A 144,179-nucleotide genomic window follows, 5' to 3' on the forward strand; every position below is an offset into this window, starting at 1 on the left:
TAGACACAACAAGGGGAAAGGAAGGGCAAGTAAGGACCCACCAATCTGACTTCAGGTTAAACTCACCACCACAGGAAGCATCCTCTCTGATCTCTTCCTTACAGAAGAGATAGGAAAACAAAATAGAAGTGGGTGGTGGGAGGGGCCTTTTAACTTTCCTTTTGTCCCTTCCCGACAAAGCGGACAAGGGAGGGACAACATGGAGAAATGTTCAGGGGAGAGATTCAAACAGAGCCCTTGAAGGCTCCAGCGTGCTCCCATTGTAGTGGATTCTCATTTGCATATTATATATCCCCCCCCCCCCTTTAAAAAAAAAAAAAAGTACGACTTTTGTAGACCTGGGCATTGTACAGCCCATGGGCCACATCCTGCCGTCTGTCTCTGACTGGCCTACCTTTACTCTAGATGTTTAAGCTGAAGGGAATAGGAGGGAGGATTAGTAGTAGCTAACACAGCAGATCTCTGTATGGGGACCATTCACAGGTGCACTGCCGCTCTTTCTTCCTGATCCCAGTGCGCAGCCACAACTTATTGGCACTTCAGTGTTTTTTGGAAGTAGTGATATGCAAGCACTATCACATGTATGTGCTTTCATTTTTACACCTGCCTGCTGTGCACGATGAAGATGTTCCAGGTCTGTAGCAAACAGTACAGAAGGAAAGGCAGGAAGGATGTAAGGATAAAAAAAAATATATATATGATATGTATCTGGATAGACCAGCTTTGCATTAGTACAACATTAGATCAATATTGTTAACTATCTATATATCAACAAGCAGACAAGTTACATGAAAAAATACAACTTGGAGAAGAGGAAGGAAATTACAAAAAAATAAAAAATAAGACTGAAGAGCCCAGATGTTCCCAAATTCATCAATGTCAGTGACAGCACACATGCGTTCCTCACATGCAATCCCTTATATAGACGCCCCGCTTTATACAGTTGACGTACACTCACCGGCCACTTTATTAGGTACACCATGCTAGTAATGGGTTGGACCCCCTTTTGCCTTCAGAACTGCCTCAATTCTTCGTGGCATAGATTCAACAAGGTGCTGGAAGCATTCCTCAGAGATTTTGGTCCATATTGACATGATGGCATCACACAGTTGCCGCAGATTTGTCGGCTGCACATCCCTGATGCGAATCTCCCGTTCCACCACATCCCAAAGATGCTCTATTGGATTGAGATCTGGTGACTGTGGAGGCCATTGGAGTACAGTGAACTCATTGTCATGTTCAAGAAACCAGTCTGAGATGATTCCAGCTTTATGACATGGCGCATTATCCTGCTGAAAATAACCATCAGATGTTGGGTACATTGTGGTCATAAAGGGATGGACATGGTCAGCAACAATACTCAGGTAGGCTTTGGCGTTGCAACGATGCTCAATTGGTACCAAGGGGCCCAAAGAGTGCCAAGAAAATATTCCCCACACCATGACACCACCACCACCAGCCTGAACCGTTGATACAAGGCAGGATGGATCCATGCTTTCATGTTGTTGACGCCAAATTCTGACCCTACCATCCGAATGTCGCAGCAGAAATCGAGACTCATCAGACCAGGCAACGTTTTTCCAATCTTCAATTGTCCAATTTCGATGAGCTTGTGCAAATTGTAGCCTCAGTTTCCTGTTCTTAGCTGAAAGGAGTGGCACCCGGTGTGGTCTTCTGCTGCTGTAGCCCATCTGCCTCAAAGTTCGATGTACTGTGCGTTCAGAGATGCTCTTCTGGCTACCTTGGTTGTAACGGGTGGCTATTTGAGTCACTGTTGCCTTTCTAACAGCTCGAACCAGTCTGGCCATTCTCCTCTGACCTCAACAACGCATTTCCGCCAACAGAACTGCCGCTCACTGGATGTTTTTTCTTTTTCGGACCATTCTCTGTAAACTCTAGAGATGGCTGCGCGTGAAAATCCCAGTAGATCAGCAGTTTCTGAAATACTCAGACCAGCCCTTCTGGCACCAACAACCATGCCACGTTCAAAGGCACTCAAATCACCTTTCTTCCCCATACTGATGCTCGGTTTGAACTGCAGGAGATTGTCTTGACCATGTCTACATGCCTAAATGCACTGAGTTGCCGCCATGTGATTGGCTGATTAGAAATTAAGTGTTAACGAGCAGTTGGACAGGTGTACCTAATAAAGTGGCCGGTGAGTGTATACGTGCACACACACTTCGCTATTGAGGTAAGATTTACACCTTTTATGTAAGGTTTTTTTTTTTCTTTTTTTCTCAGGACAAATCAGAGCTGCAGATCTGGCCCTCTAAAATCATTTCAATTTCTCACATGGCCCCATGGGAAAATTACTTGCCCAGAAGTTTGGACTATCTACAGGTACGATGGTGCTCAACAATGTTCCCTACTGTGTAGTGTGTGAGGTCTGACATCAAGCTTCCTGGTGGCAGATTCCACTGGTTGGATTAGTCAATTTTTAGAAAAAAGCCTTTATAATATCCATGTCTAGACTATACTTTTTACTACTTTCAAAACATACTATACATATAAAGGAAAGAACCAAAACCATTTGTAGTAACCAACAAAATATATTTTAAACATATTTATTACAAGTTCGAGGCACAAAAGGCAAAACTTCTAAAATTTATAAAGACATACAAGAAAAGGAAAACATCACATGCATATAAATTTGGCAGTTTAAGCTTAACATCTAACCATTAAACATCTTGAGACACTGCAGAAGACACCTCAACCATCTTACTACAATCTGCATCAATGGTGTATCTGCAATGTGTGCTTAAAAATCCTTAAGGGAGTTACCAAGATTTGAGGTCATCAGTTATCAATAGGATAGGGAATGACTACTCAGGATTGGTGGGGCTCGCAACGGTCAGACCTCCATTTATTGTGAAAAGGGTCCAGCTCCCCTGTCCCGATGGAGCTGCAAGCAGAGCATGCGTCATAATCTCTATGGGAGCACCAGAAATGACAAGGCACTGTACCCAGCCATCTTTGGCATCCCATAAAGACTGACTAGAACAACAAGGTACATGCTTGACCTGCAGCTCCATCAGAACGGGGAAACTGTTCTAAGGATTGGAGGAGGTCACGAACCTTTAAATTCATCGATATGGAATAACTCAGAACTTGGTACAACCCTTGAGACACAAGTACATCACATTTATGGGTGAATACTATTCATGTGCAATAATTCCAAATATGAATATTTTCTGTTTTACATATTTAACAACATTACTGAAGTGTGAAGGGTTGAACATTTCTAAATGACATTTTGTAAACACCTTCATTTGTTCCTATACGAGTAAACAACTGTGCTGTAAACCATCTGTGCATTGTGATCAGTTCCATTTGTGCACAGTGATTGTTTTCATTGATACCTCAAACATTGAATATCACTTTGATTTTAAAGTATTACCTATTTGTTCATGTTACTTTTCAAAATCTGACAGTGTACAACATCTGCCTTAAACACTTCATAAAATATTTAATACAATAGTAAAAATGTGACTTTTGTTCAACCTGTATTACAAGAAATTGTTTGTGGGTTACCTGCTGCTGGACAACAGGATTATTACATACAAGTAAAACCTGAGTGATACACAATTGGGCAGATTTACTAAGCCCCTATGCCGCTTTTATGATGTAGAAGAGTCACAAACCTCTGGTATGTGACTGTTTAAATGGCACTTGTGAAAAAGAAAAAAAAAAAAAAAGAAAAAAAAAAAAAATTGTTGCAAGTGCCGCTTTTACGTCAGCCTTGCCATTTTCCCATGGCCATCAGCCGCACCACAATAATCCTCATTTATACCAGTTTTCTGAAATCTACACCACAAAGCCTGGTGATAGATGTGCCTGGCTTAAGATATGACCTGCGCCTCATCATAAAATTATGTTAATCTTCCGGCAGTGCAAAGATCATCAAGACTGACATACAATATGCCCAGTCTTAATGAGTTTTCCCCCAATATGTTGCTATGGTATTAACCCATGAAACAGTCTTCCAGCAATGCATGATCTCTATAAATGAAACAGATAAGGGTCTGCTATGGACTACAGTACTGTATATCAATTTTGTCACTTCATTTTTGACACTTCAAAAGCAGAAAGTATCTGCTCGTGTTCAGCAAACCATATGAAGAAAGACTACAAAATCCACTGTGCACACAAGGCAGCTGACAACATACCACAGAGAGGGAAGCTACACACCTAGAAGGACCTTCTTAATGTAGGATATAGTGGTAACATTTGACAACATGGCAATGTGTTCATTACCAGGCAACTCCTCCAAGTAAACTGGCTGTTTTTGAAGACTTATCCACTTACGACATTGTAAGGCACTTTCTATGTTTACTGTTCCATCTCCAGGCCCATAAACGATACTTGGGTCTTTGTCTGGGAAAGAATCATAGTGGAATGAATCAGCAGTGTCAACCTCAGTTCCATAAAGGCAGTGGACTATAACCCCAGGAGGAGTAAGAGAAGATATAAGATTTTCAGTTTCTTTCCTCATGATCCAACCTTCCTTAAAGCCAATATCTCTATAAAAATTCTGGTAGTCCTTCAGAGTGTAGTTTGCACTTGGTGTAGATACAAATACTTTATCAGCCGGCCATGTGTTATCATAAGGTAGTAGCCAACTTGTGGAAACAGCTGAGCGTTGCTGGTCACGAATCCTCAAGGAGCTGATGACTGGAATTCTATTATTGTCACCTAAAAAGTACACATCGAGGTTAAAGAAAAACAGTGTTTGCATATGAATTGGTTTGAACATTTTTTTTATTTTTTGCAGTGCAGAAAAATACTGTACATTGCTGCCAGGGCCATTTTAATACATTGGTGGTCCCAGTGCAAATGTTTTGTAGCCCCTCACATTACCACCACTTAGACACACCTTCTGACTTTCAGAGGGGCAGCAATTTTTGTGTGTGTTTTATGCTGTCCCCCTAATCCTACCCTTGTCCCCATCCGTTCCCATTATGTCATATTGTGACCTAACTGTAATAGTATTCTTCAATTTATAGCATACAGTGATGCCTCTATCACAGTGTAATATCTGCTAAGTGGCCCACACAAATATGATGTTGCCTTAGTGGCCCGCAAACAATACAATTCCCCCTTCAGTGGCCCATCAAGCTGTGAAATGCCCCTCAAAGGACCATCACACAGTCAGTTGCCCCTGCAATGGTGCCATATAATATAATGTCTCCTCAGTGGCTCATACCAGATGGATGCCATATCAGATTTGCGGAGTTCTAGAGAACTCGGGTGGAATTTTCTAGAACGTGACCTAATTATGGAAACTAAACTCCTTGAGGCATTTATCAAGCCGTATAACAAATATCTTGACCCCAAAAGGCAGTGCAGTACACTAAATTCCACACCATTTATCTATCCTCTCTTATAATTAGCAGGGGGGGGGGGTGCCCTTCTGGTATATAAATAAAAGGTCATTTCTGGGCAGACACTAAAGGTCAGATTTTGGCCTATGGAAGGTCAGTAATTATGGTCAAGATTAGCAGTGAAGAGAACAGGAAGGGGAGCCTTGCTAGAAACCAGCAATGGGAAAGATTTTTACTGAGGTCCAGGAGGACCATGTTGGAGACTAGGTATGAGAGGTGATCAGAATTTTAAAGGGACCCCCCCCCCCCCTATGGCCGTGTATGGGTTAGGGTGAATTGTGTATAGTACCGTATATACTCGAGTATAAGCCGAATTTTTCAGGCCAGTTTTTGTGCTGAAAAAGCCTCCCTCGGCTTATACTCGAGTCAAAAAAAAAAAAAAAAAGTTCTTAATCCCTCCTTTCCCTAGAATACATGCAAAAGAAATGATTGTGAAGCACATACACAGTAGGTATCCCTGTGTCCGACAGTGCCCGGTCTACTGAATATAGGGTATCTGCAGTGCTCCTGTTCCGTCAGGAAGGGGTTAATAGGAGCACTGCAGATACCCTATATTCAGCCAGGCTGAATTCCAAGTGGGGGAAGAAAAAAAAAAAAAAAAAAAGTCCTCAAGCTCAGGGAAGGGGCAGACAGACAACCAAAACACCCCCTCCCCTTCTCCAGCATCTACTGCACCCAAAAACTCCGACCATTTTAATTTTTGAAATTTTCCAGTAGCTGCTTAATTTCCCCCCTAGTCTTATGCTCGAGTCAATAAGTTTTCCCAGTTTTTTGTGGTAAAATTAGGGGGTGGGGGACGGCTTATATTCGGGTCAGCTTATACTCGAGTGTATACGGTACTTTGGCTTTTTTAGTCCCAGTCTAGGCCTGGTTCTGTGTTTATGTGTAATATGCTGATGTGATACCAAGCCAAGTTTTTCATAAAACCTATAAAAGATATTTTTGGGTGGCCCCAAAATATTGAAATATTGGCTAACAATAATAATACTAAATGGTAGTAAGTAAAGCCATTACGAAATACAATATGTTCTGTAGAAAATAAGACCTCACACTACCCACTGTCCTCAAGGGGTTATGAAGAACTCTAATTTGTATACTTATACTAACCTGAAGCAAGAACTCGAAGTGTTTTTGCCACTCCTCCCCAAGGAGCACCAAGAGCCACAAAAGAGTGGATATACTTGTCCTTCCAGGCCTGCTTCTGGTGATTTAGAAAATAAAGAGTGTACAAATTACCCATACTGTGAGCAATGAGCACCACTGGGCTGTTATAGTCCTCATACATGGTCTCTATGAGCTTCTGTAAGGCTTCAAAATATTCTGTGTTCTCATCTAGGGAAAAAAAAAAGCGTAACAACATTTATGATTTTCCAAATACATTAATGTTCCAAGTTTAAGCTGGGTTCTCATTCTTTCTGCATTTTTCCTGCGTTCTGAAGGCAAGTTAAAAAAAAAAAAAAAAACAACATATATAATCTCCAATCCCTTCCTCCATAGCTAATCTTCTTTCTCTTGGTTCTGTTTTATATCAGGTGACTGAGAAAAAAAAATGTGTTCCATGAGTCAAAAGTTGCATGCCAGAAAAAAAATAAAAAAATAAAAATCATTGCCACGTGTCTAAAGTCAAACCACACAATCTGAGAAAGAACAGATCATTATTATTATTATTATTATGGAGAGATTCCCATACTGTGATATGCAGGTTTTCTATGACGTCCTGTGTCCTTTCTATATGCCTCTTCTGCCAAAAGACGACAGGACCAGCAATAGGACCAGACCACAGTGTGAGACACTGGAGACAGAAGAGGTTTGGTTTTTGTCCCTTCCACACTTTCCCCAGCCTCTTTACCTACTAAAGACAGGTTATCCTGGACAACCCCTTATGGCTTAGCATGTTAATACATACTGGATAACTGCATGCTTCCAGCTCTGTGCGAATAGTTTGGGGAAGGCCCTTTTCTGTTCGAGCATGAGTGTACCACAATGCACAAAGCAAGGTGCACAAAAGCATGGTTAGGGCTAGTTTGTGCAGGCCAGTCAAACTTTTCCTACAACAAGGCCCTGACTCTCAACCCCAGTTAGTAGAAGGAAAATGTTTGTTCTCGTACCGTGTTAGCCAGTGGGAAGGAAGTATAAAAAACAAAAAACAAAAACAAAAACAAACTTGAGAGTCTTCAGTAGTTGATACCTTTTTAATGGCTAACTAATAATGATGACAGATTACGTTTCGGAACTCTAGGCTCCTTTCTCAGGTAAATTTAAAACAATTTCTGAAGGATGCATATTTATGTACAAAAGGACACATAGGGATAGAATTCCAGGAGGAAAGGGGGGTAGAGGGTTATTAGTAATTAGTGCAAACAATTGTAAACAATTCCATGTTTTTATCAGATCAGTGATTTCTGTAAAATGCCATAAAACCATGTGACAGATTTAGTCCCTTCTCCAGTGTTTGAAGCAGGGTAATCAATTTATACTCCTAAATCCGTCGTTCTTTCTTTGATTTGAAATTCCCTCTTAAAACCAAAATTTTCATGTGATCGGTGATATTATGATCCTCATTGCAGAAATGTTTTGATACGGGAAGGTCTAGTCTTCGTTCTCTAATTGTATGGCGATGTGAATTCATACGCATTCTAAGCTGCTGTCCGGTCTCTCCAACATACAGAGCACATGAGGTTTTGGCATTTGCCCTTTCCAACCATATAATTATGGAGGGAAATTTTAGGTGTCTATGGAGTACATAATTTTCCATATACCGGCCCTGCACGGAGTACTTCTATTTCTACCCCCCCCCCCCCCAAAAAAAAAAAATAAAAAAATTTATACATATAACACACACGATACTTACTAGGAGCTTTGCGCCAATCATAAGGTGCTCCTCTCACATTTGCATCACGTTTGTAACCCCAGTCAACCATACTCTGAACTAGAGTATAGAAATATGTACCTGCAAAATAAGATTTAGATATGTAGTCTTAAATCTCCCGTATGAACACTTTTTACAGTTTAAAGCAATTGCCCCCCTCCCCAAGTATTTTTGTTGGCATTTTCTTCAATTCAGTAACATTCACAACATACATTACAATGTACAATTACAAATAATAAATAAAAATAAAAAAATAATGTATAAACGCCACTAAAACTTCAGACAAACTGCTGTGCATCTAGACCTTTTCAATAATTTGTTTTAAAATTGAAAGGTCCTTTTCGTCACTCTCAATAATCATCCTTTTACGCTAGGTTCACACTAGCGTTCGGGTCTCAGTTCTCAGCTTTCAGTCTTCTGCCGGCAGAAGACGGAACCGATTTTTTAAAACCGGACACAGAGTACTGCATGTCCAACTGTGTCCGATTTTAAAAAAACAGTTTCGCGGCGGAGAGCATAAAACGCTCATCGCTGCTCACGGCCGGACATCTTTCAAACCCATTCAAATGAATGGGTTTGAAAGAGTCCTGCAGGTTTCCGTCTCCTGCCTCTGTTTTGTGAAGGAAACGGAAACCTGCAGAACGGAGACCGGGCGCAGATGTGAACGAGCCCTAAACTGTACAATCACTTGAATGATGACCACGTTGTTTATGTAATTACCAATAGTAGAGGTCACATCAATGACAGGCAACACACAGAGGTGACTGCGGCTCCAGGCCCATTAACTATGCGAGGCCTACATTGGGCAGCACAAATTCTACATTAATTGCATTGGTGTCTGCATGACGCCGATACAGTAGAATTGCATAGAAGGAAGTCTCTTGCTTCTTCCTCTACTAATAAGTAGATCGTAAGCCACTACAGGTCTGTAACATATGAACTGACCTAAGACATCTGTGTCCTGGTGCACTCCAGTGACCAGTAGCAGAAGTAGTGGCAGCATCTCCTCCTCAGGGGATTATTTATTTATTTTTAAACACTTTGGGCATTTATATATTAACCGAGTCTCATATATATTTATTAAAAAAAACAAATAAAAATCACTACAGTGAGTGGGTGGGGTAGAAATTATAGTAACATCTCAGAACAGAAGGTGCTAAGCGTTAAGATGTCCACCCTTTTGAGGGCAATGAAAAGATATCTACATAAACGGGACTAAAATAAATGGGACTACATGCAGTGACTTTCACAGACATCACAAGCCTGCAAAATGCAAACATGTAAATGTGCCAAATTTATCAAACATCTTGTGACATTTGATAAGTTTGGCGCAATTTACACCACTGCAGACTCCAGCAAAATGGACTTTAAAATTTCCCCTTTTGGTTTTTAAACTATAATTTTTTATTACATTTTCAAAAATCTATCAGAAACGAGAACACAAAGCTAAAGAGAACAAAAGGGAGAAGAAGAGGAAAGAAGGGGCAAGGGGGTAAGAGTCAAAATTTCCCCTTTTGATAACTCATCCTTGCGTAGACAAATAACGCAGAGCTGTGAAGTCATTCCCACACTGGTGAACCAGTGGTCAATATTTACCTACACTCCTTTTGCTAGGATCCAGATACTCCAGTGGGTAGGTCTGACCAAAACCTGGTACCCTTACATCAACTCCTTCAGGAGAAGCAGTAGTCTTAGTGGTTGCGTTATATACTAACCTGAGAAGTAGAAAAAAAAGAAAAGTTGCTTTTATTGCATATATAGTGTAATACAATAGGATTCTTCATCTGTGTTCAATAGTCAATACACTGTCAAATAACCTGCATATCGCAGTTAGTAAAAACAACGAGAGCTACAGATAGTAAGGATTAGTCTACTAAGGCTCCATTCACACAGAGTAACGCCAGGCGTCATTTGTGTGTAATTTGTGTGTCTTTTACGGCCGTCATAAAACGTTTACATAGAGTTCTATAGGAAAAGACGGCCGTCATTTACGTTCCATGTCCAAAAGATCCGGACATGAAGACAGGCAAGTATGATGGGCTGGGGGTATGGGGGGGGGGGTAATATAGGCAATATTCAGCAAAACGGGGAAACTGAACTGTACTATAAAATCAGAAAATATGCACATCACCGCCCCAGCGATCAGGATAAAGGATTCAGGATTTTTGATAAAGCAAGTTAGATAAAAGTTAGGCAGAGGGAGGGTGTTTAGCTTAGGGTAAATGTATTGTCTTATCTTAGACAACCCCTTTAAGAACATCTCCTGTGCCAGTAGCATCCACAGGATGTACCCGTGTCGAAAAGCATTAAATCACCTGTATCCTGGGAATACAGTTCTATCTGTTTGCAGCAAGGGGTTAAAATGCGGTCTTCCATGTAATATATATATATAAATTAAAATAAAGAATTCATCTTGCAGTATCAAAACTTAATTTTTTGCTCCCACCTTATGTTGTCTATCCAGCAGTCAATTACTAGAGGCAGTAGAAGCTCCAGATTCAGCCACAGAGTGAAGTAATAATCTGTCTTCTTAGAGCACATATAATGCACAACCGATGGTTTATTCAGTTTGGCTTCCAGCTGGTTTCCCAAGTCACCTGGTACTAGAAATACAAGAAAACCAATATTACACACATAAAATTATATATATAAACCATTATTTTGGCATGCTCCAGAGGCATTTATTGTGCGTCATAGCTCTCCCCTTATTGGTGCCCATCTTCCGTATAGTTCATCAATTTAAGCAAAAAATAGATGTGGACTTTCTACTCTTATTATATCTATGTTAAATGTTATATTTACAATATTCTCTAGCAGACATGGGGTTAACACTCTACTGACATCACATACTGCTATATTTTGGGAACATGGGTGCGGTTAGAGTACACCATTTTAGAAACTTCCTTACATAGCAGCAAGATGGAAGGTAACACCCCCTCTCATGAATATAAATGAGTAAGAAATACACGTCTAGGTCCATCTTTGGGAAGACCAGGGTGGGTGGTCCAGGCAGATGGACATCCATGGACGCCGTAACCAGCCCAAGTCCACCAACCAGATGGCAAGCATGAACCAAGCTGTAACTACAGGATATCCAGATGAAGAACTCTAACTTCTCTGAAGATGTAAGCTATTGACATTGACTGATATTTGTGTTATTTTGGACATTTTTCCGGTTCCTGTGTTTTCCTTCAAGATATTAATAAACCCCTACACTGATTTATAACAAGATGACTACTACCATCGTGATAAGGCCTATAACACGTGGTCAGAAGTCTCACCCGCAACTTCAGAGATATTTAACAATCTATACAGAAGACACTAGCATTTCCGCAGGGATAATGGACATGCGATATTCATAAACGGAGCAATGTGTGCAAGGGATTAGCCAGAACTCCATTTACTTTGCAGATACTTTAAAATGCAGCGTTTTGAGCCGCAGAGTTTCCACCGCGGCAAAAACTCTGCATTTTCACAAAATGGGGCTTCAGCCTTGGGGTTCTGTAAGCAGCTCATTTAAGAAAAGGAAAAAGAAGACATACCAAATATCACACAATATGTACCACTGTGATGAATTTGGAGTATTCCACGTTAGGCTGTCCTACCATGCAATGGACAACTAGTATAAAACCTAGTACTTCACCGTCTTGTGTCACCCCTTCTTCCTCATATACTGTAAGCTCTTGTGCAACAGGACCTCACTCCTATTGTTTGATTTGATGATTAATGTATTTCTCTATAATGTCTGACTTTGCCTGTCACATACACTCATTTGTACTGTGATGTAGAAAATGCTGGTGCTATACAAAAATTATGTAATGCATCATATTTTACAGTAGCCCCAAAATAACCTGGTACTGAACCAGCTAGGAAAGTCGCAAGAGGAAGTTTTACTTAACTGGAATCCATTACCACAAAATGCCGTATGTTATAGAGCAAAAGAAGCTGAGCAGTTAGATATATAGGATTGAAGAGATTCAGTGGAGCCTGTCATTTATTCCTTGAAATCTCTGCTGTAAGTTCTAAAGTAAAGATCAGTGGTTGACTGCTTCCCTTCTATGACTTTGTATACAGCGATAGGACAGTCTCCTTTACTTTATAACACAGCAGAGATTTCAAGGAATAAACCTACAGTATATATCAATCTGTTCAGCTTTCTTCTCCTCTGCTCATCAACATGTTGCATTTTCATAGTGTCAGCTTCCCTTTAATATCACCTATTGAGTTATGTCATCACCAACTTTCGCAAGACTTTTGGTCAGTTGCTTCCTCTAAATAGGTTTCTTTATGCATTAGACTAAAGCGATGTGCAAAGATGACTTGAAACAATTAAATGCTGTAGCCACTGTGTTCCTTTAGGGCAATATGTTACATCTTGCAGCAGTGTCGCTTTAAAGGAGGTCTTCCCCTCACTAAACTCTCCCCTCTACAATCTATTCTGAATGTGGCACCCAGGCTCATCTATTAGTCTGCATGCATGCCCTGCTGTGCCAGTCACTTAACTAGCTCATATATTATAACCTCATCTCCCTCATCCACAAAACTCTCCATAATGTTGCAACTCCCTACATTTCTTCCTTCATCTCTATCACACAACCGTGCTCTCAGTTCGGCCAATGACCTCAAACTAATATCCAAACCTCTCACTCCCCAAACCAAGACTTCTCCCATGTTGCACCACTTCTCTGGAATGCATCCTAAAGACATCTCTTCAGACAGGCCTATCACATATCCTAATCTAACACTTCTGCAGTTAGGCTCCCTAAAACTTTCCCTCTTCTGTTCACACCATGATGCCTTACCAGACTGTAACCTCGTATGCCCTGACACTTTGGATCTGTTCATAAAAGAACACCAGTTGGTGATGGCTCATACAGATTTGTGTAATTAAAATGATCTTTATCATAAAAACAGCTGGTCCACTGTATAAGCAATGGTACCTCATATGCCACCCTTTCTACCTCTTATGCCACCCCCTCTACAACATAGATTGTAAGCTCTTGCAAGCAGGGTCTCCTATTGTATGAATTAATTTATTACTCTGTAGCATGAACCCTGCGATCTTTGAAGTGCAGCGGAATATGTTGGCACTATATAAATAAAATGTATTACTATTCCAGTTACAAATTATTCCCTATAGACTGGTAGGGGTTCGATCTGGGGATGACAAATTAGTATCTGAACCCGATTGGATTCAATCTAAATTAAATGGAGTGACAATGCACAAATCACTCCTCCATTTAAAGGGATCCTTTCATACACTTTTTTCTAGGTACCACGTTGGAATAGCCTTAAGAAATACTATTCTTCTCCTACCTTTCGTTTTCTCCGTGCTGCTGTTCGCCTACAATCCCAGTTTTTCTCAGTATGCAAATTAGCTCTCTCACAGCACTGGGGGCACGCCACAGCGCTCAAACAGCACTGGGGGCATCCCCAATGCTGCGACAGAACTCTCTACAGCACCGCCTCCATCTTCGTCAGCAGCATCCTCTTCATCCTCTTCTTCCAGCGGTAGCTTGTAACTTCTAGGCCTCGGGCAGAGCAGACTGTGCATGCCCACAGGCCACGAGAAAATGGCCGCTTGCACAGTATTGGAAGCAGCCATTTTCTCGAGGCCTGTGGGCATGCGCAGTCTGCTCTGCCCGAGGCCTAGAAGTTACAAGCCACCACCAGAAGAAGAGGATGAAGATGACGCTGCTGACGAAGATTGAAGCAGTGCCAGAGAGAGTTCTCTCGCAGCATTGGGGACGCCTTCAGTGCTGTCTGAGCGCTGGAGCCCGCCCCCAGTGCTGCGAGGACATTAATTTGCATAATGAGAAAAAACTGGATTGTAGACGAACAGAGGCGCGAAAAAGACAACGAAAGGCAGGAGAAGAATAGCCTTTCTTAAGGCTATTCTGCTGTGGTACCTAGAAAAAAAAAATAGTGTGTGAGTGAAAGGATCCCTTTAAATGGGTGGTATAAGGAAAGGGGAGTCTCAAGACTCTTGATAGATGGGGTTTCCAGCTGCTGCACCTCCAATGCAAACAGGATAACTTGTTTTAATGTCTCTTTAAACAGGGGCACCTATGTTTTTCAAAACATTTCCACAGCAATTCTATACTGAGCAATTCATATTGTATTTTCTTTTTTTTTTTCCAGAAAATACAATATTTGAAGGAACTGCAGGATTAGGTATTCAACTATTGGTTGTTGCCCCCGCTGTGATCTACTCTTTCGGTTGCAGCAAAGTGAAGTTATACATGTTTGAAAGCATAAAAAGTTGTATGACAGTAGTCAGGGTGGGTGAGGAGCTCCCTCTGCCTAGTCACGCCATCCACCAGCTATCACGCTTCCTGGGTATAACTGACATCTCTGACAGTCCCTGATGTCACAAGAAAGATATCAGTCATGCCTAGGAGACGTTGATGTGAGAAAAGGGGCAGTGTGACTAGGCTGAAGCCGCTTCGAACCCACCGTGACTTCTTATGTTCATAAGCATATGACTTTTTATACTTTCAAACATTTATATTTTCACATTGCTATAACAGAAAATACAGAGTGGTTAGCACTGCATTCTTGCAGTGCTAGACTCCTGGGTTTAATAGAAAGGGAATTACTTCATCCTGCTCATGATGGAGTCAGTTTATGGAGGAAAAACCATGTGACAGGTCCCCTTTAAAATGAAATCCCACTATTTGCAATGACTAGGCTTTCCATTGATTTCAATTCCTCCTTCTGTTCTCCAGTAACACAGTTGCTTTTCAAAGTAGTTTTGGGCTCAAAATATTTTTTCTTCTTTTGAACCAGACAGTGGTTTAGCTCAAGTCTGCTGTCTGACATGTGACCTCTAGTTCCAAGAATCTGGCTCTCTAGTAACAAGAATTCAGAAGGATTGTGAGTGTAACGCAGTTAAAAGCCAGCAGCAGCAATTTTTTATTTTTTTTAAATAAAGTGTCAACTTTTTACAAAGAGTAAAATTCTGTAAAGTACATGGAGTTCTATTTTACCTCTCTTGCAAAAAGCAGCTGTTGGTGTCTTTTACTTAACCCTTCAAATAGTTATCCATTTTCTAATATTGATGGCCTCTACCTAGGATAGCTCATCAATATTAAATCTGTGAAGATGAGACCCCAAAGATCAGCTGCAACAGGACAGTGCGGTTCCTGGGAATCACACTGCTCACTCACCATACAAAGTGTAATGGAAGCTATACACCATGTGTGATTGTAAACAGCTACACGATAAGGCTTAGAACAGCTCTCTTTGTCTTCTGACAAAGCATTTTATATGGTAAACAGGCATGCTTTGGTATGTTTGCTAATTTATTTATTTTAACTAAAGCCCCACTAGGAGACTTAGAGCTCAGATTACAGAAGATCACTACTGTAGTATTTTTCAATCCAGTACAGAAGTATTTGACTATTGGATGCTGAATGGCAGACACGGGGTCACCACTTAATATTGGCAGTTTTCATTTGAATACATAAAGGCCCCCCTGTTTTTGCTCCTGGCTCCTTTTATTACTAGCAGATGACATCCTGATGTGTTAGGACAGTGTTAAGACACAGCATGCAGCAGCTCCTGAGTCTCCAACAGGACAAAGCCAGGGCCTTACAGCTGTTGTGAAAGGGGAAATTATGCTGAGGGGACGACACTAAAAGGGCAATATCAGTGGCCCTTAAAGACACAACTTTGCTTGGGACCCCAGAGATGCCAAATCCTCCCCTGAATATTGTATAAATAGTCAGAAACATAGTTTAATACATATCTAGAACAGAAATTCCTTCGCTAGTTTTTTAATGAATTAAAGCTTAAGGGCTAGTTCACACAGAGGGCAGATTTTGGCACAGAGGACGCAGGGAGCCGCATCACTCTCGGGTGAAAACCCTCCTGCCACGACTGTTGAGGTTTCTCCCTCCTGAGTAGACTCAAATGAATGGGCCGACTCAGGAGGTTGCTGCCGCCAGGCGGACATCATGGCTCAACGAGCCGTGGAAACCGCCTGAAGAAAGGGCAGCTCGCTTCTTTTTTCCGCTAGCGGCAACATGCCGGTAACGGGAAAAAAAGAACGCTAGCGGTCTCCATAGACCACCATTGTGAGGGGGCGGATTACACGCCATAATCCGCCCCCTCTGTACCCATGTGAACGAGCCCTTACCGTTTATGACTGACCTTGGCTGCCAGTCATGTATGAAGGAATTGGTGTCAGGCTCTGGAAAAAGAGTAAATGGCTTGGCCTTCTGACGCCACAGCCCTGGCTGGAGTGGCCATGATATACAGTATTATACTGAATGCAGTGAGACAGTGGGCACCCATCCTGTGACAACTGTGAATGTGCTGCTGGTACTTGTAGTGTACAATATAGAACTTCCAAGTGTCCCATTGAAGTGAATGAAGCAGCAGTCATGCATTGCACAGCAGGGCTCTATTTACACGGGGCGTTCATGGACCTAGGTTTTTATGATCCCAGTGGTCTGACCCCCAGCAGTCCAACACTTCGCCGAGTGCTAGGGGAAGTGCTTGGAAACCATCAGCTGGAATAAGTCTGTAACCTAATAAGTTAGGAGTAGTTGTATGGGCAATGACTAGTGTATATAATAATACATAATAATACATGGCACAGCACGTAGCACCTCGTGTACTCACCAATCACCACAGGTGGCCCCGGAGTACACCCATCTCTTGAACAGGAAGGATCGCTGGAAGCGGCCGGTAACCATAGCAAGAGGAAGGCGGCGAGACTCGACAACCCTACGCCAATAGACATGTCTGCCTCTGCATAGTGTCAAACAGCGCTAAATAGCGATAGCGATAAAACAAAAGCGTCCTTTATAAAGTGCCGCACGCCCACAGCCGCTTCCTTCTATGTGTCAGCAAACCTCGTCAGAATACAGCCCAAGCCTCTTCCCGGCCCTTGCCATTTAATCTATGGTCGACGATTCAGGCTAAAGCAGCAGATATCCGACTGCATCCTTTGTGACGCCCTCCAGGCGTGCGATTACTAATGTCTGTACTCGGAGCTGGACTCTGGAAGACAAGTGCGACAGGTCACGAGTTGTTTTTGTAGTTTTTCTTGCTGATATCAGTGACCAAATATATGATGTATAGAGATAGCTTGGAAATATCTTCATCTGCTGACAGATACGAGCCGGCTAGGGAATGGCCGACAATAGCATTTGTATTCCGTTTGTTTTGCTGTTGAGCGCAGTGCACATAGAGAATAGCAGATAACAACGCGTTAGCAGTGGACTAAAAGAACACAGTGGATAGAACTTGATTCAGACTGGCGTTATTTATCTGCAATTTTACCCCCGTATTAAAAACTCACAATTGCTGCTCAATTGTGCAATCTATCATTAGAATTTAGGTTAGGTTGCATTTTTGCTCACAGTCCTAAATAAGCCAAGGCTGCCCTGTTTATACGTAGTATTACCCTCAAATACACTGCTCCAAAAAATAAAGGGAACACTCAAATAACACATCCTAGATCTGAATGAATGAAATATTCTCATTGAATACTTTGTGCTGTACAAAGTTGAATGTGATGACAACAAAATTGCACAAAAATCATCAATGGAAATCAAATTTATTAACCAATGGAGGCCTGGATTTAGAGCCCCCCCCCACCGCCACCAAATTAAAGTGGAAAAACACACTACAGGCTGATCCAACTTTTGATGTAATGTCCTTAAAGGGATCCTATCATTGGATACCCTTTTTTTCTCGATAACACGGCGGAATAGGGCTATTTGTCTCCTACCTTTAGATGTCTTCTTCACGCCGCTGTTCAGTAGAAAACCGGGTTTTCTGCGGTATGAAAATGAGTTCTCTTACTGGTGGCGGTCCCCAGCGCTCAAACAACATTGGGGGTGTCCCCAATGCTGCGAGAGAACTCTCTAGCGACGCCTCCATCTTCTTTCGGAACCCGCCTCTCTGCGTGTCTTTTTCCGTCCTGGGTTTTCAATTTTCTAGGCCTCAGACAGAGCCGACTGCGCGTGCCCGGGCTACAAGAAAATGGCCGCTTACATTGTAAGCTGTGTAAGTGGCCATTTTCTTGTGGCTCGGGCATGTACAGTCGGCTCTGCCCGAGGCCTAGATAATTGAAAATCCAGGACGAAAGAAGACGCGCAGAGAGACGGGTTCCTGAAGAAGATGGAGGCGTCGCTGGAGAGTTCTGTCGCAGCATTGGGGATGCCCCCAGTGTTGTTTGAGCGCTGGGGCCTGCCCCCAGTACTGTGAGAGAACTCATTTGCATACCGACAAAAACCGGAATTACAGGCGAACGGCGGTGCGGAGAAGACAATGAAAGGTAGAAGAAAAATAGCCTTTCTTAAGGCTATTCCAATGTGGTAGTCAGAAAAAAAAGTGTTTGAGTGATAGGATCCCTTTAATTTTGGCACTGATATCTGCCCACTGTAGAAAGGTGTTCCTCACCTAGCATTATTGCTAGTACTTATCCATAGACTTGTACTGGGGTGTATTTGGGACAAAATGAGTGGCGCTTTACTCCATGTGAAGGCTTCCTTAAGGCTATTCCGATGTGCTATCGAGAAAAAAAGGCTATCCAATGATAGGATCCCTTTAAAACATGTCATAAAGAGGCTCAGTAGTGTGTGTGGCCTCCACGTGCCTGTATGATCTCCCTACAACACCTGGGCATGCTCTTGATGAGGTTGCGGATGGTCTCCTGAGGGATCTCCTCCCAGACCTGGACTAAAGCATCTGCCGACTCCTGGACAATGCCAACTTAGATTGCGAGCCCTATATGAGACAGTGATTAACAATGTAAAGTGGTGGGGACGGAAACCCAATCCACTTAAAAAGCGGTTACTTGTGGACATCATAGATTATAATGGGGTCCGCTGGGTTTCTACCCTAAAAATGCAGAAAGAAATTCCTCCTTGAATCCCTGAATGGGCAAGGAGCGCAGATGTGAACCCAGCTTAGCGTTAGGTTCATAATAGTGTTTTGCTTTCTGTTCTTCAGGTCCGCTTGTGGACCCAAAAAACAGAAAACTAACCCACTTAAAACACAGAAACCTGTGGGCCCCATACACTATAATGGGGTCCACTGCGTTTCCAGCACAATGAGCTGAATGCAGGATGGGTGTGTTTAGTGAAGATGCAGCAGTGCTCATTAATAAAAGAAAACTCCTCCTGTGCTTTCTCTGGGGCTCTGAAACATAAGAAAAGTTTCATTTTATTCTGCTATAGCACTATGGGAATGGTTTAAAGTACCCGGGGTCAGTGGGTTACAGTCCGGGTCCTGGCTTAGTGTTCGGTCAAGGAAATACACCCAACATCATGTCCTTATTTCACACACTAAATACGTCCATGTGAAGCCAGCCGAAGTGTCGGTCTGTTATGAATATTCTATTAGATTATAGATGATGACATGGAAAAGTAAAAAATGAAAAGGGTTTACTTCCCTTTAAAGAGAATGAATTGCTTTGAAAAAGTTTTTATATTACAGGGGTTGTCCACTTTCACTTTTCAAGTTCTTCCAATATACAGTACTTTCTGTATCAATTCCTTATGGTTTTCTAGATCTCTACTACACTCATTCCTTATACTTCATGTGATGGACATACAGAAGCATGGCTTATTACAAGATGTGTAATTACTGAACCATCACTTTAATGAGCCATGGACCTGGGTGTCCATCATATGACCATGGACTGATATTTATCTACTGGAAGTAAAGAATGAATGAAAGATAGCAGAGATCTAGAAAAACTGTGAGGAATTTAACTTTTCATCATATAAATAATTGGACAACCCTTTTCATTTTTTACTTTTCCATGTCATCATCTATAATCTAATAGAATATTCATAACAGACCGACACTTCGGCTGGCTTCACATGGACGTATTTAGTGTGTGAAATAAGGACATGATGTTGGGTGTATTTCCTTGACCGAACACTAAGGGTCAGTTCACACGTGAAAACCGCCTAGCTTATTTGTGCGAGGTAAAAAACCTCGAGGAGTTTTTTTGACGCTGTTTTTTGCATTCCACGCGGTTTTTGACGAGGTTTTTGACGCGGTTTTCGCTAGCGGTTTTCGCTAGGGTTTTTTTTTCCTATATGTGCTATAGAAACTGCAGGCGAAAACCGCACGGTTTTTTTGCAAAAAACCGCGCGGTTTTGTGTGCAAAAAACCGCGCTGTTTTTTACCGCGCGGTTTTCGCCTCCCATTCACTTCTATGCAATTCTTCAGGCGTTTTCCGCCTGAAGAAAGGTCATGTCGCTTCTTCAGGCGGAAAACGCTAGGAGGAAAAAAAAAGCTAGTGGTCTACATAGACCACCATGTTAAAGGAGAGGTTTTTGAAGCGAATTCCGCTGTCAAAAACCTCCCCTTTGCCCACGTGTGAACTAGCCCTAAGCCAGGACCCGGACTGTAACCCACACAAACACAGACTCCTTGCGGATGTAGTCTTTGGTCAGATTCAAACCTAGGACTCCAGCGGTGCAAGGCTACAGTGCTAACCACTGAACCACCAACCATTCCTTATGACTGTAATGTGGTCCATCAGGTTTCTGCATCTGAATTCAGCATTTTAACCGGTTAAGGACCAGGCCCAGAAGTACATTAAGGACTGGGCCTCTTTTTTCAAAACTGACATGTGTCACTTTAAATGGCAATAACTTTGAGACGCTTTAACTTACACAAGTGATTTTGAAATTGTTTTTTCGTAACACATTATACTTCATGTTAGTGGTAAACACTAATCAATATTTTTGTATTTATTTATAAAAAAAACTAGCAAATTTGATGGAAATTTGGAAAAAATTGCAATTTTCAAAATGTGAAATTCTCTGCTTTTCAGGCAGATAGTCATACCATCCAAATACATGAATAAATATTATCTCCCATATCTCTGCTTTATATCGGCATCATCTTTTGATTGCCTTTTAATTCATTTTGGATGTTACAAGGCTTACAAGTGTAACAGCGATTTTCCAGATTTACAAGAAGATTCCTCAAACTAATTTTTTAGGGAACACTTCAGTTCTGAAAGGAATTATAAAGGCCTATATAATAGAAACCCCCATAAATCACCCCATTTTCAAAACTACACCCCTCAAATTATTCAAAACAGCATTTGGGATGTTTGTTAACCCTTTAAGCATTTCATAAGAATAAAAATAATATGGAGGTCAAATTTAGACATTTCATTTTTTTTCACTAATACATTCATTTAGACCCAAAATTAACACATTCACAAAGGGTTAAAGGAGAAAATGCATCTCACATTTTGTTATGCAATTTCTCCCGTGCACAGAAATACCCCACATGTGGGTGTAAACTGATTTTTGGGCACACGGCAGTGCACGAAAGGGAAGGAGTGACACTGGGTGTTTGAACAGCATATTTTGCTGGAATAATTTTCAGGCACCATGTCACATTTGCAGAGCCCTTAGCGTACCAAAACAATGGAAACCCCCCAAAAGTGACCCCATTTTAGAATCTACACCCCTCACGGAATTCATCAAGGGGTATAGTGAGCATTTAGACCGTACAGTTGTTTCACAGATTTTACTAACATTGTAATGTGTAAAAGAAAAATTACTAAAATGTCACTTTATCCCCAAAGTTTTCATTTTCACAAGGGGTTAAAGGAGTAAAAGCCCCCCAAAGTTTGTTAAACAATTTATCCTGAACACGGCAATACCCCATATGTGGCCATATTCTGCTGTATGGGAACATGGCGGGGCTCAGAATGGAAGGAGCGCTATTTTGCTTTTGGATGGCAGATTTTGCTGGAATAATTTTTAGGTGCCATGTCGCATTTGCAGAGCCCCTAGAGAACCAATACAGTGGAAACCCCCTAAAAGTGACCCCATTTTGGAAACTACACCCCCCACAAAACATATCAAAGGGTAGAGTGAGCATTTTGACCCTACAGCTGTTTCACAGATTTTATTAACATTGGGACATGAAAATGAAAATTTACTTTTTTTCCAACAAACTGTCAATTTAGCCCCAAATTTTTCATTTTCACAAGAGGATAAAGGAAAAAAAGCTCCCTAAAGTTCGTTACACAATTTCTCCTGAACACAGAAATGCCCCATATGTGGTCATAATCTACTGTATGGGAACATGGCGGGGCTCAGAATGGAAAGAGCGCTATTTGGCTTTTGAAGGGCAGATTTTGCTGGAATATTTTTCAGGTGCCATGTCGCATTTGCAGAGCCCCTAGTGTACCAATAAAGTGGAAACCCCCTAAAAGTGACCCCATTTTGGAAACTACACCCCTCATAGAATTTATCTAGGGGTTTGGTGAGCATTTTGGCCTCACAGCTGATTCACAGATTTTATTAACAATTGGACATAAAAATGAAAAATTACTTTTTTTTTCCAATAATTGTCCATTTAGCGCCAAATTTTTAATTTTGCAAGTAGCTGAAGAATTAAAAGCCCCCCAGAGTTTGTTACACAATTTCTTCTTAACACGGCAATACCCCATATGTGGCCATAATCTGCTGTATGGGTATACGGTGGGGCTCAGAATGGAAAGAGCGCTATTTGGCTTTTAGAAAGCAGATGTGGCTGGAATAGTTCTCAGGTGTCATGTCGCATTAGCTGAGCCCCTAAAGTATCAATACAATGGAAACCCCCCATTGTGACCCCATTTTAGAAACTACACAGGTGACAGTAAACTGGAATTCACCAAGAAGTGACCCCATTTTGTAGGGACAATTTTAGGGCCTCTGCAAATGTGACGTGGTGTCCAAAAACAAAGAATATAAATCTGCACTCCAAAAGCACATATCGCTCCTTCACATCTGCGCCCTGCTGGGTACCCAAATAGCGGTGTATGCCCACATGTATGACACTGGTGTACCCCGGATAACGGACTTAATGCCATATGTGGGTATATATGGCTGTTTGGGCACAGCCGGGCACAGAAGGGAAGGAGCGCTATTTTGGTTTTTGGAGCACAGTTTGGTTTTAGGACACCATGCCACTTTTGCAAAGCCCCTGAATTGCCAATAAAGTGGAATCCGCAGACATGTCACCCCATTTTGGACACTAGCCCACTCATGGGATTTATCAAGTGGTGTAGCGAGCATTTTTCACCCTTGAGTGTTGCATTTATTTAGTTTCCAGAAATGAAATCACAACTGATAATGAGAAGTTAAAAATGAAAAATTTCCAGAGATTCGCCATTTTAGTGCCCGATATATTGTGCCCAACTTATGTCAGCAGAGACACTCCAAAAACTGGTAAGCGGGTATCCCGGGCACAACAGCTTTTAGAGCGTTCATCTCTGATACAAGGCGGGCACAACATATTACGCACTGAAATGACGTATTCCTGGAAAAATTGTCATTTTCACCTCTCACAATCAGCTTCGTATTCATTTATGGATAATAAGTTATAGCAACACTTGGGGGTTAAAAATGCTCTCTGTACCCCTGGAGAAATCCTTCAGGGGTGTAGTTTCCAAAATAAGGTCACATATCAGGGGATTCCACTTTACTGGCGTTTCAGATCTACAAAAGTGTCATGGCATCCAAAAACCAAACCGTCTGCGCTCCAAAAACCCAATAACCCTTCTTCCCTTCTGTGTCTGGCTGTGCCCTAATATCAGTTTATACCCACATATGACATTACGTCCGATATAACGGGTACACCAGTGTCATACATGTGTCATAAACTGCAGTTTGGGCGCACAGCAGGGCGCAGAAGCGAAGGAGCGCGATGCGGCTTTTGGAGTACAGATTTTGATGTTTGGTATCTGGACGCCATGTCATGTTTGTAGAGCCTGTAAGGTACCAGAAAAGTGGATTCCCCAAAGGAGTGACCCCATTTTGAAAACTGCACCCCTCAAAGAATTTATCAGGGGGTGTAGTGAGTATTAGTATCCCAGACGTGACTGCACAGCGGATGGCGAAGAGGGAATATATAAGCTGTGCGGAGAACATTGCAGACACCAAATTCCCTACTATGTCCCAGTAGCTCCTATGATTGGGGGAGTCACTCTGGGGGTCACTTCTGGTGTTTTTTCACTCATAAGCTGTAAATCTGGGGTGTCCCCTGATATTCGCTCGCACAGCTTATATATTCCCTACCTGCCGCAGCCAGTTGTATTCTAATAATTTGGCGATTTTTGGGGGTTTTTGCCTTGACATTGCTAGATTCTATATTTTCTTTATTTTTCTGGTGACATGGCCATATAAGGGCTTGTTGTTTGCAGGATGAGATGCATTTTGTAATGACACCATCTTTGGGTGCCTACAACTTACTGATTACATTTTATTAACTCTTTCTTGCTGGATTAAAAAAAAAAAAAAATCATTTTTTATGCGATACTAAGTCTGCAGAACAAAAACACATATGGGGACATAAATCAATGTTTTTTGCATCGCCATCTTCTGAGAGACGTAACATTTTTATTTTTCGGTTGACAGTGTTGGTTGAGGGCTTATTTTTTGCGGGAAAATGTGCGCTTTTTATTGGCACTGTTGTGGGGTGAATATGACTTTTTGATCACTTTTTATAGCATATTTTGTAGGATGACATGGCAAAAAATCATTATTTCCGGCGAGTTTTTTCGGGGGTTTTTTTCCGACGTTCACCGTGTACATTAAATATGATTTCAGTTTTATTGTACAGGTTGTTACGGACGCGGCGATACCAAATATGCATTGCTTTTTAAAATTTTTAGTGCTTTTTTTTATATAATTCATTTTGTATAGAAAAAAGGGATTTTTGGACTTTAGAACTTTATTACTTTTTTCATACACCTTTTTTTTTTTTTTTTTAACTTTTTTTTTACTTTTTCATGTGTCCCTTTAGGACACTTGAATCAGTTGATGCTTTGATGAAAGCATCAGCTGATTCAGCACAGTAGCAGACAGGACACGAGCAGGACATGAGCCTGCTCGTGTCCTGTAAGCTGCAGAGGAAGTGAGACACATCGCTCACTTCCTCCACCGCCTGGCAGGATCACCAGGTATGTGGGGCTCCGGTAGTCTGGGGTCACTGGCCAGACCCCAGACTACCTTCTACTGACATCGGCACCCCCCGATCTCGCCGCGGGGGGTGCCGATCGGGTTAACCTGTCGGCGGATCCCTTTCGATCGCGCCGTGATGTTTGACGGCGCGATCGAAAGGGTTAACACGTCCAGTCGGACTCAGTTCCGACTGGACGTTATGGAGGAAGGGGTTAGGTGTTAGTAACACCTAACCCCTGTCCCCCCCCGCACCCCTCTCCCCGCCAGAAAGGTACCTAAAGGCCGGACGTATTTCGGCAATAGTCCGGTCTTTAGGTACCAGCACATGAGGCCGTAAATTTACGTACGGCGGTCCTCATGTGGTTAAACAACCTCATTTCAATCCTGAAATATTACTGTGTCCATCAGTTATTAGATATATCAAACTGAAATGGCTGCTGCAAACACCAAAATATTTAGAACTAAAAATGATTAAGATTAATAGGGGTGCCCAAACTTTTTCATAGGACTGTAGCTGTAATTACCCAACCAATATCTAATATCAATCAATACAGAATAGATCAGGGGGCAACACGGTGGCTCAGTGGTTAGCACTGCAGCCTTGCAGCGCTGGATGTTTGTATGTTCTCCCTGTGTTTGCAAGGATTTCCTCCCATACTACAAAGACATACTGACAGGGGGAAAATGTACATTGTGATCCCTATCCCTATATGGGGCTCACAATCTACATTAAAAAAAAAAAAAAATACAGAATAGATCAGGTGAAGATAACAAACTTTGCATTATACTATAGACAAGAAAAATACAATAGAACGCTATGGGGAGGGGGTCCTCCTCAAACAGAGAGACAGCAATATATTGAGAAAATAATTTTTCACTACACAGCTAGGTCTTCATAAATTCAGCTGACTTCTGTCGAAAATGACTCATTTTAAAGAGTAGATGGTCTCAAATCTATGTTTCCTTTACCCCTCCCCCCCCCCAACCTCCATAGTGGCCATTTTAAACTGACCCTGCTTGTATACGGAGCACAGACAGAATGAATCAGATAAGAAGTAAAGACAGGGGAAATGACACAAGCGCTTTTCTTTAGAAAACTACATTGAAAAGTTTGTTCCCTTCACCAGCATTTTTGATTTAGAAAAAAATGAATAAAAGTTGACTTGCACTTTTAATCATTGATAATGCTACGTTATTAAGGAATACTAAATAAGTTCTGAAAAAGGTTCACACTAGAACTAGAAAAACAAGTATACTCTTTGCTTTGTTGGGTTAAATTTATACCAAATGTCAATTTTTAAAAGTATTTAGTACATTAATTTCAGCACCGATATCTCCCCACTGTCAGAAGGCCGGGACTTACAACTCAGCGTCATTGCTGGGCTGTGAGAAACGTCCCCCCTTTTTCCACGCATGTTGGCTCCCTAGCGGTATATAATACCATACATTAATGGCGACATCTTTAAAGGGTAAACAGTGGCTCCAGGAAAAAAGAAGGAACCATTGATTCTGAAGAAACTCCAGAGTATAATAATAGTAGTTTCGTTTCGGATGTGTTTGGTCTGAAGGAGACCACTGGGGAAGTTCGCCCAAGTGTGCCCCCTCAGGGACTCAAGCTGCTGTGTCAGGGAAATATACCTTGTGTGCCACTCTTGGCACATGTACCAGTGGTTGCCGACCCTTGTTGGAGCAGATGTTTGTGGCTGTGTTCATCCTCTACCATTTTGCAAAAGAAATGTGGGTTGTACACAATAACAAGAAACGGGCATTATCCAGATTTAATTCACTAAAGGACTGAATACTTTTACATATCACACTTTTCTGATTTTTATTTAATTAAAATTTTGTAAAGCATGTGTCATTTTTAATGGCCCAGTCAAATTACTGTTTACGCTCTCCGTCCAATCTGGCTGAGGTTGAGCTATTTTGCAAAGAAGAATGGGCAAAAACCTCAGTTTCTAGATGGACAAAGCTAGTAGAGACATACCCCAAAAGACTTGTAGCTGTAATTGCAGCAAAAGGTGACTCAACAAAGTATTGATATAGGGGGCTGAATACTTTTGCATGTCACACTTTTCAGATTTTTATTTGATTACAATTTTGAAAAACATTTTTTTAGCACCATCATATTCCGAAGCACTTTACAGATATTGTCAGTCACTGTCCCATATAGGGCTCACAATCTACATACCACTTCATCTGTTACTTTGTGTAGCACTTAAAATCTCAATAAAATAAATTTAAGTATGTGGTTGTAAGGTGACAAAATGTGAAAAAGTTCAAGGGGTATGAATACTTTTGCAAGTCACTATATATTCAGAGACACCAAGAGAATAGAATAGAGGGCCTGGAGCACTGACTAAATTATCATTCTGTCCCGTTTAACCGGTCTGTAACCAACTGTAAACCTTGAGGAAGAATTTTAAGCTATATCTGACAAACAAAGAAAAATCGATAAAGCAATGTGTTGGGTAAAACAATAGCAAGTCTGCATATGATCCTTGAGACGGGATACCCCTTTAACTGTCTAGTAAAGTATGCATTATGTTAGGGATATTTCACATCATTGAGAAACACTGTTTCTTGGCCCAATACTGTCTCCTGTGAACAAAACAGTACGTTTGGTGATTTATGATGCTGTAAACTCCAGGACTAGTGTGGCTTGACCATCCTGCATTTACAACATAATAGGAGGGGGCGACGAAGTTATTTTGAGTGTATTTTCAGCTGCCACCTAATCCATCTGTAAAGAAAAGACTGCTAAGCTAAGGTCAGCAGAAATCTCTTGCAGTCATCACATGACTGATTTCTGCAGTCTCTTCTTCAGAAACTTTAACAGGATGCATGATGACCATCCAATTTTCCAGTCATCCCCAAAGACAATGCATGTGTCAGGGGATAAAAAAAAAGTCTCACTCTAACATGACCATTAATATCTCATGAAGACATTTAAAGAATAAGAAAAAAAAAAAAAAAAACCTTTGCTATGCCTCGTGTAGAGTGAATGTGCAACAGAGTATGGCCATAATATTTCTAATTTTTTAAGGTTAAACCATTTGTGAAAAAAAGCAAAGTCTCTCAACTCGAACATCAATGGATGTCTTTTGAACAGAAGCTGTAGCTATTACTTGTTAGACTTGGCTCGAGACTGAGCGCCTATCCTTTCCTTCTTGTCCGTCGGGTCGTCAACACATAAATTGGAGGTGCACACTGTTCTGCACAACTGGCTGAAAGAGTTGTAATTTACTGTAACTGGCCAATTTGGTGTAAAGGATGGCTCTAGCATAAATCTGGAACTCTTGACCATAAATGGTACAAAAATACTGAGCCTCAGAATGATTTGGTGACTCGAAGATGGGCGATATGAGAGTAAAGCAGCCCTTGCTAGAAGAGAAGATCCTGCTGAACTGTAAGTTATTAACATCTGCTGATGTAAGAATAAAAGACAATAACATTATGGCATCCACCTGCTTGTCCACCTGATCATTTTATCTTTGTCAAAAATTCAATACTAAATTGGGCTATCAATAAAGTAATAGTAAAAAGCAGTAAGGTATTAAGCAGTAAGCCATAGGGAATATACAAACCACATGCATAAAGTGACCTGTGCACCCTAATAAAACAGTTCAATAAGGCGTACAACATATACCTGAGTAGTCAAAATATTGCTGCAACCCAAATTGAATCTCACGCCCCTTAGTGAGAAATTGAAGAATACAAAAAATTTGCATGTCTAGCAGAAGAATAGTTAATATATTGGCGAAGGGTGCTGTGGTGCTGTGGCTCGGGGAAGGGGACCCTTCTGCATGTGTTTTGGGATTGTGCTGATCTCAGAGACTTCTGGACTGGAATCCATAGGCTATTGTGTCAGGTTTTTCACTCCCCTCTGCCCTTTACCCCGGCCTTTTTTCTGCTTCACTTGTCGGATCTTCCTCTTCACTCCTACCGCAAATCCTCCCTGCGTCATATGCTCAATGTGGCCAGGGCCTGTATCCCGGCCCTTTGGAAATCTACTAACCCCCCCTCCCTCCGTCACTGGGTTCATAAAGTGGAGGACATCAGGATCATGGAGGACCTCACTGCCTCCCTCTGGGACGCACATGCGGCCTATATAGACGCCTGGATGTCCTGGCTCCTTTTCCAGGGCACAGTTTAGCGTGACTCTGGTTCCGGAGTTCTGGTCCCCCCCCCCCTTTTTTTTCTCTTCTTTCTCCCCCCCTTTCTTTCCCTTTTCCCCTTCCCTCTCTGGTCTATAATGTAATTGTATGGTTTTGGTCTGTTGGTACGTGGTATTGGACGTGCTTCTATTTGTTGTGGGGCTGGCTGGGCCAGTGTCCCCGGCCTTGTCCTGCCTCTGTGTTTTATTTGTTTTTGTTCTTATTTAAATAGAAAATTTATAAAAAAAAAAAAAAAAGAATTGAGAATGGATTCAGCATCCAGGGAATTATATTCCTTGAACCTGAAATAGTTGAAAGGTTTTCTAGACCTCAAGAAACCTCAAGAAACATGATACTCTAAACATGATACTCTAAAGTGTGAAGAGTCTTTGCAGATGAACCCTGGCTGCCAGAACTGACTATACAAGAATATATAGGTGTAAGTCAGGTAAAAGTAAAGAATCCATAAGGCCATCTGACCTTCAAAGTGGGGTAAGTAATTGGAAAGTCTCCATTTTGAACTTCTCCTTTAGACACTTGCTCAGCTCTACTAAATCCTATTACCTAGTTTTAGCATAGGAAATAAATCAGAATTAGATTATCTTGCCTATTCAGTACTTATAAGGACATGTTCCAGGAAATTCTTGCAACAGACTGATATCTGACATTGGTCTCGTGAAAATCCTTTCACCATAGTAGAAGACAAAGCTTAGGCTTAACATTGCGAGTACCGGCACCCACCATCAGGGTGTCGGGAATTGCGGTTATAACTGCACTTCTTTGGGGGGTTTTTTGAGGGGAGGGGCAATTATACTGAACATTCTACTAATGAACCCAAGGTAGTGTTTAATCCTGGGAGAAACGCGTTGAGAAGGATTTAATAGCAAGGGGGCAGTGTACACTTGTTTATCTGTTATATGTGCGGTAACGCAACCATGCAGTGTACACAATGCACATATAGCAGAGCTGTTTATCATTAATTCAATAGCGAGCTGTTTGTCACGTTAATAGCGGGTTATCTGGGGTAGAGGCAGTATTTATGCTCCTTTATCTGTCTCATCCGATCGCTCTGTGACTAAATTAGTAGTGCTTTTTGCTACCCCTACTTAATTGTCGGATCACTAATTATAGGAGGTGTATATTGGACCTCAGATCTGACTACAAATTCTCCTATTAGTACAGAGTGGAGTCTACAACAACATCCACTTGGTACATTTGTGAATCATTGGGTTTTGCTATAGGGTGGATATCCTATCAGAACAACTTGGGGGATCATCCACCGTTCAAATAATTATAGTCCCCTGCATCTCTAGGGACTGCTATAAGACACTATACAGCACTATACGGCAGGGCTCAGAATGGAAGGGCCACTATTTCGACTACTGGAGCATGGACGTATTTTCAAAAGGTATTCTGCAGCAACTGGTGCACAGTGAGAATTGTAATTTTCGAATCATAAATGCCATTTCAGTGCCTGATATATTATGCCCAGCTTTTATTACCATAGGTTTTCCTGGAAATGGCAATCCCCCAGGGCTGCTATGTGATACCTGGGCACACAAGGGAAAGAGGCAGCATGCGGCAAGGGGATAAGCTGTGCGGAGTGCATCAGGGTAAAATTAAATATCAAGGGATGTATGATAAATGCGAAAACATTCTTTCATACAGAGCCCTGGTTTTTCAGGACATGTATCACACTGGTATATAGTGTCCTTCCTTATCCCCCTCTTTGCACAGACTCTGCACCTCTTTTGATTCTTTCCCTTCTTGGAAGTTTGAGGAACTTCTCCTGGAAAGTGTTGTCCTGGAACTATGCATGGGGCCTCGCTTCCAGATGTACTGGGTACCGTCCCTTCCTGGTCTCTAAACAGGAGGTTCTTGATAACCACCTCTTGAAAATCCAGGAAAGTTCCCCTCTGGCCTGCACATCGAAATAGCACGTACGCATTGTACATTGCCATCTGTACAATGTGCACAGCCAGTTTTTTATACCACACCCTTGATTTGCGCATGGCGCTGTAGGGCTTCAGGACTTGATCTGACAAGTCCACCCCTCCCATCTACCTATTACAATAGGTAAAATGTACCAGCGATTCATCAATAGAAATATACTTCTCTGGGGTGTATGCTTGGACAAACCGGGCACTGAAATGGTCTACTAGGGGGTCTCAATTTATATAAGCGATCAAAACTGGGGTCATCACGGGGTGGGCACTGTTCATTGTCTGCATAGTGCAGGAATCGAAGTATAGCCTCATAGCGCATCCTGGACATTCTAGTGCGATATAATGGGGTGTAGTATAATATGTCCCTGCTCCAGTAGTCTCTAAGGGACGGCTTTTTTACAAGCCCCATGTTTAACAAGAGTCCCCAGAATATATACATTTCATTTACTGTTACAGGGGTCCACCTGTGGGGTTGAGAAAGAAATGCACCAGGGTTTTTGGTTTTGTACTGTTGGGCGCACAGATCAGTCTGCACCACCATGAGCTCTATGAGGTCCTCAGAGAAAAAAAAAAATTAAAGAAATCAAATTCTCTGAGCCCTGCCGTGTCAAATGTAATCCCTGGGGTGCCTGTGTACTCGGGGATCTGGGGAACATAGTTCTCAGGAACCGAAGTCCAAATGGGGCAACTTTCCTCTGGGCTTTGTATAGTGCTGTCACTCCTTTCTGGGGTCTCAAGTGCAGTGGGTCTAGGGCGTCTTCTTGGGGGTCCCTCATCATCATCCTCATCATGACTTGATGAGGATGATGATAAATAAAACAGTGTGGCACCATCAGAAGATTCGCTTTCAGAGGCGAGAAATTGATACGCCTCTTCAGCAGTAAAGGAGCGCTGGGACATTTTTGTACGTAATGTGTGTTCACAGTTTATTATATTTGTGTGTTCACAGTATACAGTATATTGGTGTGTTCACAGTATATAGTATATTGGTGTGTTCACAGTATACAGTATATTGGTGTGTTCACAGTTTATTATATTTGTGTGTTCACAGTATACAGTATATTGGTGTGTTCACAGTAAACTGTATATAACAGTAAAAACTGTATAAAGAAAAAAAATAATATACCCAAAAAAATGAGGTATATAAATGAAGTTTGGACTTCCCTACACTACACTAAGGATTCCCTAAACTACACTACACTACACTACACCTAATTTTATTTATTCCCTGATGCTAAACCTAACTAACCTAACTAAATTTTTTGCAAATTCCCTGACACTGACTATAATAATAAAAAAAAGACAGACAGAAAAGACGCAGGGGGTAGACAGTAACAGTAAACGCACCTAACTAACACTGAACTAATCCCTATTACTAAAACTAAGGTGACGGGTTCCTAACACTAATCTACTATTATTATTATTATTATTATTATTATTATTATTATTATTATATAAAAAAAACCCACAAAAAAACAAGGACAAACAGACAAAGATGGGACACAGGTAAGGAGGTGGACGGACGGGGAAATGCAGGTGATGCAATAAGGAGGTGGGCAGAGGGAGAAATTCAGATGGAACACAGTGGGCACAAACACACAGGAACAGAGTTTTGAATATATCTCAAAATAGCTCAGCACAGCAACCACGAGCAACCTCTCTCAACGACTGACTAAACCCAACAGAGAAGATGGAGGAGGGTGCAAGATGTAGTAGCAGTTCTGTGTGACATCACTGATCACTCCTATTGGTCAGTAGTCAGTGACTAACCAATAGTGGCGATCAGGAGGCAGGACTACTACTACAGTAGCCAATCACAGCATGGGCGCCAATGCACATCTGGATAGATGCAAGCAGCAGCATATCGCTCACATATGCAATGGCGTTGATTCACAGCAGGATAAACATGCATTTGCGTTTGCATATTGGCGATCGCTGCCATTGTAGACATTGCAGACATTGTTCAGATGTCTGCAATGGCGGCGATCGCCAATATGTTCACGATCCTAACAGGCGACCGCTGCCACTTTTCTCTTGCGCCTCATGCCTCATGCTGGCGTCTCATACCGGGGTTTGGTGCATCATACTGAGACCTCATGTTGCAGGCTGTGATGGTCTGCTGTCCCTTACAGCAGCTATCACAGCAGGAATTTTATTTATTTGCAGCGACGAGACTCACATGGCAGGGGTCGCACTTCCGCAGTCGCCGCCATTACCCACGTGACTAATGGCGGCGATCGCCGAAGTGGGACCACTGCCATTTGTCACCTGGCAGTTAGCTGGGATGGTCTGCTGTCTCAGACAGCAGGCCATCCCAGCTTGTACGCATAATGAAACAAAATAGCAGCGATCCAACTTCGGCGATCGCCGCCATTAGTATTCTATCAGTCAGTGACTAATAGCGGCGATCGCTAATGTGAGACCTCCACCATTTGTCTTTTTTTACTTGCCTGTGATGGTCTGCTGTAGGGAACAGCAGCCATCACAACTTTTTTCGGTGAAAGAGAGGCAGGAGGGTGAGGGGAAGCTGGTCAGTAATATTACTGACCTGAGCGTTAACGTAGTACATGCGAGGACGTACTATTACTGACCAGAGCGTTAAGGGGTTAAAGAGAATTAATTGCTTTGAAAAAGTTTTTATATTACAGGGGTTGTCCACTTTCACTTTTCAAGTTCTTCCAATATACAGTACTTTCTGTATCAATTCCTTATGGTTTTCTAGATCTCTACTACACTCATTCCTTATACTTCATGTGATGGACATACAGAAGCATGGCTTATTACAAGATGTGTAATTACTGAACCATCACTTTAATGAGCCATGGACCTGGGTGTCCATCATATGACCATGGACTGATATTTATCTACTGGAAGTAAAGAATGAATGAAAGATAGCAGAGATCTAGAAAAACTGTGAGGAATTTAACTTTTCATCATATAAATAATTGGACAACCCTTTTCATTTTTTACTTTTCCATGTCATCATCTATAATCTAATAGAATATTCATAACAGACCGACACTTCGGCTGGCTTCACATGGACGTATTTAGTGTGTGAAATAAGGACATGATGTTGGGTGTATTTCCTTGACCGAACACTAAGCCAGGACCCGGACTGTAACCCACACAAACACAGACTCCTTGCGGATGTAGTCTTTGGTCAGATTCAAACCTAGGACTCCAGCGGTGCAAGGCTACAGTGCTAACCACTGAACCACCAACTATTCCTTATGATTGTAATGTGGTCCATCAGGTTTCTGCATCTGAATTCAGCATTTTAAACAACAGCAAAGATTTCTGATGGACATTTCTCATAAACAGGGCTCCAGGTTTTTATGGGCCCTTGGGCGACAGAGCCTCAGTGGGCCCCCTTGTGGAGCAAATCAGTGGGCCCCCTGCCTCTCTCCCCCTCTTCCCCCCTCTCCCTCTTCCCCTCTCTCCCCCCTGAAGAATACTCACCAGCGGGGAGCCCGGTCCTGTCCTTTTTGCTTGTAGGAGTCGGGACACTGCGCACCGCTGTGGGCGGATGAAGCGAGTGACATCACGTTGTCACGCAGGAGCATGGCGTCACCTACGCAGCCGGCCAGCGAAGACGCTCCGGAGCAATGACTGAGCATACCTCCCAACTTTTGAAGAACTGAAACAGGGACAAAATATGCGGTGCACGCTGCGGCAAACTTAGCTCCGCCCACTTTTATGTTGACTCCACCCATTATCATTCATTTTTCATGCACCCCCACACAGTATAATCTTCCTATAGTCACCTGTAAATCATATTCCCCCCTCCATCTCTCCCAGTTTCATATAACCCCTTTATCTGCCCCCAGTTTCATGTCCCCCCCTCCATCTCTGCCCCCAGTTTCATGTCCCACCTCCATCTCTGCCCCCAGTTTCATGTCCCCCCTCCATCTCTGCCCCTAGTTTCATGTCCCCCCCATCTCTGCCCCCAGATTCATGTCCTCCCATCTCTTCCCCCAGATTTATGTCTCGCCCCAGTCTCATGCCGTTCTCTCCCCCCTTCATCTGCCCTAGTGCCATGCCGTTCTCCCTCCCTTCATCTGCCCCAGTGTCATGCCATTTTCCCCCCTTCATCTGCCCCCAGTTTAATAGGCCCCCTACATTATGTTCCTCTCAATGTTTAACGTACCAAAATTTATACATAACTGTAATTACCCAACCAATATCTAATATCAATCAATACAGAATAGATCAGGGGGCAACACGGTGGCTCAGTGGTTAGCACTGCAGCCTTGCAGTGCTGGATGTTTGTATGTTCTCCCTGTGTTTGCAAGGATTTCCTCCCATACTACAAAGACATACTGACAGGGGGGAAAATGTACATTATGATCCCTATCCCTATATGGGGCTCACAATCTATATTAAAAAAAAAAAATACAGAATAGATCAGGTGAAGATAACAAACTTTGTATTATACTATAGACAAGAAAAATACAATAGAACGCTATGGGGAGGGGGTCCTCCTCAAACAGAGAGACAGCAATATATTGAGAAAATAATTTTTCACTACACAGCAGCTGACTTCTGACCAAAATGACTCATTTTAAAGAGTAGATGGTCTCAAATCTATGTTTCCTTTACCCCCCCCCCCCCCACCCTCCATAGTGGCCATTTTAAACTGACCCTGTTTGTATACAGAGCACAGACAGAATGAATCAGATAAGAAGTAAAGACAGGGGAAATGACACAAGCGCTTTTCTTTAGAAAACTATATTGAAAAGTTTGTTCCCTTCACCAGCATTTTTGATTTAGAAAAAAATGAATAAAAGTTGACTTGCACTTTTAATCATTGATAATGCTACGTTATTAAGGAATACTAAATAAGTTCTGAAAAAGGTTCACACTAGAACTAGAAAAACAAGTATAATCTTTGCTTTGTGGATTAAATTTATACCAAATGTCAATTTTTAAAAGTATTTAGTATATCAATTTCAGCACCGATATCTCCCCACTGTCAGAAGGCCGGGACTTACAACTCAGCGTCAAATGCCCCCCCCCCCCTTTCCACGCATGTTGGCTCCCTAGCGGTATATAATACCATACATTAATGAGGACCTCTTTAAAGGGTAAACAGTGGCTCCAGAAAAAAAGAAGGAACCATTGCTTCTGAAGAAACTCCAGAGTATAATAATAGTAGTTTTGTTTCGGATGTGTTTGGTCTGAAGGAGGCCACTGAAGGAGAAATATACCTTGTGTGCCACTCTTGGCACATGTACCAGTGGTTGCCGACCCTTGTTGGAGCAGATGTTTGTGGTTGTGTTCATCCTCTACCATTTTGCAAAAGAAATGTGGGTTATACACTATAACAAGAAATGGGCATTATCCAGATTTAATTCACTAAAGGACTGAATACTTTTACATGTCACACTTTTCAGATTTTTATTTGATTAAAATTTTGTAAAGCATGTGTCATTTTTAATGGCCCAGTCAAATTACTGTTTACGTTCTCCGTCCAATCTGGCTGAGGTTGAGCTATTTTGCAAAGAAGAATGGGCAAAAAACTCAGTTTCTAAATGGACAAAGCTAGTAGAGACATACCCGAAAAGACTTGTAGCTGTAATTGCAGCAAAAGGTGACTCAACAAAGTATTGATATAGGGGGCTGAATACTTTTGTACGTCACACTTTTCAGATTTTTATTTGATTACAATTTTGAAAAAAAAAAAATTCCACTTATTTATTATTTATTTTATTTATTATGCTTACTTATATAGCGCCATCATATTCCAAAGCGCTTTACAGATATTGTCAGTCACTGTCCCATATAGGGCTCACAATCTACATACGACTTCATCTGTTACTTTGTGTAGCACTTAAAATTTCAATAAAATACATTTAAGTATGTGGTTGTAAGGTGACAAAATGTGAAAAAGTTCAAGGAGTATGAATACTTTTGCAAGTCACTATATATTCAGAGACACCAAGAGAATAGAATAGAATAGAATAGAGGGCCTGGAGCACTGACTAAATGATCATTCTGTCCCGTTTAACCGGTCTGTAACCAACTGTAAACCTTGAGGAAGAATTTTAAGCTATATCTGACAAACAAAGAAAAATCGATAAAGCAATGCGTTGGGTAAAACAATAGCAAGTCTGCATATGATCCTTGAGACGGGATACCCCTTTAACTGTCTAGTAAAGTATGCATTATGTTAGGGATATTTCACATCATTGAGAAACACTGTTTCTTGGCCCAATACTGTCTCCTGTGAACAAAACAGTACGTTTGGTGATTTATGATGCTGTAAACTCCAGGACTAGTGTGGCTTGACCATCCTGCATTTACAACATAATAGGAGTTATTTTGAGTGTACTTTCAGCTGCCACCTAATCCATCTGTAAAGAAAAGACTGCTAAGCTAAGGTCAGCAGAAATCTCTTGCAGTCATCACATGACTGATTTCTGCAGTCTCTTCTTCAGAAACTTTAACAGGATGCATGATGACCATCCAATTTTCCAGTCATCCCCAAAGACAATGCATGTGTCAGGGGATAAAAAAAAAGTCTCACTCTAACATGACCATTAATATCTCATGAAGACATTTAAAGAATAAGAAAAAAAAAAACCAACAACCTTTGCTATGCTTCGTGTAGAGTGAATGTGCAACAGAGTATGGCCATAATATTTCTAATATTTTAAGGTTAAACCATTTGTGAAAAAAACACAAAGTCTCGCAACTCGAACATCAATGGATGTCTTTTGAACAGAAGCTGTAGCTATTACTTCTTAGACTTGGCTTGAGACTGAGCGCCTATCCTTTCCTTCTTGTCCGTTTGTCGGCAGCACATAAATTGGAGGTGTACAGCAATGATAATTTGGGCGGGATCTGAGATGCGTTTATTAGTATGGTTATGCCAAACAATAAACCCTCCATGTCATGCTATTCACACCAATCGTTGAAGGTAACGCCAGGCCACAGTTCTGCACAACTGGCCGAAAGAGTTGTAATTTACTGCAACTCTGGCCAATACGTTGGTGTAAAGGATGGCTCTAACATAAATCTGGAACTCTTGACCATAAATGGTACAAAAATACTGAGCCGCAGAATGATTTGGTGACTCGAAGATGGGCGATATGAGAGTAAAGCAGCCCTTGCTAGAAGAGAAGATCCTGCTGAACTGTAAGTTATTAACATCTGCTGATGTAGGAATAAAAGACAATAACATTATGTCATCCACCTGCTTGTCCACCTGATCATTTTATCTTTGTCAGAAATTCAATACTAAATTGGGCTATCAATAAAGTAATAGTAAAAAGCAGTAAGGTATTAAGCAGTAAGCCATAGGGAATATACAAACCACATGGATAAAGTGACCTGTGCACCCTAATAAAACTGTTCAATATGGCGTACAACATATACCTGAGTAGTCAAAATATTCCTGCAACCCAAATTGAATCTCACGCCCCTTAGTGAAAAATTGAAGAATACAAAAAAAAAATTGCATGTCTAGCAGAAGAATAGTTAATATATTGGCGAAGGGTGACCCAAATACACAGGATGGGAAAACGTAATTGTGCATGGACTTGGGTTGCCATTACATTGAGAGCACGAAGCTTCATCTACTTGACAAGGACATTGTGTTTGCTGGAAAGGAAAAAATGAGCAAGGATGACTCTCAGTTCGATCAAATTAAAATGAAACATTCCTTGTGGTGTCTGACTTTATTCATTCTGTTCACTTTACAGTATACATGTGGTAAGAAAGAAATCAGTCTATTTAGGAAACTTGATATCTGCTCCATGTAGACAAGATGTTGACTTGAAGGGAGTGAATGAGAACATTGGTTCAAGGGATGGCTTCTGTGGCTGATAAAAGGACTATCATCCTCATGGCTGAACAGCTAGACTGTTTGACTAAGATGAAATGAGGCACTATCTGAAATATTTTATGCATGTGCTCTTTGGTTAACTTAAGAGACTTCTTTGAGAAAATTGAGAATGGACTCTCCCGGCCTTGATGTCCAAGATCTAGTTGTTCCGTGATCTGGCTAACTTTCAAATCAATTTCCAGAAATCGGAGGCCCTGAATGTATCACTCTCTACGGAGAGCCAGTCCTCTTTGGAATCTTCCTTTCCTTTTCAATGGTCCAGCTCATTCATCAAGTACTTGGGGGTGTGGATCTCTGGGGACCTCAGATCTTTCTATGCTAAAAATCATCTCTCCCTTCCACACTTAATTCGGATGGATCTGAAGCGTTGGTCAAAAGGAACATATACATGGTTCTGGAGTTGCGCTATTTATAAAATGAACGTCATGCCACACCTACTGTACCTGTTCCAAACTTTACCAATACATGTTCCCCCAGCTTTCTTCAAACTTTTATACAGTGACCTGATTAACTTCATCTGGCAGAGAAAACGTCCTAGGTTGGCTTGCTCTATCCTCACGTTGCCTAAGCATTGTGGTGGTTTGGGTCTCCCCGACCCTCGTAGGTATTATGAGGTATAATGCTCCAGCGAGTATTGGACCGCCATTCCTCTCTCAAACACTGGGTCTCTCTTGAACTTGCCTTCCACGGTATGCCGGTACACTTGCTCCCCTGGCTGGACTCGCCATGCGTTACCCCCCCATGAGGTCGCACCCTACCATTGCCCCCACCCTTCGGGTTTGCAAGGTGCTCTTTCCTAAAGAGTAACTCTTCCCCTTTCCCTCCCCTCTTTTCCCCATCCTGGGAAATACGGCCTTTCTGGCCGGTCTTTCTCCTGGTCCGTTTAGACAGTGGAGATCTGCGGGCCGTGACAGGGCTGCCTATTTTCAGTCCGCAGATTTCTGGTGCTCTCATCAGGATCTCCTCTCAGATTCGGATCTCCCCCAACTGGGCCCGTGGCGGATTCTTCAACTTGCCCATTTCTTCTCCTCACTACCAAACCTCGTGGGCTTTGACAGATCCCTCAAGAAATTTGAGGTGACCTGCTCGGGGACGGGCCCGATCAGGCACTCCTTCTCTGACTTTTATTCACTCTTGATCTCCCCTGCCCCAGGCTACAGACCTCCCTTTCTCGCTAAATGAGAGGCGGATTTGAACCTGTCTTTCTCAGACGCTCAATGTGCCAGGGTCCTTGAGTTCACCCACAAGTGTTCGGGGTCCGGCAAATATCAGGAGGCGGGTTAACCTGTTGGTATCTTGTCCCCTCTAGGCTGCACAAAATCTTCCCTTCCTCCTCTCCTATTTGCTGGTGCTGTGGCTCGGGGGAGGGGACTCTTCTGCATGTGTTTTGGGATTGTGCTGATCTCAGAGACTTCTGGACTGGAATCCATAGGCTATTGTGTCAGGTTTTTCACTCCCCTCTGCCCTTTACCCCGGCCTTTTTTCTGCTTCACTTGTCGGATCTTCCTCTTCACTCCTACCGCAAATCCTCCCTGCGTCATATGCTCAATGCGCCCAGGGTCTGTATCCCGGCCTTTTGGAAATCTACTAACCCCCCCCCCCCCTCCCTCCGAAACTGGGTTCATAAAGTGGAGGACATCAGGATCATGGAGGACCTCACTGCCTCCCTCTGGGACGCACATGCGGCCTATATAGACGCCTGGATGTCCTGGCTCCTTTTCCAGGGCACAGTTTAGCGTGACTCTGGTTCCGGAGTTCTGGTCCCCCCCCCCCCTTTTTTTTTTCTCTTCTTTCTCCCCCCTTTCCTCTCTGGTCTATAATGTAATTGTATGGTTTTGGTCTGTTGGTACGTGGTATTGGACGTGCTTCTATTTGTTGCGGGGCTGGCTGGGCCAGTGTCCCCGGCCTTGTCCTGCCTCTGTGTTTTATTTGTTTTTGTTCTTATTTAAATAGAAAATTTATAAAAAAAATTAAAAAAAAAGAATTGAGAATGGATTCAGCATCCAGGGATTTATATTCCTTGAACCTGAAATAGTTGAAAGGTTTTCTAGATCAAGAAACATGATACTCTAAAGTGTGAAGAGTCTTTGCAGATGAACCCTGGCTACCAGAACTGACTATACAAGAATATATAGGTGTAAGTCAGGTAAAAGTATAGAATCCATAAGGCCATCTGACTTTCAAAGTGGTGTAAGTGATTGGAAAGTCTCCATTTTGAACTTCTCCTTTAGACTTTGCTCAGCTCAACTAAATCCTATTACCTAGTTTTAGCATAGGAAATAAATCAGAATTAGATTATCTTGCCTATTCAGTACTTATAAGTACATGTTCCAGGAAATTCTTGCAACAGACTGATATCTGACATTGGTCTCGTGAAAATCCTTTCACCATAGTAGAAGACAAAGCTTAGGCTTAACATTGCGAGTACCGGCACCCACCATCAGGGTGTCGGGAATTGCGGTTATAACTGCACTTCTTTGTTTTTTTTTGGGGGGGAGGGGCATTTATACTGAACATTCTCCTGATGAACCCAGGGTAGCGTTTAATCCTGGGAGAAACGCGTTGAGAAGGATTTAATAGCAAGGGGGCAGTGTGCACTTGTTTATCTGTTATATGTGCGGTAGCGCAACCATGCAGTGTACACAATGCACATATAGCAGAGCTGTTTATCATTAATTCAGTAGTGAGCTGTTTGTTACGTTAATAGCGGGTTATCTGGGGTAGAGGCAGTATTTATGCTCTGTGACTAAATTAGTAGTGCTTTTTGCTACCCCTACTTAATTGTCGGATCACTAATTATAGGAGGTGTATATTGGACCTTAGATCTGACTACAAATTCCCCTATTAGTACAGAGTGGAGTCTACAACAACATCCACTGGGTACATTTGTGAATCATTGGGTTTTGCTTTAGGGTGGATATCCTATCAGAACTACTTGGGGGATCATCCACCGTTCAAATAATTATAGTCCCCTGCATCTCTAGGGACTGCTATAAGACACTATACACTGCATTATACCACGTGCTCTCACAGCAACAGGTCAAAGTGTTACACTTGGTGTGTTTGTGTCCGTGCTTCGTTAGTGTCCTCACCATACACATTTTCTCAGACTTCATAAAAGAAAAGAGTATATAGTGTGAAGTGACATTTTAGGTGTGAGGTTTTTAAATTAATAGTCAATAAAAGTTGAGTTTTATCATCATTAGTTTATTTTCGCCATTTTTTTTCTTTTTTGCTACTTTACTACCACTATTACTTCCATAGTAGAAGACCCCTTACTGGTGGCCCTTGGACCCGGGCTTCATTGTTTCATTGTTCACGACTTCTATACCATTGCAGTTTATTCTGTTAACTGACTGCTTCTCTTGAACTTTCCAGATGTTCCATAATTGTGACAGAAAGACGGGTGTACAGTGTCTATATTAGATATCCCAGTCAAATATCGGATTAAAGGAGTTGTCCAGGAAAATCGTTTTTTTTACAAGGAAGCTGGGGAAGGTGGATAAAAAACAAAAGCTAAATGGGAAGGGGAGGTGGGGGGAAGAAGAGAGGAGAATTAAGGGAAATAGGGAAGGATAGTGAGGAAGGGGCAGAGATTGAGAAACAGTTAGCTATTACAAGAGTCACCATATCATTATCATTCGAAGAAATGATCACAATCTAACATGTTTACAATAGTCAGTTTATATTAACAGACTACAATCCACAAGTATGTATGAGTCCTTGACAGGATCAGAAGGTAGATGCAGATAAGATCCTATAATGTCCCTGGGAAGGGAAGAAAGAAAAGAAAAAAGGGGAGGGAGGAGAGGACAGACAGACTGCATCCATTCCCAGGTGGCCACCTCTAAAAAGAAACAGAAGGCATGGTATGGGTTAATCTGGGGAGTTTGGATTGGACAATTAAAGGGGGGCTTTTCTGTTTGAAAAAGCCAAGTGATTGACCTAAAGCATTTGTATTATTGGAGACAAGGTGCTAAGAAAGGATTTCATTTGTGATTTATCTCTCTACTCTGTAACAGAGTAGCAATACCAGTTTTTCTAAGAATAAACAGTGGGTTGGGACACTGGGGGCCTAGTTAGTTTTGTAGGCTCCTGCTGATATATATTGAAGAACAACGTTTTACCACTTCGGAGTATGGGAGTGTCCAAAAAGATCCCAAGCTGGAATTAACTTAATGGTATCATCTCCATCATCTCTTTTTGTACTAATAGGTAGTGCTGGCGATTACAGTCCTATGAAAAAGTTTGGGCACCCCTATTAATCTTAATCATTTTTAGTTCTAAATATTTTGGTGTTTATAACAGCCATTTCAGTTTGATATATCTAATAACTGATGGACACAGTAATATTTCAGGATTGAAATGAGGTTTATTGTACTAACAAAAAATGTGCAATATGCATTAAACCAAAATTTGACCGGTGCAATGTTACCATTATCTGTAGCTGCTCTGTCCTGGAAAAACTGATCTGCAGAGGTCCTGGTTGTTGTATCATCGCAGATGTAATATTGATGGCCTATCCTAAGGACAGGCCATCAATATTAGAAAAATGGATAAATCCTTTAAAGTGATTGTCCAGGAATTGGAGCAACTCATGTGCCGGGCAGGAGGTGTAAAATAAGAAACAAATAAATAAAAAAGCTGTCCCCGGCGCTCCGTTCTCCACCACTAGTGTCCATTCAGTCTCGTGCTGGTGCCTCTTTCTGCACCTCATGTGATATCTGAGACCAATTAGGTATAGGATTTCCAAAAATGAGGCTGAACAGACACAGAAAGGGAACAAAGGGGTGCCGGGGGACAGGTCAGTATGCTTTTTTTAAAAATTTTTACACCTCCCTCTTGGCTGCCACAGTGATCGCTCCAGTTTATAGACAACCTCTTTTAAGGGGTTGTCTGGGCCAAAAATCCTCATCTCTCCCTCTCTCCTACCCCACCACATGACCTTCTCTGCACAGCTACTCACAAACCTGCAGGCTTTCCGCCCCAGACACATACAACCTTGACACCTGCACGCTCTCAGACTCTCTCCTACCACTTGCTGACATATCCTCACTCCAGGACACAGATGCCGCTGCTGCCTTCTACAATACCACCATCACCTCAGCCCTTGATTTTGTGGCCCCCTACACAAACACCAGAGCCCGACCGATCAATAGACAACCCTGGCACACCAACCTGACTAAAAAACTGAGACATGCCTCGCGGGTTGCAGAACGCCTATGGAAGAAAAGCCACTCCATGGAAGACTTCCTCAGTTACAAAGAGGCAGTTCTCACATTAAGGAAAGCAATCACCTCCGCAAAGCAGATCTACTTCACCACACTCATATCTGCAATCTCTCGCAACCCCAAACAGCTATTCTCCCCCTTCAACTTCCTCCTCCGTCCTCCTTCCCCCCCTCCAACATCACTTATCTCAGCTGACGACTTTGCCTCTTACTTCAAAACTAAAATTGACACCATCAGAGACAGTCTCACCCTACACCCCCGACAACCCCTCTACCCAACTACTTGCTGCTCCTCACCCCTGACCTGTTTCCCCACTATCACTGATGAAAAACTCTCCTCCCTAATTTCCAAATCCCACCTCACATCCTGCACGCTTGACCCGATCCAGTCACATCTCATCCCCAAACTCGCTGAAGTCATTACTCCAGCCCTAACCCATCTCTTCAATCTATCCCTAGCCAATGGATCCTTCCCCTCAGCCTTCAAACATGCCACTGTCACTCCTATACTTAAGAAACCATCCCTCAACCCATCCTCTCCAGCCAACTATCGTCCCATCTCACTGCTCCTGTACGCCTCAAAACTGCTTGAGCAACACGTCCACTCCGAACTCTCCTATCTCTCGTCCAACCTGCTCTTTTACAGACTTCAGTCAGGCTTCAGACCCCGGCACTCCACTGAAACTGCCCTAATAAAAGTCAGTAATGACCTTCTAACTGCCAAAGCCAAGCGCCATTACTCTGTCCTCCTCCTCCTTGACCTCTCCTCTGCCTTTGACACAGTTGACCACTCTCTCCTGTTAGAAATTCTCTCATCCCTTGGTATCTCAGACCTGGCCCTTTCCTGGATCTCCTCATAACTCACCGACCGCACATTCAGCGTCTCCCACTCACACACCACCTCCTCACCATGCCCTTTCTCCATAGGTGTCCCCCAAGGCTCCATCCTAGGACCCCTCCTGTTCTCCATCTACACCAGAGGTTCTCAAACTTATTTTGTCTACCGCCCACTTCGAGAATTAATTATTTTCTAGCGCCCCCCCAAATTTTTTTACTTTACTACATCTTAAGAATCACAATCGCAGTCATTATGTTAATATTGGAGCTTACCACCATCTATGGTACAGTTTGACAACTTTTGGACAGGAAATAGTTACTGTCTAGTCCCCTAGATGGCGTTACACGAGGAAACACGCGTTAAGCGTAAAGGAGCGGTAAAGTTTGTGTTAAAAGCAAAAAAAAACAATTTTAAAGGGGTAGCCTCATGAAGCTTGATCTGCCTTCTAAGCTGCCTAAAAATCTTCTTTCTTCCTGTTTGCTTGCGTCAATTAGCCCCGCCCCTAAATTAGTGTGTAGCTCCGCCCACCACATAGCGTGATCCTATGGGATGACTGAAGGGCCTGTGATGTCATCAAAAGGTCCTGTAGACTTGGATTTACCTTGTACGGAGTTTCCTAAAGGACCTGGCTCCTCTGCCCACTAGCAGCCTGCTCTATATAATAAAGCTTTGTCCTAGTGAACAGAGAGACCAGGTCCTTTAGCCCAGTAGGATTTAGACTGCTTTATATAAGAAAGCAGCACTTATTCCACACCCCACACCCCCCTCTATCTCACAGCAGGGAGCTAGGTGATGTGTATGTGATGTGTATGTGTGGTGCAGACACAGGCTACACTCAGCCCCCCCCCTCTCCCCCCACACAGCAGGGAGCTACGTCATGTGGCTCCCTCAGCAATGAGCAGGGGGCCAGGTGCCAGTGTCCAGAATGAAGTGAATAAAGTAAGATAGTGGACAAACAAAGCAGTTTTGCTGAAGCAGTGTATTTAGGAAGTCTTAAATCCACATTAACAAGCAGTATAGATAGAATCATTGTTATGATACCACCCCTTTAAATTAGCCATCGCCCCCCTAAACCACTTTAACGCCCCCCAATCGTCTCTGTGCCCTTTACTGCCTCCCTATAGGCCTCCAGCGCCCACAAGGGGGCGTTATCGCCCACTTTGAGAAAGACTGATCTACACCCTTGGCCTGGGCCAACTCATAGAATCTCATGGTTTTCCAATTGCTATGCCGATGACACCCAAATATACATCTCTGGACCAGACATTACCTCCCTGCTGGCCAGAGTTCCAGATTGCTTCTGGAACTAGCCTCCTTCCTCTCCTCCCACTTTCTCAAACTGAACATGGAGAAAACGGAGTTCATCATTTTCACCCCACCCCGTATGACCCCTCCACCTGACCCATCTATCAAAGTTAATGGAACCCCACTTTCCCCTGTCCCACAGGCACGATGTCTTGGGGTTACCCTGGACTCCGACCTATCCTTCAAGTCACACGTTCAAACCCTCAACACCTCCTGCCGCCTCCAGCTCAAGAACATCCATCGAATCCGCTCCTTCCTCACCCCTGAAGCTACCAAGATGCTCGTCCATGCCCTCCTAATCTCCCGCTTAGACTACTGCAACACCCTTCTCCATGGACTCCCAGAAAACACGCTCGCCCCCCTCCAGTCCACCTTAAACTGCGCTGCCCGCTTAATTCACCTCACCCCCTGATCTTCATCGGCTGCTCCCCTCTGCCAGTCCCTCCACTGGCTACCTATAGCCCAGCGAATTGAGTTCAAGCTATTAATGTTAACATTCAAAGTGATCCACAACCTGGCCCCATGGACTCCTAGAAAACACACTCACCCCCCTCCAGTCCACCTTAAACTGCGCTGCCCGCTTAATTCACCTCACCCCCCGATCTTCATCAGCTGCTCCCCTCTGCCAGTCCCTCCACTGGCTACCTATAGCCCAGCGAATTGAGTTCAAGCTAAAGTGATCCACAACCTGGCCCCTCCATATATCTCTGAACTAATCTCCCGCTACCTGCCCACACATAACTTCAGATCCTCCAATGACCTCCTACTCCGCTCTGCTCTCATCCGTTCCTCAAGCAACCGCCTCCAAGATTTCTCCCGTGCATCCCCCATACTCTGGAACTCCTTACCAAGACACATACTCCGATGACTCTGCTATAGTAGGCCTCATCACTGATGGCGACGATAAGGAATACAGAGACTTAAACCGGGATTTTGTTGAATGGTGCCAGCAGAACCAGCTCAGGATTAATGCTGGGAAGACCAAGGAGATGGTGGTGGACTTTAGTAAACGGAGAAGTGCTCCGACCCCAGTGGAGATCCAAGGAACATGTATTGAGATAGTCAGGACCTATAAGTACCTGGGCGTGATCCTCAACAATAAACTAGAGTTTTCAATGAAATGGAAGACGGCGCTCTCAGGTCACAACAGGATTTTATTCAAAAAGACAATGATGCACAACGCTAAAAAATCGCCGCGTTTCGGGCACACCTGCCCTTTCTCAAGTGCGTAACTTCACACAAAGCTCGGTCAGTCTGGAAGATGTATACAATTTGTATACATCTTCCAGACTGACCGAGCTTTGTGTGAAGTTACGCACTTGAGAAAGGGCAGGTGTGCCCGAAACGCAGCGATTTTTTAGCGTTGTGCATCATTGTCTTTTTGAATAAAATCCTGTTGTGACCTGAGAGCGCCGTCTTTCCATTTCATTGAAAACTCTATCTTCCCTGGCCTTGGCCGGTGTCCATCAGACGTGCTGCCTCCTCCACCTGACGGTAAACCCCAAACGTAGTTGTGAGCGATTGTCACAACCTCATCAGGTGAGAGGCCATTTGGTCCTTTTAAATCTTCTGGTTATTTCCACCAAAATTTATCAGACATTCTACACTATATAGTGTGCTCGGTGTCTCTTTTGTTTTTTATTCAACAATAAACTAGACTGGGCTGATCACCTGGAGGCGCTGCACAGAAAGGGCTACAGCAGACTCTACCTGCTCAGGAGGCTGAGGGCCTTCGGAGTCCAGGGGACACTTCTTAGGGCCTTCTTCAACTCTGTGGTTGCCTCAGCCATCTTTTTCGTTGTGGCCTGCTGGGGGAGCAGTATTTCAACCAGGGACAGAAATAGACTTGACAGGCTGATCAGGAGGGCCAGCTCTGTCCTGGGAGCCCCCTGGACCCAGTACAGGTGGTGGGTGACAGAAGGATACTGTCTGTGGTGACCTCCTTGCGGGAGAACAAATCCCACCCCATGTATGGGACCCTGATGGGACCTGGCAGCACTGTAAGTGACCGTCTGCTTCACTCCAAGTGTGAGAAGGAGCGCTATCGCAGGTCCTTCCTTCCAACCGTGACCAGGCTGTATAATCTACATCAGACCAAGCGAAGATCTCTCCGCACAGAGAACTAATGATTATGACGATGACCATGAGGTTTTCCTCTTTCTCTTCCGTTTTTCCTTAGCTGCTAAGGACTCCTAGTATATCTTCTCCTCTCAGCTTATGTGTGTCTACGTCTGTAATATATTACTCTGTATTATCCTGTACCTGTATTACTATGCTGCTGTAACATGCTGAAATTTCCCCAATGTGGGACTATTAAAGGATTATCCTATCTTATAAGACTGATCCCCACAATCACAGGATTCAAGAAGGCCCTGAAGACTCACCTATTCAGGAAGGCCTACAACCTCCAATAACACTATCACCACACCACCATCTGAACTGTCTCCCCCTCTCCTTCTGTCTCTACCCCCTTCCCCCATAGATTGTAAGCCCTCGCAGGCAGGGCCCTCTACCTCACTGTGCCAGTCGGTCATTGTTAGTATTATATCTACCTGTATATTTGGTGTATTGTATGTAAACCCCCAAATGTAAAGCACCATGGAATTAATGGTGCTATATAAATAATAATAATCTTGTCATGATGTCTAGTACATTGTCAAAAGCTCATAATACACAGGAATGTCTTTGCAGCCTCAATCTTCACAATCCCATGCGTGCATTACAGTATATACATATAGCCTAGTATACAGCTCTGGCTTAGCTCTGAACTCCATCAACCCCCAGCCACTACATTCGTGAGGGCTGGGGGTTAATTGAATTTTATCTGTTCATGCTTTGACAGCCTAACTGGTTTTTCCACCATTGCTTAGAGATGGCTCTTTGAGATAGATGTCCATTGTCTCCAACCAAATGGAGACAGCGCAAATCAGCTGGGGGAGGACTACTGTCTCCACAGACAATAGATTACAAGATGCAGGCAGGGACATATGATTTTAACCTGGGACAAAAAGGCATATTATAGCTATATCCAGATATTGCTGGTGTCATCCTGTCACATAATATCATATTCGGTTTGAAACAGTTAGTTTTAAGGATAACAATGTTTCTGTGAACATATAGGTACAACCTTCACAGGGCCATTACATTGTGTGGCAGCAGTGAGGGGCTAACATCCTGTGTGTGTGTGTGTGGGGGGGGGGGGGGGGGGGTTAAACTGTGTGGTGCATATTAAAGAGGCTGTCTCTTTTATGGCCTATGCTCAGGATAAGTTATAAATACCTGAATCTCCACACTGCAGAAACACAACCTTTGACTACTGCAGAAAAAAAAAGATGTGTTTTACAGGACCAGCAAAGTGAATGAAATTTAATCAAATTTACCTCATCCGCACATTGCAGGAAAAAAAGATGTGGAAGATGCTGCAAATTCATAAATGCATCTGCTTAAAAAAAAATGGAAGGTTACTTTCAGCTGCGCAATCGGGAAAGTGCTAGGAAAATGCATCAAAAACTCATAAAAAACACTGTGGAAAAAATACTTTGTGATTCACAGCTATTTTTTCCCCACAGTGTTTTTTTAAGCTGTGTCTCGCTGTTGGGCATCATACTCATCTCATTGCTCTGAGCATCACATTATAAGGATAAAGCCCCACATAGTGAGCCGCAGCAAAAAAGCGCTGCGGGAAAAACCCCAGAGGCAACGCATCAGTTTTTCCTGCAGCGCTTATCACAGAAACTCCACAGTGGTTTCCTCCAAGGACTTTCTGCTTCCATTATACCTACAGTGTTTCTGATGGTTGATATGTGACGGCCAGTTGGAGGGTGAGTAGATGTTTGCATCAGAGTGCACTTCAAAGGATGGGAGGGTGAGAGCAGGTAGTGGTTGGATTGGGGCAAAGGAGCAATTGTCAGACATGCGGATATGGCTACGCCTCCACCAGGCTTATTATTGGGGCGGGTAGTGTCTGAAATGAAGAGGTTGTTGATATAGTTAAGTTTATTGCATATGGAATGAGCGTTCCATAGTGCACCGGAGAGGACGGGAGGAACAGGAGCGAGTAAGATAGGTTCAAGATTTAGGTGGTTCCGTGCACTGATGCCGGTTGTGTGGAAAGAGCTGACAGTAGGGATTTGCTGGGGTGGTCCAGGATTGGGAGTTATGTCACTAGAAGTATTGAGTAGCAGTAGGGGCAGCAGGTGTAAGTAGAAAGTGTGTAGGGAGGTTGTGTGTTTCTGGGGTGGAAAGCTTCCAGGTTTGTGAGTAGGAGTGCAGAGAGGGTCAGATGGTGGGGTAGAATAGATGGAGAGAGAAAGATTTTCTTACTGACAATACTCTACAGTCCTCTCTGTCCCCCATCTCCTCAATATCCTGTCCCAATCTGACTACCAGTCACTACAATGAAACCCTTAAAAGGGCATTGGATGAGGTAGCTCCTCCCTCCAGTTGAAAAGTTCAATGTAGGAGGCAGAAACCTTGGCTCACACCACAGACACATTTTCTTCAGTGGTGCTCTAGGTGTGCTGAATGTCTGTGGAGAAAATCATGTACACCTGCAGATTTCTTCCACTTCAAATTTATGCTTAAAACATGTAGTTCACTCTGCACTCTACTGAAACGGCCCTCACAAAAAGTCTCCAATGATCTCCTAATGGCTAAATCCAATGGTGACTTCTCTCTTCTTATTCTTTTGGATCTCTCAGCAGCATTTGACACTGTTGACCATCATCTACTCCTCACTATGCTCCGCTCAGTCAGCCTCAAGAACACCGCGCTCTCCTGGTTCTCCTCTTATCTCTCAGACCGCACCTTCAGTGTATCATTTGCAGGCTCTGTTTCTTCCCCTTGTCATTGGGGTTCCTCAGGGCTCGGTCCTAGGCCTCCTACTCTTCTCTCTCTACACAGCCCCCATTGGACAAACCATCACCAGATTTGGCTTCCAGTACCCCGTGACATCACCCCTGCACTAATACAGGACACCAGCGACTGTCTTTCTTCTGTCTCAAATATCATGTCTTCGCTATATCTGAAACTGAACTACTGCTGTTTCCACCATCTAATAGGTCTGTCCTTGATATATCCATAGCAGACTCTGGCCTTACTATAACTCTTAGGGTGAATTCACACTACTGATACGCTGCCTGATTCTGAACGTTAAAACACGTTCAGAATCAGGGCGTATAAAGCAGATCCCATTCATTTCAATGGGAGCCGGCATACAAGCGCTCCCCATTGAAATGAATGGGCTGCTTTTTTCACTACGAGCACTCCCATTGAAGTGAATGGGAAGTGCTCGCGTGTACGGCTCGGCATGAGCCGTTCATGAGCATTCACTTCAATGGGAGCGCTCGTAGTGAAAAAAGCAGCCCATTCATTTCAATGGGGAGCGCTTGTATGCCGGCTCCCATTGAAATGAATGGGATCTGCTTTATACGACCTGATTCTGAACGTGTTTTAACGTTCAGAATCAGGCAGCATATCTGTAGTGTGAATTTACCCTTAGGCAACAGGCCCGCTGCCTTTTGAGTTGTGTTTGACTCTGAAATTTCCTTCAGGAAGAGGAAGGCGTGACAGAAAATGACGTCGGACAGTGCAGACCGCCCACCGAGCATGGTAAGTATAATTTGCATATTGGTTTTTATGGTTTTATTTTAAAATGGGGGGGGGGATTAAAATAATATTAGCGGTGCCTGAATAGCCTTTTTAAAGCTGACTGCCGGGTTTCCATCCCCTGTCCAGTTTCGCCAGGGCTGAAGACGGAAACCCGATGGAATGCACACACTGGACACCGAGCACAAGTGTGAACACCCCCTGAAATTGAAAATTGAGTCTCCCCCTCCACCCCACTAACACCAGGTTCACACCTACATTTGGGTTTCCCTTCAGGGGGTCCGCTCAGGGACAGTAAGCGGCCATTTTCTTGTGACCTGTGGGCACGTGCAGTCAGCTTTGCCCGAGGCCTAGAAGTTTGAACACAGCTCCGGAAAAAGATGCGCAGACAGCCCGTTCCAGTGCTGTTTGAGCGCTGGGGACCGCCCCCAGTGCTGCAAGAGAACTCATTTGCTGCATACCGACGAAAACCGGGATTTCTACCAAACCGCAGCGTGGAGAAGACATCTAAAGGCTACGTGTTATCGAGAAAAAATGTGATTTTAATGGTAGAATCCCTTTAAGGGGCAACACAGTGGTTCAGTGATTAGCACTGCAGCCTTGCAGAACTGGAGTCCTGGGTTCAAATCCTGCCAAGGACAACATCTGCAAGGAGTTTGTATGTTCTCCCCGTGTTTGCATGAATTTCCACCCATACTCCAAAGACATACTGATAGGGAAAAAAAATGTACACTGAGAGCCCTATATGGGGCTCACAATCTACATTAAAAAAGAAAAGAAAAAAAGAATCCCTTTAAACTATATTTCGGCCCTCCAATGGTCCAAGGGACAGTGAACTGGCCCCCTGTTTAAAAAGTTTGAGCACCCCTGTTCTAGATGCTACAGCGATGCCCCCTGGTCTGTGACAGTCACTACATTGGCTGCCTGTTCATTACAGAATACAATATAAACTTATCACACTCATCTACAAGGCTCTCCGTAATGCTGCATCTTCCTACAGTTCCTCCCTCATCTCTGTCTATCGCCCAACCCGTGCTCTCCGTTCAATCAATGACCTAAGGGTATGTTCACACATCAGTATGCCATCAGTCCGGTTGAATTCAGTTTGAGACTTTAAAATGGACTGATGCACATACTGATTGTATACTGACACCTTTTTATGCTGATAGCAAACGCTGTCCGTCCCCTAGAGAAGGCATGTCAAACATGCGGCCTTTTACAGGCATATCTGCGGCCTGCACAAAAGTCTTAAACTTTGTCTCTAAAGTTTAGAGACAAAGTTTGAGACTTTTGTGCGGGCCGCAGATGTACAAAACTCACGCTGCTACTCGCTGTGTAAACACGATGTGATGACGTCACATTGCGTCTACAACTGTTAGCGCGTGAGAGAGAGAGAGAGAGTGCGGCGGGGGAGCGAGGACTCGGAGTCGTCGGAGAAGGTAAGTTTAATGTGTGTACACATAGAGGTGGAAAGTGAAACTGAGGGCAGATGAAGGAGGGGACGGCATGACACTGGGGGCAGAGATGGAGAGGACATGAATCTGGGGGCAGAGATGGGGGGACATGAATCTGGGGGCAGAGATGGGGGACATGAATCTGGGGGCAGAGATGGAGGGGACATGAATCTGGGAGCAGAGATGGAGGGGGGACATGAATATGGGGGCAGAGATGGGGGGCATGAATCTGGGGGGATATGAATCTGGGGGAAGAGATGGGAGGGACATGAATCTGGGGGCAGAGATGGAGGGGACATGAATCTGGGGGCAGAGATGGAGGGGGGACATGAATATGGGGGGCAGAGATGGGGGGATATGAATCTGGGGGCAGAGATGGGAGGGACATGAATCTGGGGGCAGAGATGGAGGGGACATGAATCTGGGGGCAGAGATGGGGGGACATGAATCTGGGGGCAGAGATGGGGGACATGAATCTGGGGGCAGAGATGGAGGGGACATGAATCTGGGAGCAGAGATGGAGGGGGGACATGAATATGGGGGCAGAGATGGGGGGCATGAATCTGGGGGGATATGAATCTGGGGGAAGAGATGGGAGGGACATGAATCTGGGGGCAGAGATGGAGGGGACATGAAACTGGGGGCAGAGATGGAGGGGGGACATGAAACTGGGGGCAGATGAAGGGTGTATATGTAAACAGATAATTTTCTTTTATGAAACTATCAAAATCTTCTCAGAGAACAAGGCTGACTGATCACCACTTATCATCTTTGATCAAAGTAGGCACTGCGTTGTCATTTCAGCCTGATATACCAACAACTGTTAGCACAAAGAGGTGTCAAGCCTCAGGACAAAACACTAAAAAAGATGGAAAAAAAATGATAGGAAATAAATGTTTAGTTTTTAATTGCTGTATTTTTGTTAAATATATTATTTGCTGTTGCGCACTGCAAATATATGTTGCTGTTACATATTACTACTTCATATCTTGTTTTCTTGACTGCTGTTAAAATATGTGTGACATTAGCTGCTGTGTGCGGCCCTCGCAACAACCTCTTGTTACTCATGTGGCCCTCGGGGTACCCTGAGTTTGACATGCCTTCCCTAGAGGACAGATAAGGGGATTAATAGCGATTGTAAATAGAGTAGAGATAAGGACATATAATAAATGCCTTATCTCTATTCTGTTTACAATTTTCTACTTTTAATCCCCTTAGGGTATGTTCACACATCAGTATGCCATCAGTCCATTTGAATTCAGTTTGAGACTTTAAAATGGACTAATGCACATACTGATTGTATACTGACACCTTTTTATGCTGATAGCAAACACTGTCAGTCCCCTAGAGGACAGATAAGAGGATTAAAAGTAGAAAATTGTAAACAGAGTAGAGATAACGCTAGGTTCACACCTGCGTTCTACTCTCCGTTCTGTGCTTTCCGTCCTCTGCATGCCAGAAGACGGAAAGCTCAGACCGGGTCCGGCCGTGAGCAGCAGTGAGAGTTTTATGCTCTCCTCCGCGAAACCGGATTTTTTAATCCGGATACAGAGTACTGCATGTCCGACTCTGTGTCCGGATTAAAAAACCCGGTTTCGCGGTGGAAAGCGCAAAACACTCACTGCCGCTCACGGCCGGACAGCTTTCTCACCCATTCAAATGAATGGATGAGAAAGACTCCTGCAGGTTTCCGTCTCCTGCTTGTTTTATGCAGGAAACGGAAACCTGCAGTACGGAGACCGGGCGCAGATGTGAACGAGCCCTGAGGCGGACACAGGGACATTTATTACATGTCCTTATCTCTACTCTGTTTACAATTGCTACTTTTAATCCCCTTATCTGTCCTCTATCAGCATAAAAAGGTGTCAGTATACAATCAGTATGTGCATCAGTCCGTTTTAAAGTCTCAAACTGAATTCAAACGGTCTGATGGCATACTGATGTGTGAACATACCCTAAGACTAACATTATCAGAACCTCCCATGCTCGCATACAAGACTTCTCCCGAGTTGCACCACTTCTCTGTAATGCATTATGCTGGACAATCAGATAAACTCTCAATTTCTACAGCTTCAAGTGCAAACTAAAGACACATCTTTTCAGACAGGGCGATCAAAATTCCTAATGTAAACCCTTCTATACCATAATTAGAATCCCTAAAACGAACTCTCCTCTGTTCACGCACCCACATGCCGTTTCAGACTAACTTTATATGTCCAGGTCACATCTGTATGGTAAAGGACACGACTGGTGACGGCTCATAAAGTTTGATGTTTGTGTAAAGACAGTAACCTCTATTACAAAATTGTCTGACCACTGTATAAGCAACGCTACGTCCGATGCCGCCCCTGCTACCTCTTGTGTCACCCCCCTCTTCCTCATAGATTGCAAGCTCTTGCAAGCACAGCCCTTAGTCCCATTGTGTGAAGTGACTATTTCTTTGTAATATATCTTTTTGTCTGTACTTGAACCCTACAAAGTGTACAGTGCTGCGGAATATGTTGGCGCTATATAAATAAAATGTATTATTTTTACTGACAAGGCTGGTTTGGGGTGGAAAAGTGGTTTTTACAAGTATGGGAAGAACAACAGTGATTTTAGTGAGAAGCATTTCTGTTAGATAAGTTTTGTTTTATTAGTTGTTTGTTACCTTCAGTTCCCTTCTGGTCTAATAATGGTCTGTACACATATTCACACTGACCTGGGTCAAACTGACCTACGCATTTACATTTATACAAACTAGCAAACATTTGTGCAATGTGTATCAGGTGTGAATAGGGGTGTGGATACATGCAAATAGAATTAGAGGAAGAATCAAAGACAGGGAATGATCAAATGAGAAAAGGGGGGAGGACACAGCAGGGAATACAGACAATGTCTTCAAAGCTAATATAATTACAACAAAGTGGATAACATCATACTAAAAGAGATGATTGATAATAACAGCAAGCAGAACTGTAGTTACCATTGAAGCAGGAGTGAATTTAGAACCTGGGACCAAATGGGATAAACATACTGGCAGATTGAAGATAGAAGATAGGGTCAGATGAAAACTACCTGTACTGATCGAGGGCATTAGCACTGGGTCTTTGCCGCAATATTTAAATAGGCCCCTATTATAATTTTACCTGAAGGATATATATATATATATATATATATATATAAAACACAACCAAGGATATTCTGTTTTCATGAAACCCTCATGGACAGGAGTCTAATGAGAGATTCATGAAATCACCCCAAAAAAAACACATTCTAGTTTCTCTCGGATTGCTCATACAGACCAGTAAAACATTTGTGGTGCTGTGTGCTGCCTGTTAATACAATGTCTGAATCCTTTTGTGCAAAATTGAAATTTTGCGTGTGCACAGTAGCCCTACTGCGTACGCTCCAGGGCCATTTTCCTATTGAGAGCATTGTGAGCTGGCGCTGGAGTGTGCGCAGTAGCGCTCTGGAGGGAGCGCTACTGCGCACGTGCAAAATTTCAATAGAAACCGCTGGGAAGGACAATGCTGGAGGCGGTGAAGAAGAAGGAGCAGGAGTTATGCAGCCAAAGCAAGATGACGCTGGGGGGTGCACGAAACGCCCACCGTGCACGAAGAGAGTGATTTACATAGCCATTTCAAAGGTAATTAAAAAAGCGACTAACAGCACCTGAGTAGCCTTTTTAAAGGCTATTCAGGCATTTCACTAAAATCTGATGATAGAGCCCCTTTAAGTTTCCATGCTGACCGCTGCTCACTCACCGTATTCTATGGGGCTGTAGAAAGTAATAGGTCCGTGTGCTAGCCATGAAAAAGACAGCCAGCACACGGACAATGCACACGTTCATGTGACTGAAGGTCAAGGTGTTTGTGGGGAAGACCCCTGCAATGGATAAATGTACTTCCCCATTGCTGGTGCTAGGTGGCTGCCTCTACAAAGAACAATAGGCTATGTTGTCAGATAACATTTTCAGGCATAATAAGCAGGTTTTCTATACTGTCTCTGGTTGCAATAAATGACTACTATGTTTCCACACAATGCACAGCTAATACAGAAGGCCCCAGCTGACTCTCCGTCCCCTACAGCTCGGGCACGGCTGACTCTGCTGCCCTGACTGGAGCGGTCCGCTCTCCGTGACGTCACTGGTCTTTCTTTCGCGCTCGTAGAACTTTATGGTGTTGTTGCCATGACTCCGCTCAGCTCCGTGGGAGAATACCTGACGTCAGGCAACTTCCGCTTTGTAAAAGTTCACAGCGTCTTCTGAGACGTTCTATGTTTATGTATCGACTTTATGAAGTGACTGTAGAAGTGATGAGGATGAGCTAGCGGCTGTGCAGTGGGTACAAGGTGAGGCCCGGATTGTAACTTTACTGCTGTGCACAGTGGCGTATGTACTACATGGCCGGGCTCTGTTTGGAAGGGGACACCGCTATGTTATTACTTCGCTATAATAGCTTATGTGGGTCTGGTTCCTCCGTGCACCCGGGGGTTGTCATGTATAAGGTGTGCGGGGACCTTCTCTGTGGTCCTGCTTAGTGTACGCGCTGTTATGTGGTAAAACTGCAAACCTGTCACCTGTCACCTAAGTACTGGGAGGGCATTTACTGTGTTATTGGTGGTGACGTCCACAATGTGCAGTGGGGCTGGCCTAATATGTAATCAGAATGGAAGCTCTTAGTGATATTGGTCATTAGCTTACTATCACTAATGGTCTGTATAATATCTTTAACAAGTTGGTCGCATTTGACAATGTAATAAGGTTCTGTGCGTGTGGATATAATTCGATGTGCGGGATTTATTGTGTTACATGTGAACCTTGTGAGAGATTTTGCTGCAGATTTCATCTTAAAGATGAACCGCTATATATATATATATATATATATATATATATATATATACCGCTAGAAAGCTAATGGTGCATTGATGTCTCCGGTATGTGCCTCGGTGCTGGAGTTATTGGTGCCTTTCATTTCGCTACTGATATCTCCCCACTGTCAGAAAGGTGTTTCTCACCTAGTGTTATTGACAGGCTGTGAGGAACGTCCCCCCTTCCCCCGAAGTACTTGTCAATAGACTGTTGTACTGAGGTGGAGTTACTCACAGCTCAGTGTCATATCTGGGCAGTAAGGAATGCCCCTTCTACAGTACAGGCAGTGGTGTAACTACCGCCATAGCAGCAGAGGCAGCTGTCACAGGGCCTGGGACATTAAGCGCCCGGCGACAGCCGCTACCGCTGCTATCGTTATACTCGGGGGTCTTTTCGGACCCCCGAGTATAATGATTGGCGGACCAGGAGAGATAAGAAACATAAAAAACACTGTTAGGGCTAGTTCACACGTAAAAACCTCCTGGCTTATTTTGGTCCTGAAAAAAACCGCTTCCTAATTAGGAAGCTTTTTTTTGACATTGCCAGGCTTTTTTTGGAGCTTTTTTTTTGTAAAAACCGCTTCCAAAAAAAGCCAGGCTGTTTTCCCCTCCCATAGAAGTGAATGGGCTAAAAAAAACCGCTAGCGGTTTTTTGCAAAAAAACACGCTGAAAAAAACCTGCGCTGTTTTTGCCTCCCATTCACTTCTATTGCTTTCTTCAGGCGGAAAACGCCTGAAGAAAGGTCATGTCGCTTCTTTTTTCTGCTAGCTGAAAAATAACTAGCAGAAAAAAAAAGCTAGTGGAAAAAAAAGCTAGCGGAAAAAAAAAGCTAGCTGTTCACATAGGGCTCCATTGTAAAGGGGCTTATTTTGAAGCGAAATCCGCTGTCAAAAAACTCCCCTTTGCCCACGTGTGAACTAGCCCTTACTTACCTCTCCACGATCCTGCCAGGCCTCCTTCCTTGTTGTCTGACGTCTCTGATGTTACATGAACCCGGCCTGCGTCCCAGGTTATGTGACATCCGACGTCATTGCAGAAGGACGGCAGCGGAGGCCGACAGCGTAGGAGCCAGGGGACAGGTAAGAAACAGTAGTTTTTTATGTTTTTATTCCCCCGGGTCTCTGATTATTATACTCTGGGGTCTGAAAAGACCCCAGAGTATAATAATTGTTTATGGGTGTCCACAGTGGGACATAATACTGGGTGCAGGGGCCACTATGGGAGATAATATTGTGTGCAGGGGCCACTATTGGGGATAATACTTTGTGCAGGGGCCACTATGGGACATAATACTGTATGCAGGGGCCACTATGGGGGATAATACTGTGTGCAGGGGCCACTATGGGGGATAATACTGTGTGCAGGGGCCACTATGGGGGATAATACTGTGTGCAGGGGCCACTATGGGGGATAATACTGTGTGCAGGGGCCACTATTGGGGATAATACTTTGTGCAGGGGCCACTATTGGGGATAATACTTTGTGCAGGGGCCACTATGGGGCATAATACTGTGTGCAGGGGCCACTATGGGACATAATACTGTGTGCAGGGGCCACTATGGGGGATAATACTGTGTGCAGGGCTCACTATGGGGGATAATAGAACGCGCAGGAGGGGGTTGGTCGAGGACTTCGGGGTCGGTCGAGGAGGGGCACCATGTCAAAAGTTCGCCACGGGGTCCCGCCATTCCTAGTTACGCCACTGAGTACAGGGCTATGGACGAGTGCAGTCGGGGAACCGGGATGCGTTGCTCAAAGCTCAGCGATCTGAGCTATGAGGAGCACCCTTCTTACAGTGGGGAGATAGAGGTACCTAAATTAACGGCACTGATATCTCCAGCAATGGGGCACATACCGGGAAAGCCGACAGTACGCTGAATTCATCGCACTGTTGGCTTTCTGCCAGTAAATAACATCACATATTAAAGAGGATCTCTCACCACCTCCACCAATTTTAATCTTTTAACCCCTTAGTGACCAGCCTATTTTAGACCTTAATGACCAAGCCAAATTTTGGAAATTTTCCCTGTGTGACTTTGTCAGTGAATAATTCTGTAACAGTATAGCGCTACCAAGCGATTCTGATATTGTTTTTTCGTGACATGTTGTACTTTACTGAGAAGGTAAAATTAGACTGATATAACTTGTGTAAATTTATTAAAAAACTCGCAAATGCTGAAAATGTTGAAATTTTTTCAATGTTTTCCATTTTCAGCTGCGATATCTCAATATATGCACAATAATACAGGACAAAAAAGTTAGTAGTTATATACTTCCAAATGTTCCTTTTGTGTTTCAAGCATATTTGAAATAATTTTAGCATATTTGAGTAATTTAGACACTTTACAAGTTTATCAAGTTTATAAGCAAATTTTGGAAATTTGGAGTATGTGATTTTTTTCCTGTACCAAGCTCTGTTTGCAGACAGGAATAGGTGGCATAATGATAGAAACTCCCATTAAATGACCTGATTTGTAAAACTAGACCCCTTCAGGTATTCTTTGAGGGGTATAGTGAGCATTTTGATCAAACAAATATTGTTTTGCAAGAATTATTACAAATGATGAAAAAAATTACCGTATATACTCGATTATAAGCCGACCCGAATATAAGCCGACCCCCCTAATTTTACCACAAAAAACTGGGAAAACTTATTGACTCGAGTATAAGCCTAGGGGGAAATGCAGCAGCTACTGGAAAATTTCAAAAATTAAAATGGCCGAGTTCTTGGGTGCAGTAAGTGCTGGGAAAGGGGAGGGGGTGTTTTGGTTGTCTGTCTGCCCCTTCCCTGAGCTTGAGGACTGGGTTTTTTACCCCCACTTGGAATTCAGCCTGGCTGAATATAGGGGATCTGCAGTGCTCCTATTAACCCCTTCCCGACGGAATAGAAGCACTGCAGATACCCTATATTCAGTAGACCGGGCACTGTCAGACACAGCGATACCTAATGTGTTTGTGTTTCATAGTCATTTTCTACTTTGAGGGCAGGTTCACACCAGCGCCCAATCTCAGTTATGCAGGTTTCCGTTTCCTGCCCGAGAAACATTCATGGGTTTGAAAAGTGTCCGCTGGTGAGCGTCTTCTGCTCTCCGCATTGAAACCGTTTTTTTTTTTTTTTTAGTCGGACATGCAGGACTTTGTGTCCAGTAAAAAACAAAACGGTTTCGCCATGGGCAGCAGAAGACGGCTCACCCACAGACACTGAATGTCGGTTTCTGTCTTCTGCTGACAGAAAACGGAAACCTGCATAACTGAGATCAGGTGCTGGTGTGAACCCGCTGTGAACTTTTATTTATTTTTATTTTTTTTTATATTTTTTTAAAACTTTTTTTAGCCCCCCCTTGGGGGACTTGAACCTGCAGTCATTTGATTGCAAGTTCCATAGACGGCAATACAAGTGTATTGCCGTCTATGTGAGATTCTCTACATTACTATTACGGCTGATCATAGACCAGCCGTAATAGTAATATAGCGATGACAGGCCTGGGAGCCTTCATTAGGCTCCGGCTGTCGTCGGAACAGGTCGGCTCCTGCGAGCTCGCTGCACAGGAGCCGGCCTGCAACTTTAAAGGTATGGGGCAGGCCGGAGGGGGGAGGACATCTCCGGAGGGCACCTCCGCTGTAACACTTACAGCAGAGATGCCACAGCTTATGCCTACAATCAGAGATTGCAGCCATAAGCTTCAACATCTCTGCTGTAAGCATTACAGCAGAGGTGCTGGTTTCTATGGCAACCGCCCTGCAGAGCGGCGCCATTACGTTTACAGCCCGGCATCCGGACCCGGCATCCAGACACCGTGGCAGGTGCCGGGGCCCACAGCATCGCCACGCTCCTGCTAGGAGCGCGGCGATGCTGTACATTAAAATCTGCAGAAGTACTTACGGTACTTCTGCTAGCAGGGCAGGAAGCAGACATGCCGCGTGCGGACCTGAGTTTACGTGGCTACGTCACCCGGCGTGTGATGGGGGGGTGGGGTCTGCTATCCTGGCCTGCTAGCAGAAAATTACCGTAATGACCCGAATATAAGCCGAGGAGCACTTTTTCAGCACAAAAACTGTGCTGAAAAACTCGGCTTATACTCGAGTATATACGGTAAATTTTCATTTTCTTCAAATATGTGTCATTTTAAAGCCAGTTTTTTTGCACTCAACACATCAAAAAGAAGAAACACACCCCAAAATATATCACTCCACTTCTCCCGTGTTAAAAAATATACACTTTGTGGCCTTAGTCCTATGTACGCACATATAGTAGGGCCTAAGAGGTAGGGAGGGCCAAATTTATTTCAAAACACAAATTTTGCTTTCAGATATTTTAGGCCCATTGCACATTTGAACAAGATTTCAGTTACCAAAACAATTGAAAACCCCCATAAATGACCCCATTTTATAAACTAGACCCCTTAAGGTATTCATTGAGGGGTATAGTGAGTACTTTGACCCCTAAGTTTTTAGAAAATTTGCGTCAAACAAAAAAAATTCATATTTTTGTACACAAAAGTGTCATTTTATAGGCAGTTTTTTTTGAAATAACACATGAAAATGAAGAAAAACACTCCAAAGTAGATGACTCCATTTCTCCTGTGTTCAAAAACGTACACTTTGTGGCCTTAATCCTATGTACGGACGCACGGTAGGGCACAAAAAGAAGGGAGCACCAACTGGATTTCAAGACACAAATTTTGCTTGCAGATCTTTTAGGCCCATTGCATATTCAAACAAGATTTAAGTTACCAAAACAATTGAAAACCCCCATAAATGACCCCATTTGATAAACTAGACCCCTTAAGGTATTCATTGAGGGGTATAGTAAGTATTTTGACCCTATAGCCGTTTCTCAGATTTTACTAACCTTGGCATATGTAGGTTAAAAATTACTAAAATGTCCCTTTATCCCCAAAGTTTTCATTTTCACAAGGGGTTAAAAGAGAAAAAGGCCCCCTCAGTTTGTTAAACAATTTCTCCTAAACACGGCAATACCCCATATGTGGCCATAATCTGCTTTATGGGTACATGGTGGGGCTCAGAATGGAAAGAGCGCTATTTGGCTTTTGGAGGGTAGATGTTGCTGGAATAGTTTTCAGGTGCCATGTCGCATTAGCTGAGCCCCTAAAGTATCAATACAATGGAAAACCCTCAAATGTGACCCCATTTTAAAAACTACACCCATCAAAGAATGTATCAAAGGTAGCCTAAAAATGCTTCCCAAAAATTAATGTACAAAATGAAAATTGAAATTTTTAAAGAATATGCCATTTCGGTGCCCAATACGTTGCACCCACTTTGTGTTGTCAGAGACCTGCACTCCTAAAACTATTAAGGGACCATCCCGAGGGGCAAAAAATTATATATGTGGGTGTAAACTGCTGCTTGGGCACACAGCAGGGCTCAGAAGGGAAGGAGCACTGCGCTTTTTTAGCTTTTGGGGTACAGATTTAGAGGGACCCTCTGGGCACCATGATGTTTTTGCAGAGCCCTGGAGTTGACAGTAAACTGGAATTCCCCAATAAGTGACCCCATTTTGTAGGGGCAATTTTAGGGTCTCTGTAAATGTGACATGGAGTCCAAAAACCAACAATCTAAATCTGCACTCCAAAAGCACATATCGCTCCTTCACATCTGCGCCCTGCTGTGTACCCAAATGGCAGTGTATGCCGACATGTATGACACTGGTGTACCCCGGATAACGGACTTAATGCCATATGTGGGTAGAAATGGCTGTTTGGTACAGCCGGGCACAGAATGGAAGGAGCGCTATTTTGGTTTTTGGCGCATTTTGGTTTTTGGCGCAGTTTGTTTTTTGGACATCATGCCACTTTTGCGAAGACCCTGAATTGCCAATAAAGTGGATTCCGCAGACATGTCACCGCATTTTGGACACTAGCCCAGTGATGGGATATATCAAGTGGCGTAGCGAGCGTTTTTAACCCTTGAGGATTGCATTTACTTAGTTTCCAGAAATAATAATAATAATAATAATAATACATTTTATTTATATAGCGCCAACATATTCCGCAGCGCTGTACAATTTATAGGGTTCAGATACAGACATACATAACAAAGAACGTCATTTCACACAATGGGACTGAGGGCCCTGCTCAAAAGAGCTTACAATCTATGAGGTAGAGAGGGTGACACAAGAGGTAGCAGGGGCGGCATTGCTTATACAGTGTTCAGACAATTTTGTGCATTAGGAATTGTGATAGGCTTGTCTGAAAAGATGCGTCTTTAGTTTGCGTTTGAAACTGTAGAAGTTGGGAGTTAATCTGATTGTCCGGGGTAGAGCATTCCAGAGAAGTGGTGCAGCTCGGGAGAAGTCTTGTATACGAGCATGGGAGGTTCTGATAATAGAGGATGTAAGTGTTAGGTCATTGAGTGAGCGGAGAGCACGGGTTGGGCGGTAGACAGAGATGAGGGAAGAAATGTAGGGAGGTGCGGCATTATGGAGAGCCTTGTGGATGAGAGTAATAACTTTATATTTTATTCTATAATGAATAGGCAGCCAATGTAGCGACTGGCACAGACCGGAGGCATCGCTGTAGCGTCTAGCCTGATAGATGAGCCTGGCCGCTGCATTCAGAATAGATTGTAGAGGAGAGAGTTTAGTGAGGGGAAGACCGATTAGTAAGGAATTACAGTAGTCAAGGCGAGAATGAATCAGAGAGACAATAAGTGTCTTTAGTGTATCTCTGGTAAGGAAAGGGCGTATTCTGGAGATGTTTTTGAGGTGGAGGTGACATGAACGTGCGAGTGATTCAATATGAGGGGTGAAGGAAAGGTCTGCGTCAAATATGACCCCAAGGCAGCGGGCATGCTGCCTAGGAGTTATAGTAAGGCCTGAGACTGCAATGGATATATCAGGGACAGATCTGTTAGATGGTGGAAACAGTAGTAGTTCAGTCTTAGAGAGATTTAGTTTCAGATAGAGCGAGGACATGATATTAGAGACAGCAGAGAGACAGTCACTGGTGTTCTGAATGAGTGCAGGGGTGATGTCACGGGAAGATGTGTATAATTGGGTGTCATCAGCATAAAGATGGTACCTGAAGCCAAATCTGGCGATGGTTTGTCCAATGGGGGCTGTGTAGAGAGAAAAGAGCAGGGGGCCGAGGACCGAGCCCTGAGGAACCCCAACAGCAAGGGAAAGAGGAGAGGAAACAGAGCCCGCAAATGATACACTGAAAGTGCGGCCTGAGAGATAAGAGGAGAACCAGGAGAGCGCAGTGTCATTGAGGCCAACTGAGCGGAGCATAGTGAGGAGAAGTTGATGGTCAACAGTGTCAAAAGCTGCAGAGAGGTCCAGAAGAATAAGAAGAGAGAAGTCACCATTGGATTTAGCCTTTAGTAGATCATTAGAGACTTTTGTGAGAGCTGTTTCAGTAGAGTGCAGAGCGCGGAAACCAGATTGTAAGGGGTCAAGCAGAGAGTTAGCAGAGAGATAACGGATTAACCGAGAATAAACCAGGCGTTCCAAAAGTTTAGAGATGAAGGGGAGGTTAGAGACGGGTCGATAGTTAGCAGCACAGGATGGGTCCAGGGAGGGTTTTTTCAGTAGCGGGATTATAACAGCATGCTTGAAGGAGGATGGGAAGATTCCAGAAGAGAGAGAGAGGTTAAATATTTTAGTAAGGTAAGTAGTGACAGCAGGGGACAGAGATTGGAGAAGGTGTGAGGGGAAGGGGTCACTACTGCAGGTTGTGGGGCGAGATGAAGAAAGTAGCTGGGAAACTTCCTCTTCTGTGACAGGTTCAAAAGATGAGAATGGACAGTCTAAAGTGCGGCTGGTGAGGGGATCAGTACTATCGTAGGTGTGGGAGTCAATGCCACCTGGGGCTTGGGCAGTAATTTCCTGACGGATCTTATCAATTTTATCATGGAAATACATGGCCAGGTCATCAGCACTAAGGTCTGTGAATAGCGTCTGCACCTTGGGTGTGAGTAAGGAGTGAAAGGTTTCAAAAAGCCTTTTAGGGTTGCTTGAGAGAGAAGAGATGAGGGCGGTGAAATAGTCTTGTTTGGCAAGGTAAAGGGCAGAGCTATATGTTTTAAGCATAAACTTGAAGTGGAGGAAATCTGCAGGTGAGCGTGAGCAGAAATGAAATCGCAACTGAAAATGAGAAGTTAAAAATGAAATTTTTCCAGAGATTCGCCATTTTAGTGCCTGATATGTTGTGCCCAACTTATGTCAGCAGTGATACACACTCCAAAAACTGGTAAGCGGGTATCCCGGGCACAACAGCTTTTAGAGTGTTCATCTCGGATACAAGGCGGGCACAATATATTACGCACTGAAATGACAGATTCCTGGAAAAATGGTCATTTTCACCTTTCACAATCAGCTTTGTATTCATTTATGGATAATAAGTTATAGCAACACTTGGGGGTTAAAAATGCTCTCTGTACCCCTGGATAAATCCTTCAAGGGTGTAGTTTCCAAAATAAGGTCTCATATCAGGGGATTCCACTTTACTGGTGTTTCAGCTCTACAAAAGCGTCATGGCATGCAAAAACCAAACCATCTGCGCTCCAAAAACCCAATAACTCTTCTTCCCTTCTGTGTCCGGCTTTGCCCTAATATCCCACATATGACATTACGTCCGTTATCCTGGGTACACCAGTGTCATACATGTGTCATACCTGTGGCATAAACTGCAGTTCGGGCACACAGCAGGGCGCAGAAGGGAAGGAGCGCGATGCGGCTTTTGGAATACAGATTCAGATGTTTGTATCTGAACGCCATGTCATGTTTGTAGAGCCTGTAAGGTACCAGAAAAGTGGATTCCCCAAAGGAGTGACCCCATTTTGAAAACTGCACCCCTCAAAGAATTTCTCAGGGGGTGTAGTGAGTATTAGTATCCCAGACGTGACTGCACAGCGGATGGCGAAGATGGAATATGTAAGCGGTGCGGAGGACATTGCAAACACCAAATTCCCTACTATGTCCCAGTAGCTCCTATGATTGGGGGAGTCACTCTGGGGGTCACTTTGGGGGTCATTTCTGGTGTCTGTTCCCTCATAAGCTGTAAATCTGGGGTGTCCCCTGATATTCGCTCACACAGCTTATACATTCCCTTCCTGACGCAGCCAGTCGTATTCTAATGATTTGGCGATTTTTGCGGGTTTTTGTCTTCACATTACTAGATGCTATATTTTCTTTATTTTTCTGGTGACGTGGCCATATAAGGGCTTGTTGTTTGCGGGATGAAGTGTATTTTGTAATGACACCATTTTTGGGTGCCTACAATCTATTGAATACATTTTATTAACTCTTTTTTTGCTGGATTTAAAAAAATAAAATCAATTCTGGCATTGAGTTTTCCCTTTTAAATTTTGCGCCATGCAGCGTACAGTATAAGTAACATGTGACCTTTATTCTGCGGGTCGGTACGGTTACGGCGATACCTCATTTATAGTATTTTTTATGCGATACTAATTCTGCAGAACAAAAACACATTTGGGGACATAAATCAGTGATTTTTGCATCGCCATCTTCTGAGAGGCGTAACATTTTTATTTTTCGGTCGACAGTGTTGGTTGAGGGCTTATTTTTTGCGGGACAACCTGCGCTTTTTATTGGTACTGTTGTGGGGTGTATATGACTTTTTGATCACTTTTTATAGCATATTTTCTAAGGTGAGATGGCGAAAAATCACTACTTCCAGCGGGTTTTTTCCGTTTTTTTTCCCCGATGTTTACCGTATACATTAAATATTGTTTCAGTTTTATTATACAGATTGTTACGGAAGCGGCGATACCAAATATGTATTGTTTTAATTAATTTTTAGGTTTTTTTTTTTTACATAACTCATTTTCTATAGAAAAAAGGGTATTTTTGGGGCTTTATAACTTTATTCATTTTTTTCAAAAGCTTTATTTTTCACTTTTTTTTTCACTTTTTATTTCACTTTTGTATGTGTCCCTTTTAGGACACTTGATTCAGCAATGATTTCATTGCTGAATCAGTATTACAGGCTGGAGACACAGGAGACACAGGCTGCACGTGTCTCCAGTCTGTATCAGGAAGCCAAGCGATATAGACGCATCGCTTGGCTTCCTGACAACGGGGGCAGGATCAACCAGGTAACGGGGGGCTCAGGCAGTCTGGGGTCACTGGCCAGACCCCAGACTGCATGTTTTTCATATTGGCACCCCCCAATCTCGCCGCGGGGGGTGCCGATACCGCCGGCACCATCACGGAACCGCTTCAGTTCCGTGATCATGTTTGATCACGGAACTGAAGGGGTTTAAAAAAAAACATCGGAGCCCCCCGATGGGGGGTTATGGAGCATGGTCTTAGCTATAAGATACAGCTAAGACTTGCTCCAACTACGTGGGCACTGACAGGGGATCCTTCCCTGACTGCCCGACGTAGTTTTACTATAGGGCAGTCAGGAAGGACCTGTCAGTGCCGACGTAGATTCCCTATGGGCCGGTCGTTAAGCGGTTAATAGTTGTTCCTCCACTCATTCCTGCACAGTTGGAATTTTCCTCTAGCCTCCAACATTTCCGAGCAAAGTGCAGTTTGTTTTGGTGCCTGATATGCTATTTAGGCTCTGTAATGTCAGGCACTGGCCTGTGATTCAGAGCTCCAATCAGAGGCAACCAGTGTCATAGCTCCGAATCCCACCCCTTGCCTACCTCAGTCTGCCACCGCTCTCCTGTCATTATAGAGACTAAATAGCAGGCATTTTATCTAACAGCATTGCTCAGGAATGGTGGGGGCTAGAGCGAAACATTCCAACTGCCAGAATCAGTGGCATGGCTCATATTAACAGTTGCTTTTCATCCCTGGTGACAGACTCCCTTTAATGTATTTTTATGTCAATTGGGTTGTTTTTCTGAAGTGTGCATACTAGGGGTGTGCGACTGAAGACTATTATTAGGCCATTTTCAAGTCTAAGTATGTGCTGGGTGACTTTCTTGACGTTCGTCTGGTGGTTTGGTTTGGACTGAACACACAGATGCACTATTTATGTGTCCTCTAAAGAGAACCCAGAGTAATAATAGCATTTACAGTTCAAACCTATTTGTCCTGAAACCGCAAGCAAAGGCTCACAAATAATGTATTAACCGAACCGAAATAACCAGCAGTCTTGTTGGTTATGCGGATGACACCAGGTTCACACTAGCGCCAGCTCTCTAGTCGTTATACCGTGTGTAGGAGTAGGAAGGGGGTATGTTCTTGTGTAGGGATACAGATATAGCATCATACTATGTGGGGGAAAAATGTGGCATTCTACTTAGGGACCCTAAGGGAAATTTAGCTGTGTGGGAGCATCACTATGACATTTTACCATGTGGAGTCCCCAAAGGTGGCATTATACTATGTGTGGGTGATGGGGGAGGGGTCCTAAATGGGCACTATACTGCATGGAGGCAGTAAGGTCTCTTTCAGACAACTGTTCAGTGTGCGGGTCAGTGAAAACATCACAGATGGTATCTGTGTGGCATTCGTGCTTTTCACTTACCTATACATTGAAGTGACTGAAACGAGCCACAAATACGGACAGGACAGTATGGGACCTGCTCCATATTTTGCGGTTCTTCATTACGGCACACTCTCTTCATATAGCATAAACTGCTGTAAGTCTGGGCCCGTCTGTCTGTACTGTGATCTGCAATTGAGGATCAAAAGTACATTGTGTGAAGGAGGCTTAAGGATATATTCACAGTTTTTGGGGGTTTTTTTGCAGGCTGTTTTTTGAGAACCTGCCTCAAAAAACGATTCCCATTCACTTCAATGGTAGTCCGCTGTTTTTTTTTTTTTAAATTAGGTAGAGGAATAGAAAAGCAACATGACTTATCTTTAGATGAATTCTACCTTGAAAAACCCATTGAAATTAATGGGAAGTGGAAAAATGCTAGGTTTTTTTTTTTTTTTTTTGCAAAAGCCACATTAAAAACTGCAAGCATTTTCTTGACGGTAAGTTTCCAAGTCCATACAATGTGCTGGAGGAAAAAAAATGCAACAAAAACCATATCAAGTATTTTAAAAAAACAAACAACAAAATAAAACAAGAAAAATGCATCAAAAAATTTTCCTTCTTCATGAAGCAGATATTTTTTCAGCCTGCAAAAAAACTCTTCCCTTAATGAGTATTGTTCTGTTGTTGAGTAGCCCTGGTCTAGATGAAGTAGCCTTCACATAGAGTTGTTTTTGGAGAGGTTTAACTGCTGTTTTACAACTTACACAAGTTCTTCCTGTCTATAATATAGGGTGATTGCAAAATTATAGCTTTGGTATTACCAAAGCAATAAAATTGATACTTATTAACATGAAAAAAGAGATTCTATATCTTACAAATTAAAGTTTAACCCCTTAGTGACCGGCCTGTTTTGGACCTTAATGACCAAGCCAAATTTTGGAAATTTGCCCTGTGTGACTTTATCAGTGAATAATTCTGTAACAGTATTAGGCATCCAAGTGATTCTGATATTGTTTTTTCATGACATGTTTTACTTTACTGAGAAGGTAAAATTAGACTGATATAACTTGTGTAAATGTATTAAAAAAACTCGTAAATGCTGAAAATTTTGACAAATTTTTCAGTGTTTTCCATTTTCAGCTGCGATATCTCACATATGCACAATAATACAGGGCAAAAAAGTTAGTAGTTATATACTTCCAAATGTTCCTTTTGTGTTTCAAGCATATTTGAAATAAGTTTAGCATATTTGAGTAACTTAGACAATTTACAAGTTTATAAGCAAATTTTGGAAATTTGGAGTATGTGATTTTTTCCTCTACCAAGCTATGTTTGCAGACAGGAATAGGTGGCATAATGATAGAAACTCCCATTAAATGACCAAATTTGTAAAATGACCCCTTCAGGTATTCTTTGAGGGGTATAGTGAGCATTTTGATCAAACAAATATTGTTTTGTAAGAATTATTACAAATGATGAAAAAAAATTTCACTTTCTTCAAATATGTGTCATTTTAAAGCCAGTTTTTTTTGTTTTTTTTGCACACAACACATCAAAAAGAAGAAACACACCCCAAAATATATCACCGCACTTCTCCCGTGTTAAAAAATGTACACTTTGTGGCCTTAGTCCTATGTACGCAAATACAGTAGGTACAAGAGGTAGGGAGGGCCAAATGGATTTCAAAACACAAATTTCTGTAATCTTCTGTATCGGTACATGGTGGGGCTCAGAATGGAAAGAGCGTTATTTGTGTTTTGGATGGCAGATGTTGCTGGAATAGTTTTCAGGGGCCATGTCGCATTTGCTGAGCCCCTAAAGTACCAATACAATGGAAACCTCTCAAATGTGACCCCATTTTAAAAACTACACCCATCAAAGAATGTATCAAGGCATATTATCATTTTGAGCCTAAAAATGCTTCCCAAAAATTAATGTACAAAATGAAAATTGAAATTTTTAAAGAATATGCCATTTCGGTGCCCAATACGTTGCACCCACTTTGTGTTGTCAGAGACCTGCACTCCTAAAACTATTAAGGGACCATCCCGAGGGGCAAAAAATTATATATGTGGGTGTAAACTGCTGCTTGGGCACACGGCAGGGCTCAGAAGGGAAGGAGCACTATGCTTTTTAGCTTTTGGGGTACAGATTTAGAGGGACTTTCTGGGCGCCATGATGTTTTTGCAGAGCCCTGGAGGTGACAGTAAACTGGATTTCCCCAAGAAGTGACCCCATTTTGTAGGGGCAATTTTAGGGTCTCTGCAAATGTGACATGGTGTCCAAACACCAACAATCTAAATCTGCACTCCAAAAGCACATATCACTCCTTCACATCTGCGCCCTGCTGTGTACCCAAATGGCGGTGTATGCCCACATGTATGACTCTGGCGTGCCCCGGATAATGGACTTAATGCCATATGTGGATATAATCGGCTGTTTGGGCATAGCCGGGCACAGAAGGAAAGGGACACTATTTTGGTTTGGTTTTGGTGGAATCCGCAGACATGTCACCCCATTTTGGACACTACGCCACTGATGGGATTTATCAGGTGGCGTAGCGAGCGTTTTTTAACCCTTGAGTGTAGCATTTATTTAGTTTCCAGAAATGAAATTGCAGCTGATAATGAGAAGTTAAAAATGACATTTTTCCAGAGATTTGCCATTTTAGTGCCCGATATGTTGTGCCCAACTTATGTCAGCAGAGATACATACTCGAAAAACTGGTAAGCGGGTATCCTGGGCACAACAGCTTTCAGAGCGTTCATCTCGGATACAAGTCGGGCACAACATATTACGCACTGAAATGACGTATTCCTGGAAAAATGGTCATTTTCACCTCTCACAATCAGCTTCGTATTCATTTATGGATAATAAGTTATAGCAACACTTGGGGGTTAAAAATGCTCTCTGTACCCCTGGATAAATCCTTCAGGGGTGTAGTTTCCAAAATAAGGTCACATATCAGGGGATTCCACTTTACTGGCATTTCAGCTCTACAAAAGTGTCATGGCATCCAAAATCCAAACCGTCTGTGCTCCAAAAACCAAATAACTCTTCTTCCCTTCTGTGTCCGGCTGTGCCCTAATATCAGTTTATACCCACATATGACATTACGTCCGTTATCCTGGGTACACCAGTGTCATACATGTGGCATAAACTGCAGTTTGGGCGCACAGCAGGGCGCAGAAGGGAAGGAGCACTATGTGTCTTTTGGAGTACAGATTCAGATGTTTGGTATCTGGACGCGATGTCATGTTTGTAGAGCCTGTAAGGTACCAGAAAAGTGGATTCCCCAAAGGAGTGACCCCATTTTGAAAACTGCACCCCTCAAAGAATTTATCTGCGCATTACTGCACATGCCCGCGGCCATAGTGCCGACACCGCAATTTCGCGCATGCGCAGTACGTTCGGCGAAGTTCGACAAACAGAGCATACTGCGCAGGCGTCCGACGTCAAGCCGAAGAAGGAAGGGGAGGATGCAGACGAAGACAGAGGCAGCGCTGGAGTCGGTTTTCGAGCAGCAATGGGGACAAACCGGTATTTCGAACGAACGGCGCGGTGGAGATCACTTCTAAAGGTAGGAGACGAATAGCCTTTCTAAAGGCTATTCCGACGTGTTACCTAGAAAAAAAAGTTTTTTAATGGTAGAATCCCTTTAACCCCTTCCCGCCGATGGCACTTTTTGACTTCCTGACCAAGCTCGATTTTTCAAAACTGACGTGTCACTTTATGTGGCAATAACTTTGGAACGCTTTAACTTACCAAAGTGATTTTAAGATTGTTTTTTCGTAACACATTGTACTTCATGTTAGTGGTAAATTTTGGTTGATATGTTTTGTGTTTAATTATAAAAAAATTGGAAATTTGGTGGAAATTTTGAAAAATATGCATTTTATAAAGTTTGAAATGATGTACATTACATACAGATAGTCAGACCGCCAAAATTATATCATAAATCTCATGTCCCAGATCTCGGCTTTATGTCGGCATCAAACTTTAGTCACCCTTTTAATTTTTACGGACATTATAAGATTTACAAGTGAAACAACAATATTCAAAATTTTCAAGAAATTTCCAAAACCCATTTTTTAAAGGGCCTAATCCAGTTATGAAGGGGTTTTGAAAGACCCTTGTATTAAAGCCCCCCATACATCACCCCATTTTCAAAACTGCACCCCTTAAATAAGCCAAAACAACATATACCTAGTAATTTAACCCTATAAGTGCTTAACAGGAATTAATACAAAATGGAGGTGAAATTTTCAAATTTGAATTTATTTTACTAATATTTTCGTTTAGCCCTAGAATTTGCACATTCACAAGGGGTTAAAGGAGAAAACGCATCCCACAATTTGTTAGGCAAGTTCTCCCGACTACCATAGTACCCCACTTGTGGGTGTAAACTAATATATGGACGCACAGTGAGCCGCAGGAGGGAAGGCGCGCCAAAGAGCTTTTAGAGGGCAGATCTGGCTGTGATCAGTTTCAGGAACCATGTCGCATTTACAAAGCCCTTGAGGTGTCAAAACAGTGGAAACCTCTAGAAAGTGACCCCATTTTGAAAACCGCACCCCTCAGTATTTATCAAGTGATGTAGTAGCATTAGTAACCCCGAAGTGAATGTGTAAGCTGTGCGGAGTAAATTGGGTACACCAAATCCCATTCTATTTTCCCACCAGCTCCTATGACGGGGAAGAGGGGCATTCTGGGGGGTCAGCGCTGGTGTCTTCTCTCTCATAAGCTCTAAATATGGGGTGTCCCCTGAAAACGCTCGCACCGCTTACACATTTCCTTCTAGTCGCAGCCACTTATGTCCTAATGATTTGGTGACTTTTGGGGTTTTTGTCTTCACATTGTACAAGGTAGATTTTTATTTTTATTTTCTGGCAATGTGGCCATATGAGGGCTTGGTGTTTGCGGTATTAGATGTGCTTTTCAATGCCGCCATTTTGGGGCGTGTAACTTATTGACTACATTTTATTAACTCTTTCTGGGTGGGATGTAAAAGGAAACATCAATTCTGGCATTGCTTTTTAGCATTTTTTTTTTTCCCGTGCAGCATACAGCATAAGTAACATGTTACCTTTATTCTGCGGGTCGGTACGGTTACAGCGATACCTCATTTATATGATTTTTTAATGCGTTGCTATTTGTGCAGAATAGAATTCAATTCAGGGAAAAAAATCTATTGTTTTTGCATCGCCATCTTCTGAAAGGCATAACGTTTTTATTTTTCGCTAGACAGAGCTGGTTGAGGGCTTATTTTTTGCGGGAAGACCTCTTCTTTTTATTGGTACCATTTTGGTTTTCATCTGACCATTTGATTACTTTTTATTGAACATTTTGTAAGGGAAAGGTGGTGAATAATCATTATTTTGTGCGGTTTTCTACGTTTTTTTTTTATGACATTCGCCGTTCGGGTTAAATAATATTTTAATTTTATTGTTCAGGTTATTACGGACGCGGCGATACCAAATATGTAATGTTTTTTTCTATGTTTCTTTATTTTACATAATAAAACATTTTATATGGGGAAAAAGGGATTTTTGGGGCTTTATTTATTTATAATTTATTTTAAACTTATTTAAACTTTTTTATTTTGACTTTTTTTTCACTTTTTTTTTCTGTCCCCATGGGGGATTGAAGCAGTGACCGGCTGATCACTGCTTCAATAGAGATACGCTGCAATACACGTGTTACACGTGTATTGCAGTGTATAGGAAGCTGTCAGCCTGTGTAGACGCACAGGCTGACAGCTTCATTTACGGCAGGATTGGCCAGGCGCGAGGACGGGGTAAGTGATGGGGCAGACTCGGGGTCACTGATCAGACCCCGGGCTGCCCCCTACGAACACCGGCACCCCCCGAAACCGGCGCGGGGGGTGCCGATCGGCACCGTATGACGTTGTAACCCCGGAGGTGCCGGTGGTCATGTTGATCACCGGCATCTCAGGGGTTAACACCCGCGATCGGACCCGGTTCCGACCGCGGGTGTTACGGGGCATTGTCAGCCGTGTATTACGGCTGTCACCCGCTGTGCATGGTGCGCACACAGTTTCTGTGTGCGCACCATGCATCCGCAGTAATAGTACGGCGGTTTGCGGGAAGCCCTTCCCAGCAGCGCCATACTATTACGGCGAATGTCGGGAAGGGGTTAAAAAACGATCCTATTCACTACACGGTTTGTCCCCATTGCTGCTGTGTAGTGATTAACCCCCTGGTGTTCACTTACCTGCAGCTCCCAGTTCTTCTTCGTCGGGTTCGGTCCTCTGTCCTTCACGTCTTCAGAGCACCCTGCCCCCGTCCCCCCCCCGCCTCCCTAGACTAGTATTATTTATTATGCTTACTTATATAGCGCCATCATATTCCGCAGCACTTTACAGATATTGTCAGTCACTGTCCCATATAGGGCTCACAATCTACATTCCCTAACAGTATGTCTTTGATGTGTGGGAGGAAACCGGAGTACCCGGAGGAAACCCACGCAGACACAGGGAGAACATACAAACTCCTTGCAGATGTCGCCCTTGGCAGGATTTGAACCTAGGACTCCAGCGTTGCAAGGCTGCAGTGCTAACCACTGAGCCACCGTGCTGTTGTAGAGATGGAGGGAGTAGGCGGGGCTTGGTGCGGCTGGAGAGTGTGGGCAGGGAGTCGTGAGTGCATCACTCACGTCTCCCCTCCCAGTACCCGCCCACACTCTCCTAAGCCCCGCCTTCTCTATAATACTAGTCTGCAGGGCGCTCTGAAGCCACATGAAGGACAGAGAACCGGACCAGAAGAGGGCAGCCGCAGCACTTTTGAGCAGGTAAGTTGAGTGAAGTTCGCGAGTAGATAGATATTACTGTACATTGACTTGTCTAGTAGATAGATGGACAAGTAAATGTACCTATAGTAGTAGTATCTATCTACTCGCGAACTTGCCTTGTCGTCCTCACAGCAGCGCAGCCTGCCACTCTTCTGCTTCGTCCCTGTTTTACCGTATATTCAGCTGAGTATACAGTAAAACAGGGACGAAGCAGAAGAGTGGCAGGTTGCAGTAAATCCATGGGAATGAATGGACGCAGGGGGTTCCGTTCATTCCTATGGGTGTTAAGCTTTTCCCACAGTGATTGGCCAGTAGCCAAGCATTGTGGGAAACAAGCCCCGATCTCAATCCCGCCCGAGAAGATCGGAATTCCGATCGCGATCGTGAAATTTTCTCGATCTCCGATCGGAATCCGATCTTTTCTGATTACGATTGCTCAACCCTTGTGGGGACCAGAAAAAATTTCCAACTGAACCTAAATCTTTGGAGCAGTGAAGGATTCAAAGAGATGGAGATGGGGAAGATGGTTATTAGAGATGAGGAAGCACCTGTGACGCCGCCGGCAAAGTCAGCGTCACAGGTGCTTCCATTCATTTCTATGGGTGCGTGCTGTTCGGATCGGCTGATCCGAACAGTGTTCGCTCATCTCTAATGGTTATAGGTTCTCTTTAATCCTTTGGTAGAAGCCGTATACTTTTGTAGCAGAGTATGTAGGTACTATATAAGTTGTTGTTTTTTTTACTTATTACCTGATGATTTGTATAGATATGGCATGTCACATCTAAACCGATATTCTAATAATGTCATAGTAACAACATAAGTGCCAGTCAGGTCACCTTCAGTCTAAGATCTGTGAATTCTTTATTTTAGAATAGTGGTTATCCAGAAGAAGATGAGGAGTTTTTATGAGAACTGTGATTTATACAACCCGGGATCTTCCAAAATGTGAAACTACTACTATTATTGATGAGGTGAGTAAGTGATGAATATAAAATAATGGAACGTTTGGCATCATTCACATAAGCATGAAAATATGGCATTTGAAGTTTTATAGTTGCAAAATTGCTATGATTGGGAAGGCGTATCTTTTCAGAGAGAGTGCAAATAAAAAAATGAATCTAATAGGAAAATCTCTGTTTTTCAAATCACAGTAATAAGGTGATGCTCAGCAGTATTTTATTTACAGTTGGCAAAAACAGGCAAATCAGAAATATTTTCTTCCTCTGTTAGCGTAATACTCTGAGTACATGTCTTCTCCCAACCATGTTCACAGGACCTGCAGTAACTCCCGATCCTTATTCCTAAAATGAATGTGTCTGTGGAGAGAGTGGGCCTGATGGCACCAGAAATCTTACAACCATGCAATTTCAGAGTTTCTATATTTTTCATTTTAGATGCATGTATTTCATAAAAGTAACATAGTTGATAAGATTGGATGAAGCCACAAGTCCACCACATCCAACCTATAAACCTACCAAATTTATAAAAGGGAATGAGAATGAAAAACATTTGTAATGCAGTTTGCTCACAAAAGGACTCAAAGTGCAAGGAAGGCAAAAAACAAAAATAAAAAACACGAGGTGACTGCCAGTTTGCCCCATCAGTAGCAAACATTCCTTCCAAACTCCAAATATGGCAAATGCACTAAATATTTGGATCAACATATCTAAAAATTCTAGTTCCCATAATCTGTAACATTTTTACTTTCAAAAAAGTCATCTAGGCTCCTCTTCATCTTGTATAAGTTATCAACTATAATGAAGATTGGGTCATCATCCAAATATTTCTGGACCTAACTGTATATACATATTAACTCCTTCCCGATGGTGATTTTTATTTCAATTTTTTTTTTTAAAGAGGACCTTTCATCATATCCGGGCACATGCAGTGTTATACACTGCCAGAAAGCTGACAGTGCGCTGAATTCAGCGCACTGTCGGCTTTCCCGATCTGTGCCCGGTGTGAAGAGCTTACGGCCCGGTACCGTAGCTCTTCTATGGTCAGAAGGGCGTTTCTGACCATTAGCCAGAGACGTCCTTCTGCCTCGCGGCGCCTATCGCGCTGTATTGTGGAGCGGGGAGGAACGCCCCCCTCCCTCTGCTCACACAGCTCGTCCGTAGACCAGCATTATCAGGAGCGGGAGGGGGGCGTTCCTCCCCGCTCCACAGCACAGCGCGATTGGCGCCGCGAGGCAGAAGGACGTCTCTGGCTAATGGTCAGAAACGCCCTTCTGACTGTAAAGCGCTACAGTACCGGGACCGATAGCGCTTTACACCGGGCACGGATCGGGAAAGCCGACAGTGCGCTGAATTCAGCGCACTGTCAGCTTTCTGGCAGTATATAACACTGCCTGTGCCCGGATATGGTGAAAGGTCCTCTTTAAATATTTTTATGTTTGCGGGACAAATTGTTCATCATAATTTTTATTCTAGTATTTATTTATTATGTTCAATGTACTGGGAAGCTGCTCTATTCTGACACCCGTAACTTTTTATATTTCCATGTATGGGGATCCATAGGGCGTTTTTTTGGGTTTTTTTGTTTTTTTTTTTGGGGGGGGGGGGCAGGGCCTGATGTACTTTTCAGTTTACCATTTTGGGGAATGTCTATTGCTTTGATCACTTTTTATTCAAGTGGATTTTGTTCAGGTGGACCAACCATCACTGGCAAAGTGGAAGCCTTAATGCCCGCAATCAGTGCGGGCACTAGCGCTGTATAATACAATAGAGACCCTGCGGTTATGGCAGCTGCACAGCTCCATATTTAAATACCCAACATCCGCCGTACTATTACGGTGGATGTCGGGAAAGGCACAAAAACGAGAGTAAAAGACAGTATTGGCACTTCTTCCATTTCCTCTTTAGTTACATACTATTCACAGTTACACCTCCAGACGAAGCTGTGGCGAAACGTAATCTATTCCTGATGTGTTTTCAGTCACTGTTTTAAAGGGGTTGTCCCATCACAAGGATCCTATCTATACTGCTTGATAATGTAGATGTAAGACTTTTCCTAAATACACTGCTTCAGCAAAACTGCTTTGTTTGTCCACTATCTTACTTTATTCAATTCTTTGTGGCCACAGCCCTGACTTATCTGCTCATGAGTCAAGTGATGTATTTGCTGCTCTCAGGGGGGAGGGAGGAGGGGCTAAGTGCACGGGAGCGAGCCTGTGTATCTAGCTATTCCTGTGTCTACACCACGTGACCTAGCTTCCTGCTATCAGAAAAGGGAGAGGAGCTGCTTTCATTTCTTCTGTTCTCCCAGTTATCAGGCTAGCTAATTCAATTGTGTTCATTATGGCAGAGACAGGCAGTCTCTGTATGTAACACAGAATGGAGTTGCTGCTGCCTGTACTTCATAGGCCAATATGGGTGGGCGGAGCTAAACGGCAGGTTGCATGTGAAACCCCGCCCACCACATGATGCAAGAAACCAGGAAGAAAGAAGATTTTACAGCAGTGAAGACTGGTGAGTATGCGACGTGGGAATACCCCTTTAATGTAAGTTGTTTTTCTGCCCTATATAGTAACTTTATATACATTTCAGGTAGTGTTTGTAGCTTTAATGTACGTTATTACTGAGTAACTTTATTTGGTGAATTTCAACTGTTACATCCATTACTGTTCACATATTACCTATCCCTGGTGAGGAAATTAGTTTTATGTGGTTTATTTGTTTCTCCTTTGTTCCTATTTTAATACATTGTAATAAAGATTTTATACGTTTTAGTATACCAAGTAGTGAGCTTTTATCTTTTGTGTATGTCCAATGCACATAACACACTTAGTGCTTATTGCTAGCCCATTTGTTTGCAAGTTTTTATTCACAGTAAAGTCTATAGACTATGCATTGAAGATCCAAGGTAATAGATCTTTATAATATAGATACTTAGCTTAAAGAGGACCTTTCATCAGATCGGGCACATGCAGTTTTATATACTGCTGGAAAGCTGACAGTGCACTGAATTCAGCGCACTGTCGGCTTTCCCGATCCGTGCCCGGTGTAAAGCGCTATCGGTCCCGGTACCGTAGGGCTTTACAGTCAGAAGGGCGTTTCTGACACTTAGCCAGGGACGCCCTTCTGCCCAGCAGCACCTATCGCGCTGTACAGTGTGAGCGGGGAGGAACACCCCCTCCCTCTGCTCACACAGCTCGTGGAGTTACTCCCCGCTCCACAGTACAGCGCGATTGGCGCTGCTGGGCAAAAGGGCGTCCCTGGCTAAGTGTCAGAAACGCCCTTCTGACTGTAAAGCGATACGGTCCCGGGACCGATAGCGCTTTACATCGGGCACAGATCGGGAAAGCCAATAGTGTGCTGAATTCAGCGGACTGTCAGCTTTCCAGCAGTATATAAAACTGCCTGTACCCAGTCTGATGAAAGGTCCTCTTTAAAAGAACAATAGGCAGAGTAAACAGGATAAGTAAAGAAGCGACATTTACCAGTAATACAAAAAAACGCCTTTTTATTCCATCCTGTTTAAAATCAGCCTGGCAAAGTGGGAATGCTGACACATGTAGAAATGAGTGACGGCTGTTTTACATGTACACCATGGATACTCTAGCCCTGTTGTGGAATGCAGTCAATATATCATATAGTTCTTTGCTTGTGAAGCACCCAATTTCTTAAAACAATCCATTTTTCTTACAAAGGAATCATGCTAAAAGTAATAGTATAAGAACAGATGCGTGCATCTTCCATAATCCTAATCAGAACATTAATTGGACACTTAAACCTATAAGAACACAGAGCGCTTTAAGCATTCATACCTCTAGGACAGAGGGTCACACACTATCCCACCAAACTGCAAGCATGTTACAGTCCTATGAAAAAGTTTGGGCACCCCTATTAATCTTAACTATTTTTAGTTCTAAATATTTTGGTGGTTATAACAGCCATTTCAGTTTGATATATCTAATAACTGATGGACACAGTAATATTTCAGGATTGAAATGAGGTTTATTGTACTAACAGAAAATGCGCAATATGCATTAAACCAAAATTTGACCGGTGCAAAAGTATGGGCACCTCAACAGAAAAGTGACATTAATATTTAGTACATCCTCCTTTTGCAAAGATAACAGCCTCTAGTCGCTTCCTGTAGCTTTTAATCAGTTCCTGGATCCTGGATAAAGGTATTTTGGACAAACAATTCAAGTTCAGTTAAGTTAGATGGTCGCCGAGCATGGACAGCCCGCTTCAAATCATCCCACAGATGTTCAATGATATTCAGGTCTGGGGACTGGGATGGCCATTCCAGAACATTGTAATTGTTCCTCTGCATGAATGCCTGAGGATTTGGAGCAGTGTTTTGGATCATTGTCTTGCTGAAATATCCATCCCCGGCGTAACTTCAACTTCGTCACTGATTCTTGAACATTATTCTCAAGAATCTGCTGATACTGAGTGGAATCCATGCGACCCTCAACTTTAACAAGATTCCCGATGGGGCCACACAGCCCCAAAGCATGATGGAACCTCCACCAAATTTTACAGTGGGTAGCATGTGTTTTTCTTGGAATGCTGTTTCTTTTTGGACGCCATGCATAACGCCTTTTTTTTATAACCAAACAACTCAATTTTTGTTTCCAAAATGAAGCTGCCTTGTCCAAATGTGCTTTTTCATACCTCAGGCAACTCTATTTGTGGCGTACGTGCAGAAACGGCTTCTTTCTCATCACTCTCCCATACAGCTTCTATTTGTGCAAAGTGCGCTGTATAGTTGACCGATGCACAGTGACACCATCTGCAGCAAGATGATGCTGCAGCTCTTTGGAGGTGGTCTGTGGATTGTCCTTGACTGTTCTCACCATTCTTCTTCTCTGCCTTTCTGATATTTTTCTTGGCCTGCCACTTCTGGGCTTAACAAGAACTGTCCCTGTGGTCTTCCATTTCCTTACTATGTTCCTCACAGTGGAAACTGACAGGTTAAATCTCTGAGACAGCTTTTTGTATCCTTCCGCTGAACAACTATGTTGAACAATCTTTGTTTTCAGATCATTTGAGAGTTGTTTTGAGTAGCCCATGATGCCACTCTTCAGAGGAGATTCAAATAGTAGAACAACTTGCAATTGGCCACCTTAAATACCTTTTCTTATGATTGGATACACCTGGCTATGAAGTTCAAAGCTCACTGAGGTTACAAAACCAATTTTGTGCTTCAGTAAGTCAGTAAAAAGTAGTTAGGGGAATTCAAATCAATAAAATGATAAGGGTGCCCATACTTTTGCACCGGTCAAATTTTGGTTTAATGCATATTGCACATTTTCTGTTAGTACAATAAACCTCATTTCAATCCTGAAATATTACTGTGTCCATCAGTTATTAGATATATCAAACTGAAATGGCTGTTGCAAACACCAAAATATTTAGAACTAAAAATGATTAAGATTAATAGGGGTGCCCAAACTTTTTCATAGGACTGTATATCTCCATCATGTTCCTATTGCATGTGACGTAGAAGTCACTTTGAGCCTGGCCCAGATAGGACAGAATTTTAATGCTCCTGAAATCTAAGGGAGCGTTCACACTACCGTCTGTGTCCGACAGCTAGTGTCTGCTGCTAATGTCCGTGCAAAATCTTGTGCAGACATTAGCAGCGGACATTAGCTGTGTCCATGACATTTTTCATTGATTTAAATGGACATCGGGTGCGTTCTTTTACACTCCATGCCTGTCCTTAAGTGTCCGTTTCCAAAGATGTCCGACTTTTCAAGTGGACAGAAAAAACCTACATGTCGGGTGTAGTTATCCGCTTGAAAAGTCAGACATCTTTTTGCAACGGACAGTTAAGGAAAGGCACGGACTGTAAAAGAACGCACCCGATGTCTATTTAAAGCAATGCAAAATGTCACGGACACAGCTAGTGTCTGCTGCTAATGTCCGCACAAAATTTTGCACGGACATTAGCAGCGGACACTAGCTGTCGGACACCGACGGTAGTGTGAACGCTCCCTAACATACAGTGAGTTAATTGTTTTGCCTATATAATACCTACCACAAGAGCTAACCACTATATAGACCGAAAATGTGGTTTTGCGGTGAACAAAGTAACTGACCACAAGTCTAGTTTTCTCTAATTCTATCCCTTGACCTTGTAGGCACACTAACTGCTCAGCTCACATTTGAGAACGCCATTTGGTACAAATCTGTCCAAACAAGTAGAGGTACGTTGCACAAAATGGCTCCTAACTAAATGATCCATTATCGTATGACTCTACTGTAAGTGACCAAGATACATTGAGACAAGACATTTATTGTTTCAGTATTACTTATAATAATGTGCAAATTCATCATAATACCTAATTGTATGGTTAATGTGTATAGACTACATTGGAATGAAAATGCTGATCCATTGACAATCCATTTCTCATGCTTTTCCTCATCAGGAGATCAGCTTTTGTAGAATTTGCTGCCCCTTGCCTGGCTTCAAAGGGCACAGCTTGCTTGTGGATGAAAGCTATACCATGAAGCATAGTCACAATCTCATCCCTCTCCACTCCCTGTATAATCGAGAAATTGTAATTGGAACCATACAGACTTGCTGGGGAATCTCATTTTCATATGATTAACTGTACTGAAGTACATGATGAAGTCCTCAAATTGTGGCAGAGATTAGAGCTGAGCGAACAGTGTTCTATCGAACACATGTTCGATCAGATATCAGGCTGTTCGATGTGTTCGAATCGAACATCACGTGGCAAACTCCAAAAAAATTCGATTCCCCTCCCACCTTCCCTGGCGCTTTTTTTGCACCAATAACAGCGCAGGGGAGGTGGGACAGGAACTACGACACCGGAGGCATCGAAAAAAATCGGAAAAAGTCATTGGCTGCCGAAATCAGGTGACCTCCATTTTAGACGAATAGTGGATTTCAAATCCGGGTCATATGAGAATGTGAACTTTGTGACTAAGAGACAGGGATAGCTGTACAGGCAGGGATAGCTAGGGAGAACCTTTATTTAGGTAGGAATGATATTAAAAATAACTTTTTGGGGCTCTATCGGGTGTGTAATTGTGATTTTTGTGACATAAACTTTTTCCAATAGGAATGCATTGGCCAGCGCTGATTGGCCAGAGTACGGAACTTGACAAATCAGCGCTGGCTCTGCTGGAGGAGGCGGAGTCTAAGATCGCTCCACACCTGTCTCCATTCAGGTCCGACCTTAGACTCCGCCTCCTCCGGCAGAGCCAGCGCTGATTGGCCGAAGGCTGGCCAATGCATTCCTATGCGAATGCAGAGACTTAGCAGTGCTGAGCCAGTTCTGCTCAACTACACATTCTATTAGCCCGATGAAGTAGAGCTGAATGTGTGTGCACACACATTCAGCTCTACTTCATCGGGCTAATAGAATGCATTGGCCAATCAGCGCTGGCCAATGCATTCTATTAGCGTGAGCTGAGTTTGCACAGGGGTTCTAGTGCACCCTCGGCCCTGCTACATCAGATGTACATCATCTGATGTAGCAGAGCTGAGTGTGCATCAGATGTGTAGTTGAGCAGAACTGGCTCAGCACTGCTAAGTCTCTGCATTCGCATAGGAATTCATTGGCCAGCCTTCGGCCAATCAGCGTTGGCTCTGCCGGAGGAGGCGGAGTCTAAGGTCGGACCTGAATGGAGACTGGTGTGGAGCGATCTTAGACTCCGCCTCCTCCAGCAGAGCCAGCGCTGATTGGTCGAGTTCCGTACTCTGGCCAATCAGCGCTGGCCAATGCATTCTATTAGCCCGATGAAGTAGAGATGAATGTGTGTGCTTAGCACACACATTCAGCTCTACTTCATCGGGCTAATAGAATGCATTGGCCAATCAGCGCTGGCCAATGCATTCTATTAGCGTGAGCTGAGTTTGCACAGGGGTTCTAGTGCACCCTCGGCTCTGCTACATCAGATGTACATCATCTGATGTAGCAGAGCTGAGTGTGCATCAGATGTGTAGTTGAGCAGAACTGGCTCAGCACTGCTAAGTCTCTGCATTCGCATAGGAATGCATTAGCCAGCCTTCGGCCAATCAGCGCTGGCTCTGCCGGAGGAGGCGGAGTCTAAGGTCGGACCTGAATGGAGACTGGTGTGGAGCGATCTTAGACTCCACCTCCTCCAGCAGAGCCAGCGCTGATTGGTCGAGTTCCGTACTCTGGCCAATCAGCGCTGGCCAATGCATTCTATTAGCCCGATGAAGTAGAGCTGAATGTGTGTGCTTAGCACACACATTCAGCTCTACTTCATCGGGCTAATAGAATGCATTGGCCAATCAGCGCTGGCCAATGCATTCTATTAGCATGAGCTGAGTTTGCACAGGGGTTCTAGTGCACCCTCGGCTCTGCTACATCAGATGTACATCATCTGATGTAGCAGAGCCGAGTGTGCATCAGATGTAGCAGAGCTGAGTGTGCATCAGATGTGTAGTTGAGCAGAACTGGCTCAGCACTGCTAAGTCTCTGCATTCGCATAGGAATGCATTGGCCAGCCTTCGGCCAATCAGCGCTGGCTCTGCCGGAGGAGGCGGAGTCTAAGGTCGGGCCTGAATGGAGACAGGTGTGGAGCGATCTTAGACTCCGCCTCCTCCAGCAGAGCCAGCGCTGATTTGTCAAGTTCCGTACTCTGGCCAATCAGCGCTGGCCAATGCATTCTATTAGCGTGAGCTGAGTTTGCACAGGGGTTCTAGTGCACCCTCGGCTCTGCTACATCAGATGTACATCATCTGATGTAGCAGAGCTGAGTGTGCATCAGATGTGTAGTTGAGCAGAACTGGCTCTGGGGAAAAGTTAGCTTGCGAAAATCGCAAACTGACAGGGATTTCCATGAAATAAAGTGACTTTTATGCCCCCAGACATGCTTCCCCTGCTGTCCCAGTGTCATTCCAGGGTGTTGGTATCATTTCCTGGGGTGTCATAGTGGACTTGGTGACCCTCCAGACACGGATTTGGGTTTCCCCCTTAACGAGTATATGTTCCCCATAGACTATAATGGGGTTCGAAACCCATTCGAACACTCGAACAGTGAGCGGCTGTTCGAATCGAATTTCGAACCTCGAACATTTTAGTGTTCGCTCATCTCTAGCAGAGATCACTTCTACACACTAAAATCATTGTCCACATACCTCAAGAAAGCATGGACATATTTACAAGAAAAAAAAAAAATTGGTAAGGGGGAAGACTTATTTTGCTTTGAACGCGGCCACATAGACTTTAGCCAGAGTATATGCCACCAGAGATCCCAGATTTGTTTGTTTTTTAACTCTTTATTAAAAAATTTCAGTCAAATAACAAAACATCAGCAGCGCTGTGCATTCACTGAATTGGATACATACTATATATAAAAGGTTGCCTCTTCTATATCCTACAAAAAGTGGGTGTCCTTAAGGAATATAAGGCATAACTTTTATTAAAAGTATTTAAAATTCAAGCGCCACAACCTCTAAGAATACTGTATTGATCCCGATATTGTTTTTCTCACTAATATCTGTCTCACATCTTATTAACATCAAGGGAAAACAGCTCAATTTGTAATGGGAATTTCACACATCAATATTCACTTATGCTATTATTCAGTTTGTATAATTTTCTATCAGGTTGGTCTTACACGACTGTAGTAGTTTTGTGGTCCGCAATTTGCTGATCAGGAACTCTAAATTTCATTTCAAAAAGTCATTTTGCAGACGTCCGTGTCCATCGGCACGCGTCCATAGAGTTCTATGGGACAGTCTGTGCCATGATGTCCGTTATTTTGCGGACCTGTGGCATTCAGTGCGGACCCCGGTCACGGCATGACACACCATGGATAAAATATCGAGAACCCACAATTGCGGACCATTTACGGACTAAACTTACTGTCGTTTAAGGGTAAGTTCACACGCTCTGGATTAGGCCCAATGAATGAGTCTAGTCTGGCGGAGGGAGGCAAAACAGCCTGATGAATGATCATCTCGCTTCTTTTTCCGGGAGTCGGAACAAACCGGCTTCCGGAAAAAAGACCTGAGCGGCTCCCATTGATTTCAATGGGAGCCGTCTTTTTGGTCAGGATTTTGAGGCGGATACGGCCTCAAAATCCTGACCAAAAAACCCTGTGTGAACTTACCCTTAGATCAGCCTTACTGCTGCTCCCCATTGATTAGTATTAAGGGCAATTCACATCAGGCATGACCACTCAGCTGTCAGTCTATCTCTGTTTTATGTCAGAGAAGAGGGACAAACCTAATTATCACATCCTCCACTGCTCCCTCCTTAAAACAAGTGGGGGCAGTGTGAATAGGCTTCCCACACACTCACAGGTCGGCTTTAGCAGGCACACTGAAATGCCTTTAGATAAGGCTGTTATATGATGCCTGCTGACTTCTAACAACAATACTGCCCTGCTGAGTCACATAATGACAGAGTGGTAAATCAGATAATGCCTTTCATAACACTCAGGGTGTTACTAGAGATACAGATCAGACACCCATAGCACAATCCAAGTCTTGTGGGTAGCTTTTCTCTCATCATAAGGTCAGATAACCTAAGCCCTATTAGGTTAGTTACGGTTACAACCACATTTCCTGGGGACCTGATGGTGGTGCCCGGTACTCAAAGAGACACTCTTCTATACAGTAAGGATGTTTATCCAGTGCAGTGAATGTACTGTGAAATGTTCTCTCTGCATAACACCTTTGCTTTCTGCTGGATTTCAATAAGATTCTGTTGGTATCATGCAGAAAATTCTGCAAACTGACAAAACAATGGGAGCAAGGGGCCACACGGTGGTTCAGTGGTTAGCGCTGGGTCCTGGTGTTCAAATCCCGCCAAGGGCAAAAAACCATGTGCAAGGAGTTTGTATGTTCTCCCCGTGTTTGCATGGATTTCCATTCCATATTCCAAAAAGACATACTGATAGGGAAAAATGTACATTGTGAGCTCTATGTGGGGCTCACAATCTACATTTAAAAAAAAAAACAATGGGAGCAACTATTGTTCTTCTTTACTCTAAGCTTTCATTTCTATATTTAAAGGGAGTCTACCACAAAAGCAACATTTTTTCTAATTACCACGTCGGAATAGCCTTAAGATAAAGCTATTTGTCTGTTACCTTTAGACGTGGTCTCCGCAGCGCCGTTCCTTAGAAATACTGGTTTTAACCGGTATGCAAATGAGTTGTCCGCAGCAATGAGGGCAGCCCCCAGCGCTCAAACGGCGATGGGAGCATTCCCACTGCTCCCCGAGAGCTCACTCCAGGGCCGCCTCCATCTTCAGCTGCCTCTTCTGTTGGTCCAACTTCAGACGCCTGCGCAGAGCGCTCCTGTATTGAATTACAAGAGCAAGAGCAGCCTCCCAAAAATGGCCGCCGGGTTGAAGAGGCGGGGTTGCAGCTGAAGATGGAGGCAGTGCTGGAGTGAGCTCTCGGGCTGCAGTGGAGACGCTCCCATCGCCGTTTGAGAGCTGGGGCCCGCCCTCATTTCTGCGGAGAACTCGTTTCCCCTGCAACTGGAGCTGGTACATTTAGCCCCAGTTGTAGGAGGAATACAGCCTCCTGCATGTTGTATACACAGTATACAGAGCTGATCTGGGTCCTGTAGGACCCAGCAGTTCTTGCAAGACACTGATCCCGGCGGATCACGTGACCACCGGGTCAGAGGGCGGCCGCATCATGGCGGCGCCCATAGCTGTGTATACAGTGCTCATTGAAGCAGTGCTGGTACGTCCTGTCAGAACACAGCTATTGCACGAGATCGTGCAATAGCCGGGGAAGGTTTTTTCCCGTCCCTGCCTTCTCGATCACTGTGTATACAGCGCTCATACACAGCGATCGAGAAGGCAGGGACGGGAATAAACCTTCCCTGGCTATTGCACGATCTCGTGCAATAGCTGTGTTCTGACAGGACGTACCAGCACGTCCTGGTCTATGGGCGGTCTGGAAGTTGTTAAAGGGCTTCTCCGGGCAAAAAAAATATTTTTAAAAACGGTCTGTTTAGTGTTATCAATGAGTTAATAAGGGCACCCAAATACCTTTAGCAGTGTTTTGAGTGATTTCTGGCTTTCTCTGGGAGCGCCTGATATTCTCTGCATTTGTTTATGTGGGTAGCTTCCTGCTGTCTTAGTCTACAATTGCCATGATGCATTGCTGTTCACTCATATCCCCCCCCTCTCACTTTCTCCCTCACAACCCCCCGTTTCCCTAGCTAGCCCACGGACTACTAGCCATACCTACTTGGCTAACTAACTCAGTTCCCCCACCCCATCATACTTGCCTGTCTTCTTATCCTCGAGATGACTTTCATACTGCTCTCTCAGGTGCGGACAGGAGAGGGGAGCCAGAGCAGGCGCTTGCGCAATAGAACACCAGCAGAAGAGAAGCAACAGGCCTACCACGCATTTGTAGTAGAGCGCTGCTTCTCTTTGCTTCTGCCGGCATTCTTTTGTGCAGGCTCCAGTTCCCTTGTGAAGGAAGTGACGCCCAGCATAAGAAGAAGGCGTGAGCATTAGTGAATATGAAGGGGACGGGGCAGGGGAGGAGAGAAAGGAGTACTGGTGACCTCCCGTCTCTGGCAACAGCGAAACGGAAAGTCATTAGGAACTCAGAAAATGTGCCTTTAACAGTTACTTGACTGCCCCAGGCATATAGGTAAATGCTGGAAAAGTTTTTATTTAACCACTTCAGTACCGGGCCAATTTGTGGTCCAGGACCAGACACATTTTAGGTTTATTTTGTATGTGCGGTTTTGAGGTCTGTAAAATTTTTCTCGTATGTCTTAGTCAACTAATTTTTGCGTCTTTTTTCGGGGACACATAGGTCTTTATTTTTATGTTATTTTTATTTTCAAATGTGTTTTAATTTTTTTTATATCCCGGAAAATATAAACAAAATAGGAGGGAAATTTGTGTCTGGTTTTCAATTTATAATTTTTTTTTTATTTAATAACACAAAGTGTCACTGAAAAACTTTATAATATAGTTTTTCCTCTCCGTTATGGTAATTTTTATTTTGTATGGTGTCGTCGGGGGTGGGGCTATAACCTTTAATAACGGCGTTTTATTAGCGTATTTATTAATTTTTTATTTTATTTACATTTTTTTAAAACTTTTTTTATTATATTTTTATTTTATTTTTTTTCCAGATTGTGTCCCCATAAGGTGATAAGAGACCTTTGGGGACATCTGATCACTTATTTTTTTGTACTGGAGGCTGATTTCTCCTATAACTGGGGCTGGTACATTTAACCTCAGTTGCAGGAGAAATCCAGCCTCCTGCACGCTGTATACACAGTATACAGAGCTGATCTGGGGTCCTGTAGGACCCAGCAGCTCTGGCAGGACACTGCTCCCAGCGGATCACGTGTCTGCCGGGTCAGAGGGCAGCTGATTTATGGCAGCGTCCATAGCTATGTATACAGTGCTCATTGAGTGCTGTATACACAGCAATCGAGATAGCAGAGGAGGTAATAAATCTTCCCTGCTATCTCTCTGGGAGCTCCGTCTGAAGTTACAGCCGGCTCCTAGTGAAAGCAGCTACACGATCTCCGTGCAGCTGCTGTGTTCTGACTGGACGTACAGGTACGTCCTGTCAGAACTAGGCAACCACTTCCCAGATGTATATAGTCTATGGGCGGTCCGGAAGTGGTTAATGTATAGATAGCCACGGGGGGAAGTTGTACTGACCACTGAGAAAATAGCTGTCTGTATTTTATCTACTGTTCAGTTGTGCCATACATGGACTTTGTTGGACTTCTCAATAAAAAGTACCATATTTTTCGGACTATAAGACGCACTCTTCCCCCCCCCCACCTCAAATTTCTGATGAAAAAGGGAGGGTGTCCTATATTCTGGGGAAAGTGGCTGAAGAGCGGGGTCACAGCATCGCCCTACTCCTGTCACCACTGGGTTCCTGCAGTTGGAGGAGTGTAGCAATGCTGCAGGCCCTGAGCTGAGAGGGTATCCAGGCGGTGTGTACCTCCGCCATCTGCCGTGCTATGACAGCAGATGCCAGGTCTGTAAGAATTGTGGTAGCTGTTCTGCTGCAGAGCGGTCGCCATAGCTACAAGTTCTCCGCTGTAATGTACATCGGAGATCCGGAGCTAATGCCCATGATCAGAGTCTACATCAAAGCTTCCCTAAAGTGTTAAAAAAGCCCCCCGACTGGGCTCGTACCTTTCAATTTGCAGGCTGCTCCTGCGCGGCGAGATCACAGGAGCCAACTTGTTTTTGTGACTGCCAGGAGTCCCATAATGATATGAGCAGCCCCAATAGTAATGTATTGAATCTCCCATAGACGGCTTATACTCGAGTCAATAAGTTTTCCCAGTTTTTTGAGGTAAAATTAGGGCCTCGGCTTATATTCAGGTCGGCTTATACTCGAGTATATACGGTAATAATAATTAAGTATTTTTATTTGTTTACTTCATTTGCATATTATATATATTAAGAGATTTCTTTTTACCTTTTATCTTCACCCATTTATTAGCCAAATAAGATGAGTTGTGAGATGGAAACAGATCACAGATCTCCGGCCCAAAGAACTCTAAAAGTCTGTGTTAGGGCTAGTTCACACGTAAATTACGTGTGGCTTGTTTTGGTCCGGAAAAAAACGCATCCTAATTAGGAAGCGGTGTTTGGACTTTGCCATGTTTTTTGGAGCGTTTTCTGGAGCGGTTTTTACCACATTCACTTCTATTGCTTTCCTCAGGCGGAATCCGCCTGAAGAAAGATCATGCCGTTTCTTTTTTCTGCTAGTGGCAAAAAACTGCTAGCAGAAAAACGAAAGCTAACGGTCTCCATAGACCACCATTCCATGGAGGCGGACTTTGAAGCGAAATCGCCGTCAAAATCCGCCTCATTGCCCCCGTGTGAACAGCCCTTAGAGCAGGGGTAGGGAACGTACGGCTCTCCAGCTGTTGCAAAACTACAACTCCCAGCATGCATACTGGCTCTTCTGTTCTAGGAACTCCCATGGAAGTGAATGGAGCATGCTGGGAGTTGTAGTTTCACAGCAGCTGGAGAGCCAAAGGTTCCCTACCCCTGCCTTAGAGCATACCTTTGAGTAATACTTTTAGGCCTGTGATAACTTGAGTATCTCCTAATAAATGTCTCTATTACTGTTACAGGGGTTATGAAGAAACTGATGCTGATCAGGACCAAGGGAAACGCCAAGAGTTACGGTACGGTTTTGAAGCAACTTGTGCTCTTTTTAGCAGTTACAGCTGGGCAGTGCAAATTAACTAGTAATCGCGTATTAACAAGCAGTTCTATGTTACTGTTACATGTTAAGATATATAACAAAAATTTTTTTAGTATGTTAAAAAAAAAACACAATTCACACAGAATTGGTATCTGTCACATCCACAACAGACTGAGCCATAAATGTTCAAGTCCTACTGCAAACAAATATTTTTTTTTTTTTTCTCACCTCCAAAGAAATGGAACAACTAATATATCACCTATTATGATTCCATAGAAAAATACAACTTAGGGTGCATTCACACTACGTTTACGGCAGCTTATTCTGAACGTCAAACACGTTCAGAATAAGCGGCGTATAAAGCAGCTCCATTCATTTCTATGGGAGCCGGCATACGAGCGCTCCCCATAGAAATGAATGGGCTGCTTCTTTCACTGCGAGCAGTCCCATTGAAGTGAATGGGAAGTGCCGGCATATACGGCAAGCTCTGCTCATCTCGAGCCGTACACGCGGGCACTTCCCATTCACTTCAATGGGACTGCTCGCAGTGAAAGAAGCAGCCCATTCATTTCTATGGGGAGCGCTCGTATGCCGGCTCCCATAGAAATGAATGGAGCTGCTTTATACGCCGCTTATTCTGAACGTGTTTGACGTTCAGAATAAGCTGCCGTAAACGTAGTGTGAATGCACCCTAAGGGTGCATTCACACGGAGTAACGTGCCGCGTGACCTGGCACGTATACGGCGTGTGAGATTTTGAGCGCTGTATACGCTCCCATTGATTTCAGTGGGAGCCTGGATCATATACGCCATGTTATTTTGCTGCCGTGATTTTGCGGCCGCGAGACTAACTCCCATTGAAATCAATGGGAGCGTATACGGCGCTCAAAATCTCACACGCCGTATACGTGCCAGGTCACGCGGCACGTTACTCTGTGTGAATGCACCCAAATTCTGCAAAACAAAAAACCATTTAAATGGCTCTTATGAAGGTAAAATGAAGAAAAAAAAATCCTGACTTAAAGCTACCTAGCGGTTAACTCCTTCCAACCACAGTTTTTGTGTTTTCGGGGGTTTTTTTTGGTTTTTTGCTTCTTTTTTTTTTTTTTTTAAACTTTACACCTTCCACAAGCCATACCTTATTTATTCTTCTCTTTAAATGACTGTATGAGGGCTTACTGTTTGAAGGGATATATTGTACTTTAGAGTGGTAAAATGTAATATTCCGTATGACATGCTGTGAAGCTGTAGAAGTATAATACAATGGAAGATTTTGTAATGTCCTACAAAAAAAAACCTGAAACTTTATGGAACAGAGGCTGACTAAAAACAGTCAGTGGCATTTAAAATTTTATATAAAAAAAAATCACATCAATATTAATGCAGTTATCCCCTTTTACCGTTTTACAAATAAAAATAACAAAAAAATTATACATTTAAACAAACCAAAAATTACATACAAATGGATCATATGTACCACATAATGGTGCTAATAAAAATGTTAGCTTACCCCACTAAAAAGAGCTTACACATCTCTGTAGCTGGAAATATGAAAAAGGGTCAGAATTTGGTAATGTTAAGACATTTTGTTTTGAATTTTTTTAAAAAAATTTTGTATTCCAGAGGTTGTCTGGGATAAAATACAAATTAACCCCAAAACTAACCCCCCTCCACCCACCTAACTTCTAATTGTATTAAAAAATAATGTATAATTACCCATATGCCTGTGGTGGTCGTGTGAAATTTTGGTCATGTCACATTTTCATATTTAAAATACTTTAGTAGCAAGGTTATTAAGTATTAAGTATATTTAATAAATTCAAATGATGCCAGTTCCAAATTTCCAAACATTTATAGTTTTCATAAAAAATATTTTTGTTATCAAAACAGAAGAATTTCTTGCGCATCGTTTCCTTACTATTGCCCTTTTTTCCCCAAGGTGCTGTCGATGCAAGTACATCAGTTCATTTATATTTCCATACACAATGCCACATGGAAGACTGAGTTTTTCCCATGATGGGCTGTGGGACAAGCAAAGTGCTTCCCGAACCTCCAAAAAACATCCAGCTGGATTTAGTCAAAAAAGTGGAACCATATCTAGCGTCAAAGAATGACCAGTACAAGCATTTTATTACAGACCATGGACGAAGCGACGCCAAAGGGGGATCCCCGGCTCCCCCCTACTCAAATGGCTACCCACACAGTCATGCAGAAACCGCTGATCCTCGGAGACATAAAGTGGCTAAGTACAGAGCTAAATTTGATCCGCGAGTAACTGCAAAATACGATATTAAAGCCCTTATTGGTCGAGGAAGCTTCAGTCGTGTTGTAAGAGTGGAACACAAGGCCTCTAAACAGCCATATGCTATTAAAATGATTGAGACAAAATACAGAGAAGGTAGGGAAGTTTGTGAGTCTGAACTTAGTGTCCTGAGGAGAGTTCGACATACAAATATAATCCAGCTTATTGAAGTGTTTGAGACACAGGAAAGAGTATACATGGTCATGGAATTGGCAACAGGCGGAGAACTGTTTGATCGAATAATTGCCAAGGGTTCCTTTACAGAGAGGGATGCCACTCATGTACTACAAATGGTTTTAGAAGGAGTGAAATATTTACACACTCTTGGGATTACACACAGAGACTTAAAACCTGAAAATCTTTTGTATTATCACCCGGGAACAGACTCTAAAATTATGATCACAGATTTTGGTCTTGCAAGTGCTCGGAAAAAAGGGGATGATTGTTTAATGAAGACCACTTGTGGAACCCCAGAATACATTGCTCCTGAAATTCTTGTAAGGAAACCATATACAAACTCTGTGGACATGTGGGCACTAGGAGTCATATCCTATATTCTTTTGAGTGGCACTATGCCATTTGAGGATGATAATAGAACACGTCTATATCGCCAAATCTTAAAGGGAAAATACAGCTACTGTGGAGAGGTTTGTAATTTTTTTCCAATTTGACTTGTCTATTGATTCCTTGAAGTTAAACAAAAAAACAAACAAAAAAAAAAAAAAACCGCATATAAGATTATTATTAGAGATGAGCAAGTTGTACTCGATCGAGTAGGTATTCGATCGAATACTACGGTATTTGAAATACTCGTACTCAATCGAGTACCACTCACTGTTCGAATGGAAAAGTTCGATGCAGAACCAGCATTGATTGGCCGAATGCTATACAGTCAGACAATCAACGCTGGTTCTTCTCCTACCTTTAGAAGTCTACTCCGTGCAGCTTCCCCGCGGCGTCTTCCGGCTCTTCATTCACTCTTCCAGGCATCGGGCCTGGGCAGAGCCGACTGCGCATATCTGCTTGTAGTGTGGGCATGCTCAGTTGGCTCTGCCCAGGCCCAATGCCTGGCAGAGTGAATGAAGAGCCAGAAGACGCCGCGGGGATGCTGCAAGGAGAAGACTGCTCGGAGGATCCAGCCCGACCCTCACTCATGGACTTGGTAAGTATAATTTGATCGAACATTGCCTACCCCTGAAACGAGCATTTTCCCCCCATAGACTATAATAGTGTTCGATATTCGATTCGAGTAGTCGGATATTGAGCGGCTACTCGAAACGAATATCGAACCTCGAACATTTTACTGTTCGCTCATCTCTAATTACTATCCATAATAAAGATTGAGGAGGAAGACGGCAGAGACCCACTGCAGTCAAATTATATATGCCAGCGGTCAGCAACCCTTTGTTTGTAAGGGGGACTGATTTGGGAACTCACTACTCAGTCTGCCATGCAGTAATTGAAAGGATGCTGAACCCTATATGGAAGTCATATAACAACATCCATAACCCCAACCAATTCATTAGTTGCTTTAACTTGCATTTCAATATGATCTTTGTCCTCAAATGGTTTTTTGGTTTTTTTGCAAAGATGATCCTTCTCTAGTGGATATGACTTTCAGCTGAACACAGGGCCAGTTGTGGTCTGCAGCAAGCATACTTTGTGGGGGTGTTAGAGTGCCCTTCGTATAGCCTGACCTTTTTTCCCAAATCAATACAAATCTTTCTTGCCTTGTTGAAATGAAATGAATGAACAAATGTTTAGATACCCGATTATATCTTTCCAGTTGATTCAAGAAACAAAAATGCCTGTAGTACAGGCATCGGCAGCTCAATAACTAGTTTAACTCTTTGCCAAATACTAGGATGTGCCTCCTAGAGAGTAGGGGGAGCTCTATACCCGATAAAAAGCCTGGCACAGTACCCCATCATGAACAAGCATCAGTACATAAAGAGTTTGTGCTGTGGATTATGTTGGCCCTGTATAAATAAAATGTATTATTGTTATAAGTAATAGGACAGCGGACACCTTCTCAAAGGATATCAACCATTTTATGAACGTTTGAGTACACTGAGTATTAGAGGTGTGTTGTTTTTTTCCTTAAGCCATGTTTACAGATTATTATAAAAATTATTAAAGGATTATTCCTACGACAAGGTCGGGAGTTACGTAAGTAGCAAAATGCAGCTCTGCTACACTGTTTAATTCCCATAAATTTTACAGCGTTTAATTTTTATTTATTTTTTTGTCTCTGGCCCTACACCATTTCAGATGTATGCCTTAAAAAAAAAAAAAAAAAAAACTGCAGCAGAAATTTTTTTATTTTTGTTTGACAAAACAAAAATTGATATAAATGTTACCTAATTTGAATGAACCAAAACATGGTACTCCGATAAAGTAAAATAATGAAACATTGATAGTTGGAGGTACATTTAATAACTGTTGCAGTGACTATGCAATGTTGTATACTCAAACTACATTTATTTTCCAGCCATGGCCAAGTGTTTCAAATCTGGCAAAGGACTTTATTGATCGTCTGCTTATGGTGGAGCCATCTGAAAGAATGACTGCGACACAGGCTCTTAAACACCCCTGGGTAGTAAGTATGGCTGCATCTTCATCTATGAAAAATCTGCACAGGTCCATCTCTCAAAACCTTCTCAAGCGAGCATCGTCCCGCTGTCAGAGTACAAAGTCTGCACAGTCTGTTCGTTCCAGTCGCTCCACAAAATCAACAAAGTCTCGCCGTGTGAGAGAACGAGAACTGCGGGAACTCAATTTGCGCTACCAGCAGCACTACTATGGATGAGCACATTGCACAAAAGTTACAGTGATTACAATTTCTTGCCCAAGAGGAAAATGCTGACCAGATGTTTTTCTCCTTATTAAAAATCATAATGCGAAATTGACACTCTGCGGTCTTGGCCAGAAGTTTTGAGACTGACATAAATTTTGTTTTTCACAAAGTTGCCTGCTATATTGTTTAAGATCTTTCAGTCATATGATTCTACAGTATACTGAAGTACAATTGTAAGTATATTGCAAGTTTTCCACCTTTTCTTGAGAAATACATAGTTTATGCAAAAACTCAATATTTTCTGTGTTGACCTTTGTTTTTCAAGACTTCTCAAATTCGCCCTGGCATACTGGGTGTCAGCTTTTCGGCCAAATCTTGACTGATGGCAACGCATTCTTACCTAGTCAGTGCTTGGAGTTTATCGCAATTTTGTGTTTTTGTTGTCCACCTGCTTTTTAAGGATTGACCACAAATTCTCACTAGTATTGAGATCTGGGGAGTTTTATGACCATGGACCTAACCATTCAGTGTTTTGTTTACTAAGCCACTTTAGTTATCATTTTTAGCTTGTGACCTGATGCTCTGTCATACTGGAGAAGACTTTGTCCCTCCATCGCCAAATTGATTCTGAATTGTAGGGAGAAGTTTATTCATAGCAGTGCTCTTAGGCACTATGAGTACCTTAGGTAACCTTGGATGAAAAGCAACTCTTCACATGGCAGGCATTAATAACACTTTTCATGCAAAGGACTCAAAGTGCCGGAAGAGTTATGTAGTAGGGGAGTCAGTGGCTGCCAAAACCCTCATGGGAAGCCAATTTATGTATCAGTGTATTTTTTTGATGTGTGGGAGGAGACCCAGGCAAATGCTGGGAGAATATACAAACTCCATTCCCCTTGGTCAGATTCAAAGTTGGGACAAAAGTGCTAACCAGTGAGCCATCGTGCTACCACATGAGTGTTCTCAGGATGCTTTGCTGTTGGTATGACTCAGGTCTTATGTTAGTGCTCCATTTTTTTTTAGTTTAGACAGCCATTCTTTTAGAAACCATTTCTCTCCAAGAAAAACATTAAGGACAGAGTGACATTCTGCAGGAACTACGAGGACTGGACTGCAGAGTATAATGTTATTTTCTGTTTGGGGCATCTAGAAGAATGATCGTCAACATAGGGGTCAATACTGTCTGTCTGTCTTTGCATAAACTTTATCTATTTGCCAATAAAATGATAGAATTGCACTTCAGTATAACATGGAAACATCTGAGTAAATGATCTAAAATCACCAAAGCAGCTAACTATGTGAAACCCCAAATTTGTTGACTGTACAGTGAAAATGCATCAGCTTCAGAAGCTTGTGCAGTCAATTTGGTGAAAAGAAGAGAAACCTTCTCCAATAGTTTCCAACAAATGTTTGACAGATATTTTAATAAAGTCTATTTTCATATCTATAAACTTTTATAAAACCATTAGCAAAAGCCGGACCAAAGAGAAATGATGTATAAACTATGCAAAAGACAAACGGCAGCATATCGCATAATGTGGTAGACCTTGTCTTATCATTGCATTATCTATATGAACACCACTAAATTGTTCTACTTGTGTAGTATACATTTCAATTGTTTCATCAATTTATTTTTCCTAGGGGCATTTAATACAGTTAAGTATGTATATGTACAAAGTGCCAATCTGTTTTCTGCTAACTCGCCCTCCTTTATTTAGAAGAGTAAATTCGCTGGAAGTTACTGCAATATGTATAACAAGATTTTGGTAGTATATATTGGCCTAGAGGTTTTGGATGTGTAGGACTCGTAGGGGGTTTTCTGGAATTTTCTCCTGTAGTCTGGCATTCAGTAATCCAGAAATTCTAAAAGGACAGCACTTGTCTTTATTACAGAAGTCTTTGCGATTTGCAGAGATACCGTACTTTGATTTTTATTTTATATCCTTGAAAAGTCCTGGAAACCCCATGATCACTGCACTGTATAGGCCGTCTTATGTCAAGGGATCATATAAAATCAGATATTCTGTAGATTGATCAATACAGAATATAATTTTACTGGAGTATCACAGTAAAAGAGTAGAATATACCATTATCTGGCAATAATTAAAGAAGAAATCCGTTCTTTATTGTCCATTTTATGAAATGTGAAAATATGAAACTATTTATAAATCATACCACTTCTATGTTTATCTTTTTATAATCTAATTTTAATAAATTTGTTTAATTTAGAAATGTTGCAAAATGATCTCTGTATCATAGCAAATTTTGCATGTATTAAAGGAAACATTTTTATACTTTTACTGTGTAACATGTGTGTGCCAAAATTTAATCTTGAAATTTTCCTTTAAATTTGGTTACCATATATCATTTAACCTGTATTCAAACCGTTGACACAGAACGGTTAATAGAAAAGTTGCTGTACCTCATTGTTTTGCATCACTATTACAGATATATAGGGTGTTTTTGTCATCAAAATAGTCCATGTTATCATAAAACTGAGGGGACACTTGGTAGCCATGTTATGAGACGGGCACACTTTTCAACTAGAGCATTTATTAAATTGTGTTTACCTGGACCTGTATGTGATCAGTCACAATCCAACATCGGGGGCCGCTGATGAGCTTTTTACAGCTGCAACCTATCCCATTCACGTGAATAGGGCTGAACAGTCATGCCAAGCACATCCCTACGATATGTACAACATTGTTCTTTTGGTATTCACTGAAGAGGTCACAGCATTCACCTGACTCTGGGGATTTCTTCAACCTCACACATTGTGTTCTCTCAGTATATTCTCTGCAAACGCACACATCACTTTCTCCATATATACTCATGCAATCACACATATTGCTCTCCCAGTATTTACTCATGCAAACACACGTCATTCTTTTTCCTAGTATATACTTACACAAACACACACAATACTCTCTTTCAGTATATTCTCATGGAAACACACCACTCAAAATTGCCTACCACTAATATGAAATATGTAACAGAGATATCGCTTTCTCTCCCTATATACAGACTTATACGCTTCTTCCTTTCTCACCCTATATTTGTTAGCGCTAGTATGAAAAATATATACTTAGGAAGCATACATGTCTATATATTTTGTTTGTGTTTTGTTACATACCTATTTGACTGTTTACATGATTGTATAGATAGCTGCATCTGGCTTAGGCTGGGTTCACACCAGCGTTGACTTTCCGTTTGACGATTCCATTCCCCTCAAGCAGTGCTTTTCACTCCTCATTTTTCGGATGGAAACCAAGAGTAAACCACATGGACCCCATTATAATCTATGGAGTGCTCAGGTAACTGCTTTTTTTAAGCGGATTACCGCCAAACGCAGATGTGAACCTATCTTTATTTTATTTATATTTGTAGATATTTATTGCCACCTGACATTTCTTTTGAGATAAAATATCAACATTGATTAGTGATTTCCCATCATCTGATCTGCACCCCTTGACCCTTAAAAAGCGATTTGTTGTCCTTGACTTAAGCTACTTAAGTCATTAGAATTTTAGAGACAAAACAGAGGTTTATATAAAAAGTGTCCGATTCAATTAAGGCCTTGTACCCAATCTGGATACCAAATCACATACGTTTGGGCATAGAGGTATACAGGTTTTGTATGGTATCCTGCAACCAGTGTTCGCGAGTATTTAAAATACAAGTAATTAAAATAGTATTTAAAATACTTGTCAGGTACCGTATATACTCGAGTATAAGCTGAGCCCCCTAATTTTACCACAAAAAACTGGAACATCTTATTGACTCGAGTATAAGCCTAGGGGGGAAATGCAGCAGCTACTGGAAAATTTCAAAAATTAAAATGGTTGGAGTTTTTGGTAGCAGTAGGTGCTGGGAAAGGGGAAGGGGGTGTTTTGGTTGTCTGTCTGCCCCTTCCCTGAGCTTGAGGACTGTCCCCCCCCCCCCCCCACACACACACACTTTGAATTCAGCCTGGCTGAATGTAAGGTATCTGTAGTGCTCCTATTAACCCATTCCCAACAGAATAAGAGCACTGCAGATACCCTATATTCAGCCTGGCTGTAGTGAGACTGAATTCCAAGTGGGGGGCTCTGCCCCTTTAAGCTAAGCTAAGGGAAGGGGCAGACAGACAACCAAACCCCCCCACCTTCCCCAGCACCTACTGCACCCCAAACCCCGACCCTCCATCAACATCAATCTAGTATTTATCTCCTATCCTATGGATAGGGGATAAATAGTTGGAAGATCACTCTTATTCATTTCAAGTGGGGGTGGAAGGGGATATTGTTATATACACTCCAGACACTGTATTGTTTGCACGGTGTAGATTGTACTCACATTCTGCTGCAGTTGTTCCAGGGAGAGAAGGTTGTCCAGCCAGAAGGTTCACGGGGAGTGCAGCAGGATGCCCTCACTGTCCAGCTCCTGCGACAGCTCCAGGTGATGGTTCAAGTGCAGCTGCTCGTCGCTCTCTGCCTTCAGCTCCTGCCGGTTCGGCAGGGGCAGGACAAAAAGTGTATGCTTACTGCAAGGCCTGTCCAAACAAGTTAACACTGGGCAGTCAAACCAGTGTGGGAGAACGTTCTGGCAAAGAGGATGCTGCTACAGTGCCGGCCATCTCTTGCACTTGAGAAAGGGCCGATTAAGGCTCGAAACGTGTCGTGCTTTGCTGTATTTACTTTAATAAACGCGTCTGAATTTTGGAAATTTGCTCTGTCATCCCCTTTCCATACCAGTGAGTGCGGTTCTCCTGAATTGGACCTTTGGTCCCAATTGGTTTTGTCCAAACAAGTTAACCAACCGCCCGGTGAGACAAGATGGAACTCGACGTACGACGCTGTCTGTCGTTTGATTTCATAAAACGTGGAGCCCAAATTACACAAAATATCGACAGCTTTGAAATTTCCAGCTTTCAAGCCCGGTGAATTGGAGTTGCTACACCAGTCTAAATCCATTATGGAGCCAGTTGCAAGGAGTTTGGACCTATTACAATCAGAAAAGGAGTCGTTCCTGGGGCTGCTCATGCCAACCATCTTGCAAATTGAGAAGAAATTGCTCTTGTTTAAATTTGTCAAGTATTTTAGTATTTTTCAAATACTTTTGAAGTAGTATTTAGTATTTCTAGTTTAAAATACTTTGGGATTAAAGTATTTAGTATTTGTATTTAAAATACCCCAGTCATAAGTATTTTCCCGAACACTGCCTGCAACACATTTGCCCACAGAAGTTACAGCTAGTCATGTGCATCCTAGTCCCATAACTACTCAATTAACATTAAATTGAATAGTGGGCAGGTCAAGGAAGTTTTGAAACCTAGCAGTGATATTCCGAGGAAACCATTGCTGTTTGTGGGTGAGCATTATCCTGCTGAAAAACACCAGTTGTCCACCCTGCCATGAAAGACAATACATGTGTTGGCCCATGTACATATTGTTAAGCTGTTAGTTTCCTTTGTATCACTAGTAGGGTTGACAGATTATCACATGTGGTAGCTGTCTACATTATCACATCAGCCATGAGAAACAACATGTGTGGCAGGATGTCCTACACATATTACTGCCAATTGTCATTGGTGGTGGCTCACCACATCATCACACCAGCAGTTTTTCATCCTGCAATGAAAGGCTACATGTGGTTGCAGAATATCTTGCACATGTCGCTGAGCGGTTCCTCATTTAACACCAGTTTGTTGCTCAATGCCAAAAGTAACATTGCTATGCTCTCTATAAGGCTTCCATACTCAAGCCATTGTGAGATCACAAACAGAACCTGCATTGGCTGCTATAGGCTATACAGTTCCAATCCATAGCAGTCCATTCACAACAGCTGTCTCAGCTCTGCTACATCTGGCAATACAATAAATGATACCTGGCTTTCAGTAGCAGGAAATGCAAAGTTGAAAGTCAATGCTAATTTTTTCCATTATGTGCCTGAAATAATCTGGTTTGTCACAGTCTGGAGAAACGAAGACTTAACTGTTATTTAGAAAAATAAAAAATAAAAAACACCACACATTGGCTAAAGTATGACCAACTGGTCAATTCATGTATCACACTCCAAATGGTTAGTCACAGCCGCTTTCCCAGACTCCAAATAGTTGTTCAAATACTACATCATTCAAAACTGCATTTCCTGTGGCCCTGATGGTGCACCTGCTTTACTCTGCTGTGAGCTGCAGGACGTGGTGGACTCTTGCCCAGTACAAAAAAACAAAACGAAAAAAAAAAAACAACTCTTACCAGTATGTTGTGTTTGCTGCACAAATAACATGTAAAGGAGAGCATTGCAGCCGCTGCGGGCTCCAGGGACCATTGTGCACAGGGTTGTGATGTCCCATGTATGCACAGGAGAGCCTGCTGTTGACGCTGCACTGTATCCATTGTTCTTGCTGCTCTGGAATGAGCTGGGAGAGGCCCGCTGCCAGCACTGTTGTCTCTATTGTATTGCCAGATGTAGCAGAGCTGAGACAGTGCGGTAGCATTTTCTGTGTGTAACACGAGGCCATGTGCTGTTCAGGCTCTGCTGGGGGGAAGGGGGGGGAGGGCGAACTGTGTCAAAGTTCAGCAACAGCCGTTCAGCTGTGTCAAACAGACACTGCTAGGACACTCACACAAGACAACCCCTCTGATCCAAATTGCCAGATGTAGCAGAGCTGAGGCAGCGGTAGCACAGCTTGCTCTGCTCTCCATAGGGATGTACATACAGCTGCGTCTGCTGCACATATGCACAGATGTAGCAGGGCCGAGACGCAGATGGATCATTGCCAACCGCATTTCGCTAAATATAAGCGGCCAAATAACAACCCATAGACGAAGTTGCGGGCAGAAGCTAGTAAATATTATCTACCAAATCTCTGCTTTATATAGGCATCATATTTTAAACATCCTATAATTTATTTGTTAGGGATCACTTCAGTTGTGAAAAAGATTTTAAAGACCAAGATTTTAAAGGCCAATATAGTAGCCGTATCTGCCTCAAAATCCTGACCAAAAAGATGACTCCCATTGAAATCAGTGGGAGCCGCTCAGGAGTTTTTTCCGGGAGCCGTTTCTTCCAGCTCCCGGAAAAAGGAAGCGAGGTGCTCATTCTTCAGGCCGAGTTGCCTTGCGATTCGGCCTGAAGACACTCCCTCCTCCGGACTAGGTCCACTCCCTGTACCTAGAACACATATAAAAGTACTGAAATAAAGTGAAACACATGCATGGTAGGTATTCCTTTGTCCGCAAACACCTCTTCTACAAATATATAAAAATATTTTTCCCATATGGTAAACATCGTAGCGGGGGAAAAAAAAAAAAATCAGAAGAGCCAAACTACCATTTTTTTTCACAGGTTTTTTTTTTTTTTGGCACAGTTTTAGATTTTTGTTTAGGGGTTAAAATGTAAATAAAATCATATACGTTTGGTATCCCCAGAATTGTACCAACACATAGAAAACAGATGACATGCCATATTGGCTGAAGAGTGAACACTGCAAAAACGAAGCCCGTAAGAAAGTTGCACAAATGCTCTCCATTCTGATTTTTTTTCCCAGCTGCCCAGTACATTGTACAGAATAATAAAAAGTAGCATGATGAATAACAATTTGTCCCATAAACCTTATCCCTCATATAGTTCTGAGAGCAGAAAAATAAAAAAGTTATGGGGTTTGGAAGGAGGGGGGAGTCAAAAATGTACAACTAAAATTGAGAAGTTCCTCCGGCGGGAAATATGTAGCAAGTATCTAGCCATTCCTCTTTGGGGTTATGCTCCTTCGTAGACTTTGGGCTAGCCCTGATATGATTGGTTACTGTAATCAACAAATGCCTAGAAGAATGAAACCCAGGACAGAAGATGTAGAGAGAGGCCGTTCCAGAAGAAGATAGAGGCGTCACTGGAGATTTCTCTTAAGACATCTTAAGGTAGGAGAAGAATCCCTACATGTTAGTAAAAAAAATGTATCCCTGATCGGATCCCTTTAATGTATGCAACACCAAATATTTCTTCATGGTAGTACATAATGATGTAGAATTAGATAGAAACTGCATTTGTGTGACTTTCTTACAGGCTTTGTTTTTATGGCATTCACTGTGCTGACATAGGGTCAGGGGATAATCATACACATTAGGGAGAGTGTTTGCCTACATAGGCAGTACGGAGACTTACAAGCCATTCCTGCTCCGCTAGGGATTCTGGGTAAAAAATATGCAAATCTATTCTCCAGGATGTAATTAGGAGAACAGTGCGCTCTGTATGCCACCCTCTAGAGGGCAGCCTCCTTAACATCATGCATGACTGTTAATAAGTCTACTATCATGATGCAGATTTAATTGCCAAATTAGTATTTCTATTCCAAAAGTAACATAATAAGATAATGACATAATATGACATAATAAGATAATCCTTGAGTAGTCCCACCGTGGGGAAATTTCAGTGTGTTACAGCAGTATGGTAGTAAAGATACAGGAAATAGACAATAATATATTACAGAAGTAGACACACATAAGCTGAGAAAAAAATACTAGGAATCCATAGCAGCTAAGGAAGAAAAGAAAGAATACTTCTGGATCATTTAGTTGTCTGTGCGGAGTGATCTTCGCTTGGTCTGATGTAGATTATACAGCCTGACCGCGGTTGGGAGAAAGGATCTCCAATAGCGCTCCTTCTTACACTTGGGGAGAAGCAGTCAGTCACTTACAGTTATGCCAAGTGCTGTCAAGGTCGCATACATAGGGTGGGATTTATTCTCCTGCATGGAGCTCACCATGGCCAGTATTCTTTTGTCACCCACCACCTGTACGGGGTCCAGGGTGCTCCCCAGGACAGACCTGGCCCTTCTGATCAGCCTGTGAAGTCTATTTCTGTCCCTGGTTGATATACTGCTTCCCCAGCTGGCCACACCAAAAAAGATGTCTGAAGCAACCACAGAGTTGAAAAAGGCCCTAAGAAGTGGCCCCTGGACTCCAAAGGCTCTCAGCCTCCTGAGGAGGTAGAGCCTGCTGTGACCCTTTCTGTGCAGCGCCTCCAGGTGATCAGCCCAGTCCAGTTTATTATTGAGGAGCACACCCAGGTACTTATAGTTGTTGACTATCTCAATGCATGACCCTTGGATTTCCACCGGGATTGGAGCACTTCTCCACCATCTCCTTGGTTTTTCCAGCATTAATCCTGAGGTGGTTCCACTGTCACCATTCTACAAAATCCCAGTTTAAGTCTCTGTATTCCCTATCGTCACCATCAGTGATGAGGCCTGCTATTGCAGAGTCACCGGAGTACTTCTGTAAGTATCAGCTAGATGAGTCATGCCTAAAGTCAGCAGTGTACAGTATAAAGAGAAATGGGGCAAGAACTGTACCTTGTGGTGCCCCTGTACAGTGTCAGACACACAGTCCCGGGCTCTCACATACTGATTTTGGTTTGTGAGGTAGTCTAGTATCCAGTTGGACAGGTGATGGTCCACTCCAACAAGGTTCAGCTTATCCCTCAGTATCCCTGGTTGAGTGGTGTTGAACACACTGGAGAGATCAAAGAACTTATTCTCGCAGTGTTCCCGGGTTTCTCCAGGTGAGAGCGAGCTCTGTGAAGAAGGTGGATGATGGCATCATTTACCCCAATGCCCGATCGATATGCAAACTAGAGGGGGTAGATGTGTCAGGACCAGTCTCTCTAGGACCTTCATCAGGTAGGATGTCAGTGCTACAGGTAGGTAGCCGTTGTAGTCCATCGGGTTGGGTTTCTTTGGGACTGGTGCCACACAAGATGTTTTCCCACAGTTGAGGTACCACTCCCAGCTTTAGACTCATATTGTACATGTGCATAATAACACCACACATCTGGTCTCCGCACATTTTAAGAACTCTTGCGCTTATCCCTTCGGGTCCTCCGGCCTTGTCTGCTTTAATCCTCTTGATTTCCCTACACGCTTGGTACTCAGTAAGGATCAGATAGCCAGATGGCAATTGACTGCAAGTCGATGGAGGTGGGGTTTGGTGTGTAGGTAAAATATTCTGTATTTCGGTGAAACTTGTGGCCACGTGTTGTGAGACCTTATCATGGTAGGAAGAGTCAGCTTGTTATAAAACGTGGTTGATTTATTATCATCTTGAAGGAAAACACATGAACAGGGAAAATGTCCAAAATAACAGAAATATCAGTCAATGGCTTATATCTTCAGAGAAGTTAGGTTCCTTCATCTGAATATCTTGAGTTACTGCTTGGTTCATGCTTGTCATCTGGCTGATGCCACCACCCAGACCACCCACCATCGTACTCCCAAAGGCCCAGACATGTGTATCTATCGCTCATTTATATTCATGAGAGGAGGTGTTACCTTCCATCTTGTTGCTACGTAAGGAGATTTCTAAAATGGTGTAGTCTAACTGCACCCATGTTGCCAAAATATAGAAGTGTGATGTCAGTAGAGTATTAACCCTTTGTGTGCTAGAGATTATTGTAATATCATAATATTTAACAGTGTGAGGGGAGGGGGGTTGACTGACATGCTGATGAAGGGAAAGTTGGAGTGGAGTCGAATCTGTTGAAGAATAGATTAAGCTCATCAAGCCAGTTCCTGCATCTATCTATCTATCTATCTATCTATCTATCTATCTATCTATCTATCTATCTATCTATCATGACATGTCACCTGTATTCTATGTTTCGGTACAATTCCGGGGATACCAAATGTATATAATTTTATTTATATTTTAACCCTTTTACAAAAATTCTAAACTTTGCACACACACAAAAAAAATGCTACCATTTATTATTCTGTAAAATATACTGGGAAACTGGAAAAAAATTCATAATGGGGTGGATTTGAATAAAAAGTTCATATGTGCGACTTTGTTATGGGCTTTATTTTTACGGCGTTCACTGTGCAGCCAAAATGACGTCACCTGTATTCTATGTTTCAGTATGATTTAGGTGATAGCAAATTTATATGGTTTTATTTACATTTTAACCCCTTAACAAAAATCTAAAACATTGCAATTTTTTTTTTTCTAACAGTCACCATATACTGACACCTGTAACTTTTTATTTTATTTTCTGGTACAGGGGTCACAAGACGTCTTTGTTTGCGGGGCCAGGTGTACTTTTTAGTTTTACCATTTTGGGGAATTGCTTTTGCTTTGATCACTTTTATTCAAATTTTTATCAGAGGCAAAACAGTGAAAAAACAGCAGTTTGGCACTTTAGATTTTTTTCCCCCACTACAGCGTTTACCTATGGGAAAAATATTTTTATAAATTTGTAGATCAGGCATTCTAGGACACTGGGTTACCTAACGTGTATGTGTTTCACCGCAATATTTTACTTTTATATGTATTCTAAGGAAAGGGGAGTGATTTGAACTTTTATTTTTATTTTACTACTAGCAGTTACCCGCGACTTCGTCTGGGAGTTGGCGGTGGCGCTGAACCGCTTATATTTCTTGTTCTCCCATCTCTGCCTCCAGTTTCTTGTCCCCCTATCTCTGCCCCCAGTTTCTTGTTCCCCTTTCATCGGCCCCCAGTTTCTTGTCCCCCCATCTCTGCCCCAGTTTCTTGTTCCCCTTTCATCGGCCCCCAGTTTCTTGTCCCCCCATCTCTGCCCCCAGTTTGTTGTCCCCCCCTTCATCTGCCCCCAGTTTCTCAGCCCCCCATCTCTGCCCCCAGTTTTTTGTCCCCCCATCTCTGCCCGCAGTTTCTTGTACCCCCATTTCTGCCCCCCAGTGTCTTGTCCCCCCCCTTCATCTGTCACCAGTTTCTTGTTCCCCCCTTCATCTGCCCTCAGTTTCTTGTTCCCCCATCTCTGCCCCCAGTTTCTTGTCCCCCCATCTCTGCTCCCAGCTTCATGTCCCCCCCCCTGAAATCGGCCCCAGTGTAGGTGGACTCACCTTGCCATGCTCTCCCGTTGCTCTCTCCGCTCGCTCGCTGCACATCGGTGTCAGGCGGCTGCATGTGGCGTATAGGAGGCAGAGCGAGAACCGGTGTCAGGTTGCTATGACAGCCGGAGCCTCGCGCTGCCTCCCTGGCCTGTCAGGCATGCGGTTGTATTGCAGACTAGGCAGGTAGACTGCAATACAGGCGCCGGTATTAAACAGTGCATTGCCGAATACCGGAACCTGTATTGCAGTGTACGTGCCATACGCAGCCAGCTGCCTGACACCTATGTGCAGCGAGCGAGCAGAGAGAGCGTCGGGGGAGTGTGGCAAGGTGAGTCCAACTCCACTGGGGCCGATGAAGGGGGGCGACATGAAGCTGAGGTATGTGGTTGATCCCTGGGGACACCGACCTAGGGACACGACACCCCCTCCCCCCCCCCCCCCCGGACACCCCCTCCACAAGCCCCTGTACCCGCTGCACTGACCTGTGGTGTGTCGGGTGCAGCAGCCTCCTCCATCCGTGAGCTGTGTAGGTGAGCTGGGATAGCTGCGGCGCCGAGACCATGTGGTCGCCGCCATCTTCCTCAGTGTTTCCCTGCTGAATCGGCAAGCCCACTTTCAGCCCCCAACCTATGGTGCCGCAGCCCGGGCTCCAGAGCCCGCCCACAGCCTGTCATGCACCAATAGGAGGTGCGTGCACAGACCAGCGCTGGCGGAATGCCAGCTGCTGCAGCCGAGCCGGAGGATTGTTTGGAGGGTCACGGTGGTGATTTGGGGTGAGTGACCCACATTTAAAGTAGCCTACTACCTTTTCCTGGCAAATATGTGTGTGTGTGCGAAATTTCCCCAAAATCCATTCAGCCGTTTGGCTGTGATTGAGGATCAAACATCCAAACACACAAACCCACAAACATCCAAACTCACAAACTTTCACCTTTATAATATTAATAGGATTTTATTAGCCCCTATAAGAGGCTTGAACCTGCAAACAATTCATTGCAAGTCCCATAGACTACAACACAACTGTATTGCAGTCTATGGGAGATTTGCTACATACAGTCCTATGAAAAAGTTTGGGCACCCCTATTAATCTTAATCATTTTTTGTTCTAAATATTTTGGTGTTTGCAACAGCCATTTCAGTTTGATATATCTAATAACTGATGGACACAGTAATATTTCAGGATTGAAATGAGGTTTATTGTACTAACAGAAAATGCGCAATATGCATTAAACCAAAATTTGACCGGTGCAAAAGTATGGGCACCCTTATCATTTTATTGATTTGAATTCCCCTAACTACTTTTTACTGACTTACTGAAGCACAAAATTGGTTTTGTAACCTCAGTGAGCTTTGAACTTCATAGCCAGATGTATCCAATCATAAGAAAAGGTATTTAAGGTGGCCAATTGCAAGTTGATCTCCTATTTGAATCTCCTCTGAAGAGTGGCATCATGGGCTACTCAAAACAACTCTCAAATGATCTGAAAACAAAGATTGTTCAACATAGTTGTTCAGGGGAAGGATACAAAAAGTTGTCTCAGAGATTTAACCTGTCAGTTTCCACTGTGAGGAACATAGTAAGGAAATGGAAGACCACAGGGACAGTTCTTGTTAAGCCCAGAAGTGGCAGGCCAAGAAAAATATCAGAAAGGCAGAGAAGAAGAATGGTGAGAACAGTCAAGGACAATCCACAGACCACCTCCAAAGAGCTGCAGCATCATCTTGCTGCAGATGGTGTCACTGTGCATCGGTCAACTATACAGCGCACTTTGCACAAATAGAAGCTGTATGGGAGAGTGATGAGAAAGAAGCCGTTTCTGCACGTACGCCACAAATAGAGTTGCCTGAGGTATGAAAAAGCACATTTGGACAAGGCAGCTTCATTTTGGAAACAAAAATTGAGTTGTTTGGTTATAAAAAAAGGCGTTATGCATGGCGTCCAAAAAGAAACAGCATTCCAAGAAAAACACATGCTACCCACTGTAAAATTTGTTGGAGGTTCCATCATGCTTTGGGGCTGTGTGGCCAATGCCGGCATCGGGAATCTTGTTAAAGTTGAGAGTCGCATGGATTCCACTCAGTATCAGCAGATTCTTGAGAATAATGTTCAAGAATCAGTGACGAAGTTGAAGTTACGCCGGGGATGGATATTTCAGCAAGACAATGATCCAAAACACCGCTCCAAATCCTCAGGCATTCATGCAGAGGAACAATTACAATGTTCTGGAATGGCCATCCCAGTCCCCAGACCTGAATATCATTGAACATCTGTGGGATGATTTGAAGCGGGCTGTCCATGCTCGGCGACCATGTAACTTAACTGAACTTGAATTGTTTGTCCAAAATACCTTTATCCAGGATCCAGGAACTGATTAAAAGCTACAGGAAGCGACTAGAGGCTGTTATCTTTGCAAAAGGAGGATCTACTAAATATTAATGTCACTTTTCTGTTGAGGTGCCCATACTTTTGCACCGGTCAAATTTTGGTTTAATGCATATTGCACATTTTCTGTTAGTACAATAAACCTCATTTCAATCCTGAAATATTACTGTGTCCATCAGTTATTAGATATATCAAACTGAAATGGCTGCTGCAAACACCAAAATATTTAGAACTAAAAATGATTAAGATTAATAGGGGTGCCCAAACTTTTTCATAGGACTGTAGCTGTTTAGGACATAACTGCTTTTTAAGTGGATTGCGTTTCCATTTTCCAGGTCCTGAAGTGGTGTGAACCTAGCATAAATAAAGATATAAATTAAAAAAATATTGGAAATTATATAACCTTTCACCCTTACTATACTTTACTATAAAATACCGTTTTAAAATCGTAAAGCTTTGTTTGTATAATGCCTTGAAAATTTCCAATAAAAATCCGTTTATTCAGTGAAACACGTTTTAATTGCGGTTTCCTTAGGTCATTTTGTGTTGTCACTTCTCATACAAGCAGACATGGTCATTAGCAATAAGCGCAGTATGTGGCTTACCCATGGCTGACCCCATTCACCTCTGTGTGTTCTAATGTCTACAAATATTAAAGGAGCATAACAATAGTTAATTAATCCAAAAGAACATTGCAAGTTCAAATCAATGTTTAACTTCCTTGTCACATAATCCAGTTTGTATTATTTTTTTCGGCCTCTGCTCAGATTTGTTGCCATTTGGCAAAAAAAAAAGAAAAAATTTAATGGTAAAACGGATGCTAATTTTGGGTTTATGAATTGACTATACCAGATAATGTAGCCTATACTTCAATTGTTATGAATAACAGAAGTAACCGAGAAGTACCAAGATCATACAATTGTACAAATTGACAATGGATGGAATGATTTCTAATATATTTTTAAATGGTGACACCCTTGTTGCACCAAAGAAGAGTCCTCAATGCAGAACTTTTTTTCCAGTGATTCAGTGACACCAATGTGAATATGAGGTAACAAAAGAGAGAGTCACACCGAGCGGATCTTTGTGCATTAAAGGGGTATTCCCATGTACATATTTATTTTTAAATTTGTAGATAATTAAAAGTTAAACATTTTTGCAAATATAAGTAATTAAACATTTTGCAGAGTTTTAAAGATTTTCTCTAAATATCTTGTGGTGACAGTCTGTTGTCTTCATCGGTTGCCAGTGGATACAGCCATGAATGCAGAAACTTTCTAAGATCAGAAAATCAGCCATGATTTCTTTATTGTGGCCGGGATATCTTCTGATATATGTAGTGTCCCTGCATGATAACCCGGCTACAATAAGAAAATCACCACTAAGAAAGTTAGAGAAAATCTTTAAAACTTTGCTGAATTTTTAATTACTTATATTTGCAAAAATGTTTAACTTTTAATTATCTATAAATATAGATATGATTATGTACCCCTTTAACTACGACACTGGGCCAATCTTAGATAGGACAAATGCCTTCTCACATTACCCCTGTCCCACGGGCCCGATGCCTTGGGGTAACATGGACTCCGACCTATCCTTCAAGTCACACGTTCAAACCCTCAACACCTCCTGCCGCCTACAACTCAAGAACATCCATTGAATCCGCTCCTTCCTCACCCCTGAAACCACTAAGATGCTTGTCCAGGCCCTCATAATCTCCAGCTTAGAATACTACAACACCTTTCTCCATGGACTCCCAGCTAACACTCTCGCCCCCCTCCAGTCCACCTTAAACTGCGCTGCTCGTTTAATTCACCTCTCCCACCGATATTCATCGGCTGCTGCCCTCTGCCAGTCCCTCCACTGGCTACCCATAGCCCAGCGAATTGAGTTCAAGCTATTAATGTTAACATTCAAAGCCATCCACAACCTGTCCCCTCCATATATCTCTAACCTAATCTCCCGCTACCTGCCCACACATAACCTCAGATCCTCCAACGACCTCCTACTCTGCTCTGCTCTCATCCACTCCTCACACAACCATCTCCAAGATTTCTCTCATGCATCCGCCATACTCTGGAACTCCTTACCACGACACTTAAGACTGACCCCCACAATCACAGGCTTCAAGAAGGCCCTGAAGACTCACCTATTCAGGAAGGCCTACAACCTCCAATAACACTATCACCGCACCACCATCTGTACAGTCTCCCCCTCTCCTTCTATCTCTACCCCCCTTCCTTCATAGATTGTAAGCCCTCGCGGGCAGGGCCCTCTACCCCACTGTGCCAGTCGGTCATTGTTAGTATTATATCTACCTGTATATTTTGTGTTTTGTATGTAAACCCCCAAATGTAAAGCACCATGGAATTAATGGTGCTATATAAATAAACAATAATAATAATAATCATAGGGTTGTGCAGATGGCACAACACTCTAGAAGTATGTAATAGCCTGATGATGAGAACCAAAGGCAGCAACTGTAAATGTCACAGAGACGTAAAGATACTGGAAAAGAATGGACCAGCCTCCTCACGGGATTTGGCCAAGAAATAAACAGCGCTTGCCCGTAGATATTGATGATACTCCTTTATTGACACACAACGCGTGTCTGGCTGGAAGCCCTTTTTCAAGTGTATACATTTCTTAAACAAGGAAAATGTTTGTTCTCGTACCGTGTATGCATCCTTCAGAAATGGTTTTAAATTTACTTGAGAAAGGAGCTGACAGTTCCAAAACGTTGTAATCTGTCATCATTATTAGTTAGCCATTAAACAGGTATCAACTACTGAAGACTATCAAGTTTTTTGATTTTTTATATTTCTTAAACAAAACATACAAATAACACAAATCAAAATGTATATGGATCAAAAACAGATCAGAAAATGGAACAGATCAAAGGTAAGAGTGTAAATGAACCAACATGCGTAAATATACACAGTTGATACTCAGTAAAAACATATACAATCGCATAAACATAAGGTAACAAATACGCAATAAAAATATAATATAATGACACTACAACAGTGATACTGAGGAATGTTGGTAAAAATTGCCTATTGACTTAACAGAATTGATATGTGGTATATCAAGAGATCTAATGATCATAGACAGAGTGTAAAACCCTAACCGGGGTGATGTTATACTTTAAATAAAACATGCATAAGATATAGTATCATTAAGACCCCACGGTTTACATAAAGAGAGAAAGCACCGCGCTACACCTAGTGCATTATCACTTGGTAACAGAAGATTCTAATAACAAGTGTAGGGATAATCACCTTATTCAGCTGTGATATGTCACAGCCCAAATATAGCTAGAAAAATAACACAGGGTAATCTCAGCAGCAGATCCAGCCGTATAGAAACGTAACAGACCAGAAAAGTAGGACCAACTTCATATAAACTCTATTTGCCACAGTATGAGTTAAGAAGTAAAAGATCCGCGCTTACCCTCAGGATAGTTGAATAATCGCCTTTATTTAAAAATCACAAACAGGGATCTTCATCACTACGCGTTACGGGACACCCTGGTCCCTTTTTCAAGTGCAAAAATAGATCAATCATTGATCTATTTTTGCACTTGAAAAAGGGACCAGGGTGTCCCGTAACGCGTAGTGATGAAGATCCCTGTTTGTGATTTTTAAATAAAGGCGATTATTCAACTATCCTGAGGGTAAGCGCGGATCTTTTACTTCTTAACTCATACTGTGGCAAATAGAGTTTATATGAAGTTGGTCCTACTTTTCTGGTCCCCCACGGTTTACATGTCTTCAGAAGAAATGTCCATCTTGCGCCTCTCTCTGTAATAATCGCTGATCTAAATTACCACCCCTTGGTGATGGGCGAACCCATTCAATACCTTGGAATTTCAACAAGGACACATCTCCATCATGTAATGTACAGAAGTGGCGTGCGATTGGTGTGTCTGCAACATGGCCAAAATCCAAGATATGATCTCTAATCCTCCTGCAGAACTCACATATGAGTCCCGCAGGAGGTGCAAGTGGCCAAATAAACTACTCCTGTAGTTTTGCAATTAATGAAATCTCTATTAGTGTAAGTTTTCCCTTTACTGTGGCTCTGGAATGTTTTTCCTCTCTTGATTGAAATACATGCACGACTTGACCCGCAGCTATAAGTGCCAACCAATTTATCAGACTGTCTACACAGCCAAGTATCATTACTCAGTGGTGCCAAATGGTTCTTAACTAATTTGTCCTTAAAATTCTGGCCCCTGCAATACGTGACCAGGGGATGGACTCCTATTAAAGGGCCAATATCTGAATCAGAATGGAGAAACCTCGTTGTATTCCTCAGGACCTCTATAACCGCTCTATTGGCCATATCATAAGTTGCTATAATTCTTTTTTCCCCAGTCTCATCACGTTTACTTGACTGTAAAAGTGACCTCCAATCTCTTGAACAAGCTTCCTGATGTGCTCTATGCAGAACCCCATCCAGGTATCCGCATCTCTGAAACCTCTCCCTCAGATCATGAGCTGCCACCTCATGATCTGCAAGGCGGGTACAATTTCTGCAAAGGCGCAGAAATTGCCCCTTTGGAATCCCACGACGTAAAGATGGTGGGTGCCAGCTGTTCCATTGTAAGAGGCAATTGATTGCCGTAGCTTTGCAGAAAATCGTTGTGCTCAAAGTACCCGAATTAGATTTATAAATTTTGAGGTCGAGGAAAGTGATGGAATCATCCGTGATCTCTGATGCGAAAAACAACCCTAATTCGTTAATGTTCAAGACACATACAAATTCGTGGAATTGATCGATCTCCCCCATCAAATGAGGAGGACATCATTGATATACCTCACCCAAAGTATGTGTGATGTCCAAGGTTCCGTACTGTCCCCAAAGACCACCTCTCTCTCTCCCACCAGCCCGGATATAAATTTGCGAAAGTTGGTGCGCAAGGAGTGCCCATAGCAACTCCTCTGAGCTGGCGGAAGAGGAGGCGGTCAAACATAAAGGTGTTATGGGTGAGGCTGAATCGAAGGAGGTCCACAACAAAGAAATTATGGGCCGCAAAATGATTACCTCTAGATTTGAAGAAGCCCTCTACAGCCTCACACCCCTGGTCATGAGGTATGGAACTGTAGAGGGCTTCTACATCCATCCAAACTCGCCAAAAAAGGCGCCAAAACAGATCTTCAGTTTTCCTAAGTACATCCGTTGTGTCTTTTACAAATGACGGCAGAGCTGTTACGAAAGGACGCAAAACTTCATCTACATAGTAGGACACGTTTTGCGTCATGCTATTTATGCCAGCCACTATAGAGCGTCCTTTTAAGGGGACCAGCCCTTTATGCACTTTAGGCAACGAATAGAAGGTTGGTTTAACTGGATGTTTTGGCAATAGAAATTGAAATTCAGCCTCACTAATTAACCTCTGTACCTTCCCTTTCATCAAAATGTCCCTGAGTTCAATAAGGTAAACATCTATTGGATCATGGATCATAACATCCTCGATCACTAAGAATGTTCTTACACATAATAATGTATTTAGAGCGATCAAGGATGACCAAGTTTCCCCCTTGTCCGACGGCTTGATCACTATGGATTCATCCTTTTCCAAGTTATCAATCAACTCTTTTTCCTCACGTGAAAGATTAAACTTATTTGGTTGATATACTAATCGTTTAGCCAATCTAGACAACTGATCCGTAGTCACTTTCAAATAAGTGTAAGTCCTTTATCCAGGTAAATAAGGCGAAGTTCGGGGTGGGGACAAAGGAGAGACCTCTTTTTAGTATACTAGTTTCCTCAGGTGACGTTGCTCTGGAGGACAAGTTGATAATCTGCATCTCATCCCTTTGATGATCCTGACCCGTCCTCATTTTCTGTTCCGTAAGAGGAAATCCGATATTATGGGGCTTGCTAATAACACCCCACCACCACCACCACCTGAGTTGGACCTCCCTCGACACTTACCCTTACCAGGCTAGAACTTCTTTGTGAGCCTCTTCTTTGGTTAACATTGCCTTTATCACGTTTACCCCCTACTACCAGATGTCTCACTATCGGAGGCTTCGTACTCAGACAAAGATAGCTCAGTATCACAATCCCGTTTTGAATTTATTCCCTTTGCGAAATCGAAAATCCTCCCCTCCCTAAAATCCTCAATGTCGCGTTTATACTGATAATGTTTACGTTCTTTCATAAACACAATACATTTTTCTACTGTTTGTTGCAGGGAGCTCTCTCTGCGTTCAAAATTACTTCTACTAGAGAACTTTTTAATAGAATCAATTTTGTTCTTTTAGATCTTGATTAGTTTTAGCTAATACTGTTTTTTCTTCTTCTAGTAAAACTTTCATTAGTCTACATGATAATTTAATAGATTCTTTCTCCCATCTATCCAAAAATGCTTGCGATCTGAGGCATGGGGCTGGAAGAGTGTTAATTCTCAATCCCCTCGGGACTATATTGCTTTTGATATAAGCCTCGAGGGATTGAACTTCTCAAAAAGACCTAAGATGATCTTTATATGTACGTGTCAGTCTGCAAAACGATGCCGAGATACACAAATTAGCTGATTGAGTAGGCAAATCTCCCTAGTATCTGTCAGCCATTTTTCCATGTCCAAACTAGATGTGAAAAAAACTGCCATTCCCTACCAAAAACTCAATATAGTAGGAATACAATATAGAATTGATATGGTATACATGCCAATGAAGGTGAGGTTCTGGAATAGATGAGTGGTCTATTGTAGTGGACGTATTAAAAATGATATCTATTAATATCATTTAAAAGATAGGGTTTAATACCAAAACATACACCCAAGTGATAACCCAAAACGAAAAAACAAAAAACTGGAGTATAATCTATAGGCAATTGTGTTTGACTACAGAATTATTATACATCAACAGTAGCTCCTAAAATAAACCATCCGTTAAAACCAGAATGGTCTTAAAAAGGGGGAGTATAAGCCACTTAAAAGGAGACCATAACCCATCCAAGGCTAGTCACCTACATACAATAAATGTGGCTGAACTACTTAGCCAGTCCATGTAAATCAGTGCTCAATTATTCAGGTTTGTATATTCAGAGCACATAGTAATCAAAGGCAAAACTAACATGTAAGGAGCAGGACCTATAATACAAATTACTCAGGTTCCCATAATAACTCTGTCTCCTCAAACATTTGATTAGCTGCCTATATAGACTGGCTATTAGAAGACTGCCTAATACATGATTGCCTGATGTGTTTCTTTTGCTGACACCCCGCGGTGCAGCAAATTAATCAGAGGCATAATGTCGGGAGCAAACTAACACCTAAGTATTTTTGTTTCTTAGTTAGGTATCTTTAGAATTCACCCTCCCGCAGCCCAGTCAGCACTGATATTTGGCTGTACAGGGCCGTGGGAAGTGCCACTACGTAAAGTGGATAACCCCGCCCCTCGATGACGTCTCTAACCAATCACTGTTACCTAACACAGCTGATGCCGATGGGGAGATATGCTGTGAGGAAACCACCATCACGCATGCTCCACAGCAAAGGCTCATGATGCGAGGAAATCATTTTGTGGCCCATAATTCCTTTGTTGTGGACCTCCTTCGATTCATCCTCACCCATAACACCTTTATGTTTGACCGCCTCCTCTTCCGCCAGCTCAAAGGAGTTGCTATGGGCACTCCTTGCGCACCAACTTTCGCAAATTTATATCTGGGCTGGTGGGAGAGAGAGGTGGTCTTTGGGGACAGTATAGAACCTTGGACATCACACATACTGTTTTGGGTGAGGTATATCGATGATGTCCTCCTCATTTGGGGGGGGGGGGCGGGCGGTTAATTCCATGAATTTGTACGTGTCTTGAACATTAATGAATTATGGTTGTTTTTCACATCAGAGATCACGGATGATTCCATCACTTTCCTTAACCTCAAAATTTATAAATCTAATTCGGGTACATTGAGCACAATGATTTTCTGCAAAGCTATGGCAGTCAATTGCCTCTTACAATGGAACAGTTGGCACCCACCATCTTTACGTCGTGGGATTCCAAAGGGGCAGAAATTATACCTGCCTTGCAGATTATGAGGTGGCAGCTCATAATCTGAGGGAGAGGTTTCAGAGACGCGGATACCCGGATGGGGTTCTGCGTAGAAGAGATTGGAGGTCACTTTTACAGTCAAGTAAACGTGATGAGACTGGGGAAACAAGAATTATAGCAACTTATGATATGGCCAATAGAGCGGTTATAGAGGTCCTGAGGAATACAACGAGGTTTCTCCATTCTGATTCAGATATTGGCCCTTTAATAGGAGACCATCCCCTGGTCACGTATTGCAGGGGCCAGAATTTTAAGGACAAATTAGTTAAGAACCATTTGGCACCACTGAGTAATGATACTTGGCTGTGTAGACAGTCTGATAAATTGGTTGGCACTTATAGCTGCAGGTCGTGTCGTGCATGTATTTCAATCAAGAGAAGAAAAACATTCCAGAGCCACAGTAAAGGGAAAACTTACACTAATAGAGATTTCATTAATTACAAAACTACAGGAGTCGTTTACTTGGCCACTTGCACCTCCTGCGGGACTCAGGATGTAGGAAAAACCATATGTGAGTTCCGCAGGAGGATTAGAGATCATATCTTGGATATTGGCCATGTTGCAGACACACCAATCGCACACCACTTCTGTACATTACATGATGGAGATGTGTCCTTGTTGAAATTCCAAGGTATTGAATGGGTTCGCCCATCACCAAGGAGTGGTAATTTAGATCAGCGATTATTACAGAGAGGCGCGAGATGGACATTTCTTCTGAAGACATGTAAACCGTGGGGTCTTAATGATACTATCTCCTATGCATGTTTTATTCAAATTATAACATCACCCCGGTTAGGGTTTTACACTCTGTCTATGTTCATTAGATCTCTTGATATACCAATGGCTTCAACATGTATGGCTTTAACAAAGACGTTTTGTCCTCTGGTAATGGGTAATATACTAGAGGATACGTGTAATTTAATATAGGGATCTCTCTAGGTATTACCATTATTGTTACATTTGAGCGTGGTAATTATTTTACTATGGATAGGCTGTTTTAGTGGTAAATCCTATTTGGAGTCCAAATCCCCATATTCTCTGCCTATATACAATGTACAATTTCAGTTGTTTGTCACTCTTACATGTGCTAGCATTCTCCCATCTACTGACTAGTGTACACATTAGACACTAGTCGTCTTGTATTATAGAAAGAACGGGTGCGTAGTTGCGCAATGGTGGTTTCCTCACAGCATATCTCCCCATCGGCATCAGCTGTGTTAGGTAACAGTGATTGGTTAGAGACATCATCAAGGGGGGTTATCCACTTTACGTAGCGGCACTTCCCACGGCCCTGTACAGCCAAATATCAGTGCCGACTGGGCTGCGGGAGGGTGAATTCTAAAGATACCTAACTAAGAAACAAAAATACTTAGGTGTTAGCTTGCTCCCAACATTATGCCTCTGATGAATTCGCTGCACTGCGGGGTGTCAGCAAAAGAAACACATCAGGCAATCATGTATTAGGCAGTCTTCTAATAGCCAGTCTATATAGGCAGCTAATCAAATGTTTGAGGAGACAGAGTTATTATGGGAACCTGAGTAACTTGTATTATAGGTCCTGCTCCTTACATGTTAGTTTTGCCTTTGATTAATATGTGCTCTGAATATACAAACCTGAGTTATTGAGCACTGATTTACATGGACTGGCTAAGTAGTTAAGCCACGTTTATTGTATATAGGTTTACTAGCCTTGGATGGGTTATGGTCTCCTTTTATAGTTTATTTTAGGAGCTACTGTTGATGTATAATAATCCTGTAGTCAAACACAATTGCCTACTCCAGTTTTTTGTTTTTTCGTTTTGGGTTATCACTTGGGTGTATGTCTTCGTATTAAACCCTATCTTTTAAAATATATTAATAAATATATAATTTTTAATACGTCCACTACAGTAGACCACTCATCTATTCCAGAACCTTGGATTGTATAGTTAGAGCTCAGACAAGCAGGATTTTGCTTTCCTTTTTGCCTGAAGTTAAAAAGGACCTTTCACCCCCTGGGGCACATGCGGTTTTATACACCGCTAGAACGCCAATAGTGCGCCAATCAGCTTTCACATTCTGTGCCTCCGGTGAAGAGCTATCGGTGCGGGTACCGTAGCTCTTCACTGTTAGAAGGGCGTTTCTGGTATCGTAGCTCTTCACTGTCAGAAGGGCGTTTCTGGTATCGTAGCTCTTCACTGTCAGAAGGGCGTTTCTCACAGTCAGCCCAGCCTCACAGTAGTGTGTATTGTGCTGTCCCTTCCAGTTGAAAAGAATTTGTAAAGAGCCACCAAAAATTATTTCTCTATGGGTGCACAGCATCACTCTTCATCATTGTGAAGTAATTAATTTACAGAAGTAAAGAATTGACTTTTGAAAAAAAAAAAAAGCGGAGGATGGTAGACACTTACAGTGGCCTGGATATAAACTTCTTGAATACAGGAAAGGTGAAATATTGTCTGAAATGGAATTGATATTCTAATCAGGATGACACTTGGGAGCCAAAAGAGAACCTGGACTGCCCTCAAAAAATAATTGTTGCAGTGTGCCTTATTGAAAAGTGCTGAAGAAAAAGTGTATGTTGGTAAAAAAGTTACCAAAAATGGTTATTGTATTGGAGCAGACGCCACAGCCACACTGCATTGGAGGTGGAAGGGGGACAATTACAGAAATTTAGATTATGTACTTAATAGTGAATTAGGGGGCGTTCACACTAGCGTTGGTGTCCGACAGCTAGTGTCCAATTCTAAGGCCCGTGCAAAATCTTGTGCGGACATTAGCATCGGACACTAGCTATGTCCATTACATTTTGCATTATTTTAAATGGGACATCATGTGTGTCCTTTACTGTCCGTGTCTGTGCTTAACTGTCCATTTACAAAGATATCCGATTTTGAAAAATTCGACATCTTTGCAAATGGACAGTTAAGGACAGACACGGACAGTAAAGGACACACATGAAGTCCCATTTAAAATAATGCAAAATGTAACGGACACCCGCGAGTTTCCGATGCTAATGTCCGCGCAAGATTTCGGACACCGACGCTAGTGTGAACCCTGCTTTAGTGTGTAAGACTCACTGAAAATGAATTGGGGATTTTGGTGAACTTACCTTTAGCACTCAATGCCAGGCAGCTGCTGCTATGGCTCATAAAATTATGTGATGAATGAACAAGATCATTACTATGGTCACATAAGACTATTGTGCTGAGATTTGCTCTCTAGTATACAAGAAGGACATAACTAAATTTAGTTATGTCCTTTTTGTATACTAGAGAGCGCAGAGAAGGGTGACCAAGACAAACAGAGGAATGGTTAGAGTGAAGATCAGAGACAGATTAACAAATTTAGGTTAGAAAAAGACAGCTACTCTGAGATCTAATCACAATACACAAATACATAGAAGGATAGTAAAAAGACCCTGTGGGGTTACAGGTTGGGCTTGGTGGATCGGTGTCTTCATCTAACCTCATCATAACTCTATATGTTATGTAACATTTGTGTCGGTGCGCTTACTTGAAAAGTGATGAAGAAGTGGCTTTCAAAAAAACGTGCAAAAAATTGTCCCTTTATTGGAGCAATGACAAGTACAGAATTTCAAGAAAAACAAAGATCAGCCTGTTTTGAGTCTCATTACGGTTCTGATGGTCAAGTGTCATCTGTTTTGTATTTGTTCTTAACCCTCTCCCGTCACTGGCATTTTTCGATTTTCATTTTTTGTTTTTGACTCCCCTCACTTTTGACTTTTTCTCGCTATGGTGATTACCATATAGGAAAAATATTAATAAATACCTAACATGTATGTGTTTCACAGTATTTAAGTACTTTTATATGTGTTCTAGGGAAATGGGATGATTTGAATTTTTAATACTTTTTAATTTTTTAAATTTTTTTTGTTACTTAATTTTTTTTCAGCATTTACTAGACCCCTTAGGGGTTTTGGACCCCAGGGAGTCTGATCACTAATGCAATGCATTATATAAGGCTAATACAATTGCAAAAAAATCATAATTTCTTTTGCAGGCTACATAGAGTAGCCTGCAAAAGAAAAGTATTGCAGACAAGGCAGAGAGCCTTTACAAGGCTCCTAGCTGTCATGCCAACGTAACGTCGGCCCTGGAGCTTGCTCCAGAGGCCGGCGATCACCGACAGCTGACCGGGGGCATTAGCGCATGGTATCTGCTGTACAAAACAGCAGACACCAGGCGGCTATGGCAGGGTGCAGTATACTGTTTAGGGTCTAGTAAAGGGACAGTATAGTGTGCCTGAGTCAATAAAGAGAGCAGTTACTGTATGGTCACCAATAAAGAGGGAAATTTCTGTGGGTGGACCAATAAAGGAGACTGTAAAATGTGTGGGGTGAGTAAAGTAGGCATTATACCATGTTGTGGACAGTAAGTTGAGAATGAAAGCAAGCGGGGGCCAGTAAAAGGGCTGTTATATATTGTGAGGGGCAAGAAAGGGCGTGCTCATTACTTACTTGTTTCGTCTCCGGTCCTGCTCTGCGATGAATGTGTGGACAAGAGGGGGTAATATTAAAGTGCTTGCCCTGGAATTGGAGCAATCCATGTGGCAGCCAGTTGAAATGTTAAAAGGAAAAAAAAAAGTATATTCATCTTTCCCCAACCCCTCGGTATCTATTCAGGTTCCTACCAGCACTTTGTTGCTGGAAATCCTACACCTCATGTGACCACTGACACCAATCAGTAGCCTCAGGGGGTCGATAGGTGCCATCAAATGAGGGGAAGATGAGAACCCAAGGACTATTATACCCCATTATCACCCCACCTAATCACCCACCCACCCTTCACCCGGCCATACCCACGAGACCCCAAGCACTATTGTACCACTGACCTTCCTACCCATCCACCCACTCCACACCCCCAACTACTCTCTTTGCTTTGGCAATGTCAAATTCAGACGTGCCAATAAAGCTTTTTTTTAATTTGATTTGATAGAGAGGGACCACTGATATAAGAGAACAGTTCCTTACCAGTGAGGCCATTATCAGTTGCATGAAGCGCAGGACTTCCAGTAAAAGTTGCTGGTATGAGACTGAATGGACACTGGCAGCAGAAAACAGAGCATGAGGACAGGTAAGTATGTTTTTTCTTATTTTTATTTTACACTTTCCCGAGCCAGCACACAAGTTGCTCCAATTCTTGGGCTTCTCCACCTTTCTGACAGCCAGGACCTCTGCAGATCAGCTTTTCTGGGACAGTATGGCTACGGCAGCAGTGCACATCATATGTGCGCATGTGAGTAGCAGACTCCTGATAGCCTATCCTAAGGATAAACAAATCAATATTAAAGAGCTGAAAAACTCATTTATTATATGGGGGCATAAGTTATATTTGGGTGACAGAGAACACTGTGGGTAAAAGTAGGGTGTGGTTCAGGCTCCATAAGGTGCAACATACCTCCTACACTAAAATTTTGCAAGGCAAGCTGCCCGCCCCACCGTTGCCCTCATGGAAGGTGTTGCTAAAACTTTGAATGCCACTCCTGCTCGGATATCAGTCTATTTTACATCCAATAAAAACAGATGAATTCAAAGATACAGCAAAAAAGAGCATAAATAATGGTTCCAATACTTTTCCTAAGCATTGTCAGTGGAAATGCACCAAATTCTGTATATTAAGATGCTTGTGCATCCAGTACACTTCAGTATGAAATGCCAGTGTTAGTAAATTCACCTATGGGTTCCCTTAACTAGCCTTTCATTGTCCTTGTTCATCAAACACATTTTCCGCCTCCCTGGACTCCTGAAGCACATAGTTCCTGACAGAAGCATTTTATTCACATCCTGAATCACACAGGCATTCTGCAAATTATTGGAAGTCAAATTAGATTTCAACTTGGCTTATCACCATCAATCCAAAGGTCAAACTAAGCTCATAAAGCAAACTGGGGTTTTCTTAGAAACTTTGTCTCATCTACAGTATGTAGGACAATGGGGTCTATATTTTTTATGTTTAATCACTTTTTTATTAAGAGTTTTTATATACAATAATAATATAATAATAATAATAATAATAATAATATAATATATATATATATAATATATCTATCTATCTATCTATCTATCTATATAATAATAGTTTTTATGTACAACAAAAAAGTGAAAGCAATAGAACAAAACATTAAGAGCATCAAGAGCAAGTGCAAGCCTCAGAAACATGAACAATATCGTCAAACAAAATAGACACTTTATTGTGTGTACTCTGAAAATGTTAACAATTTTCCAATATACTCTCTGTCTCAATTCCTTATAGTTTTCTAGACCTCTGTTACTTCCAGTGAGTAAAAATCAGTCTATGATTCTGTGATGGGTAGTCCATGGTCATGTGATGTACCGTATAGTCCATGGTCATGTGATATACACACAGGTGCACAGCTACAGTTACAGTAATCAGAGCTTTGTCTTGTAGCGAGCTGTGCACCTGTGCGTCCATCACATGACCATGGACTGGATTTTATCAACTGGATGTAAACAATGAATCACAACAAGCAGAGATCTAGAAAATTGTGAGGAATTGATACAGATAGTATATCAGAAAATTGTACAACTTTTCACAATATAAACAATAACTTTTATTTGTTGAAACTAGACAACATTTTTCATATTGTTTGTTTATTAATTAATTAATTAATTACATTTATTTATTTATTTATTTATTGGGGGCCTTAAAAGGAGCCTGTCATCACAAAATGGAAATATAAACTAATCATAGTAAGGCTATCAGCATAGTCTACAATGCTGTATTTCTTATTTCTTTTGTAAAAATTGTCCCTTTATCCCTTATGCAAATGAGCAGAAAAGGGTTTTAGTGGTGTTGATTTCCTTCAATTGGCTTCACTATCTGCAGCTGCTAACTGCTGCTCATCTCTGCTCCCGCTAGGTACCTGACATCTTTCTCCATCTTTCTCCTCTGCCTCAGCATACACTACTAACAGTACTGTGGATGTCTGATGATGACACACTGCCCCCATCTGCACCCATTTCTTCACATCATTATCAGACATGCACAATACAGTTAAAGAGGACCTTTCATGTCCTTGGGCACATGTGGTTTTATATAGAAAGCCAACAGTGCGCTGAACTCAGGGGGAAGGGGTTCGGTCAGAGGGGCCCATGTCAAATGTTCACTTTGGGGGCTCGCCATTCCTATTTACATCACTGAGAATAAGGGTTGATCTATCAAAATGTAATCGATATGGAAAGTTTTGAAAAAGTAGAATCTTGTTCAGATTGTTGGAGCTACACATATCAATGCAAAGATCTTGCGTAAAAACTGCATTTGTCTAGAATTGGGAGCAAAAGACACTACCAGGATATACAAAACATTATTAATATAACAAATCAAGGTGATATAATGACCATTATCATCAATAAGTTCCTTGACCAGAGAGAAGACCACAGACTCTCTAATAGTAATGGGCTCTCCATTAGTACACAGAGGGAAATCTTTTATGAAAAAAACCCTGAATTTGTCTACCACAGTCAACTGTATGTGTTGTACACAAAAACGTCAGCCTTGTAAAAACAGACCCCATTTCATGCTGTAGACCTCTTCAGGCTATGGCCACACATAAGGAGCCACAGCCAAAAAACACGGCAGAAAATAATGAATTAAAAATGTATCATATTTTTTTCCCCCCAGCATTTTTGACAGAAAATCCACAGAGTTTTCCTCTGCAGACTTCTACATATACGGGAAAATGCCAGCGTTTCTGTAGGTATAATTGACATGATGCGATTTGCAAAGACGCTAATGTTATTGAAATCACAGGATTTCCACTGTGAATTTATTAATGCAATATGTTGAATGGATTAGCCAGAATCCCATCCATTTTGCAGGTAATGTGAAATGCAGCGTTTTTGGCCGCAGTGTTTCCGACATTACCAAAATACTGCATTTTTGCAACGTGAGGCCCTAGCATAAAGGGTTAGTTTAATCTCTTTGCATTAATTGAGGTAATATTAAACACCATATTACCAGCCTGAGAAAGTTAATTGAGCAGTCACCATAGTAAAATAAGGAGGAAAATGGAGTGTCCATTGCACATACAGTAACATTGACAGTTCCAAAAATGATTAAATAGGTAAATTACCATACATTATTAGTAAATAAGCACAATCCTAGGGAGAAAATACAAGAGGATTTGTAAACCCATTAGTAAACAGCATACAACTTCCTGACCAAAACCAGGGACAGGTGTAAAATAAACAAAACATAAAAAAATTAAAGGTCAGTACTATTGTCCTTCAGCAGGGACCAGGTAAAAAGAATACCGGGCTATAGCGTGGTTATAGTCGAACTTAGTTGTAATGACACTTCCCATACAGGGGCGGATCCAGGGCCGGGCGAGCCGGGCAACCGCCCGGGGCCCTGCGCTTAGCGGGGCCCCGCGGCGCTGCCCGGACCTAACAAAATGGTCTCGGTCGGCATGTCCCGATTTCAACGTATCGGCATCCTAAACGTATAGGCGTTTAAAGCAGGAGCTGTCACAGCTGAGCTCCTGCTTTAACGCTGAGCTCCAGCATTTGTAGCTGCGATGTGATGACGTCATCACATCACGGCTACAATATGTGTATGAGGGAGAGAGCTGCGAGGGAACGAGGAAAGGTGAGCGTGTGTGTGTGAGTGTGAGAACAGCATGACACTGGGGCAGATGAAGGGGGAGAGAACAGTATGACGCTGGGGCAGATGAACGGAGGGAGAACGGCATGACACTGGGGCAGATGAAGGGGGAAGAACGGCATGACACTGGGGCAGATAGAGGGGGGGAGAACAGCATGACACTGGGGCAGATGGGGGGGGAGAACAGCATGACACTGGGGCAGATGGAGGGCGAGGAGAACGGCATGACACTGGGGCAGATGGAGGGGGGAGAAGAAGGGGGGAGAATGGCATGACACTGGGGCAGATAGAGGGGGGAGAACAGCATGACACTGGGGCAGATGAAGGGGGGAGAACGGCATGACACTGGGGCAGATGGAGGGGGAGAACGGCATGACACTGGAGCAGATGGAGGGGGAGAACGGCATGACACTGGGGCAGAGACTGGGGGGGCATGAAACTATGGGCTCATAAAGGGGGAGAATGGCATGAAACTGGGCACAGAGATAGAGGGGGGACATGAAACTAGGGGTAGATGAAGGGTGTATATGAAAATGGGGGAGAGACGGAGGGGGGACATATAATTTAATGGCATGACACTGGGGCAGATAGAGGGGGGAGAACAGCATGACACTGGGGCAGATGAAGGGGGGAGAACGGCATGACACTGGGGCAGATGGAGGGGGGAGAACGGCATGACACTGGAGCAGATGGAGGGGGGGGGGGGAGAACGGCATGACACTGGGGCAGATGGAGGGGGGGAGAACGGCATGACACTGGGGCAGATGAAGGGGGGAGAACAGCATGACACTGAGGCAGATGGAGGGGGGGAGAACGGCATGACACTGGGGCAAATGGAGGGGGGGAGAACGGCATGACACTGGGGCAGATATAGGGGGGAGAATGGAATGACACTGGGGCAGATGAAGGGGGGGAGAATGGCATGACACTGGGGCATATGGAGGGGGGGAGAACGGCATGACACTGGGGCAGATGAAGGGGGGAGAACGGCATGACACTGGGGCAGATGAAGGGGGGAGAACGGCATGACACTGGGGCAAATGAAGGGGGAGAGAACGGCATGACACTGGGGCAAATGAAGTGGGAGAGAACGGCATGACACTGGGGCAGATGAAGGGGGAGAATGGCATGACACTGGGGCAAATGAAGGGGAGAGAACGGCATGACACTGGGGCAAATGAAGGAGGGGGGAGAACGGCATGACACTGAGGCAAATGAAGGGGGGAGAATGGCATGATACTGGGGCAGATGAAGGGGGGGAATGGCATGACACTGGGGCAGATGAAGGGGGGAGAATGGCATGACATTGGGGCAGATGAAGGGGGGAGAACAGCATGACACTGGGGCAGATGAAGGGGGGAGAACGGCATGACACTGGGGCAGAGACTGGGGGGGCATGAAACTATGGGCTCATAAAGGGGGAGAATGGCATGAAACTGGGGACAGAGATAGAGGGGGGACATGAAACTAGGGGTAGATGAAGGGTGTATATGAAAATGGGGGAGAGACGGAGGGGGGACATATAATTTACGGGTGACTGTAGGAGGATTATACTGTGTGGAATCACATGAAAAAATGAATGAGAATGGGCGGAGTCAACATAAAAGTGGGTGGGGCCAAATTTGCTCACATTTTGTTCCCTCTTTCTGGTCTTCAACAGTTGGGAAGTACAGGTTAGAAGTGCGAGACCCCCCAGTAAGTAGGGCCCCGCCAAAGTCAATTGCCCAGGGCCCCGCAAACCCTGGATCCGCCACTGTTCCCATAAGAGACAATGAACCAGTCCTCTTTAACATGAGTCAAAGAGCCCTTCTCGTCGTGGGAGTCTGTATCTTGAGAAGAAGATAAATTCCAATTGTGATGGAGCACCTCCGCTGGAGAATGAACAAGATACTGGTTATTTTTGATGAAATGGAGCTTAACTAGACACTGTTTGCCATGGTCTCACAGCACTTTAGCGCAGATAGCAAAGGCACATCTATGTTGCATAGTGAACCGCTGATAAATCTGCAAAATTGGTGATATTTTTAAAATGGTCAGGCAAGGTAGAAGCAGACCTGGCAACTTCCGGAAATTTTTCTCTTTAGTGCGAAAAAAGTGGATGCAAGTGATAACATCCCTTGAGACGGGCAGGTAGCAATTTGGGTTTAGGTAAGCAATGCACACGGTCAAGCAACAAGAGCCTGTGCAGTTTATCAGGTTTGATTGTTTCAGGGATTCCCCTGAACCTCATATTGTTGCACCGTGTGCAGTCCTCAACATCTTAAAGTTTCAGTTTCATTGTCTCCAGCTCTTTTTTCCAAGGAATTACCAACATCCACAAGTTTAGTAAGTGCTGCTGTTAAATTTGTCATCTTATTTTTAATATGGGATTTGCAGTCCACTAAAAATATGATCCTTTTTGCACTCTTTCCATAGCTTTGTGAAAATCTTGCTGCAAGGACACCTTAAACTCTGCCAGCAGGTCATGGCTTCTCATTTGGATCCCAAGAACCAGTACATAATCCTAGAGGGACACCTACACTGGCAACTCACATCATTGTGTAACTTGTATGAGCCTAACTCCTTGCTCATCTCCATTCCCATCCTGGCATAGCTTGTAGACAGGTTGTCTCTCCCAGATAGGCCTTCACTGTGCGCACAGTTGCAGTTGTTGAATTTTGGTTTCTCCTTCTACAGTCACAACACTCATACTAGGATTGATTATTTCTTTGTTGAATGTTCCTGTCCTCTGCCTGTAGATTCAAAATTGGCGTCCTCTCCTAGTCTGATCATGCCCTGGTTGTGATCATGCTGGCCTCGTCCCCTACTGCAACTAGCCATTGTAACTGCCATTGGCATCTTGATTAAGCCTTCATAAAAAAAATCCCAATTCACAATTCCATCCTGTGCAACTACCAGGTAAACTATGTTAAAGGGGATGTCCAGGATAAAATCATCCTACACTAAGCTAAACACCCTTTCCCTGCCTAACTTCTAACTTACTTATTTTACCAAAAATGTATATTTACCTAGATTGCCAGGGTGGTCATGTGACCACCCCAGGGACGTTTTCAGATTTTCCAGTGACGTTCCCTTTTCAGAAAAGTTACATCACCAATACAACCACCCTGCCCCATCATACTTACCTGTCTTCCTGTCCAGATCTTCTGGGCATGGAACATCACTTCCTTCTGGGGGGGCTGGCTACTCCTCTTCTTGATGATTGCTGGTCTCTCCTGCCTGCGCAATAGAGCTGAAGTGTCGGCTCTCATTCTATTGTGCAGGCATTGGCAGACGTCAAGAGGAGGAGGAGCCAGCTTTGCAGAAGTAAGTGATGTTCAATGCCCAGAAGATCCGGTTAGGAAGACAGGTAATAATAATAATAATAGTATATTTTATTTATATAGCGCCAACATATTCCGCAGCGCTGTACAATTAGTAGGGTTCAAATACAGACAGAAAGATACATTACAAAGAAAATTATTTCACACAATGGGACTGAGGGCCCTGCTCGCAAGAGCTTACAATCTATGAGGTTGACGGGGTGACACAAGAGGTAGCAGGGGTATACAGAGGTCAGACACTTTTGTAATAGAGGTGACTGTCATTTCACAAACATAAGACTTTATGAGCCGTCACCAGTCATGTCCTGTAACATGTGGATGGAGCTTGGACCTATACAGTTATCCTGAGATGACATCATATCATGTGGGGTAATGTGGGAGCGGGGACAGAGGAGGGTTAAGGGTTTACGTTAGACATTGTGATAGGCTTGTCTGATAAGATGTGTCTTTAGTTTGCGTTTGAAACTGTAGAAATTGGGAGTTAATCTGATTGTCCGGGGTAGAGCATTCCAGAGAAGTGGTGCAGCTCGGGAGAAGTCTTGTATACGAGCATGGGAGGTTCTGATAATAGAGGATGTAAGTGTTAGGTCATTGAGTGAGCGGAGGGCACGGGTTGGGCGGTAGACAGAGATGAGGGAGGAAATGTATGGGGGTGCGGCATTATGGAGAGCCTTGTGGATGAGAGTGATAACTTTATATTTTATTCTATATTGAATAGGCAGCCAATGTAACGACTGGCACAGACCAGAGGCATTGCTGTAGCGTCTAGCCTGATAGATGAGCCTGGCCGCTGCATTCAGAATAGATTGTAGAGGGGAGAGTTTAGTGAGGGGAAGACCGATTAGTAAGGCGTTACAGTAGTCAAGGCGAGAATGAATCAGAGAGACAATAAGTGTCTTTAGTGTATCTCTGGTAAGGAAAGGGCATATTCTGGAGATGTTTTTGAGGTGGAGGTGACATGTACGTGCGAGTGATTCAACATGAGGGGTGAAGGAAAGGTCTGCGTCAAACATGACCCCAAGGCAGCGGGCCTGCTGCCTAGGAGTTATAGTAAGGCCTGAGACTGCAATGGATATATCAGGGACAGATCTATTAGATGGTGGAAACAGTAGTAGTTCAGTCTTGGAGAGATTTAGTTTCAGATAGAGTGAGGACATGATATTTGAGACAGCAGAGAGACAGTTGCTGGTGTTCTGTATGAGTGCAGGGGTGATGTCATGGGAAGATGTGTATAATTGGGTGTCATCAGCATAAAGATGGTACCTGAAGCCAAATCTGGCAATGGTTTGTCCAATGGGGGCTGTGTAGAGAGAAAAGAGGAGGGGGCCTAGGACCGAGCCCTGAGGAACCCCAACAGCAAGGGAAAGAGGGGAGGAAACAGAGCCCGCAAATGATACACTGAAGGTGCGGTCTGAGAGATAAGAGGAGAACCAGGAGAGTGCAGTGTCATTGAGGCCAACTGAGCGGAGCATAGTGAGGAGGAGTTGATGGTCAACAGTGTCAAAAGCTGCAGAGAGGTCCAGAAGAATAAGAAGAGAGAAGTCGCCATTGGATTTAGCCATTAGGAGATCATTGGAGACTTTTGTGAGAGCCGTTTCAGTAGAGTGCAGAGCGCGGAAGCCAGATTGTAAGGGGTCAAGCAGAGAGTTAGCAGAGAGATAGCGGATTAAACGAGAATAGACCAGACGTTCCAAGAGTTTAGAGATGAAGGGAAGGTTAGAGACAGGTCGATAGTTAGCAGCACAGGATGGGTCCAGGGAGGGTTTTTTCAATAGCAGGGTTATAACAGCATGCTTGAAGGAGGATGGGAAGATTCCAGAAGAGAAAGAGAGGTTAAATATTTTAGTAAGGTAAGTAGTGACAGCAGGTGACAGAGATTGGAGAAGGTGTGAGGGGAAGGGGTCACTGCTGCAGGTTGTAGGGCGAGATGAAGAAAGTAGTTGGGAGACTTCCTCTTCTGTAACAGGTTCAAAAGATGAGAATGGACAGTCTGAAGTGCGGTTGGTGAGGGGATCATTCCTATGGTAGGTGGTGGGATCAATGCCACCTGGGGCTTGGGCAGTAATTTCCTGACGGATCTTATCAATTTTAGCATGGAAATACGTGGCCAGGTCATCAGCACTAAGGTCTGTGAATGGCGTCTGCACCTTGGATGTGAGTGAGGAGTGAAAAGTTTCAAAAAGCCTTTTAGGGTTGCTGGAGAGAGAAGAGATGAGGGCGGTAAAATAGTCTTGCTTGGCGAGGTAAAGGGCAGAACTATATGTTTTAAGCATAAATTTGAAGTGAAGGAAATCTGCAGGTGAGCGTGATTTTCTCCAGAGACGTTCGGCAGACCTAGAGCACCACTGAAGATATCGTGTCTGTGGCGTGTAACAGGGCTGCTGCCTCCTATGTGGGACTTTACGAGTGGAGGGGGGAGCCACCTCATCCAATGCATTTTTAAGGGTTTCATTATAGTGACTGGTGGCCAGATTGGGACAGGAGATTGAGGAGATGGGGGACAGAGAGGACTGTAGAGTATCTAAGAGGTGCTGGGTGTCGATAGTACGCAAGTTCCTATATGTGTGTTGGGTAGGTGTATCTTGTGAAGGGGAGAGGGCACTGATGGTGAGAGACAGAAGGTTATGATCAGAGAGGGGCAGAGCAGAGTCAGTAAATTTAGAAACTGTGAGGAGTCGATGGAAGACAAGATCAATCGTGTTTCCACCTACATGTGTGGCAGAAGAAGAACATTGTGAAAAACCAAGAGAAGTGGTTAATGAGAGAAACTGTGAGGCAGCTGGGGAGTGAGGGGTGTCAATAGGGATGTTAAAGTCACCCATGATGAGGGAAGGAATGTCACTGGATAAAAAGTGGGGAAGCCAAGAAGCAAAGTGGTCCAAAAATTAGTAGGGTGAGCCAGGTGGACGGTAGATCACAGCTACCCGTAAGGAGAGTGGGCGAAAAAGTCTGATAGCATGGACTTCAAATGAGGAGAACGTGAGTGAGGGTACTGGTGGAATGGCCTGAAAAATGCACTGTGGTGACAGAAGTAAGCCTACCCCACCACCCTGCCTGTTGTCAGGCCTAGAGGTATGTGAGAATTGTAGGCCACCATGAAACAGAGCAGCAGGAGAGGCCGTATCTGCCTGCTGGATCCAAGTTTCAGTAAGGGCAAGCAGGCTGAGGGATTTATTAAGGAATAAGTCATTAATATATAAGTTTGTTACACAATGAGCGGGCGTTCCAGAGAGAGCAGTTAAAAGAGACAGAGGAGAGATGAGGAGAAGGAACACAGTAAATATTGATGAGGTTTGTAGGCCTTCTATGTGTGCAGGAAGAAGAGTTAGTGAAGGAAGGAGGGCCGGGGTTAGGAGAGATGTCCCCAGCAGCTAGGAGGAGTAACATGGACAGAGACAGAAGGTGGGTCAGTGATTTATGTGAGCGCTTATATTTGGTATCACTGCTAAAAGAAGTAAAGGGGCGATTAAAGAGACTGAAAAGTGTGTGAGAGCTGTACATGGGAGAAGGAAGAAAAGAGGGACTGATATGGATGGAGTGTACTGGTGGTAGAGATGGAGGAGAGGTCTGCAGGAAGACAATGGCTAAGATAGTAAGAGACAGTGTAGCTATGGGATACCATCAGGTAAGTATGATGGGGTGGGCTGAGTTGGGGCTCGTTCACATCTGCGTTGTGAACTCCGTTCTGCAGGTTTCCGTTTCCTGCCTAAAACAGAGGCAGGAGACGGAAACCTGCAGGAGTCTCTCTCACCCATTCATTTGAATGGGTGAGAGAGATGTCCGGCCGTGAGCGGCGGTGAGCGTTTTATGCTCTCCGCCGCGAAACCGGGTTTTATAATCCGGACACAGAGTCGGACATGCAGTACTCTGTGTCCGGATAAAAAAATCCGGTTTCGCGTTTTATGCTCTCCGCCGCTCACGGCCGGACCCGGTCTGTGCTTTCTGTCTTCTGGCATGCAGAAGACGGAAAGCACAGAACGGAAAGAAGAACGCTGGTGTGAACCTAGCGTTAGTTAGGATGGGCTAGTAATGGGCACGCTAGGTAGGGAAACGGGAAGGGGGTGTAAGGGAGTTAGAGAGAGGACTGGGAGTGAAACTGGGAGGTAGTGTGAGTCTGGGTGAAGAGCAATCCATCATTGTACTTGTAGGATAAAAGAACAGGAAGCTAGACCCTGTAAAGAAATGCAGAGGATGCCAGGAGCTCCCAGAAAAAAAACAAAACATAAATCACTCAAAACACTGCTCCTGGTATTTGGGTACACTTATTAACCCATTAATAGCACCAGCAGACCTTTTTTTAAAGTTTTTTTTTTATTATTTTGTCCAGAAAACCCTTTTAATGATAATCAGAACTTCGAGACTTAGCCACCTCCCAGGTCCAATGTTTGCTTCTTCAGATACATCAGTTTCATTATGAAAGGGGTAATAAGGTGCACACTTTGCTGGCTAGGACATCTAAAAACGACTATGCTTCTTCTACTCCACACACAGTTCATGACCCCTCTGGTCACCTACAGCATCACCCTGATGTCATTGCGTTCATTTTTCAGTCCTATTATTTGAAGCTTTATAACCTACCTGTCTGCCTGACATGACTGTCCCCCGGCGGATGGCAAACCCCAACTATTGGAGTTTCTGCGATACTGTCATCTGCCACAGCTCACTGCGGAGGCACTGGCTTCTCTTAATGTTCCCATCATAAATGAGGAACTGCTGGCAGTCTTGAAAGAGCTCCCTAAAATGGCAAGGCACCCCGCCCCAACTGTTTCATTTATTTATACGATAAAGTATTTCAGAGTGACTTGTTGGTTCATCTCTGGGACCCATTTAATTATATTTTTTTCTCAATTCAAATTTTTATTGCAATTTTATAACAATACAACAGGGTCTGAAATCGACGAAAAATACAGAAGAAAAAAAAAAGAAAAGAAAAACATACAAACAAAACAAAACAAAGAAGCTCAGAGCCACCAGGGCAGACACCCGAAATGGTCCGGCCAGCAAAGGTACGGATGTAGTAATAAGAAGAAAGAGGAGAGGAAGAGGTGAAAAAAGGAGAGCATGAGGGGGAGAAGGAAGAGAAAAATAAAAAAAAGGGAGGGGGGATGGAGACTAGCTAAGGGTTGTGAGTAGGGGGGGGGGAGCGAAAGACAAACCATATAAGAGGTCCCCGTCAGAAGGACCTGAAGTCTATTACATAAGAACAGAAATTAGTTTAACAGTGGACCCGTTTATTTTCTTGAGGGTTTCCTGATCCTGCAGTCCATGTTACTCACACATTAACCATGTCCCCAAGCCCAATATGGATCCCCAGTTATAGGCGATTGCTCTCCTGAACTGTGATCTGAAGCTGTTTGCTAAAATCCAGCCCAGTCGTTTAAATACTCTCTTGTTTACAAGGACCAGGTGGGTTTTGTCCCTTGCCATCAAGAGGGAGATAACACCAGAAGGACCTGATTAAGGTGGCCAACCACTCTACCACTCCTACTCTCCTCCTAGGCTTTGATGTAGAAATGGTCTTTGATCGCCTTGACTGGACTCTCATGCTGGCCACATTGGAGGCGTTATGGTTTTCAGGAACCTTCCCTTAGGCTAAGGAACCACACTGTGGAAATACAGCTTTTTTTTTTTGTTTGCAGATTTTGCTGTGGGTTTTTTTAGCCAAATTCAGGAGTGGATTGAGCAGAAGGCAGGAGTATAAGAACTTCCCTTATATTTTCCATTCCTTTTGTAGCCATTCTTGGCTTTGGCTCATAAAATTGCAGCAAAATCTGCAACAAAAATAGCTGCGTTTCCGCAGAGTGGGGCCTTAGCCTTACAGTGATCTGTGCACTTACTCTGCAACCCTCAGCTACAGTAAAAGTTTCTCATCCCTTCTCTGGCTCTTACCGCATTAGTAACGGCATGGTAGCCTCCTCTCCTCCCTTATTTTTCCGCTCTGTATTAAAGGGGCTCTATCATTGGTGAAACGTGATTTGAGCTAGTGATATGCCTGAATAGCCTTTAAAAAGGCTATTCAGGTGCTGCTCATTTTTGAAAAGTCCCCCCCCCCCCCGTTTTTATTAGATATCCCTTCTGAGCACTACTGCACATGCCTGAGCACCATTTTCTTGTGGACAGTGGGAGAAAGCGCACATGAAAATGTGGAGCGTTACTGCGCATGTCTGAGATTTCAATACGCAGGGATCGAGGCTATGAGAATGGAGGCAGTTACAACGGAGGAGGAGGGGAAACATGGAGCATAAGCAAAGAAGTGGACGTTATCAAGGTATGACGCAAGGAGGTGCACGGTGGCTTCGGAGAACACCCAGGGTGCACGGAGAGGCTCATTTACATATCAGTTTTACCAATATGTAATAAAATTTTTTTTTTTGGGGGGGGTGTCTTTTCAAAAATGAGTAGCAGCACCTGAATAGCCTTTTTAAAGACTATTCAGGCATATCACTAGCTCAAATCACGTTTCACCAATGATAGAGCCCCTTTAAACCATTGGCTGTCCACATATGGCTGAAACCAGACATAAAGGGGGCTAGTATGTGAAACAGGGAGTTTAAGGGTATGTTCACACAGTGGAAAATGTATTCCTCCTTTTCCAGTGCGATGGGCCGACCCCAATATAAATTGGCCAAAGAGAGTCTAGAGAAAAAAGAGCGGGGGACTTCAATTGGCAGGGCTTGGAACAGGTACAGAATACAGGGAACAATATCCAATTTTAAGGAATACGACCAAACCAGGAGAGGCCAAGCGCTCCACATTTCCATAAGTCTGCCTCAGTCTTTGCTCAGAGGGGAGGTAGTTTCTTGTAATCAAGCTAGTAGGGTCAAAGACAATCTGAATCCCCCAGTTTTAATTGAGTGGGTCAGTTGATGTTGACGTTAATCAGGGAAATCGGATGGTAACTAGCGTAGTTAGTGAGGTCTTTCCAAACATTTTATTTTTTAAAATAGGCAGGGGGAGGTAAAAAAATTTTTTTAAAAATCATACTCTCCTTTCCCTGCTGCTCTGTTACCTCTCAGAGAAGACCAGTCCTGTTGCTTGGCTGTCTTCTTGAAGTCAAATTCCTCAGTGACTGTGAAGTCCCGTGTCACTTCTGCTGAAGCCGCTGATTGACTTCACCTCCCCTTCACTTATTTTAAAAATATTTTTTTTGCTTGGAAAACCCCCTCAACCCCTTATGGACACAGTGTAGTTTGTATGCTAATGCTCGGTGACTTTTTCATATTTTCCCTCCGTCTTCCATTTTTCTGTCTACACAGCTATATGAGGTCAATTTTAACTCCTTAGACACCCCCTTTAACTAATGTGCCTGTAATGTGCTCTCTTCTTCCAGGTGGTGTCCTCCCTAATAACACCTGGGTAGAGGATAACTAATCACTCATCACAGCCCCACAACAGCCCTCCACCTCTCACCCTCTCCGATCATTACAACAGACCCTCGCCTCTCCGATTAGGACAAAACCATGCCACCTGTTGCAGGAAAACAGCCTGCCGCCTCTCAGGCTCAGAAAACAGCCTGCTGTCTCTCACATTCTTAAGATCAGACAACAGTCCGTCTTGTGTAGAGAGATAGTGTAGTAAGATCACTGTATCCACACCCAGCCAAAGCCCGAGTTATAAAGGACAGCACCCCCCCCCCTTAGCAAATAACCAATCCAACGCCAAGCAGCTGATTCAGGCTTCAGATGACATCAGTCACAGACATCCAACTCCCAGTAATAGCAGGATATTATGGGTTTGCTGCAGTGGCGTAACTAGGAATGGCGGGGCCCCGTGGCGAACTTTTGACATGGGGCCCCCCGACACCGAAGATCTCGACCGAGTCCCTCCTACGCATTCCTGCGCGCTCTATTATGTCCCATAGTGGCCCCTGCACACAGTATTATGTCCATTAGTGGCCCCTGCACACAGTATTATACCCCATAGTGGCCCCTGCACACAGTATTATGTCCCATAGTGGACCCTGCACACAGTATTATAGCCCATAGTGGCCCCTGCACACAGTATTATGTCCCTTAGAGGCCCCTGCACACAGTATTATACCCAATAGTGGCCCCTGCACACAGTATTATGTCCCTTAGTGGCCCCTACAGGACTAAATACTGTCACCCGCTGACCGCTATACCAGGACAAATTGTGGATAAAAAAAAATCTGGTCCTGTGCATTACAATTTAGTAACTCCATGTGCCTCATATTAATAACAGTTAACCCCATCATTTCCCTCACATTAACCCCTGTGTGCCTCACCATAAGGGTTACTGATATGTGAGAGACATGGAGGTAATAATAAAGTATCTTCATTATTATTACCCCCATATGTCTCACATATCAGTAACTCTTATGGTGAGGCAAACAGGGGTTAATGTGAGGGAGATGATGGGGTTAACTGCTATTACTATGAGGCACATGGAGTTACTAAAACACAAGTAATCCCCCCAAATGCCTGATAGTAATAAGTAACCCCAGTACGTACCTGTGTAGCTTCAGTTTCATTTTCCTAGAGCAGCTTCTTCCTCTTCTCTTCTGTGCTGGACGGCAGGGATAAGCCCCGCCTCCTCCTCTCATTGGTGGGCAGAGGACAGCAGAGAAAGGGAGGGGGGAGAGAGGGGGAGCATCCTGCAGCGCTGAGAGGAGCCAGACCTGCATGCAGCTCGTGTGTCTCAGCCGTTGCTGCAGCTTCGGGGCCCCCTGTTGGTGGAAAGTATTCCACCAACAGGGGGCCCCGATCATTATACTCAGGGGTCCGAAAAGACCTCCAAGAATAATGATAGCAGCGGTAGCAGCTGTCACCGGGCCCCTAATGTCCCGGGCCCTGTGGCAGCTGCTACCGCTGCTATGGTGGTAGTTACGCCACTGGTTTGCTGTGTATTATATTCCCCCATATATCCCTATAGGTTCAGCCAACCAGGTTCCAGATCAGGTTTCCTCTCCTGCTGGAGGATCTATCCTGTGCATTACAGAGACAGCCCTTTGAGGTGAAAGAGCGCTATGTAATACTTATTTCCCCCTGTGGTGGCGCTGTAGATAACCTGAACACTAGCTGCTAGGTTTCCTCATACATTACAGTTCGATCACTAGGGATCCCATAAAAGTGATACTTTGTGATCTGTTTATTGCCAAGGGATCCTTTTAACGAAAAAGGATTGTCCAAAGCAGAGAATCTCCTTATTTCCATACTAGAATTTAGTAATAAAGGGTATATGGATGTCGGGGGAGGCAGCTGCAAGTCTTGAGACCATTCTCAAGTCAGTGAGGTGAGATATTAAAAGGGGCTGTCCAGTGAGACTTTCTGACTCTGGAACATGTGATCTGAACCAGCACCTGGCCCTCGGATTGCCTGACCTCCTCTTTCCTATCCCGAGTTCACCACATAGTTACACATGCTCAGGGCCGCCATCAGGAATTTTGGGGCCCCATACAGCCTAAGTGTCTGCCCCCCCCCCCCCCCCCCCGCCATTTTAAAACTACCTTATTTAGCGACATACCAATTATGTATTACATTTCCCTTTATTTAGCAGCATTACAAGGTTTAATCAGATTCTATTTGCAGGTAAAGTCTGCTACATGTGACAGCGCCTATAGAGAGCCAACACCATTTATAAGAGCCCTCCTAATAAATCCTCAGGGCTTATTCACATTGCGTTTTTGGCCTCCCTTGCCGGGATACGTTGGTAATCAATCAGAATCAGCTGTCAACTTATCTCTGCACGAAGAACTGGCCATTAAAAAAAAGGGGGGGGCCTGCAGTTCTTCGTGCAGGGATAAGTGGGTAGCTGATTGTGACTGGTTACCAACGTATCCCGGCAAGGGAGGGCAAAAACGCAATGTGAAAACTCCTTTAAAGTGAAAGTCCCACCCCCAAACAGGCTGCTATGCTAGTAGCATAGCCTACATCATTATTATTCTCCAGCTAAAAACTTATATATTATATATTATTGCCCCAGTTCCCTCTCCGCAGTGCCGCACACCCGATGTCCCAACAATCCCCCCCCCCGTCTAACATCTTTCCATTGCTCCCTGTACCCATACCTCCCAAGTTTTGAAGAATCAAAAGAGGGGCAAAATGTGTGGAAAATTTAGCCCCACCCACTGTTATGTTGACTCCGCCCACTCATTAATTTTTCATGTGCCCGCACACTGTATAATCCTCCTACAGTCACCCGTAAATTATATGTCCCCCCTCCGTCTCTCCCCCAGCTTCATATACACCCTTCATCTGCCCCCAGATTCATGTCCCCTCCATCTCTGCCCCCAGATTCATGTACCCACATCTCTGCCCCCAGATTCATGTCCCTCCATCTCTGCCCCCAGATTAATTTCCCCTCCATCTCTGCCCCCAGATTCATGTCCCTTCATCTCTGCCCCCAGATTCATGTCCCCTCCATCTCTGCCCCAGATTCATTTCCCCTCCATCTCTGCCCCCAGATCCATGTCCCCTCCATCTCTGCCCCCAGATCCATGTCCCCTCCATTTCTGCCCACAGATTCATGTCCCCACATCTCTGCCCCCTGATTCATGTCCTCTCCATCTCTGCCCCAGATTCATGTCCCCTCCATCTCTGCCCCCAGATTCATGTCCCTCCATCTCTGCCCCCAGATTCATGTCCCTCCATCTCTGCCCCCAGTGTCATGCCGTCCTCTCCATCTCTGCCCCCAGATTCATGTCCCTCCATCTCTGCCCCCAGTGTCATGCCGTCCTCTCCTTCATCTGCCCCCAGTTTCACGTTCCACATTACACTTACCTTCTCCTTCGTTCCCCCGCTGCTCTCTGCGCGCCTCTCTCTCTTACTGGCGCACAGTTGTAGACGCGATGTGACGTCATCACAACGCATCTACACTGCCGGGTAGCCGGCGGCTGCGGCAAAGCGAGGAGCTGATACAGGTCAGCTCCTCGCTTCAGCCGCATATGTGTCAGCGAGAGAGGCGTGCAGCGGCGAAGCGAGGAGCTGACCTGTGTCAGCTTCTTGCTTCAGCCGCGTATGTGTTCAACTCAGATCTGCGTCCTCTGGACGCAGATCTGAGTTGAAACAAACAGGACATACAATGACTGCTGCCGGCGCCAGGGGGCCCGGGCCCCCCCCCCCATTTTTAAATTTGGCCGGGCCCCTGACGCCAGTAGCAGTAGTACTGGCCTATCGGCGGCCCTGCCCATGCTATAGGGGCTGACTCTCTATAGTCTGTCTGCCCCTATAGCACAGTGAACATGGGGAAGTAGGGAGACCTTGGGCTGGCTCAGATCATGTGATAAAGGGTGAGAATGAGTCAGAAATACCCAGGAAGTAAGAAACCCCCCCAGAGGTAGCAAGCCTATAAAGACTCCCTGGACAATCCATTTAAGAGCAGGTATGACCCTGATGGCCAATACTTAGGATCAATTATCAACATTATGTCGTATTTGACACTGGGCACCCCCATGATCAGCCAATGGATAAACGCACAGTGTACAGTGCAGGAAGCTGACAGTGCCATTGTTTGTGGCCATGGACGAGGACATTGATCTGAGTATGGAGACACTGAGGGGGCCTTTATATTACATGTGGGAGCAAAGAGGGGGCCATTACAGTAAATATGGGGCCCTGAAGGAGCCTTTATACTACATATGAGGGCAGGGTCGGACTGGGATATCTAGGGCCCACCAGTGGAATTGTTTCTAGGGGCCCACCGCCAGGACCCTGCAGATCAGCGGTACCGAGACAGGGCGGTTAAAGGTAATAACATGTTGGGAGCCATGCTACTCACGCACTATACCATGCGCACTACATATACCTACTGCTACAGCCTGTATGGCAAGTGAACAGCATGGCTCCTAGAAATGTTACCATTACCAGTAGCTGAAGTATTGAAGTATCCTGGAAGAGCTGATCTGCAGAGGTCCTGGCTGTTGTATCATCACAGATGTAATATTGATGGCCTATCCTAAGGACAGACCATCAATATTAGAAAGATGGATAAATCCTTTAAAGTGGTTGTCCAGGAATTGGAGCAACTCATGTGGTGGGTGGGAGGTGAAAAATAAAAAACAAATAAATAAAAAAAA

At 43.3% G+C, this 144,179-nt stretch overlaps 2 protein-coding genes across 3 annotated transcripts; one reads left to right on the plus strand and one right to left on the minus strand.

Moving 5' to 3' along the window:
• Positions 1 to 2,583: 2,583 nt before the first annotated feature.
• On the minus strand, positions 2,584 to 17,328 carry PLA2G15 (phospholipase A2 group XV). The gene is made up of 6 exons (XM_075281668.1): positions 16,882 to 17,328; positions 10,700 to 10,856; positions 9,850 to 9,968; positions 8,236 to 8,334; positions 6,492 to 6,716; positions 2,584 to 4,695 (listed from the first exon to the last, which is right to left on the minus strand). Exons 1-6 carry the CDS (start codon positions 17,000 to 17,002, stop codon positions 4,184 to 4,186), a joined length of 1,233 nt encoding a protein of 410 aa, XP_075137769.1. The 5' UTR covers positions 17,003 to 17,328; the 3' UTR covers positions 2,584 to 4,183.
• A 40,458-nt stretch (positions 17,329 to 57,786) lies between these two features.
• On the plus strand, positions 57,787 to 100,073 carry PSKH1 (protein serine kinase H1). 2 transcript variants are annotated; one of them, XM_075281812.1, is made up of 5 exons: positions 57,787 to 57,911; positions 77,538 to 77,646; positions 92,733 to 92,786; positions 94,745 to 95,754; positions 97,599 to 100,073. In XM_075281812.1, the coding sequence occupies exons 4-5, from the start codon at positions 94,819 to 94,821 to the stop codon at positions 97,914 to 97,916; spliced, it is 1,254 nt and encodes a 417-aa protein (XP_075137913.1). In that variant the 5' UTR covers positions 57,787 to 57,911; positions 77,538 to 77,646; positions 92,733 to 92,786; positions 94,745 to 94,818; the 3' UTR covers positions 97,917 to 100,073. The 2 variants fall into 2 exon arrangements, with proteins under 2 accessions (XP_075137913.1, XP_075137912.1); XM_075281811.1 differs by having other exon boundaries at positions 77,538 to 77,638.
• The last annotated feature ends 44,106 nt before the right edge of the window (positions 100,074 to 144,179 follow it).

Source organism: Leptodactylus fuscus, chromosome 7 (assembly GCF_031893055.1).
Source record: "Leptodactylus fuscus isolate aLepFus1 chromosome 7, aLepFus1.hap2, whole genome shotgun sequence".
Taxonomy (NCBI): domain Eukaryota; kingdom Metazoa; phylum Chordata; class Amphibia; order Anura; family Leptodactylidae; genus Leptodactylus; species Leptodactylus fuscus.

Bases quoted from the DNA above. Each gene is read 5' to 3' on its own strand.
- PLA2G15 (XM_075281668.1), bottom strand. From the start codon at position 17,002: ATGTCTATTGGCGTAGGGTTGTCGAGTCTCGCCGCCTTCCTCTTGCTA. The intron at 9,969-10,699 runs GTGGGAGCAAAA...TCTACTTCTCAG, and splicing joins TGCTGGATAGACAACATAAG to GTTAGTATATAACGCAACCA. The intron at 4,696-6,491 runs GTTAGTATAAGT...TGTACTTTTTAG, and splicing joins ACTTCGAGTTCTTGCTTCAG to GTGACAATAATAGAATTCCA.
- PSKH1 (XM_075281812.1), top strand. From the start codon at position 94,819: ATGATGGGCTGTGGGACAAGCAAAGTGCTTCCCGAACCTCCAAAAAAC. The intron at 95,755-97,598 runs GTTTGTAATTTT...TTTATTTTCCAG, and splicing joins AATACAGCTACTGTGGAGAG to CCATGGCCAAGTGTTTCAAA.